This window comes from Pangasianodon hypophthalmus, chromosome 20 (assembly GCF_027358585.1).
Source record: "Pangasianodon hypophthalmus isolate fPanHyp1 chromosome 20, fPanHyp1.pri, whole genome shotgun sequence".
NCBI lineage: Eukaryota > Metazoa > Chordata > Actinopteri > Siluriformes > Pangasiidae > Pangasianodon > Pangasianodon hypophthalmus.
The window spans coordinates 15385332-15529510 of NC_069729.1; the positions used below are offsets into that span (position 1 = coordinate 15385332).

A 144179-nucleotide genomic window follows, 5' to 3' on the forward strand; every position below is an offset into this window, starting at 1 on the left:
AAAAAAACCATTAACGACGTTTGTGTAGATAATAGCATCTTTTTTTTTTTTTTTTTTTTTTGAATTTGTTATTTTTGGTTTTATTTTTGGTGTTATTTAAGACGTACAATTTATATAATTAATTGTTTACATAATCAGTCCATTTATAGAATCAGCTCTGGGTTTCCACTTTTCTAATCATTCACCATATTAATTAACATTAATGTAGTTAAGCATTCTCAAACACTTTAACTGATGTTAAAGAAATTATTACTAGTATAGTGTCAAAGTATTTAATTGTAGTATTGATGTTTAGTATAGTTTATTCTTTACATGTCTAAACTTAAATTGCACAAAATTAATACAAATGAATTACAAATGTAATTTGCAACAAAATGTAACGAGACTCGCATCGCTCCACGTAAATGCTGCTAGTTAACGAGACTCGCATCGCACCACGTAAATGCTGCTAGTTAACGAAACTCACATTACTCAATTTAAATGTTGCTGGTTAAGGAAACTTGCATTACTCAATTTAAATGTTAGTTAGCGAAACTCACACTGCTCAATGTAAATGTTGCTAGTTAATTAATGTAAATGTTGCTAGTTAATTACCATTTCAGCAAGTTAACCACAAAGTATATTATGATTTTCAGTTCAAGTTAGTTAGTGTGGGCTTGACCAATATGGTATCATCGATATAACATTAAAAATTCTTAAAGCAGGGGTTCATTATTTAGTAAAACATGTAAACAAACATAAATTAGTAGCAGTGCAAATTATGTAAATACATCACATATGGTAAACGTAAAGTGCAATTTTTAGTTTTGTTTCACAGCAGTGGCATGTTAAATAAGTAGATATTCTGGTACACAGGTTAAAATAGCAATAACAGCAATATATATTATTTTTCCACAGTTTCGTCGTTTCCAATTCCCAGCTTAATTAGACGTTCATCTGTCATATGATAGCCAATATCTAAGATTATAAGGACTAACACTGGTCTATGTTATCTAGCAAACACACAGTGTAATATTCAGCTTAATGTCAGCTAGCAAACTTTACTGATTTTAATCACACAATGTACCAGTTAGCCTAATGTTAGCTAACTTGCTAGCACTTGGTTAGCACACTAACTGGCATTGTACTGTATTTAGGTAGCTTAGCTTATATTAGCTAGTAACTGTGTTGTGTTGTACAATGCTATTTTAGCTGGGTGCAAATAAACACTAGATATATTTTAGACACAAATCCAACTTACTAAATAATACTTTTAAAAGATTAGCTTTGTCTAAATTTATCTAAGAATTGCCTAAACAGCTAAGCAATAGGAAATCATTGTAGGCCATAAAAATTGCAGAATGCCACTTTTTGTGTGTAATCTTATTTTGAAAAGTAATGGTAATGTATTATATGGTATAGGACCAAATATTTTAACTGCACGCAATAATAGTTATCTATTGCTAGCTAGCAAACTTGGTTACTGATTTAGCCTAATGTTATTTAGCTTGCTTGAATGTGTTTATATAGTTAGACATTAGCAGTAGACTTGTACAACATGTTGGTAATTAATTATATGGTATAAGGCCAAACATTTTAATCACACACTGTAATATTTAGCTTAATGTTAGCTAGCAAATTTGGCTACTGGTTATAATCACACAATGTAATAGTTAATCTAATTTTAGCTAGCAAACTTGGCGATTGTTTATAGTCATTAGTCATACAATGTAATAGTTACCCTAATGTTAGCTAGCTTGCTAGAACTTTTATTTCTTTTTCTTTTTTTTTTTTTTAAACCTGCATTTATATATGGTTAGCCTAACATTAGCAGTAGCATTGTACAACATGTGGGTAATGAATTACATGGTACATGGCCAATATTTCAATTATACAATGTAAGTTCTTAATGTTAGCCAGCAAATTGCTTTTAATCACAATACTAGTTATACATATATACATGTACTAGTTAGCCAAATGTTATTTATTTGGTTGAACACTTTTTAACCACACATATAATCAAACTAAAATTTGTGGTAGTGTTGTAGATCATGTGGACCAAAGACATGGTGAGTTCAATCAGTAAACACGTCTTACAATCCATTATTTTAGCACTTATAAGCTGCTGGCCACCAATTTTCACTGTCTTTGTCAAATCCTACCCTGAGGACAGAGACCGCTAAATGGCAGATGGCACCAGGTGGCTTCTTCTCTTCTTCTGCTTTCATTGATCCCATCCTGTGATTATCTTCATCTTTCAGGGAGAGATCTGATCCCAAGGGAAGCTGAAACGGGACACTTCAGAGGCCTTTGATATGAGGTAAGGCGATTTAATGCTTTCGACTTCACCAGAGACATGTACATTTTTTGCGGGAGAGCCCGAGTTGGCAGGGGCGGGGTGTGTGTCTGGGGTGGGGGGGATAGGTGTGTGTGTGTGTGTGTGTGTGTGTGTGTGTGTGTGTGTGTGTGGTGGGGGGTGGGGGGGGTGTTTGGATGTTTCTACACAGAAATGTCACTCAGTCTTCTCCTCTGTGGTTAAAGTGGACGCTGCAGTCAGTCAGCATTGCCTCTTAAAAATTCATTGCACACACTGTGTTGAGAGGAATGAAAAAAAAAACAACAGCAGACTGAATAATTGAAAGAAGATCTTGCAGTGTATGTGATGTATTAAATAAAGGGAATGCTGGGAGCACGATGTATATCCTAATCACATCACCAGCATGCGCCATTGCCACACAATTTCTGTAAAGCATCCTTTGTACTCACTGTAGCGATCGGTGTAGAAGTAGGTTGATAAATGAATGTGTGTATGACTCCTGTTAAAGTGCGACTTTAACAGTTGTAAGAGATACTAAAATGCTAATGCTCTGCTGTGTTGGGCGTGTTACTTTTTACCGGAGGCCATTATGTCAAATCTGAGGGTTAGGCAGAGCCGCTTATAGATTAACTGTCATCCTCCTGAGAGATGCAAATATGACCAAGAGCTACTCTAGAGAATAAAAACTCAGTACTTATAGACACCAGAGTGCATGAAGAGTTTTCAGTAAATGATTTTATAATATATTGGATTTGCCTTCAAACCAAGAATAATATCTTAAAGTGATATAAGATAGCTGGGACAGTTGAGTGTTAGTGTTCATATCCAAGGACTGTCACAGGCCCTTTAGCAATATATTCAATTGCTTTGCTATATATTTGAATCAGGTTATACAGTACTGTGTGAAAGTCTTAGGCACATGCAAAGAAATGCTGTAGAGCAAAGATGCCTTCAAAAATAATGAAATTAAATGTTTCTACATTTAGAAAATACTATGAAACAAAGTCAATATTTGGTGTGATGACCCTTTGCTTTAAAAAGAAATTAGTCTCAGGTACAGTTTGTCTGTCGCACTTGCTTCTTATTTTTTCAGCAAAATCCTTCATTATGTTTTTTTTTGTTTGTTTGAAAAGTGCTCTCTTACATAATATGCTGATTTCTTTACTGACATACAAACATTTTTTCTGTAACATTTAATTTTGTGCTGGAAAACTAATGTTTGGAAATCTGAAATGTTTTTGGACTGACTCGATAATGTAGAAGTCACATAAAAGAAATCTATAACAAATGTAATGTACTGTATGTGCTGTATATCTGGACTAAATAAAAGCAAAAAACAAATACAAATGCAGAACCTTATGCAGAATCATTCTGTGTTGATCTATACTCATTAATCTAGCAACAACAGCAGATCTTGGGAATCATTAAATATGTTTATACCACAGCGCTGTTGAATTCTCGATTCTGATTGGTTAGAAGAATTATAACTCAACTTTCTGTGAATATGTGCTTCAAATTACATCCAGTTCTTCAGTTTTTGGGACAACTTTTGCAGTTTTGGTGCAGTTTGGTATAATTCTGCATGAGATAACAAGACGCAAGACAGTTTGAATTCCCAACACAAGCAACAATGTGTGCTTGAACTGTACCAGAATGTGAACTGGTGCAGATGATAATAAAGTACTTAAATATGTAAATACAAAAACTCCCTGCTGTTTACTACATCATTCAAGGGACAGTCCATCTCAAATGGTCCAATAATTGAAAAAGTTGGTTGCTTGACTGTTTTTAATTTTTCTAATAATTTTTTTTTTGAGTGATTACCTCAAATTTCAGGTGCGTATCTGATCCCCCACCAAGGATATTCAATCCAAAAGTGAAAGAAAAAAAAGAGAAGTTTCAAACCTGAAATGTTCTGCATGCACACTATACTTACCTAGGTACCCCCTAAAAATATTAACACTGAGACTCAAACCCTTCCCATTATAAACTGACCCTAATAGTGGAACTGTGAGCAATCTTGAGCATTACATTAACAAGAACAAGAATGTGCGAATTGTTTATATATGTACCTTGTAATGTGTTCTAGAGAGCAATATCTGAGCCGAGATATTTTGGTTTCTGTAAACAGTTGCCATAACCAAAATTTGTGTGTGCAATGACACAAAGATGGCCATCATGGTTAAACCAAGTGAAATTAAAAAAAAAAAGGAAAATTAAAAATGGTCAAACAATTTGTATTGGGCCACTTGAGATGGAATGACCCTCAATTAAACAGTGTAGATTGAGCAAGTATACAAAGATTTGAGCATGTATTACATTTTGGATGACACAGACTTCCATTACCAAATGGTCTTGGAGCACATTTAGGGTAATTGGAAAAGAAATCAGATTTTTTCTTAAGAGCATGAAATAATTTTTCCTTTATTTAAACAAACATTTGCATTTTGATTGCATTTAGTATTCTTTCTTAAATCAGAATATCTGAAGCTTACCTTGTATTTATAGATAATCAAATATCTTATATATAACATTTTTGTTATTTATTTGTTAAAACTTTGGTTAGCTGATGTTAGATAAGCCATTTAAATATTCCCTCCAAATTGTGAGGGATATACTACATACAAAAGCAATTGTGTATCTGTTAATTTCATGACATGTTAGTTAGCTAACGTTAACCGATCCAGATTTCCAGGTAGGAAATTTCCCAGGTAGGATCCTGGCTCATGCAGAAAATGGACTCGCTTAGACAGAAACATTGTTCAAAGTGAGCTCGAGGTAATAAGGACATTTTTTGTATTTGTAGCTATTTGTGTAATCCAATGCTTTTCTTCTATTGTTGGATTTGTAATGAACATCATAGCAGCTCTGAGATTTAATTAATAGAAATTTTCGGACACTTCAGGAACCTTGTCGTCAGCCATCTTTGGTCGCAATGGCACTAAATTGGCTGCTGGTGAGCACGTCACATTATGCATTCTAAGTCGAACGATCTTCACTCGCGACCAAAGAATTCTCTAATGATGTGTGACTATTGGGTTGAACTGATCAACTGAAAATTACAAATAAACAATTTGCATACACAACAGCTTTCCTGCATGGAACAAAAAGAACATTGTTAAAAGAATACGCGGGGCAAACTGATGACATCAGTGACTGTTTAAGTGAAGAGTTGACTTAAAAATAAAAAAGTGTCTGTATGGAATAAGCCAATAAAAGCAAGTATAAGTAAATTAACAAGCAAGCAAAAAACACTTTCCATCTGAACGCATCACTACAGCTCTGTAATTTTTTTAGATCTATTCAGGATACTCATGACTAAGCGGAAGCTTTGAATGGTAGCATGAATGACTAAGAGGTTTTCTGAATGAGTGAAAGTGAAAAAATCTGAATCAGTTGAATTTTATGTAATGAGGAAAAAATGCATAGTATTCAGAGGCATAAGCACAATCGATAAAAGTCCAAGCGACAAGGACATCCAACTATCAGCGATGAATGAGATCACTGTTTTAGCAGTAGATCATCATTTCTAACGTTAGACAGCAGCTTCTGTATTTTATGGTCATATTCAGCATCCATAACCTCCCTCTTCTCCTCATTCATGAGCCTATAGGTGAGTCATCAATCACAGCAGCACGCTCATAAAATAGTAAATTCACTAACAAGCCATCCATAATGCACCAGCCTGCTTTTGATCTCTCTTATTTTTTCAACATGTTTCATGTGCTCTTTTAGTCTTGCACTGAATTAAAAGTACAGCATGTCTTTGCACCCTGGTTTGTGCTAAAAATAGAAATGTTCTTTACACTTAGCAAAATGCTTCTCTCCAAAATTTATGACAAACCACATAAAAAAAGAGGCTAGCTTATGATGAAAGAAAGTGCAAGCCTGAAATCTAATCAGATCAGGAAAGAAAGAGGTTCTTTAGACAACTTTTTAACCACCTACTCGTAAGATACTGTATGTAAGACACTTGTAAGGTATTCTACAAGTATTTGCAATGGTTTAACCAAAAATGCCTCAAATGTAGTCTCACATTTAGTTTCTTTGGAGTTATGAGGCTAATGTTGCTAATGCTAAAGAAATTAACGTCTCGCCCAAAACTGTTTCTGTATATCTTTTTACAGAAAAAAGAACTGCATCCAGTTCTTCAGTAATGCTACGCAAACTTTCTGATATGATTTAAGAAACAATATGACTTACTGTAATCTATATACATAACCAAAACCTTTGTTTCACCGTATAGGTGAACACTGTGATGTTCTGAAGGCAGCCATTTTGGATATCTTAACACAGTGCGGTATCATTCCACACTAGATGATTTATTTATTTATTTATATTTTAAGAAAGCTTCCCCGAAATGTTCATAGGGCATTTGGTTGAGACGAAAGGCACAGAGCCGTAGCCAGACTATTTACAAAAGGGTGGCCATGTTAGACCCAATGACTCTACTGGGGTGGCAATTGAGGGTGGGACAAAAATCTGCGTCTGTAGAAAGTGACATAATATGACTTGGCCTGTCTGTGTACAGGCTGAGATCCTCATATATATCCGAACATAAAAAGCACACAACTAAAGCAACATTTGTTTGTTGTCCATCAAGCTATATAAAATTCACAGCAAACATAGGTCATGACATCTTCACTCTCAAAACAAACTCCATTTCCCAGAATCCTCTTCTGCTACGCACTCCATTTCCTACAACACACTACTATGAACACCACCACATGATCAGTCACATGACTCATATCCAGAATTCTAATTCTTGGACCTGAATGCAATCACCACTTCTCCTCGTTCTAATTATTCTAGTTTCATTAGAACGATGGAGTTTCATTAGAGCATCACTCCCAGTTTTTCTAGTGATGATTCTAAGCCTGTTGTTTGTTTGATTTCCTTTCAACCTCTGTTTGTTTGATACTTTTGATTCCTGTCCTTCCTACATTGCACTGTTGCGTATATGTTGCCTGATATTTTTGCATTTTTTTTCCCTTTGATTTCTACCTTTCTGGTTTGTTTGCTCTGTGGATGGTAGTAAATCTCAAATGCAGAGTTCGTATTTGCATTATTCAGGACAACTGTGTATTATTCAGGACAATAGCTTAATACATTAAGCTACTGCTGAAAAACACTATCAGTATATTTAGCTAACGGTAGCTAATAACAAACTAAAGAAATCCAATGTTATGCCTCCAAATAATGAATATCATTATGTCAAGAAGTTTGACCACTGGTGGCTTTGTTTGTTGACCAGGGAATAGTTCGCTTCTGTGTTAACTATCTAAACTTTCTTGTTTTTCTCCACTGCATGATGATGAAATAACCACTGAAAGTTCCCAGAGACACTGTAGTGACTTATTATTCAAAGTAGCCCACCATAGCAAGGTTTACCAATTGATTCAGTTTCAAATCATGACCTTGGTTAGCACAATAATAATAATAATAATAATAATAATAATCATTCTATCTTTCTGGGGTGGCTAGAGGGGTGGCCATGCTTCACGCTAGGGTGGCACTGGCCACCTCTTAGCTACGCCCCTGTAAAGGCGTGCATCAGGCCTGGGATCCCAGGGGACGCAACAAATAAATTTTTATTGTCAAGTGGGTGCAAATTGTGAATCTCACTGGAAAATGAAAGACCATGTTCACTGGTTCATGTTTATGCTCACTGCATTTACAGCATCTTTAGTAACTGCCTGATCAGTGTTGTTGTGGTTTAAATTAGACTACTACTTTCTTTGTTTTACGAAATTTTTACGAAATATCTAAATTTGTTATAAAATATTGCAGGCAGGTAGAAACAAAAATAACAGTCCTGTGAGACCAATTACGAATTAGCTGTGGTTGAGGAACTGTTGAGGAGCATATCTATCTCTGAAGGTTTTCTTCCAGTGTTTTCCACAGTTGTAAAGAGTGGTTATTTGAGTTACCGCAGTCAACTCCAACCAGTCTGGCCTTTCTCCTCTGACCTCTCTCATCAAGAAGGCATTTCTGCCTGCAGAACTACTGCTCACTGGATGGTTTTTGTTTTTCACACCATTCTGTGTAAACTCTGTAAACTCTGTACTGTTGTGTGTGAAATACTCAAGCCAGCCCATCTGGTGCCAACAACCATGCCACAGTCAAAAACACTGAGATCATATTTTTTCCCCATTCTGATGCTTGATGTGAACATTAACGGAAACTCTTGACCTGTATCTGCATGATTTTATGCATCATGCTGCTGCCACATGATTGGCTGACTGGATAACTGCTTGAATAGCAGGTGTTCCTATTAAAGTGGCTGATGGGTGTATATAGGAGTCATTATTACATTTATCCAGCACTATTCATGGACCCACTTTGTGTGTGTGTGTGCGTGTGTGAAACTGAGCTCTGCTTCCGCTTTAACATATCAACTGAACTCAGAGATCTCCATTCTTTAAATTCTGAGCTCAACTCTTGTGCATAGATTTTTTTTTTTTTCTTGTGCACACTTTTTTTTTTTTGGCTGAAACTCTGACCTGTTTTAATCCCAGAACTAAACCCCAGTTTAGAGGACTATTCTCATTCTCTGGCACTCTTTTCTTTCCAGTTTATGACTTGTCGATGGTGCCAGGTCCCATTTATGCTGAGCGGAGGCTCTCGACAGCTGAGAGGCTCTCACCGTGTAATTAGCGGCTTCCATTTCGGGCCTCCTTTGTCTCCAGCTTGTCTTTAATTGCTGGTAAATTGTAATTATTATTCTAAACATCGCCGGGATGAGGTTATTGCTGGGCTAAATTGCTCAGTGACTTTTCCAGCATTTGTCTTGGGACGTTCTTCGACTTGAAATGGAGGATGTTGGTTACACAGGCACGGGTGGAGGACCAGGACAACGTGCTCTTCTTCTGCAGGATGCATCGAATGATTGCATATGTAGTCAACTCCAATGTGTTTTTATGTGACACAGGCAGTGTTGCAGGGTTATCATTACACCCCCCTTACCTCCCCCTAAACACACACACACACACACGCCCAGGATAACCCCTTCACGCCGCCTGGAAGGATTTGTTTGCGTTTGAGCAGCTGTTGAAGTGTGAGCTTATTCATAGTAGGCTTTCATCTCGGGCGTTGCCATGTTGTCATTGTCTCTCTTTTGTGTCTGGATGGCAGGACGGTTGGGCATGTATGTGGGGGGACTAAAGTTAAAGGAAAGGTTTGGCTAATTTAGAAGTTTACCTTGCAGCTTTTGTGTTTTTAATTTTGCATACTGACTGATTTAAATAAAAAAAAAAGTTCATTTATGATACCATCTTTCAAAAATGTCCACCATTAGTTTTATTGTTATCCATTTATCATTCTTGAGTATTATTCATTTAATAGGAAATGTCAGTATTAGTAAAAAAAAAAAAAAAAGAGCAGAAAGATGATGAGCATTAGGATTAGGAAAGTTGGAAAAGGCCGTGTTGGAAAAATGGTGAATTTATTAATGAATAAGTTTAATCCTGAATGAATTTAATCACGTTTATTCCTGACGGAAAGTTCAGGAATAAAAAAAAAAGGACACTAGCAGATAGACAAATTAATCATTTAAACATGCCTTTGTCTAGATTTTAGGTGTTGTGTAAAAAAAAAAAAAAATCGAATGGTTAATTTAAGAAACCTTAAAAATACAATACAATATTAAAAATGATACTGATACCATGATGCCAAATGTTCCTTTACCTTCATGTAAGCAATAAAACACTTGGTGGTGTGCTGTTATGGGAAAATAATCAAAGAAGAGGTTGATGTGATGCAGCCTGCACAAGGCAGAGTTACCGAGACAACCCTGATGTTGATTATTTTCCAATAGCAACAACATCCCAAAGTGATTTATTCTTCTTATACCACAACAACTTGCCAACCATTGCACTTTTTTTTTAAATGAATGAATGACGCATTGTGCGTTTTATCCATTTAATGTTATATTTAATGCTGTGGAATGACCATGAAACAAGTTGGTTCCTGTTATCACTTGCGTTGTAACTGCTATAAACGTCATTCCTTCTCCAGTCTATCTTTTTTATAAGACAAATTTGCAGAGAAACTGCAAAGCCCTCAATGCTGAAGACTTTCAGGAAATGTACAGTTACAGCTTTACCTCTGATAGTTCTAAAACACTGACACTGGAGACTCCTTCCAAAAATGCTACCTAAACGTCTCCTCATAGAAAACTTCACCTATCAACAGTTATACTTTTTTTTTTTTTTTTTAACGTTATCATCAGTATTTTATGAGAGTCAGAGTGTTAATACAGACAATTAAACAACACCATTTAACCAATCAGCGCATTCAACAGTACTGTGGTATAAAAGATAAACCATATTCATATTACACATATCATGGAAGGTGTTTTCTTCTTTGTTTTTTGTTTTTAACCCTGAGAGAAACAAGTTGAAATAAAAGAACTGAAAAATGACAAACCAAAGGTGATTTTAGTTCTTGTCATAGTCTCTACATATATATATTTTTTTTACACCAGAGAATCCACATAGCTTTTTTTTGTTTGTTTGTTTTTTTCCTTTGAATGCAGCACGAGGGTCGAGGCTGTGTTTAGACAATGTTAGATTTAGAAACATTAATTGAGATAACAATGAACAACAAAGCACGAGAATCAAGTTAATACAGTATGGTTTTATTCATTTGTATGGCATTAATGAATAATGGAGCAAAATCAAGAGTCACACACACATGTGCCAGGCTGACACGAGGTCACAACCGGGTGCAAATCAAAAAAAAAAGAAACAAACAAACAAAAAAAAATTTTTTTAGAGAGAATAGTCAAGCAGTTGAACATTTCACACTCAAATTTTGGCCATAGTGGAATTATCACGTTCAAGTGCAATGTCGCATGTCATAGAGCAATGCATGTGCCGTTTTATACAGTATAAAGTGGTGGTTACTATGTGTTAATGTCTGGAATGAGTTAATGGATAGAATACAACAAATATATAGAATGTATATGTATATATATCTATATATATATCTATATATAATCGTACGGTTCAATATCTGCGGTCAGCCTCGTCGCTCGCTTTTGGCGTAGTCCTTTAACCCGGCAGTGGGTTATTTAGAGCTGCCGATGAGGCGTGACACAGGAAACCTCGCTGAACCACCGAGAGATGTTTTGCATAGACGCCAAGTTGAATTCATGCAAATGACTATGTGAGGCATTAGAAGGAAACACAAAAAGTGGAACACATACACAGGGTCGAGATTAACCACATCAAACGGATGAATTGGTGAGGAATCGTTGTCATGTTCTGTCCATAAGATCTGGCTTTACAAAAATAAGTGAGTTATATTCATATATTTATTCAAATGAAAAAAATAGAACCGAACTAAAACAAGGTCTATGTGTACGAAAGTCTTGTGAATGAAAACAGTCATGATTAGAAGAGCTACAGCTGATACACATTTATGTCCGGGTCTATGAGTAAAATCAAAGTGTTCAGTCCAGTATTGCTTTTGTGTTACACTGTCTGTGTGTGTGTGTGTGTGTGTGTGTGTGTGTGTGTGTGTGTGTGTGTGTGTGTGTGTATACGGTTGTGTGGGTCAAGTCAATATCCAGCCTAGCTTAGCATTAATGCCATGGCCTTTCTACACACACCTGAATTCTCTCTAAAAGAAAAAGGACCTAGTATTAGTCCCAAGTCTCATCTCTGTAAATGAAGTGAAGAGTGAGAATCTGTAAATCTGTGAGTGGAAACAGTTGTTCTTATGGAAACCATTGATCGTAAAACAAAACAGTCATAATAAATAAAATAAATAACTCATTTTCAAACAAATGTGATGAAACATAAAAAAAAAACAACCAACACAAAGCGAGCGTTTAAACCTGTCGACTTCTTAAAAACGTTTTTTTTTCAATTTTTTTAAATATATAGTTCAGAGTATTAAAAAAATGAGAAAGTTTGTATACAGAGGCATACACAGATATCGTTGTATAAAAGCTGATACAGAAGTGTTTAGCATCAGTCACCAGTGTCTCATTGTATAAAGTCTTTTGCCGGGAATATGTTGTAATCATTAATAAATAAGAGCAGACAATAGATGAGTATTAGGATTCGGAGAAAATTACAGGTTAGGAATAAGCTATGGCTTTAGAGGCTACATCAGCCGGAAAGAAAACATAAATAGAGCTATTTAAATACGCTATTGTCCTAATGTCTTAGTAGAGTCAAGTTCAGGACAAGCTCTGTAACAAGCTATATCAAAACAAAACGAACAAAAAAGGGTAAAGTCTCTTTTGACTACACGGCTACAACAGGTAAAAGTAGAGGAACTCCTCGCTTTGTTTGAACAGAGGTGTGAGATTTCTTGTCTCTTTCAAGAAGAGGGTCAGTACGGCGCGAACTTCTGGCGCTCGGGTTTCTTGATGCCGTTGGCTGAAGAGATCTTGGCTGTGTAGGATGCCAGGGTAGCGTGGGCCGGAGCGGCGGCGGCGGCGGCGGCTGCAGCTGTGCCGGCGGGAGCTGAGAGTGCCAGGAAGGGGACGGTTTTCATTCCCAGGAGGCTGGAGAGGGGGAGGGCATAGGGGGCGCCCAGGATTGGAGCATGGGGCAGAGCGCCCATCGCTGCCAGGGCTGCGGCGGAGGACGAGGCAGGGGAGGCGGGCTGGGTGAAGCTCATGTTCAGCTCTACGGGGCTCGACATGGAGGAGGACTGGGCGGTGGATTTGGCGGTCTCTAAACTGTACAAGGAAGGAGTGGAGAGGAAGGGCGGAGAGGAAGAGGTGTCGGGAAGGACAGGTGGAGGGACAGGGACAGGGGAAGGGACCCGGATGGAGAAGGGTTAGAAGGTTAAATAAAAGACATGTTAAAGAAAGAAATTGAGAGAGAATTCAAATAAAATAGAAGAAAACAAAAAAGGAAACAAAAAGAAAAAAATCATAAGAGAGGTGTGTTTTGCTGGAGGTTGCAACAGATTATTTGAGGGGGGACCTTGGCACTCATGGGGGAGGTGCTGTTTAATTCGGGGTGATGGCTCGGGTAGGGGCTTAGGGAAAGGAAACAGAATGATTTTAAATTCATTAGGACTTCCTCAATCCACACTCGGTGGAAAAGACAGCAAATGCATTTGGCAGTATGCTATCCATTGCGAATTCAACGTATGACGTGCGTTTGTGTTCTCGCTTTAGGGTATATCCTGAATTTGTCATACCACAAGGTCAATGGGTGATATGAAAGAACAGGGTGTGTTCAATATGCAGAACTTTCTGATGCAACACTCTGTAATGCTGCGTCTTTTGAAGGATGGGTGGCGTCCTTAGTCTGAATTTTGAGACATGAATAAAAACGGCAGGATGAAAGTGTATGATTTAATCGACTCATTAATGAAACATTGTGGAACCAGACCACTATGGATTCACTGCCCTGAGACTTTGCTACTTTCATTTTTTCCCTTCTATAAGGAGCAGTTTGGCTTAAAATTACATTCACAAGACTTTTGCCCTTATCAGAAGTTTACTTCTTCAGTTTTCAGAGCTACAGGCCTAACAAGAATGGGAAGTGTATAGATTTACATCAGTTTCACTCCACCAACTAGATAAGAGGTATAGTCCAAGTATGTTTGAAATAGTTAGGATTATAATAAAGTTCCAGTTTGATTTGTATATATGGGCTTATTCTCCTTTTATGATTTTATTCAACTGTGTATAGTATGGTAAGTAACTGGTAATTAATAGGTAAGTACCATATGTGGTAAGTAGCTATTAATAATAAGTTACTATGTAGTAAGTAGCTAGTATCTAATAGGTAAGTGTGTGGTAATTAGCTTTTATTTAATAGGGAAATTTGTGGTAATAACTAGTATGTAATGGGGGAAATATGAAGTAAGTGTAAGTATTTTGCAATATACACCAAATAGCACTTTACTGGGTATTCATGTGCAGCTTGCGAAAACGATAATGTTTCTGTAATAGTACTTGGGGCCATGAGATTATAATTACCCCAGTAGATAATAGCTACTGTTTAATTAGCACACTTAATTAACAATTTAATTACACTTATTTAACAATTAACTATACAAAATATACTTTATTTGACATTCTATTTCCATTGTATTACAAATGACTTATATATGTTCCTAGTAACATTGTTTTTTTTTTTTTTTAAGTTTACAGACTAAATACCACAAAGTCTTATAAAATAAGTACCATGCGCAAAATGCACTTCATTTTACACCCCTACTACCATACTGTTACAGTGGGCCAACTAGTAAACCTACCAGGTAAAAAAGAAATAACACACTTCATGCCATGCTGTTATAGGAAATTGATAAATGCCGGGGTGGCATTATATGGCCCTGACTTAATACAATTATTCTCCTATAACAGCATGGCCTGAAGTGTTTTAATCATCTTGTACAACAGCGATTTGTCAGTTATGTTATAGTAGCTATACACAGTCTGTCCTTCATCAACCATTTTTTTCGATTTCAAAGTTTATAAGACAAAATAACAAAAATAAAACAGCTTGTGATCTAGTGGAGAAATCAGAAAGCGTAAACTTTTTTGTCCTGAAGACTTTCCTGAGGAGGAAAACTTGCCGAATGTTACAAAGCACTGACACTGGAGACTCCTTCCCTAAAGGTTACATTAACATCTAACAGAAAGCTTCACTACTTCAGCAATTATACATTTTTATTTTTATTTTATTCTATTTATTTACATTTTGTACATAGATATTGTTTCGTAGTACGTACCACTATGAGGGTAGTTCTTTGCATCAAGTTCTGCTTTATAACTAGTATTTTTATACGTTAACTATGTACTTACAGTTCCAACTTGCAAAGTATGCACCAACTACATCATTTCCTGTTGATTTTGGGGTAATTATTGCCTAAATGCGTTTAGTAATACTACTGAATCCTGATCATTTTTGCATAAGTTACTATATACTTGAATATCCAATAAAGTACTCTTTCTTTGGTATGTACCGCAAAATACTTAAATACTATTATCTTCCAGTTATTTACCACAAATTTGTCTGCTACATACTAGCCAATTACCACATTATATATTAATTACCAGTTACTTATGTACTGTAAAATAAAGTGAGACCCAACTGATTATGTACAAGTGATATTGCTGAGCCAAATGCTGTATGTTAAGGCAAGTTGTGACCTCAGTATTATAAGATTTTAATTGAAAATAAGGTAATCACATACTCCTATCTTTTTGACTAATCTTACAGCCAACCATCATCCTGGATGAACACATGATGAACAGCACAGATGGCCAACTTCCAGGTTTTATTTACACTTGAAGCAAAGAACAGACTTGAGTAGCACTGACATTAGCTAGCTACAAGAAATGTGCTTAATAATGACATTTCCGGTGTAATTGAGGAACTAAAGGTCACCTAGCACCAACTTATCGCCAAAGATCATCATGAGACTACTGTACCACATAGAAACCATAAAGATAGCTATGGATGTTCTTCCTTGGATAGCCTTAAGACTGCAATTTCTAAGAACAGTTTGCACTCAAGTCTCCATCATTGAACAGTTTATAACTTCAGTATGATACAATAGACTTTACGTTAAAACTATAATGAATTCAGAAATAACTCTGATGCTCATACTCATAAGTTGCTCAGAAGTTACTGTTAACATAATTACAATTTTTGACTATATAGAAGAGTAATGATTTATAATCTGTTGTCACCCAGATGAAGATGGGTTCCCTTTTGAGTCTGGTTTCTCTCAAGGTTCCTCATGTCATCTCAGGGAGTTTCCTTGCCACTGTTGCCCCTGGCTTGCTCATTAGGGATACATTTCTAAATTTAAAATTTATATTCGGAATTTATATATTTCTGTAAAGCTGCTTTGTGACAATGTCCATTGTTAAAAGTGCTATAGAAATAAAATTGAATTGAATTGAACTTATAGTATATGTAATTTACTTTCTAATCAGCTCGGAATTTTCAGTAAAGTCAGTTTGAAGGAAATTTTGAATTTTGCTAGATGCAATTTCAAAACATTTGATGTCCCATATTACAAAATGGCTCTTCATCCAGATAAAACCTTATAATACTAAGGTCATGAAGTGTGTGATTATTTAGGCATGTAGTTTCCCTAACTTGTTAGCTACATTGGCCTCACAGCTCTAAAGAAGCAAATTTTGAACACCAAACACATCTTGTGTAATAGACAACATTTGGTGCAAGGGGAAAATTGTGTACATATTAAATCAGGCACAAGTCAAATAAAACTTGGACAAGCCAAAAGTATATTGAAAGCCAACAGAAATTTGTTTCTGAGCAGAATACTGGAACTTATTTGGAAAGAAATAAAAAGGTGCTTATTAAGAAGACTGACCCTGCACCAATCTGCTTGTTGAACACACCTGGGACGAGCCTCCGTTTATTATTTATGAGTCATTCTGTATACCTGCTGATTCAGGATGGAGGCCTATAAATATGCCACTGACATCTGATTATGTCTATGAATATGAGTGTCTCCAGCAATGTGTGCGAATATGTGAAAACTGTCAGAATTTCTGTCAGAATAAAGGAACCATTTCAGCTATATTGCACTGTAATCAGTTTACAGCAAACAAGCATTGTAACACATCTTACTAAATTTCACTGATTCACACTGATAATCATAAACTGATTATTTGATTATTTATTCAACTCTATATTTTGATGTGGATTTGATTTATGTTATTATGTCTTCATAAGACATTTGATGGTTATTTTCATTCAATTGAGTTAAGTATGAAATTTGTTAGATTGTCATGTTACATTAAAGCTGACGTTGACAGGAGAACAGTACACTAATAAACACGTCGAAGCGTTCAGAAATCGATGCCTGTCTTGTCTGACTCCACATTTGATCAAATTGTGACTATCTCAGAGGAGTGAAATGCAGTCAGTGTCACCTTTTTCTCTCCACTGTAGTCAGACATTTTTTATGATCTCATTCTAAGAACAACTGGGTCCTAATTTGTGGCTTGTTTTCGTTTGTGAAGATCCCAATTTGCATCTAAAATCAGCTTTATTCAAAAAGATCCATATGCAAGAGTGTTTTTCCACTGCATATTCAGAAACAAGAACCGGCCTAAACAAGAACATAAATTCTGGTGTTATAGTACTTTTTTCCACCAGATTAAGAGAGGAGTGAAACGGTCACAATGACCACTATAACAATGAAAAAGCATTTTCATCACGGAAACAAATGACGCCATTGTCAAGTTCAACATGGAATGAAAGGTTCTCAAATGTCCTGAACAATAATGAGAAAACATTATCATTAAAATAACCTTAGTCTCAACTTCATTTTATGAAAATTAGGCAAGATGGAAATAACCTTGTAAGGATATAATAAACACAATAGAGCCTGCTGAAAATGTTACCTCTTGTATAATAGGAAACAAATAAAAGCATTTCTGTTGATTTGGGCTGCATATGCCCTGTTTGTGCAGGTGTGTTTTCTAAGAAATTAAAAAAATGGAGTGGATAAGGCTTTGAGCTCCTGATTAGAAAGTCTCACCACTGCCACGCTGCCACTATTGGGTCCTTGAGCAAGACACTTAACCATCCATCCAAGGAATCACTGGGGAACTCTTTTTTTTTTTTTTTTTCTTTTTTTTCTTTTTTCCCCCTAACAATGCGCTCACGCTGGCAGCGATGTCACTCTGTACTGGTCGCTTGTGGGTGTTCCTATCTTTAGTTTACTGCTGGTTTTCACTGGTAGGGCCAGGCTAGTGAGATATCCACACAAGCTAGCTACGGAACGTATATAAAACCACCCACGTTAGATTTCTTCCCACTAAAAATAAAATACTGAAGGGAACTGCTTATGCATAAAATGCATCCATGCGGTGCATCACTGTACTAGTATCAGAACGAGCCTGAAATAGTGTGTTGCTTTTCTTACATTTTCCACCAATTTTACAGTCTTAAAGGGCTTGATGTATCAAAAACAATGTTCTAGTTTGGGGAAATCAAACACTTCAAGCTCATAGCAAAATAGTGATTATTACTGGCTCAGGAGTTGTGAGTAGGAACAAATATGTGGAACCGAAAAACACGGATAATGTTTCATAGTCGAGGGGAAAAATAGAAACATACCACCATTCCTCACTCCTACTGGTAATCAAATCGCTTCACTTCTCATTTGCATAAGGTTCGTTTCGCTTATCTTTGTTGTGTCGCTTGCTCAACCTACTTCGTGTTACTAACGATTGCTTCAGCTACTCTCACTGGAATTCACCAGCCCTCATTGAAAATGAATGACTTATAGCTGCTTTGTTGTGTTGCTGCAAACAGTGCTGCGAGCTCTATCCTGAAGTACCCTCAGGTATCAAATGCCATACAAGTGCAACCTATGGTACTTGATTGTGCCAAAAGTTCCAGTATTTTGTGCAGTGGAAAAACACCCTAGGGTAATATCATGGCATGGTATTGAAAATTAGCATATGGGGAAAGATGTCTACCAATGCCTTGGCTCCAGTACAGTGGCCAAGCTTGTGGTGCTTACCAGGACGTGATGAGGTACTGAGCTAGGTTGATGCTGATTGGAGAGCCTGTGATGGTGACGTGTCTGTCACTGGTGCTGTCCAGCTGACTCCCAATCTTGATTTGAGCCCCGGACACCTGGCGGATCTCGTTGATTTTCGTACCTTGCCTGCCGATGATGGAACCAATCAGCTGTGAGGACAGAGGAGAAGCAATAATAAACATAATGAAGGTAACCATTATGCTACAAGTTACAAAGAGAAGTGCTAGTCATTTTAGTAACTGTTTGTGCTGGTGGGTGTGGCCAGTTTGGCCAGCACCTTGACTTTTTAGCATATAGCTGGTGCATTATAAATCCCTATATTCCTCATGTCTTGCTGTGAACCAACAAACCAACAAAACAAAACTTTAAGTGCATGAGTTTTCTGTTGCACTACTGGGATTGACTGAATATGATTTTTTTTTTTTTTTTGCACTTGGTAGGACGCTGCAAAATCTGTTTCATATTTCATTAAGTGCATCCCGGTCATTTGGGAACTGTATGTGGTTCTGAACTTGTCAGAGGAGTGATGTCAGCACTACAGACAGTACAGCAGAGAAAGCTGAGTGTGACATTTTTCAATAACTGTGAGGGCCCCAGTACACTGAGAAATACCAGAAAGTGAAGGGTAACAAAAAGCAGCTTTGGGTTTGAGACTCCAAATCATTTGGATGACTTCCGAGAGACTCGGTGTCATGAAAATGACGACTTGGCAGATGATATGTTCACAAAATGATGTTATCAATCATGAAAAAATACGTTGAAGATTCTGAAACCTCTTCAGGGCTAAATGGGTCATTACTATGTTGTAAGTGGTTCAGAACTGATCATCAATCAGCCCAATATCTTTTTTATTTAGAAGAGTATGTAACAAACCATTAATACTAGAATTAAAAATTTAGGGCTAAATTGTTGTCCATATACAGTAGTGGTCCTTGATTTGGAAAATATGTTTGATGTTTTTTTTATAACAATCATTAACTTTGATTACTATTTCAAGCCCTTCATTTTCACCTCAAAATAGCACTGTATCATAGAACCCTTTGGCTATGTTTTGGAGCACTGCTATAAAACTCGAGCGCATCTGTTAACCCACAGTGCTTTGCTGTGTGAAGCAGATAGCCTGTCAAGTGTAGTCCACAAACTCCTCAATCTGTATTCAACTGTAGACCGTCAAAACGTGTAAAACAAGACGCCTTCGCTGGATGCGCATCGCCTGTCTGTGCCGTTAAATGGCTATTGATCTTGAAACTCAACATTGAAGCCTAGATCAAATTCGCAGTTAATCGGACAGTTATCTAAAGCTCAGGGTCTGAAGCAATGGCTCTGAAAGGTGCCTAGGGAATAATGTCAGGCTTGGACAATGAAAAAGTGACCCCCATGCAGATGTGTTGGCGGTTTGGCATTCGTTTGACAGACAGCTCCTTCTTTTTATTTCGCTCACCCACTCTGTCGCTGCATTCCTCCCTCGCACTGCGAGTAGCTGAGTGTGTCTCTGTGTGTTTTACCCACAGAACATTCCTTTCCTCACAAGTCATATGGCTGCTGCAGCTCCTGATTTGTCACACTGCTCTCCCTAGTGCCTGAGGCTATTAATGGCTCGGCTGATTATGTCGGTGTCTAAGTGCTTGGTGGAAGACCTCCAGGTCTTGCTGCCACCCCGGCATGGTCCATCCCCATCCTGTGCTTTTATGAAGCTTTGAATTATTCATCCACCCATCCTTGAGACGCAATAAACAGCAGGGTCCACTCCCCATTTTTTCGTGTTATTCTTAGCAAAAGTGTGCAATCTCAAAACTTTTGACCTCAGCTGTTATTTGGTTGGAAGATATTGCCACTATGGGAACAACCACATCAGCTAGGGTAAGTCCCCCTCAAGTCCTAAGCTAGCATTAGGTCTATTTTCGCGTGGCCTTTATAATTCGAAAAAGCCAAGGAGTTGAAGAAGGCCACAGCTCAGCAAAGACAAGGCCGCTCCCACTGATCCTGCCAGTCTTGGCCAATCCTCAGACTTATAGACCTGATGTCTGTGCCACTGTGTTCCCAAGCACCATCTCTGATCCCTGTCTAATTGCCACATGTTCATGAAGACTTAGTGGGGAGGGCTGCTGTGGAGAACGAGCTCCTCTAGAGAGGAAGATGTGATTGCTTGTGATAAACAACTTCGTTCTGCCAGGCGTTTGATGTCTGTTTGATCTTGCCTTGCTGCAGAATCACTACGCTGTGAGGCCATTTCAATAATAAATGCCATGTTATCACTCTGCTCATAGCATTTTTTGGGAATATGAATGTGGAAACATTCATATTTGGTCCTGTTGGGAGGGAAACGTATGTTTTTGAAGCCTGTGACACATTTGCAAAGGTTTCTAAATGTACTAATAGAACAGATGCATTAGGCAGATTTAATATAACATGACAAGTGGGATTTCCAATTTTACTACAATCTTGTCTATTCTTTAACTTTTGAATATTAAAGAATAACTGTGCTATATAGGGCTGCACAGTAATGTTTTGGTTAATTATTCTCTAATTGAACATATTCTGCAATTTCTTTGACAGATTCATTTGGCTCCACAGGTAAAACTAACAATCACTAGAAAAAACCTACGATATCCATCCAAAAAAATAACTCCAATTCTATCTTTGTATTTTTTTATTTATTTATATCACAACACTTGAATTCTCGATTCTGATTGGTCAGAACTGTTGATTCATTTTAATTTTTGACATATTTAAAAGGAGTCTCCAGTGTCAGTGCTTTGTAAAAGTCAGAGGTGAAGTTGTTTGGAAGGACAGAGGACGATATGTTTTGCAGTTTCTCGGTAACATGCTTTTTTTTTTTTTGTTTTGTCTTAATAATTTGAACAGAAAGCGAACATCCATCTATAGCTGGTATAAGTGACAAGAAATCAATGGTTTCATGGATGTTCCACAACAATAAATGCATAAAACGTATGACGTGATGTAAAAATGATGATGTGTCGGGACATGCTGTTTTATTTCATGTCATGGTCACCTGACAATTAACCGTATTAGTTTATATATTTTAAATAGTGAAAAAATAGTACATTTCCAATTGTTTGCTAAAAGGTTTTGGAGGCTATTACATTGCGTACAGTTGTATGGCTGAAAGTGAGTGTTGCGTTGTCCTTGAAACTGCATTCCTTGCACTTGTTCACTTGTCTCATAACAATTCCAAGAATCTCTTCTGCTATGAACCACAACTAATAAAAACCCAACACCGAATAACAATGGATCCTCCTCCCTGCCCAAGCAGAAGTCCTTAAAATAGAAAAGCATGCGATGCACCATTGCGGATCACGAACACGGGCGGGTATTGCAGGAGCCCTTGGCCAGGTTGGGAGCCAGTGGATTAATCTAGTGGGCTCAGAGAGAGATCGAGGCAGGGGGGAGCCCCTCGCACAGCCATGACACACACATTGATGTTCTCCGCGCTGAGCTCAGGCCTCCGATGAAAGGATGAAATGTTGCTTTTATTTACCACTCTGTTTTGACAGCTGGGGTGAGCAAAGTACATCAGCTGCCATGACAAGATTGAACCAACTGAAGCTCCACTGAGAGAAGCAAGGCAGAGAGAAAGGTGGATGAATGGATGGATGGAGGGATAGATGGATGAATGGATGGATGGATGGCTGTTTGTCTCTACAGGTTACATAACGAAATATGACAAGGTGGATGAAAGATATTGGAACGCCTTTAAGGGCTGCGTTGTGCTTTTATGAGTTATGAACAGCCACAAATGCTCTTCATCAACAAGCCCACAGGTGTGTGTCAACGTGTCATCTGTTTTAATATATTAAAACTCACCCACCGCACCATATGGTAGATTTGATATTGCTTATTATTTTTGTTGGATCCTTCTTCTTCTGAATAATTCTTGTTGATATTTTAGAGTTGATATTTATGTACCATGACAGATATTTTTCAGTCCAAGGAAACCACATTATAATGCAAACATGCTCCTTTCAGGCTATGTAGGAACAGATGTCCTATGGGCTGTATTCTTTCAAAACTACCTCTTCTACTCATATGCCGGGTTATGAGTAAATTAAAGCTGTGCTTTAAAACCACATGGCTGCAATTTCAATCCTCCCAAATTGCAGACTTAGTGAAGACAGGCTGCCTCATTAACTAAGACTGTAACTAAATTACAGCTGTAAAAATTAAGCCGTAGACGCAATGCGGACACCGGTTGTGATCAAAAAGTGTGAAGAAGTAAGCGTGCATCGCTTACATCGTTTGGAATGAGGAGCTCCTGTGATGCCGTCTGGGTGCTGGACTCCATGCCTGCTGAGAAAGAGGAGAGATGCGGAGTTAGCAAAGCTCAGGAGAACTCAATTGCATTTTGCAGCACTAAATGATCCCCCCCTTTCGTTCACGCCAATTGCTCATTACTTCAACTTGATGTGGAGCTGATATTTTGGGCTTCTGAAATGCCCTGGATGGAACATGATGGATGCCAGTCCTTCTTATTTCTGTCTGACGGGCTGAAAGAAAATTGCAGCTACTGTGAGGCCTTCATTTAATGACGTTTAGTGTGGATGTGATATATTTGTCTTTATTTTCTGTTCTAAGTGTTTTTTGTTGAAGAAACCTTCCTCAAGGGCCTTACAGAGTGGGTAATGTATGTTATTTTTCACTGTACAAGGTTCAGTACCTACCAGCTCAGGAGCTGAGTAGCATTTAGCAATGCCTGCAGGATTCAGGAGTAAAGTGAATTGCACACTGTATAAGTAACAAATGAAGCATTCAACAAAAATTGTAGATAGATGTGACTCTGATTACAAAAATGTACTTTTATGACAGTGTGGCATTTTGAAAATCAAACCGAGTTATTTTTCAGATTTGGTACAACTATAATGCCATTAATAATCACAGTTAAAGATGGCTGCTCATGGATACTGTGTATCCGAGCAGGAAGAGAACAATACATGGCGTCGAATTGCTGAACTTGACAAATCCAAGAACTTTCCTGGACTATGGCTCTCAATATCTTGTATTGGGCCACTGCTTAGAATATTATTAAATAGTACACAGCTTTAGATTATGTAGCACTAGGTAAGGTAGCCTAACTATCAAACTAATTTATAGATAACTTTGCTTCCGACGTGTAGCCTAGAACACAAATTTGTATTTTGGGTAGCTCCAGGCTCCCTGAACTCATGAGCTCGGGTTACTGAACTCGAGTTACTGTCTGTGCAAAGTGTTCTCTCTGTGTACATGTTGGTTTCCTCCCAAAAACATGCCAGTAAACAACTCAGTCACACTCTTTCCCTCAATCCCTAGGCAGATGCTGTAACTTGTGTAAAAAAAAAAGAGCACAGAGAATACTTCACCCATCACACAAGCTACATCTGAAGCCCATGAACAATCCAAAGAATTACCAGGTTAGCATTATATGTGAAGAATGGCTTCTTTAGGCTGAAAAGCACTTTCACTGCTATCTGCTACCCCACCTGGATGCTACTACTTGCATTCCAATGAAACCAACCTATGTCTCCACTTCCGAACATCTTATCTAGGCTGGGCCCTGAGCCAGCTCTCTTAGCTGTCAAGAGCCCTTTTTAATAGACTGAAACACTGCCTTGACTGATGAGCTTTTTACCTCCAACATAATCGAATTCTGCAGCCATCTCGTGAGAGGTATACGCTCTCCAAGCTTCGGTAGCAAGAGGGGGGCTACTATTGTGCTCACTTCCGATGCACGGAAATTGCTTTGAGGCTTTTTCCCTCTCTCTCTTTTTCACCAAGCCAAAGTGCTTATTTACCATAATGCTTAAAGGTTGGTGCCATCCAAAAGGGCTTGCTTGGAAAAAAAAAATCCTTGTTTCTAAACAAATATACTGGATCCCTAGACATGGTGAGAGATGTCCCAGAATTATGGACAAGAAGGCGGTAATATCCCACGTCTGCAGGTCTTGGGAGAATGAGATGATCCTTTGGCTGGGCTTGGAAATAGGTTTTAAAAGCCTCCGGTGCTTACTGTGAAATCCCAGCTAGACTTGGCCCTGTTTTACCCAGGTCTAATCTACATGTACCATATGGCCCATGGAGTGCAAGTGCAGTGGCTAGGCTGAGACAGACACTGCTGGGAGGTTTATTTGATCCACATTCCTGTTCCCAGGTGTTTCAACGTGAGACGACATCTGAAGATACTGGCATCCATAACATTCTATTTGATCAAGAGTCTGAGAGACATTTGATCAGATTTCCATATTAGAAAGCTACTATGATCTTCACAGGAAAGGGGGCCATGCACCCTCCATTCTTCCAACCAGACAGACATTCTTAAGATCATTTTCTTATAAATGTTAGGCTTCTTCCCCTCTGTTCACCAAAGCTGGGCAAACCTACCAGGCAGGACGGCTGTAGCTGCTGGCTGAGCGATTGGTGTCAGACCCTGTTGCATGGACAACTGGTGCAGCTTGGCCAACTGAGAAAGACATACATGGGAAAAAGTGAATGAATCATTAAATAATGACAATCTAGCACTAGTAAGCCAAATGAGAAAATTATTTGCAGCCGGACTACCAAGATTTTGCCAAAAAAAGGGTACTATTATATATTAATCAAGCAATTTTTATATAGTGGCCACACTGTCATGGCACAAATCTTTAGAAAATATAGTATTCAGAGAACAGGTGCAATATAAGTTTTAAAATATGGACAATTATATAGCCTAAAACGATATATTTTAAAACTAGACACTCGACAGTGGATTCCAGCTGCCATGGGTTCCATAAATAGTGGGACCCTGTAACAATAACCCTGTAGGATTTGAGGTGTACAGAACCCACTGGATCATGAAATGACCTTTATGTTTTAGATGGTTCTCCAAATACGAATAGTTCTCCATACACTCTTAAAAATAAAGGTCCTGAGAAAATTTTGAGTGATGGGTCTTTAAACATTTCTGAGTGCCACAGAGAAATAAAAATGTTCCTACCACAAATAAATCATTGACCAATATGTTCTTTAGGGAACCACAACTGGATCTTTAGGATTCTTCTATGGCATTGAACTTTTGGCATTGATTTATTATTAACAACACAGAAACATAGAAATGTAACCATCCAAAAAAAAAGTGCACTCTTAAAAAAAAAAAATTAAGTCAAATCTGGAACTCTTAAGAGTTCTTTGGCCTGTCACTCTGAGAAAGCCTTCAAGGTTCTTTGTAAAACCCTATATCACAGAAGGCTTCAAGTAGAACCCTTCTGGAAAGCAAAGACCTCTTAAATATCCTTGAGTACCCTTGAGGAACCTTTTTTTTTGTTTGAAAAAGTGTGGTGTAGATCTCAGTATGTTACCTACAGCAATTTCTTAATCAATATATACAAAATTGAACAACAGAGGGAGTTGTGGTTGGATTTTGCTCGATTTCCGCATGATACATTTTGTAAGAAAATCCACTAATGATAACCTGCTTGTAAGTCTAACAGTAACATTTAGAACCTTTTGTATGAAGTTACAAATTTTCAAAACTCTACTTTATTGCCTGCTGGAAGAATTTAAATGAACCGACGTAGATACGTCATAAAATTATCATTGTAAGTATGGAACAAGAATATCCATAGCCCTTACCTCTGAATGTGGAATGCCATATTGGTTCTGTACAGTGTATGCCTGCAAGAAGAAATAATACAGAGGTGTTTTTGAAGTGTCTTACACTTACATGTCTTGAAGTTTAGATATGCTGAAGCTATCGTCTGTTATTCACACCTGAACCACTGCCATCAGTGGAGCGCAAAGCTCTAAGACAGCATTGTTTCTCTGAAGAGTTTCAGTTTCGAACTGAAGAACTCGCGAGTTTGGGCCTCGGCATGAAAGAGAATGCGAGGCTCAGTTAGCGGAGTGCTAAAGAGAGTGCTACGTGCTATTCCCTGAGGCTCTCTTGTATAAGCCTGCTTAAAAGTTTAAACATACTGCAGAGGAAGAGTGGGAGGAAGAGCAGGAAAGAGAAAAAGAAAGAGGAAAACAAGAGGAGAGATGGGAAGACAGCATGAGGGGATAAAGGAAGAAAATACTAAAGGCTAGTGATGCACAAATTAAAGGTCATGCGACAGGAAAGCCCTGGTTTGTGCTCCTCAGTGCTGGGTTTAATAAGAGCAATTGGTCACAGGTTTTAAGGAAAAAGTTCCCTAGGGAAAGAAAAAACTCCTTCCCTTCAATTCCAATACATCTGTGCTTTTCTTCTTTGTGTTCTTTATCTTGTGCTGTTAAGGCCTGTGCCAGTGACAGAATCATCTGTTAACCTTGTGGAAAAAATGCTGTAAATGGTTAAACCATGGGTTGGGGTGGGGGTGGGGGGGGGGACATGAACAGTGGGCGGGAGATTGGCATAGACGCACTCATGATATCTGCCTACCACTAAGACGTACAGATTTCCAGTGCACCCCCACCCCAAGTTTTTTCCTATCACTGGTGGCTCGGTTAACCGTCACCAGCCACAGGCCTATGCTTTACGCTAACTCATTCTTTTATTAGCATGTTGTTGTCTCTATTTCTCTTAACTGTCTAAGTCAAAGCAAGTTAGAGAGCGGAAAAGACACTCCATTTAAACGATTTCATTTAATTATTGGTGTCTCTCGCTCTCTGTCTGTCTGTCTCTCTCTCTCTCTCACTCTCTCTCTCCCCCTCTTCTCTTGCAGGGCCCTCGTAAACAGTGTCTAAAGCATTTATAGGAGCACTTAATGCATTATAATCCCCCTCAACTCTCTCTCTGACACACACACTCTTATGGCACCTTCATTAGCAAGAGACGCTCTGATGATAACAGTCCCCAGGTTCCCCACTACTTTATCTGAATTTGTTGGCTCATAGGTTAAACAAAAAGCTTTTTCTGTTTTGTGTCACGTCCCTGCTTTATTCTGTGTTTGCTCTGTGTGTGTGTGTGTGTGTGTGTGTGTGTGTGTGTGTGTGTGTGTGTGTATGTGTTTACACAGGTCATATGCCTCCCCTGTTTTAGCCCTAGTCAGATAAGAGCATCAATAACATACTAAGCACTAGAGCTAACCACACCACACACACACACACACACACACACACACACACACACACACACGCAAACAAGGAGACAAGGGGGCACCTGGCCTTGATATTCAGCGCCCCTTGGCTCTCAGCGTGCTAAGCTGCTGACTGTGGAATGGCTGATTTTATCACTAACCAGGCCTGCAATGCTGAACATCCTGATATTGCAGATGATAAAGTCCCTAGGTGAACAAGTAAATCTGGCTGATCGCAAACCTGATTGTATGACATCACCACTTTGCTTTTTTTTCTTCACATACTGCTTAGCATAAATAGTGCTTAGCGATAAATTACAAAATTAGCTATGCTGTCTGAGGATTGAGAGCTAAGTAGTTGGCTTGGCTAACATTAACAATAACATTAACAATGAACATGAGTTACTGCTCTAGACGTAGATATACAGTGTTATGTAGCAAGTTTCCTAGCAAGCTAGCTAATATTCAGTAATTATTTTGGTGATGTTATATGATCGGACTTGCAACTGGTTGGACAAATATAACTTAAGTTATGACTTTGTTGACTCAGGGGCGTCTGAAAATTAAGCTGTGAACTCAGTATTCAGTAAAACAGTACACACTGCATTTATTTCATATATATATATAGGCTAGTTGTTCATTTAAGATGAAATGGTGCTGTAGAAAAGGAGGATGGGCCGGGGTCTGTGCAGATGAGAACTGTAAGCCAAGGTGGTGCGAAAGGCAGAATTGATATTAGTGGAAGAGTTAGTCAGCTCCATTTACCACAGTATCTGGTCAACTTTAAAAAAAACGTTGTCGTGGTTTGGCTTCCCCTGGAAGCCAAGAAACTCTGCTGATTAGAGTAACACTTTATTTTAACTCAGTTTTTGTGTCAAACCATTTTTTGGACTTCACTTATATTGCGCTAGATGGATGACACCGAATTCACCTCCATAATTTCTCCATATTTTGGTCTTTTCAGGCCAAACTCTGTGACTCAGCTGGATACACTGCTAAATATATATATTTTTAATTCTCATAGACATGAGTCAAAAGTTGACTTCTGCCTCAGAGAAATGCTTCTTTTTAAAGCTGTTTAGTAGCCATTTTGCACTTTCTAATCTGTGAACTTGGCCTTTTTATAGCATTTTGTGGGCGTCGCCAAACGCAAATCAGCAGTTGTGTGCACACACCAGGTAATTCATGGATGATTGACATTTATCAACATACACCCACAAATACGAAGAAAATCAGCTTTTGTAAACCCGTCATAATTTTTAGTTCGACTATTTTCACACGACTTTGTCAAAGTTTGATGAATGAGGCCCAATCTGTGCAGGTGTGCATTTTTATGTTATTTTATGTTATGACACTTCATATATAAAACATGAGAAAAGACTTGTGTGACCCAGAAGCACACCAACACTTCAAAAAAGGAGCTCGATCTGTTTTAAAGTTTTAGATTCAGCGAGTTGTAAACAAACCCAATAAGAATGCTAGATCGCTACATACCTCTAGGGCAAAATACTGAGAATAACGTGAAATGTTTGCAGATGCTATAAACCATTCTCAAGGACTATAAACTTCAGCCAAAAATTTACTGTTATCATCTCTACTCTTACACCAGAAGTCATGTTTGGTGTCTGAAGTTTGCTTTTGCACTGTAGCTACAAGGCTAATAAGGCTAATATGTAAGAAAAACTTATAGCCACTAGGCTTTGTGAAAATAATATGGCTAAATCATCATACACACACACTTTAAAATGTATCTTGTACTTTCCTAAGTGGTTTTTGACACAGTGTGACACACTGCTGTCTGTAAATATGAGTTAAAAAACAAACAAAAAAGCTAAAATCAGTGGTGGCGGCCATTTTGAAGACAGCACACTGTTCCTGAATACATAGCTTATCAGACTCAAGTGATGTAGAAATGTACACGGAGTAATTATCATGATAATATTGTTCCAGTTTGATTGTACTTTTTTTTTTTTTTAATACAAAGTTGAACGTTTACAGTAAATTGCTTTTTATCTGTTAGCAATATTTAGCCTTGTAGCTCCAGTGCCAAACTAAAAAGCAGACACAAAATGCCTGGCTGTGTGATTACATTTGAGGATGTGTGTTTAATGTTTGTTCAACCTGTCAGTCAGAAAGAGGAATAAAGCCATGCGCAAACCTAAAGGAAAATGAAAACCAAAGAAAAAAGAGGGAGTGTTTGTGCAGTCGTTCTCCCTGGCTCAAGAGCAAGTCTGGTTGCAACATGCGACATGTAGCATGGCAGGAGAACAAAGCCTGTCTCCATGCATTGAGGCAGTTCTGCTAAAAAATACCGTAAAGATGCAGCGGCAAGCTAGTTGCCCATCTGATGTCCGTTATTAATATGATACTCACTTGTTGCAGATCCAGAGCTCCCTGAGCCACTGAGAAAAGAGGGTGAGACCCAAACTCAGAAGCTTCGAAAACCTTAAAGAGGCAGACGGGGACAGAGACACACAAACCAACGCTTTCATTTGCATATCATTGCTCAAGCTATATTTTATTTTACAAAAAAAAAGGTGCATTTGTATGAAAGCCATACAAAGTAAAGCAGAAGAGAGGCTAGACATTCATTCCATTGATAAACATTTATCTCGCAGTTGTAGTGATAGGGTGCTATATCAACACTGCGCACGTTCAAACTTGCTGCTTCTCCAATTAATTTTTTTTTTTTTTTGAGCCAGCGAATGACTCGAAAACTCTGTTTTAATGATGATGGATATTCATGAGTCTGATTGATCTTAATATGAGCACCACTTCACACGCAGGAGTGCTGCTAACGAATATTGTGCCAGGGTGAATAAACATTATAGCCATTCTACTTTAGCTTATATGATAAGTTAGAAAGATGCTAGACCATTTAGGGTGTTAAATGATTATAAGTAGAGTTAGTGCGAGATGAACAGTGTGTTTGTTTATAGTAGTAATCCCACTCATAGGCTCACAACGGGAACGCTAATTACTCATAGAGATGTACTGGTATTCACTTAACAAGAACTTCAGGATATTCAACATGCCCATTATTATGGCTCTACAGTAAAGGGTAGTGAACTTTACCATTCCTTGTGGCTTGGGTGGAACCCTTAAAGGTACACCATTTCTAGTTTTAGTATGTATCTTTTATCTAGAAAGGTGCATATAGTTTAGTGTGCCTTTAAAGGTAATTATGATCCAGTTATGCAATCTGATTCTTTTTTAAAGGTACACTATATTGATATTTCCAGGTAACAAATATATACATTTTAAAGGATCATTTTTAAAAATAAGTGAATTTCCACAGCAACCAGCAACAAGGAAAGGTACATATTAGCACCAGAACTGTCATTCTAAAAAAAAAAACGTTTAGGGACTTATAGTTAGTTGTTGTTCTTTCGGCCACAGCGGATCTTTGGTCCGCATGTTTGATTTGGCACAGGTTTTACGCCCGATGCCCTTCCTGATGCAACTCTCTTGAAAACTCAACTTAATAATTGATTTTAAATACAATATTTCCATGATGTAACAACAAAATATCGCCAAATTCCTAATTACAGTGAAATTTTTCACCTGAAATCAACGTTAACATTACTCAAACCCAAACCAATATCTAAGACACTACAAGTTTAAAACTGACAATAATTCAAAAAGACGCCAATAATATCACCATTGATTTACAGCTTCTATATTTATGGATTTTGTCCACATCCTAATGGTTGAATACAACAAAAGTATGCGTCCCACAGCCGGAGCATTTTTTTTAATTTCCTCATTCATCAAAAACAAATACAACATTTTGGCTGGTGATGTTTGCTACTCAACAACAGATTATTGAAAACTGACAAAATCATTTATAGCTGTTTGAGAAAGCATTGTATAAAAGTGAATATCTGAAAACCCTGTTCACACACCATTTGCTTTATTTTGTAAACCTGCATTGCCATGTTCGCTCCCCAAACAGTGTTAATTCTTGTTCTTCACGACTAACACGGTCTATTACATGGTCCTCTAGAGTCTAGACAATGTCTTTGATTGAAAGAAGTAGGGATGTTGAGCAGAATACTTTTTTCACTTTTATTAATGAATAATCACTTTTATTAATGAATATTATCATGTATCAGTTCTCATAATGACTCATCTTCTCATTATAGCAATTCATTTTCCATAACTAATATGTAAGGAATAAAACACAACAGGGTGTGCTGTTATAGGAAAATAATCAACAGCAGGGTGGTGTACATCCTGAAGTGTTTTATTCCTTTCATACCACAGCAGCTTGACAATTCTTTAAAGAACGTCACATATATATATATTTTTATCCATTTATAGTTGTGGAATGTCTGCGAAACAAGTTAGTTCCTGTTATTACTTGTGTTATAGCAACTATAAACTGTTGTTCCCTCACCAGCCTCGCTTATTTTTCTCTCTCTTGAAGGTAACAAGACAAAAAATGCAGCTCGTCCCACATCCTGAAGACTTTCCCAAAACTTAAAGGAACAGCTTTACCTCTGACAGTTAGAAGGCGCTAACACTGGAGACTCCTTCCAAAAATGCTCATCGCAAAAAAAAACAAAACTATGGCATCTGCTATACGAGTCCCTGTGAATTTGCTGTTTCTATAGGAACGATAAAGTATTAGACCGAGCAGATTAAAATAAACTGGTGATTTTCCTTGCAGATGGAACTATTGTCAGAGCTGCTGATGTAGAAAATTAATCAACAAATCTCGACCAAGAGTTCAGAATGAAGAATTCAACAGAGCTGTGGTAGTGAACTATGTAGTGAGGCTTTTATTAAATACTGACACATTGTAATGGTTATAATATATTATTATAATGTCACATACACTATATGGCTAAAAGTTTGTGCACACCTGACCATAACACTCATATGTGCTTTTTGAACATCCATTCCAGATTTAGTTCCCCTTTGCTCTTATAATAACCTCCACTCTTCTGGGAGGGCTTTCCACTAGATTTTGGAGCGTGGCTGTGGGAATTTGTGTTCATACAGCCACAAGAGCGTTAGTCAGATCAGGCACTAATGTTGGGTGAGGAGGTCTGGGGTGCAGTTGGCGTTCCAGTTCATCCCAAAGGTGTTCAGTGGGGTTGAGGTCAGGGATCTGTGCAGGCCACTCGAATTCTTCCACTCCAACCTTGTCTTTTATAGAGCTCGCTTTGTGCACAGGGGCACTGTCATGCTGGAACATGTTTGGGCCTCTTAGTTCCAGTGTAATGCTAAATTGTAATGCTACAGCATACAAAGACGTCCTATACAATTCGGAGAAAACTCACACATGGCTTTGATGGTCAGGTGTCCACATACTTTTGGATATATAGTGTATTTGATATAAAGTGTGAGGGTGTGACTGGGTAACACAGAGTAGTGTTAGTGGTATGGATGTAGAGGATTACAAGTTTTGAAATTCTCACCTGATTTCCAGAGAGCAGTACCGCACCGGGTAAGGGGCTAGGGCGGTATGGAATTGTCGCACCTTTTGGAGGTGACTGCAGGAGAAAAGAAAAATGGGAGAGATTTAGACTGTGGATTATAAATGTCCTTGGATTTCCAGGCTTATCAAGCAGAATTGAATTAATTGTTGAAAAAAATCTTACTTTTTCAGTTATTTACATATTATTAAGCAAGGATTAAGCAGGGAAGATCTACTTAGACTAAAATCTAGCCATTGAAAACAAGACAGAAATTTGACAGCAGAATATTAGACAAGGTAATAGATAATGATAAATAAAAGATTCCATTAATACTAAGTGAAGCACAAGCAAAGTCAAATAAAAAGCAAAAAGCCTGCAATTTATTAATAAAAAATAACAGATCGAAGCAAAAACAGATTAATAATAAGAATACCCCTACCTACCAGTTAGGACTAAAATCACACTTTTATTTCATGTGCACACACTGTCAAGGACATTTGTTCATTGAAATGCTTGTGGTGAGGCTCAGGTAAACTGCTACTTGAACAAGTCTGGGTGCTTTCACATTTCACACTTTTTACATGTAGTCCTATGGGAAGCAGCCACAAGGTGGGTGGAATGCAGCTGCTTTAAAAAAGATCTGCTGCCAGCGTTTTTGGTCACAGCGGAGCATCCAAAGTTGAAAAAAGTTCAACTTTTCAGAAAAGTGAAGCGTGACATAAAGCGCTTTTTTACCAACCAGTCAAACTGCAAGTTAGGGGATAAGCAAGAAAAACAGCAGGATAAAATGCTGGTGAATATTATATCTATCTATATATATATATATATATAATGTGTGTGTGTGTGTATATATATATATATATATATATATATATATATATATATATATATATATATATATATATATATATAAATAAATAAAATATATATGAAAGAAACAAGAAACATATACAACATTCATATACATATACAACATATACAAATTTCTGTCTTGTGTCACATATACAGTGTGTGTATATACCGTGTATGTATATATATATATATATACACACACACACAAATATATGTATAAATTATATTTTATTATTATTATTATTATTATTATTATATCCCAGCATTGCAATGTAACTGAAGATACTATTTTTGGACATTCATGATGGCATTGCTTGTGTGACTTGACATAATCTAATCTAGACTGCTAGCTAGAGTAGCTAGTTAACCAATACCAGCTAGGACTGTTTAAAAAACAAACAAATAATAAATATGTGAGTATAAAAAACATCTGATAAGCACAAAATATACAAAAATATAATCACTTAAATATGAATAAAAGAAAATAAAAGTGGTTAGAAGATGTAGTGATGTGGTACTATGAAGTTTCAGTGTGTTTTTTATTTCATTCCACCGGCGAGACTGCAGACTGATGTGCCTGTATTACCTTAATGAGCAGAAACGCTGACAAGCCGAACACAAATGCAATGTGCTTATCGATCAGTTCTTCAGCACATTACTTAGAAGAGGCCCATTATCTTTAAGCGGGAAGCCATTTGCTTAGATTATTTGCTGCATATTGTTGAGACTCAGGATGCTTGCTAATGGTAATGCCGTATGATACTTTCGTAAAAAAGCATGAGCGTGAGAGGTGAACCGAAGACACTGAAAAATCTTCTCTACTCATTTCAGATTTAGAGACTAATGTGCCCTTACACTGAAATATAGCTGTTCTAATATCATAAAAAAATTAAATAAATAAAAAAAAACCAGCAAACAATGTATTCCTAAAAAAAAGCACACTAATGAAATGGCTGAAAGTCATTACTTATGTCACCATAAACATAGGAAAATGACTACAAACCATGGAAACTACACTAAATTAAAACAATCACGGTATTTTTTCATATAGACAAGGTCAAAAATGCATTTCAATTCATATTTAAAAACGCTTACAGTCCTGCTTTTCTAATGTTCAGAGTCAGAGACTTAAGTTCATAAGTTACACGGGGAAAGTTACGCGTATTCAGAGACGGGTTACGCACCTAACTGGACAGCCCATTCAGATTAAGGAAATCATCTGTGTATATTTTTCACCTCTGAGGTTTACCAGATTTTCAATAGTGTCTTGACAACCCACCTTTAAACATAAGCATAGAAAACTGGACTGGACTGAATACTTTTTGTTTTTTCCTTTCAGATGTAGTATGATGTAACATACAAGCAAGAGGCGATTTAAAAATGAAGATAAATACTAATACGATGACTTGTATGATGATATGAATGAGAAGCATTAATTTAATACATTTCTGTGTGACATATTATGGTTAGCTGATGTTATGCAAGAAACACTGACTTAAGTCCAAGGTCAGAATCAGGTGTAACTGTGACACGCTACATTTTAGGTGAACTCCACCCTGTGTGACACAGCATAGTGAGTAACATGGTTGTGTTTTGTTTTGTGTAAAATTGGCTAATACACAAAATGTGGTTAACCGGCATCCATGGTAATATCATGAGGACATTAAGGACATAAGGACAAATCTAATGATTTACTTAAAATGTTTTTTTTTTTTATATTAATAATTTACTTTCAGTCTATAATTTGGGTAACAAGGTTGTACATTTAAAGTGACCTTGTCAGTCAGTATCCCAATATCACTGGAAATGAAGAAAAATCATGCTCTTCAGGATGATGCAACTTCCTGTTGAACATGTGAAATATTTCATAGGGGTGAATGTGTTAGGGTAACAGTGGGAATTAAACATTACAGTTTTCATAACTTGTAATGGATGACTCTTGGAAAAGGATGTTTCAAGCATGAGATGTAATGGATTCACATATTAATTTGTACAAATAATAATAATAATAATATACAATATATTATTATTATTATTATTATATGTATACATAACTCTGTCATTGTTTATTTGTTTGAGCAATCTGTAAAGCACTTTGGGTCAATTTCTGTTGTTTTTATATGTGCTGTATAAATAAAACTTTGATTTAATGATTTTTGATTTAAAGATTTTTCAAAGTGTAGTTACAGTGGACTGGGAAAGGACAAAATGCTGTTTTCTAAGTGCTCTAAAGCGTTTTTATTAATGCTGTAATGCTTAATTTATCTGTAACATGCACATAGGTTGTTGTGAAGGACACTTTACTTGTATTTAAAATATGTAAATGTAATATCAGTGGGACACAAATGGCCTCCTAATCATGGAATCACCCTTCTCCAGGAGCTAAGCATCCTTCAATATTAACTATCAACTAAATGGCAATTAATAAATTTCTTGGTAGTGGACTCTACTTATTAGCTGCCTTAGTATCTAAGTGATCCAGCTTTAGAGAATAATGCAATGTGTTCAAAGTATAGTGATGTCAGCTGTGATCTGGATCAGGAAAGGCACAGCCTTGCAGCTACTCATTCATGTGAAAGGAATCTGTTTAAACATTCAACATGTGACTTTGAATAATTTGCATCCTCGAGCAGGTGAGAACCACCAGTAAGAAGCAGGCCTGAAGCAGGACCTGGAGCTCTCAATGCTGGGGTTTAGCACAAATGGGCTCTGACAAGTCATGCTGCCTTCTAACCCTTTAACATTAAAAGAACAGGAGCTGGCTGCATAGTAACTCCACTGATTAAACAGTAAAAAAAAGAAAGAAAAACCTCCTTCCAGAATCGTTCAAGTAAAAAGATGGTGATTTAAAAGCATATTCACTTTGGACTCTGGGAGATTTGAGGAAATGAGCAGTGATCGTACCTCAGTAGCTCAGTGACAAATCTTTTTTGCCCGGTTTAGAGGCAGTGCACGGAAAAGGCATAAAGAAATTACAAATCACTGTGTGCACTGCGGGAGATTATTATAACAGCCTTTGTAAGTAGTGTTCTGAGAAGAAAAGTGCAAATTCATTCCCATATTTCAGACAAAGCTTTTAAAGTTTTGTCAGGTTTTATAACTGTAGTCTTTGTATTTAACTGCATTTAAAGTTCCAGTGACAGACTGCAAAAACGGAACTAGGACGTAAGTCAATGACTTAACTCTTTAAACTTAAATCTTGATTGATTGATTTATTTATTTAATGAGTATATTTCCATAGGCTTTTAACAGGCAACATACATAATATGTAAAAGATAACATGACTCAATCAAGCACAATACTCAAGTCTTGGCTTATTATTCAGTGACTCATGTTAAAGCATATTATTAAGCAACTACATAACTAGTACATGAGGTAGTGCGATGCCACATTGAAGTTATTTTCCAATAACTGCACGTCCCAAAGTGTCCTTTTATACCACAGCTATGTGCCAACAATTATTTACTCATTAAAGAATGATACATGATAAATTTGATCCATTTATAGTTATGTTCAGTGTTGTGGAATGTCCGTGAAACAAGTTAGTCCCTGTTATTATTTACGTTAAAACACTATAAACAGTCGTTCCTTCATTTTTACAGTACATTTTTTCCTCTTTCTTGAAGTTAATAAGACAAAAAAATGCAGCTTGTCATGTTATCGAGAAAACTACAATGCGTAAAAATTCCTCTGTCATGAAGTTTTTCCAGTGCTTAAAAATGTAAAGTTACAGCTTTAATGTTACAAAGTGCTGACACTGGAGACTCCTTCCATTAATGCTAAATAAACATCTCACAGAAAACTTCACCATATCAACAATTACATGTTTTATAATCCATTTGTATGGCGCATCCACCATATGAGTCCCTGTGTAAGTTGTTGCTATAGAAATGGAAATTACATATTAGAAGAAGCATATTAATGTAAACCTGTGATTTGGCTCGCACTCATAACTACTGTCAGAGCTGCTGTTATGGAAAACTGAGTCAACACCTTCTGGCCAATCACACTCGAGAATTCACTGGAAAGCAGGAAAGCGCTGTGGTATAAAATGCATGAATCAGTAAATAGAGTGAAACCAATAGCTGTAACTTGTTCTGTTATTAATTCCAAAACATCTAGGATGCATACATGGACAGTTTAATCATGGTGTCTATATCTTTCATGACAAGCACCCAGCCACTTTCAAAATATCATCAAATATTCTTATATGAAGTGTGTGTATGACTGGTAAGGACTGAGTTCACTGCAGAACTTCTGTGAATTTCATCCTCTGGACTTGAACACAGTGTTTAGTGAAAAATGAGGGCAAACAGCACCAACTTCTAGGTCATGGTTTAGTTAAATATGCATATATTATATTAATATACAGTAATCTGACTTTTTGAAACTGGTGACCTTTTCTACAAAGTACTGCTTTGCACATAACAGATTGTTTTCATAGGTTTTAGAGCAGAATTTCAGAGCGTTCTGAATTGATAAAAAAAAAAAAACTTTCCAGAATCTCTACGTTCCAATTTCTTGGAGTTTTTCTCACCAGAATTATTAACTGTACATTGTGGAGCCTCTGGTAATGCAGAGAATAAGTAAAATGTCTCATCAGCCTAAATCCGCCACTACATTCTGAATTTAAATTTACATATCTGAAATTTTATGCCTTTCTTTGAATTTGAAAGTGAAGTTTTGGAGTTGAATAAGATCATGTGAAATTGTCTTCCATGGTTTCAAAATGGTCAATTTTATAATAATCAGGTGTAGAAATTTCAAGTCCATTTTTAGTGGCATAATCAATTTCAAATTCAGTTGTTCAAATTCAGATTCAAATTCAAACATTACCCAAAACTCTACTTTCAAACTCAAATAAAGCCAGAAAAAAAAATTTGATGTGTATTGTAAATTTAAATGTGATTTTCAATTCATATCATAGTGGCATTTTCTGATTCCAGAGCAACCTATTCAAAGTCTATTTTACTTTGATGACAAAATATCCATGTTTTTCCAAAGTGTTTTCTGAATTTCCATTTTTTTTCAAGTCTGGTAATGAGAACTTAAATCCCCTACATTTCCAGACTTTTAGAACTTTTTAAAGTCTGAAGTGTGAAGATTCAATAAAAGGAAAGAAATGGTCAGCAGTACCTCGAGAATGACAGTGCAGATTAGTTTGACACACTGGATGATGGCTTCTTGGCTCCCGGATATCGTCACACCTCGTTCTGTGGAGTTGGGAAGCAGATCACCTGCGACCTGCACTTGTGCCCCTGTGCTCTGTTAGTGAAAGAATAATCCATCAATACACACATACTGCTTTATAATTATTAACAGCTCACTATTATTTCTAAAGCTTGTGCATTACACCACATGGCATCATAATAAACAGTGACACTTGCATTACATGATTACAGGTTATGAAGGAATTACTTATAAGCACAGTTAATAATGATTTATGAATATCAGCTTCAAAGAAAATGTTACCAAATTAATTGCTAGTTAATAAGTAAAGGCAGGCTGACATACAGAAATAGCTATGCCCTGGCCTTGCTCAGGTTAACAAGCCTGGAACCTCTATGCTAGCCATTAAAACAGTACATGCAAGCATTAGATCTGTCAGGATCTTGTGACAGGTCTTTTTTGGTGCCAGTACACCTACTTAATCCAGAAATATACTATCTCAGGTACAACCTGTCCTCTGTAGAAGACTTTTACTCACGAAACAAGATCTTGGCAACAATAAGTAAGGAATAAAACATGACCAAGCTTGCTGTTTTAGGAAAATAATCAACTACAGAGTGGAGGGATACAGACCAAAGCGAAGCAGAGTTACACTTACCACTCGGAAGTTTATTATTTTTTCTACGACAGCATGTCATGAAGTGTTTTATTCGTCTAATACAACAGCGAATTGCCGACAATTGAATGCTGAAATTTGGTGCACTGCATGATTGTGCTAATTTGTATGTGGATTTATAACTGGGTAACTGGGTTACTTCAAATACATGAACACCATCAGTCAATCAGTTTTCAGCAAGAAATCTGAGCTACAGTCACAGTTCATCTCTTGATCTCTTTATTGTTCAATGCAACTTGGCAAGAACTGGCCACTGGGGGCACTATTTGAGAAGGATGCTTGGACCCCGCAGATCGCTGGAACCCTAATGTTTTTGCCCATACCTTGAGAACCTTGAGGCCTAGAGAGTTCTTTTTCTTTCTACAGATTTCCTGGCAACTTCCCAAACCAATTTACCATTTAGACCATTAAGTTCCACCCACTTAGATTTTGAGCTAATTTGCAAATAATAGATTTTCACTTAGATAGATAGATTTTTTTAAATAGATTTAAATTTGAAATAATAAATTTTCACTTAGATTTTGAGCTAGGTTGCAAATAATAGCTGTATTATATCACATCTGTACATATACCTATTCCATTTAAGCCTATTGTGTCTACTGTACAGTGTGTGTGTGTTTGTGTGTTTTATATACATATAAAATTTATTCTCATATTATTATTATTATTAGTAGTAGTAGTAGTAATAATTTTTATTATTATATGTCTTGCTGTCTTATTGGTATGTGTGTTCTGGAAGCTTCATACCAAGCCAAATTCCTTGTATGTGAGCACACTTGGCAATAAAAGCTCTTTCTGAGTCTGATTCTGATATGCAACAATTACTTTTGCAAAATAGTCCTTGGATTTTTGCAATATCTTCACAAAATTGTCTCCTAACAGAGACTTTCACAATGTCAACGATTATACATGTTTTACATGAGTCTTACATAAAGCGTTATTATATGTATATGCATTAAGCCTATCAGTTAAATTACAGCCAGGACCACTGTCAGAGCTGTGCTTTTATAGAAAATTAATCATCTTGTGACCAATCAAATTCAAGAATTCAATAGCATTGTGGTATATGGCACGTTAGCACACATGCACACCATTTAGATAATTATAGCCAGGCATTTCATCAAAAGTTTAACAAGTGCAACAAAAAATGGTCCACTTTATGATTATTATGGATGACTTGAAAATAATAATCCAATATAAGTTCTACTAATGCCTGCATTCATTAGCAACCCATTTTCTACGTATCTCACCCATTTCTTCCACCTCCCTCCATTTCCTGCATTAGCGACCACGCCAAAGTTAGCATGACCCGGCATGCGGGATTACCTCATCCCCAGGCCGACAGCAGAGACCATAAATGTAAAATAAATGGGTTTTTACTGGCATCCAGACCCATGAAATATGCAGTAGAGTAAGCAGCTTGAACACACTAAGCACTGAGGACTGCTCCTTAGAGGTCTCCTGGTGGAGGGAGAGGAAGAAGGGAGAGAGAGGTGGAGATATAAGTGTATTTCTGTAGCCCTTACCTCTCTGATCTCTTTGATCTTTGAGCCGCCTTTTCCAATTAGAGAGCCGCACTGGCTGGCAGGGATAACCAGACGCAACGTGACTGGAGGCTTGCTGGTGACTGTGCCGTTAGCCACGAGAGCAGCCAGGTCCTGAAATACAGTATATGTAACCTTAGAGCAGAATAAAACATTTAAGTGGTGTAATATTAGTACCAGCACTATGCGTAACGTGTTTGAGGTAAAGAGCGAAGTATGCTTCAAGATATAGCGCTGAAATTTGACCTTCTTAAATACCATGTCTATGGGAATGCCTCTTAAATCTGCTTATATCATTTTATACCCCAGCACCCTTGAATTCATACCTGATTGGTTAGAAGGTGTTGATTAACTTTCTATAACAGCAGCTCTGACAGTACAGCTAAAGCGTATATGTTGGCACCTCTGCGTGTACTAATGCAGTTTTACAAATGTGTCGCTTGTACAGTTTTATCAGAATCCCACCACCCAACCTATATCCTCTACTGAACAGAATGTCTTTATCCATTAAAAAAAATGAATAACTCCTTTATAGCTGCCTGAATCAATTTTGGAACATTTTCAAAATGCTACTGGCCTTCTCAAACGAGACCATTACATAGATTTGAAGTGAAGAGCTTGTGCATTGGATTCGGTGCTTGAAAACGGTTCTTCTTAATCAGCCCACACCCCTCCACCCCTCCCCCTTTCACTGTTCGTCAATCAATACGACTCACTGGCTAAAGGTTAGCAGAGATTGAACAAAGTTGAACAAGCCTTGTGGCTGAGTTTTCCATTGATTTCCACCACCAGGCTATGCATAATATTTACGCATTCCACATCGCAGGTGTTACTTTCGATGTTGCAGTTGATGCGCCACTGGCTTCAGGATCATTCCTTGGAATCAGTGACTCGTATTCGAATGCTTCAGCAGTGAGACTGATAGGAAAAACTGCAACGTGGCTTAAGCTCAGCAACGTAGGCCAATTTTCACAAACACGCTCGGAGCTTTGAGAGGAATGGGCTTGAATGTCCATTAGTCAGGCAGCGCAGTTTCAGAGGCTCTTTCTTTAATTAAGCCTGGCAATAAATAGTGGTCCAAGTCAAGGCCCACCATCACTGCAATTAATTAGTGGGGAACAGGATTCTTGCTGGGGTTTGAAATGTAAATAGCAACCAACGTCTCGCTGCCCATCAACGTCTGCTCTGGCTACGTGAAAGGAATAATTACGACCTGAGTGGGTGCCTTGGAACGGCACCCAGCAAAGAATTTATTCCTGCAATTGTGTTTGCGCTGGTTTGTTTGGAAGCTATTGCATTCTGCAATCCTTCAATGTCCACAGTGAAAAACCTTTAAGAATGGATTGGAGGAGATAAAACATAAAAAGAGATGTATCTATTTCCATAAATATAGTGACATTTTAAAATAATGAAGACCAAAACACATGACTGGAAGAGATTGCTTGAGGATTTGCACCTTCACCTCTGTATGCTCCATTCTTTCCTCATTGCACTCTCAGTTATATAAAAGTCACTGTCTGGATTTTATTTCATAATAAAATCAACCGCAAGAGTGCGGTTATACTGAATATCGTCACGGTTGTGATTTGGCCGTAGGCACGAGCCACACAATACAGCCAAATATCCTGTTTATTTTTGCTCTGCTAGTGAAAACAGATCCCGAAGAAGCCAGACTCAATTTATAGCACTTCGGCTAGCTAGCTCACATTGATTTGTACACTGCCATTGAAGGTGCTTCTGGTAAAAGGTGCTTCCTTTTCATCTTCATCTGACGAGCTTTCATATTTTAAGTCAAAAGAATCGTCTGCCATGTCCGCTGATGGTATCGCTAATACTACTGTAGTAACCATTTCAAACTAGGAAGTGGAAATTTACGTGGTAAAGAAACATAAGTGGAGTGATACACACAGTGAAACGTCCCAGTGCGGTTATAGGAAATACAGGCACTCTTGGGACGCCGCTCGCCCAATCAAATTAGTGAACTGGAACTATTGTATAATACACGTTATGTCCTCATTGCCGTGAACAGCATGTGTCTTCTCCACTCCCCACTGCCTGTTAGTGTCATGTACAATGCTAGCAAGATGTCCAGGTCAATCCTTTCACCTTCTTCCTCCTAATCTACTTTCACAACCTAGTGAATGATCAGTCATTCACTGTGACATTAACCTCCACAGGTCCATGCGTCAGCTTGAATTCTGTATTCTCCTTTACAGCCATAATCTGGGACTGCTAAAACAATACCACAGCACCTCAGGATCAAGCCTGAATTCTTAACAGAATCTATACATTGTTACTTGACTTGAAAATCCGTAATGTTTTATTCAGCTGTTTATGCTTATGTTTCAGAATGTTGTCTACATGGCCATTACTTTCAAGTGCAGGTGATTGATGAGGGGATCAAATTCATTACTTCGTTCCACAGTTCCAACATGCTGACATATGTGTTTTACATGGGTTTTTAAGTAGTCCTTAGACTGTAGTTTGAGTTCTTAAATCTGTTTTTGACAAGAAGAAAGAGAGTAAAAGAGAAAGGAAACAAAATGAAGGACAGTTGGAGACTTCTTGAAAACAACTGGGATTGACTTTAACAAGTTTTTAAAGAAGTATTAAGTTCAAATGCCTCACGGTGTAATTACTGATTACATTTTATTTTTATCACGCTTTTACCAATACATATTGTCACAAAGCAGCTTTATGGTAATCTGGATGTAGATTTAGATCCCTAATGAGCAAAACCAGAGACTACAATGATGAGGAAAAAGTCTATTAGGAAGAAACCTGAAGAGGAACCAGACTCAAAAGGGAACACATCCTCTCTTAGGTGATACTGAAAAGTGAGATTATAAATCATTACTCATCTACAAGTGCATGATATAAAGGAAAACAGTGCTACGTGTGTTGAACGGAGTTCCGGGATTGAGTCTTTATGATTACAGCAGCAGTTCTTGGGCACAAGTCTATCGTATTGAGGTAAGATTATCCTCTGATGCAAGGATGAGACTTAGGCATAAAGGTTTTTTTTTTTTTTTTTTGGGAAGAGCTGATGGTGTAGCGTTATTCCCAATGTAATGTTAATACTAAGCTGAGGGAACTGGGTGTTGTCATCTTGAAGGGTGCTTTCACACTTGGCATTTTTTTTCTCAACCACCAGCACACATTATGCTTGTAATTCTACGGAAAGAAGTTGCAACGCGGGTGGAATGCGGCTGCTTTTAAACAGCACTGCCATTTTTTTGGTCACAGTGGAGCTTCCAATGTAAAAAAATTAAATTAATAAATAAACTTTTCAGTGCCATATGACATTAAGTGCTTTGTTTTTTACCTCCAGAGCAATTAAGTTGCAAGTTGGGGAAAAAATAGCGAAAAATCTGTCTTAGTGAGCGAGTATAAGGAGATTTACAACATGCTGAAGTGAAAATATTTCATTCCTAATATTCCAATGTTGCAATGTAACTAAAAATAACAACTCTTATTTTGGGGATATTCACCAGCACATAATGTGACCTCTCATTATAACTGTGGCTTCATGCAGTCACGCAGCTTAAATTCTCCTCTAAAGCTCCAGCGAAGGCAAACATCCACCTCATTGAGATCAACCATTCTATTTAATCTTTATTACTGGTAATAATAAATCTAACCTAGATAGCAAGCTAGACTTGTTATTTAGTTGATACCAGCTAGGAATGCTAAAGCGTTGTTATGGTTACAGGTACGTGAGCTGCTTTTTTTTTCCTATCAGCAAGAAGGTGCTCCAGCCAGGGTTTTTTTAGAGAAAGAAATAAGCCAAGTGTGAAAGGAACCTAAGGCGCTCCAGTCAGCGGTTTTTCTGGGGGAGAAAAAGCCAGTTCAACAATTATCGAATGACAGCATGCCTTCACGACAAGCCTTACTACTAGAAGACATTCAAAATTGCCTAAAAGACTCCATAGAACAAATTCTTTCTGTAACCAATCACAAACTGGATGTTATGAAACACATCAGGACACATTTTAGTTTTAGTTTTAGAATCAGTCAATTGTCCAACAGTTAGTTCCCGTCCACTAATTTGATTGGTCGAGTCGCGTTCCTAGAGTGCCTGTATTTACTATAACCAAAGTGGAACGTTTCACTGTGTGTATCACTCCATTCGTCTGTGTTCACCACGTAAAATTCCACTTCCTAGTTGGAAACAGTTGCTACAGTAATGTTAGCGACATCCTCAGCGGACATGGCAAATGATACTTTTCAGAAACATCATTTTTTGGCTTAATATATGAAAGCTTGACAGATTAAGATGAAAAGGAAGAAAATATACCAATTTTACCGGAAGCACCTTTAATGGGAATATACCAATCAATGTGCGGCTTCTTCTGGATCTATTTCTGTTAGCGGAGCAAAAATAAACAGAACATTTGGCCATATTGTGTCCGAAATGTCGCTTACTTAATATTAATTTCTTGTTTATAGAACTGTTTTATAAAAAGAATATCTTACCTATGGTGAATCATAGCCGTTCTGATTTTCAGTATAACCGCACTCTTGCTCGTATGATATTGCTTAATTATATCACAGCACAGTTAAATTCTCAAATCTGATTCATCAGAAGGTGTTGATTCCTTTTCTCTAACTGCAACTCTGACAATAGTGTAAATCAAATGATAGGTTTATATTAATGCATTCATTCTATTACGTTTCTATAGTAACAACTAACTGACATGGACTAGCAGATCTATATAATCTAAGGCTAATAATAAAGATATATATATATATATATATATATATATATATATATATATATATATATATATATATATAAAAGAAAACCTGTTGTAATTTAACAGAAAGATGTGTAATCATTGATATGGTGAACTTTTCTGTAAAGAGATGCTTATTTTACATTTATGGAAGGAGTCTCCAGTGTCAGCGCTTTATAACAGTCAGTATGTTTTCCTCTACAGGAAAGTCTTTAGGACGGAGGACTTTGTGGGGAACATTTCTCGGGAACATGTCACAGTGTTTTGTTTTTTCTTTGTCTTAATAAATTATCAAGAGAAAGCAAAAAAGAGACAGTGGTGAGGAAATGATTTATAGCTGCTATAACGTAAGTATTAACAGGAACTAACTTCACGACATTTAATGTAGCTATAAACAGTTAATTGCTATGCAGATTCGATGGTATAACACAACAGCGTGTGCTGTTCTAAGGAAATAATCCACACTATGGTGGTGTGATGTGAACCAGTGTGAAGTGTAATAATCACCACAGATCTACACCTGCTATTCTGCATTTCTTTCTGCACCGGGTCTAGAATTTCTGCTTCAGCCCTGTCCACGTTGTGTTGATTCTTGTGTTTACTGTTAACCAAGAGCTTTGGTTAAGCACCACTTGAGCCTTCTCGCATTCCTCTGTGCCCTTTAAATCCACTTCAGCAATAACATTTTAAGGATGTCTGAGGTGGAACAGGCACCTAAATAAAACTCCTTAAAAAAAAAAAAACATTTGACGCTGCGAAGTGCATCATACGCTCGGTGTGAAGCGAATCTTGACCCTGCTGCAGCCTCCGAGGTTTCTATGACAACTCGCTGGTTTCTGACCGGGCCAGGCTGAGATGCAGGGAGATTCCCCATAGCTGGTTAATGAGCTGCACCCTGCTAGGTGTATAAAGGAAATAATGGGATTGGCGTGAGAAGCGAGGCAGCAAGGCAAAGTTCTTGACAGAGGTGTGATTGAGGCAGCAGAGTCATTAGAATATATCGGGTGGATTCGATTTCTATTTTCTATGTATGGCTAAGGATGGTGGAGGTCTGAGATGGGTTGACGGAATTGAATGCGTTGTACTTAATGGTGCATCACTGAGAATAATTACTTTTAGGCATTATGGGTAATTCTGTAGTCGAGTACTCGAGCACAGAAAAGAACAATTAATTGACTACACAACATTTAAGATGTTGATGCCTAACAGTCTGACGTGATTCAGTTTCTGTTTCCTCCAAATATCTGTAGTGGGCGTGGCCTAAACTTTTTTTTTTTTTTTTTTTTTTGGTCTAGCCTTTTTTTTTTAAATTAAATATAAATCCAACCACTTTGCTCCTTGGAAACACTGGAAACCATTGAAAAAAAGAGGTAGAAATGCCAGCACTGACAGCATGCTGTGTGAATTCTGGATCTGACAGTTCCTCAACCTCAGCTACATCACTCGAGTACGTAATTGGTCTCAACTAGAGATATATACGGGATTGTTGTTTTAAAACTCCAGCTTGCATAGTTAATATTTTTGTTTGTGTCTGCCCCTGCTATATTTTCTAATAAATTTAGCTGGTTCCATTTTGTAAAATATAAATAAAATAGTAGTGAATTTAAAGCAACACAAGGCAACCAAGCAGTTACCAATGATAAAGGAATAAATGAATGAATGCTGTATGTACATGCTAGACAAGTGTGTGTGTGTGTGTGTGTGTGTGCGTGTGTGTGCGCGCGCACACACGTGCTCTCTTCCTCACCTCCTCCAGCTTTATCGTGATCATGGTGAAGGCCCGGAACACACACTCTGTGGGGCCAGTGATGGTGATGATCCGCTCGGGACAAGAACCCTCAGAGATGTTAATGCGTGCGCTGCTCTGTTAGGATAGACAGATCAAAAGAAAGAGAAGTGAACGACAGCACTAGATGGGGTAGAACATATTTAGGGAGGTGGTAGACATCACTGGTGGTAGATATCTCTCTCCTCTTTTTTATTTCTGTCCTTCTCACTATCAAATCACTCTGAGACATTTTCTAGTATGTGTTGTTTAGCACCTCTGTGGGCCAGCGTCTGGGCTCTGAAATATAAATATGCTTGCAGAAATGTGTGTGTGTGTGTGTGTGTAGGCATGTGTGATAAAAGTGTGATAAAAGATGTCTGAGTGCCCTGTGCTTTCATTTTGCATGTAAAACAGACAGAAAGAGACTTGTGCATACTAGTATTTTTTAAAAATAGAAGGCTATTTTTAAATCATGACATTGACTATAAATGCATTAACGTCTGTGCATGTGTGTGTGTTTCTTTCCGCTCGTGCGCTCACTGACTCATTTTCCAGTGTGTGTGCGCGTGTGTGTGTGTGTGTGTGTGTGCTGGTGTGTGTTGATGACTCAAGAAATTGCTGTGCTGTGCTGGACTGTGTGAATCATCCTCCTGCAGGCCCCCTGCTGTCTCTCTCCATTAACACTGATCACTCCATCAATCACACACACACACGCACACACACACACACACACACACACACACACTGCTCTGGCTTCATGCATATGCCACACAGTTGTGCTACACAAACACTGTAGAGCTGCCATTTCAGAACTGAGAAGGAATCAGTGGTGTGGCAAAATGGGACAAGAGTGTACTAAGAACATGCATCACATATTCATGTGTTTCTGTAAGTAGCATTTGTAAAATAAGTGATTTGTTGCTCGGTGTAAAATGAATGCACATTATTACATTATTACATTATTGTGTTGCGTTATACTGTAGTTCCTAACATTTAAGAAATTTGGTCAAAACAGCCACTTACACATACAACAACCCCAATGATCTAAAGGTGCACTCTTGCATAAAACTAGTGTTTAATGTTTTAATATTACGTAGTAAAAAAGCATTACGCAAATGTACACCACAGCACTGTTGCCTTCTCTGTTCTGATTGGTAAGAAGGTGTTGATTCATTTCTAACACCTTCAGTAACTACTGACAGTAGTTCTGGCTGCATGGTTGATATGAATGTTCTTCTAATATGTCCGTACACAGGGACTTGCGTACGGCTGACGCTCTGCATTAACAGATTTAAGAAAACGTGTGTAATCGTTGACGGTGTTGAGGTTTTCTGTGAGAAAATGAGTCTTAAAAAAAGAGTAAAAGAGTAAAGCTGGTAGGAGTTTTAGTCTTTGCAGTTTCTCAGTAATATGACGAATTTTTTTGACGAACCAAAGAAAAAGAAAGGCTGGGGAAGGAATAACTGTTCATAGCTGCTTTAACGTAAGTAATAACAGGAACTACCTTTTTTTCCTCCCAAACTAGCTTATCAAATGTTATTACATTATGCTAGCTACCTCTCTTTAGCCTAGGCAGAGGCAGGGTATGAACACTGAAGATTTCAGTTGCCCGACTGGCTAGCTAATAAATGTGACCTGTCCACTTCACACAATGTGTTTCATCCATTAGATATACACTTTCATTGATGTATCTTACTGGAGAAATTGTACTGCCTTTCTCTAAGTGATGGAGTAAAACTCATTATTGTTTGTGAACACTGGCTTTGCACGTCTCCATACTGCCTTTCCGAACTAGCTTCTTCAGCAGTGTGTGAATGAGGCTGTTGTGTAGTTGTTTTCAGGTTCCGCTGTGTCTGCAGCTTGATTACATTTATAACCCAGCCCTCGAATGGCTATTTCTCGCTTATTGCTTATCATTTGTAAAATTTATTCCTGCAATCTAAGACGCTCGCTCTACATCAACTGAGATGAGGATTTTTTTTATATAGCTTTATTTCCAGGCTGCCAGATGTTTGCAGGTCACTATATGGTCTGATGACCCTTGCTCAACCTCATTTTGACCCCTGCCTGACCTATTGCTTTCATTATTTATAGCTAGTCATCTCTATTACTGTAATTCCCACCCTGCTCGGGCCATTCTAAACAATCAGCTCTCTTCACTTCACTTTTCTATTAGTTACACTGACTGCCGGTTTCATCTCATGTCCAATACAACACTCCTGCTTAGGATTTTTATAGATGTACTTGGCCTACCAGAGATCAGATTCCAAATTTGGCACATATGAATCAGTTCTGTCAATTCCCACTCATCCCCCAATGTATTGAAGGGACCGCAAGCTACATTTCTGCATTTGGATTTTATGCCAATGTTCTACAGCAACCTGCCTTATCTCATATCTAATGCTCACGCAATATTTAAATTTTGGCCCAGTTCTGGTCCATGTCACGCATGAGATATGGTCTCATTAAGGTTGTTCTGGCAACCAGATTCGGAGGCGTTTATGATCATTTCATGGTGATATGTAGGCCAGATGAAAGTGTGGACCAGCATTGGGCCATCACTAATTTGCTATTTGCACTCACCTTACAGAGATTCTGGTATTGGGATCTTAGCTGTCCTTATATGCAAAATTAGTTTGATTTTTTAAATTTTAATTTACAAAAGTGATGCATAATTAAAACCAAAGTATAAAAATAAAGTATGCCATAAATGACATTCCAACATCTTCTGTTACATTAAGTAAATTTAACGAAAAGGTTACGGAAACATGTGGTGATAGAGTAAATGTAGGATATGGGATGGAAAATGATCAAATGTGATCACTTTTTGTTTTCAAATACAGAAAATTATAAATTGGCTATGGCCAGGGTTGCCAGGTGAGCGGTTTTCCTACTGAACTGGAATACTTTTGACTGTCGGTTGATTTTTTTTTTTTTTCCTGGATTGTAACTTTTTTATTTGCTTTTTAATTTAAAAAGCATTTAGAGATGATAGTCATGATCCTGAATTGTAGAAGCAGTGTATGGGGTTTGCAAGTGGCAGATTTTCAGTTTTGGCTACTGGGCTGGTTTTTAATAGACACTGGGCTGACATAGGCATGGAGTTTATCATGTAGGTATTCACAGTTTCAGTAGGCTGTTGATGTAACCTATTTTTCTTTACTTCACTCCTTCATCAACCGGATAAAGACAGACTCTACGTCCTACTGACTTTTGTAAAAGCAAACTTTTACATTTATGGCATTTGGCAGACGCCCTTATCCAGAGCAACTTACAATTATCTCATTTATACAACTGAGCAGTTGAGGGTTAAGGGCCTTGCTCAAGGGCCCAGCAGTGGCAGCTTGGTGGTGCTGGGATTTGAACTCTCAACCTTCTGATCAGAAGTCCAACAGCTTAACCACTGAGCTACCACTTCTTTTCATTTGACAGGTTTGCTTCAACATAACGTGCTCAGACAGAGTCATATAATTCTCTAGATATTTCTCCGATCCGGACACATAGTGCACTATGCACACAAACTGAGCACATGGTCCAACTGTTGGTATATAACTCAAACTTCATCAAATGAAAATGGTGATGGTAGTCTGACTGTAACAATGTTTTTACATGCAACAAAATGCTAGCAAAAGTCGAGGACACAAACCTAATCCTTCATCAGGAGAGATATTCAGGAGAGAATAAAGACTTTGGCTACATAAAGTCATCCCTCCCAGGTTTTCCCAGAAGTCCTCGCTTTATTTTTCATAGTCTGTATTAATGCACATAACTATCTTGTCATACTTTTGAGTTAAATTATGATATCTGACACTATTTAGCCTAGTTAATTGGACTTCCATGCAAGAGCAAGAAGGGACTGGGCAGCACACTGGGGCTTTGACTTGCCCGTGGACTGGCTAATGAATTTGCTTTGTCCACTCTTCTTGTCACTGAATATTAATTTAACAGGATGGGAAAAGTGTTGATTTTACACAATGATATCACTTTTTTTTTCTAAGCAGACACTCAGATTGAGCCCCGGACATGCCTGTAAATTGTCAAAACAACGCTCAGTCACTAATTAGGGGAGAGAGAGAGAGAGAGAGAGAGAGAGAGCAGTGTCTGTTTTACATCCTATGTATTATGAATGCTACGTATTATGAAGCCAAAAATCATTAGTCTTCATTTCATGGTGGCAGCTAGCGCATGTCTGTCAAACACACTGTTATGCTCTCTGCGTGTGTGTGTGTGTGTGTATGTGTGTGTGTATGTGTGTATGTGTGTGTGTGTGTGTGTGTGTGTGTGTGTGTGTGTGTGTGTGTGTGAGTGAGTGAGTGAGTGAGTGAGTGAGTGAGTGAGTGAGTGAGTGAGTGAGTGAGTGAGTGAATGAATGAGAGCAAAAGAGAGGGAAGCATCTTCTGAGGAGTTCCAGCTTCACATCAGTGGCTTTACAGGCAAAATGTAAAGGCATTTTTCATGTTCCAGGGCATTGAACACACATACACACACACACACCCAACCACACACACACACACTCTTATATAGACCTGAGCTTTTCTCCTTTGTAAAATCTCCTTGTGTTTTGAGAGTGGCCATGAATTTAACAGGAGTTCATGAATGTATATAGTGTGTGTGTGTGTATGTGTGAGACAGTAGTCCTTGAGATGACGGGCTTCATTTACATATTCATGCCCTCTCTCTTGTGCGCGTTCTTCTTGTGTTGTCTTGTTAGTGTCGATGTGAAACATGCTTTGTTCTGTGTTCTGTCTTTTCTCTGTCTTTTCTCTGTCACTGCCCGAGACCAGCGCACTGAACTTTTAATGTGGCTGTGTGCCAGACGAGCTTCAAACAAGTCCCGTTTCCTCTTTGGCTTGAATAGAGCACAAGACACACACACACACACACACACACTTCTTGGAGATTCTGGCAGGTTCTGGATGTCCTACCTCCTCTCGTATCCTCTTCACTGTTTCTCCTTTCTGTCATAAACAAAGAACAGATAATTTATTTATATATAGCACATTTATACTTAACTAATGATCAATACACATTAATTAAACAAACCCATGCAGAGAATAGAGGAACAAGGAATATTAAAATTGTAATAAATATTTTTAAAGCTATATGACAATAATTAGGGAAGAAAATGGTTTACAATCTCACATCCAATTATGTTAAATGATGAAATCATGAGAATGAATGAAAACCAATGATGAACATTTTTGTCCACAGTCTTGGTGGGTCCAAGGTGAATAATAGTAATGAGCTGGTTCAGAAAGAGCTCAAATTTCTAATATGTTCTAGTTTCTTTTGTAACCGCTAACTCACAGGGATGTGTATTGTGGACACTGCACACGATCTAAGACTAGTAAGAAACAGATTGAAAATTGTGTTGTTATTTAACACAGAAAAACAAATAATTGTTGATGGTGAAGATTTCTGCAACGTTCATTTAACATTTATGGAAGGAGTCTCCAGTGTCAGATCTTAGGGGCAGAGGACTTTACATTTTGCAGTATCACGTTAACCTAAAAAAAGTTTTCTTTTCTGTTTTTGTTTGTTATTATTTTGTTTGTATAAACTATTGTTACGCCTTGTATATGGAATATATAATTGTGGCAGCGGGGGCGTGGCTGAGCATCAGCTGCAGACGGAGAGGAGGGGAGTTGAACCGGCGCGTAAAACGTGATGACTCTGACCTGTGTGTGATCACGATGACTTTACTTATGTGTGCTTTGTTTGTCCTTTTAGAAAAAATAGAAAAGAGAATGCCATGAACCAGAGAAAGAGGGACAGAGCTGACAGAGGTCGCACATAACATACCCGCACATCCACACACACACACACACACACACACCGGAGCGTAAGCTTGAAAAGTGTTGATGAACTTGAGCGAGATGAAAGCCCCGAAATATTGGGACAGTGTCTTTTTTCGTTTTTTCCATTGAGTGTTGAAAGCATGCTGAAAAGCGCTAGTGGGAAAAATAACATGAGCCCGAAGCTCTGCCAAAGTCCGCCTGTCTCCCTAGTCCTCCTTTCCACCCACCTTCACACACACTGGGTTCTACAATAGTCTATATGTAACTATAAATGGATAAAAACAACAATGTTTTTTGTTAAAGTACTGTCAGCAATTGTTTAAGAGATTTACAAATTTGCAAAAAAAAAAGCCTAATTTATATTATACAATAATTTTTCCCATTTCTTGACATGTTCCAGTAATTTTAAGAGATGACACTTGAGTCTTGATAATGGACTCAGATATTTGGAGCCTGTTGTAAAGTCTAGGTGGCCAGTCCACCAAAAAAAAGGAGAATCAACAAGCCTTGAATCACATAAGCAGCCTGTCTCAGTGCTTGAGCAGTGAGGATATAGGAGTGAATCCACATTCCTGTGTTTAATAACCTTACTGCTTTTCTCATCGTCTTTTCACCGCCTCATGACAACGACGTCTCTTTTATAACCCATCTCAAAGGAAGCTTGGGTTTTATACAAATGGAAGGTTTTAGTAAGAAACAGGGAGTCTAATGTTAAACATCATATTAAATGCGCCTTTAATTTACACCACTTATGCTTTGCTAACTCTTCCTGCCAAACCTCACTCATAAACGTTTTCAAGTTGACGAGCCTGATGAGCTAAACGACAATTGGGAGATTCCACAATTGTGTTGTCATTTAGCTCTTATAATGTTCAAGTTTATTTATTTTTGGCATTTTTCCATTGCTAAATCTGAAAACATGCATTTAACCATTCAAAATAATGTATTAACACATCTCAGGTAACAATATGTCATTTTTTACAAAGTTTCTTTCATGACAATTGCTGCATTTTGTTCTTAAATGAGTAACAAGCATGAAAAAAGTAATGGTGTTTGAGCATAGAATTAGCAACATGAACTAGCATTGAACTAGCAACATGAACTAGCATTGAACTAGCATGAACTAAATACTAGGTGAACTAGCATTCATCCTAATGGCTTGAATACATTAAGGACAATCCAATTTAACTAGCTGATACGGTTGTCATGGAAATGGTGGTTTATGGCATCCTGTTATACCGTATAACTCTCTTGCTAATACAAGATATGCAATCCCTTCACGGCTACACAATATGAAAATAAAATCACTAGCCAGACTCATAATATATTTTCCATGCAATGTGAGGAGAGACCACAACATCTCATAGCTGAAAAATTCATATATTGTTGACTTTTTGTCAAGGACACAAACTGCTGCAATCCTAAGCAAAAAAAAAAAAAAAAAAAAAAAAAACAAGCCCAAAATGCCAAAATATTAAGCTTTTAATGGTCTTAACAACAAATCATTGGTCAGAAAATTGATATGGGATTGCTTTTCCGTTTGATTTCTTTAAATGTTTAAGCCTTGTGGTGCTTGACGGGCTGCATCAGATGTGGCACATAACCAAATAATGACAAAATGGCAAATCTTTTAAGACAAAAACATCCCAGAAAATATTTTTGGAAAATTTTGTATATCCAGACATGTGTTAGTTTGAATTTTACATCAAACATTTTAATCATTATGATGATTTTACCTTTGCATACAAGAAGACTATATGAGTGAATGTCCCTGTTTCTAACTTTTCCCCAAACAGTTCACTTCAGCAAAAGTAAATGAGAAAATGGTGGCGCAGGAGCTCTCAGGAGTGCATTTGTTTAATTCTTGCTAATTTCCTGACCAAAGATTTGTTGTTAAGGTCATTAAAAGCTTAAAATTTGCCATTTTGGCCCTTTTTTTTTTTTTTTTTTTTTTTTTGCACAGGAATGTACTATGCTACATAACCATATACCTGTTTGTTTCCCTTATCCTATATTAATGCACTTAACTAGCTAACTAGCTCATCGCACGTTATTACATTATGTTAGCTACTATTTTTAACCTAAATAATTTGTTTTCTGGGAAACCAAAACATGGAGCTACATAGCTAGCACGTTGTAGCTTTTACTGGCCTACTGATAAATTTCGCTAGTTCATAAAATTATGATTAGATATTGAATATCATCTTCTTTTTACACTAATATAGTACCTAATTTCACAGTGGCAGTGTTTGACTGCTAATATTGGAGCAGTAGTTTTGAATCGTGTGCACTTTTAACAGAGAAAAATGTCCTCATGTCTAAAAAGTCATGTTCACTAGAGCACATGCTGCTAAGTCAATCTCTCTTGGCTGAACAGTGGTCTGTCTGTCGTAGTCAAAACTCCATCATGCTCCAGTTCACTGTGTGCTCGCATCTGCTTCTTCTCCTCAGGGGGGGATGGTGATGTATTTGTTTGCGTGTGTGTATATGTGTAGCTGGGAAGGCAAAATGCTAGCAAAAGCTCAGGGGCTTGTTAGCAGGCTAGTCCTCAAGTAAGAGTCCATATGACATTCCTATAAACTGCAAACAGCTTCTGTGTGTGGCCAATGTGAGAGGAAAAAAAACGTTGAAAAAGACCTTCTTTTTGTGATTTTCTGAGATACAACATGATGTGCGTGCTGGGGAAGGACGCTGGAGGACTTACTGCTAGCTAGCGGCTCAAGTCTCAGAAGAACGGCACACGCCCACACATACACGCAAGTTACACACTACACGTTAATGATGATCTTTGCTCTTATGAAATCTCCATTCATGCTGCCTTCAGGGATAAACAGTGTCAGCTTGCGATATTAAGCAATACAAGATTTGGAACTGTAACCAATTCCCATCATGACTTTATACGATGCAGGAAAAAACTTAATAGACCATTATTGTGATTACGGTTTACTTGGCATCCTTATTTCCTGTGGGGTCTTCAGTTAACATAAGCAATTCTAATAACAGATTATTATATCATAAGGCAGCACCAGCACTTAAAGGAAAACGCCACCAAGGAACACATTAAAGTCCCTATACAATGGCTTCAAGGCTGTGATTTAATTCCTTATGTTGATGTCTTGCCTTCTGAAACAGGAAGTCAGACTGACAGCATGTTGAAGTGCTCGACTGAATTTCACAACAGCCAATAGTGTATGAGAGATGCCACACCCCAACAAATCGATACAGACCAGACAGTAGGTTAGCAAGCTAGCTAAATATGGAGCAAAGAGTTTAATGAGAACCTGTTAGTCTTACTGTTAGTTGTATTCTTTTTGACGGAGAAGCCCTAATAGTGTATAGAGGCAGAACCTCTACATTGTTCAGCATTGAATAGCCATAAGTTGGTACAACACCACTGAGAAGTTCCTGTCCCTCGTACAATTCCTTCCTCTTCAACATAAATAAACATCATCTGTTGTTTTTTTGGATTGGGTGGGAAAGGGAATAGCGTGCAGGAAGATTCATAGCCAAAAACACAATGCCGAAGCATGTTTACTCTAACAAACTACTACTGTAGAGCAAGACCTGCTGCTGGGAGTGGGACATACACTCCTGGGCAAAAAAATGAGCCAAGCCCTAAAGCTTTTAATTGGTCAGAAATTTGGTCATTTGTTAATTTGGTCAGAAAATTAGCAAAAATTAAACAAATGCGCTCCTGAGAGCTCCTGTCCCACCATTTTCTCGTTTAATTTTGCTGCAGTGAACTGTTTAGGGAAAAGCTAGAAACAGGGAAATTCACTTATATAGTCTTCTTGTACGCAAAGGTAAAATCATCATAATGATTAAAATGTTTGGTGTAAAATTCAAACTAACACACGTCTGTATATACAAAATTTTCCAAAAATATCTTCTGGGATATTTTTTTTTCTTAAAAGATTAGTCATTATTTGGTTATCTGCCACACCTGATGCAGCCCATCAAGGACCTCAAGGCTTAAACATTTAAAATAATCAAAGGGAAAAGCTATCACATACTATCTATTTGTTTAATTTTTATTAATTTCCTGACTAATGAATTGTTGTTATGACCATTAAAAGCTTAATATTTTGCCATTCTGGGCTTGGTCCATTTTTTTTTTTTTGCCCAGGAGTGTATATGTTCCAGATTGCATTTAATTGGCTGATCACAAAGTTTTGGCTAGATATGAATCATCAAATTTTTAAAAGTAACTTTCCTTGAAAAGACGAACCATAAAATAAACTTAAAATAAATATATTTCCAAAACTATTTTTGTTGTTGTTGCTTTTTTTTTTTTTTTTTTTTTTCAGATATCGTATCGTATTGGTGTCCATTATACTAAGGGACAGGTATGATAAGCTGTGAAACACTAATTTTGATGTAAATATGTTTACGTTGAAATATTTATGATGTATTAAGTAATTCTGGTGCTAATTCATTGGTTGTTGTTTGTCTTATCATTATATCTGTGAGAATGACGAGTGCGATGGTGATGACGGTGGTATTAGCATGAAAGTTGAAGCTTTTTTTTAGTGATGTTTGAGCAGAATGTACAGATGAAGAGGTGAGCGATCTGGACAGAATTAACCCTGTGATCATGCTAACAAGCAACAATTCACTTGTGTCACTTGTAGTTTGTATGCGTGTAATGGCTGCTCCTATTGGACTGCTTATATAGCCTACAGCCGAATATATTACTTGTAAAATGTATTAAAGTTTGATCAACATGGTACATACTAGGCTCCGTACTAGCTTCAATGACAGATTAGCAAAGCAAGCTAACTGTATTACCTACAGACACTCACCAGAGGCAACAATCTCTGCTACTTCCTTCAAAGCTTTATTTTTCTTCATAATGTCTCTATACACATTTAACGAGCGCTCGTATAAGACAGGATAAGTTGAAACCTTGGTTACATGTTTTTCTTCCATTTTTGTGAGTCAAATACATTTTAAATTAAGTTTGTGAGTGCGGAACTGAAAAAACGGGACTACACACATGATAGGATTGGTCTGTGAAATCATATGAGCCAGTTATTTTGAATTTGTCGCTTTATAGCATCATAGCTAATTTGCATAGAACTGAGAAAATCCCACACAAATGTTGCTTGTTGCTTCTTAGTGTGAAAGTAGTTTAATAGATTAAAGCGCTGCTGCATAAGTATGTTTAGGCAGAATTGAAGTGAGGGCTAAATTTCACTAGCACCCCTATGAGCAGGTAGTGAAATGGCATTGTGGGTAATCTAGGAAACTGTTAAACAAAATTTGAAGAATTGAGATCAAAGTAAAAAAAAGGTCAACTTGGAATTTAATTTGAAAATAAATCATGGCTGTCACTGAAGATCACGTGTTAATTATGAAGATTAATATGCATTTCATTCGGGGTGGATTTTCCCTTTAAATAGCATGCAAATAACCAGGAAAACCTCAGACAGAGAGAGAGACAGAGGTACTCACCTTGCCTATGATGCTCCCGACCTCCTGCGAAAAAAGAAAACAGACACGAGGCAAATGTCAGCGTATTGATCCGAGCACTTTCCCCCAGACGTCTGTCTGTTGGTTTAGACGAGGAAGCCGTCTGTGAGCTCGGCCTCGTCCCAAATCTAACAAACCTGCCTAATCCACTATTGGACTCCTTGATTTTTAAGCTGCAGGGAACTGCACACTGTAACACATAGGCTATACAAAGGAGACTTAACGTGAAATAAGAAGGGAAATGAACCTTTAGTAAATGATTTCCTAAAGTCAGAAAATTCCATTATCAGTTTCAATTACGAGAGCAGCTGTCTGGCTCCTAGTTATCCTTCAGTAGTCTGTGGAGTCGAAATCCATGATTAGAATAAAGCAAGAAGCAACTGCGTAAAGCTATTTCATATTCTCGTTGAGGTTTTCTCAGTGATATTGGAAGGTCAGAAGCTCATCCTTGAAGCAATAAATCACCTTCTACTTTTACTTTTCAGATATTCTTCATGCGTGCAAAACAAAATATGTAAAAAGTGGTATTTCAGTTGAATGACATGAACTTTAGACGACATATCTTCTATAAAGTAAGTGATAACAAGAACTAACTTGTCTTGCAGATGTTCAACAACATTAAATGTAACTATCAATGGTTAAAAAACATAATGTATCATCAAGTGCTGTGGTATAAGAAGAATAAAACACTTCCTCTTCACATCAGGCTGCTTCACACCAACCTGTTTTTTCCATTATAGGCTGCTTCACATCATCCTGTCAGGTTTTTTCCATTATTATTAAAAAAAATCTTTATTCTCATTTATTTCTGATGTAATAAAACATGATCTGGCCCACACCAGGTCCTGTAATGAGGTACCATCAGGTAAAAAACACACCAACACACCACAAAACAGATTCCAATCTGCTGTTTTAAAAAAAAAAAAAAAAAAAAAAAAAAAAAAAAAAAATCAGTCAATTTCCAGAAGCCATTTGGGCAAAAAATAAGTACACCTGCTATATCGAGAGTAATTAACAAGCAGTTTCGAGCCAGGAGCTGCTAATCAAACACACCCTGGCACTGATTCTACGAATCTCTGGAGGTGTGCAGGTGGCATGAACACCATTCTTCCAAAAAAATGCTTCTCAGCTGGTGTTTTGATTATGGTGGTGGAAAGTGCAGTCTAAAATCTCTTATGTTTAACTGGGATGAAATGTAGTCATTCTGAAGGCCATAGAGTGTGAGTTACATCATTTTCATCCTCATTATTGTATTGTTTTGAGTTGCAGTAACCAGTCTCTCAAGCCATGCAAGCAAAATGGTTTATGGAAGACTAGTGGGTCTGTCTCTGTTCTAATCACCTTAGCCAAGTAATAGTTAGGGGTATAGCGCCCTAAAGATCCCCTTTTTAGTACACTTTTATTTTATACGTCTGCAATTAGCATAACATTTACAAGCTCTCTGTTGATTCTGCCATTTTATTTTATCTTATGTTTAGCTGTCAATCACTTAGCATTACTGAACTTTGTACTGAAGCGATAACACTGGCTAATGTTAGTATAAATACTTTTCCATAAATTGACCATAATAGCTGATCTCAACCACCAAGTTTGATTGACAGATGACCAAAAAATAAATGTCAAAATATTATACATAGTAAACTACAGTAATAACAGTAATATAATTTAATTAGTGTAATTTGGTCCTTTATATGTAGCATCATTGTCTGTAATACAGTGTGTGTGGCGGTCTGGGAAACCCATCAGATGTCCCTGCAGCTGGATTCTCACAAACATTATTATTGTTTAACATTAAAACTTTTTCTGGAAACACCCAGTGCCAGCTCTATTTTAAGAAAACATAAATATATTTCTCTAAAACAATGTAGAATATGTATTTATTACCTCTCTAAACTTGTTTAGGCTTTGTGTTATATTCATGTTAGGTAAATAAGGAGAAAGTTTAACAGTTTAATGCGGTAGTAAAAAAAAAACAGTTAAAGACGTCTAAAACTTAAGAGCAAGTGTGTTTTCCTCACACGGTGAATGTCAAGCTTTGATCGTGCGAAATAGACATACACCCGGTAGATTAAGATTAAGAGCATTGATGAGGCTCCTGTTCGTCAATTGCCGTGACCTCGGGAATACAGTATTAGCGCTGTAAAGTCACCGGTGTATTGCACTAAAGCACGAGTGAGCAGTCAGATATAAAACTCGCAGGATGCTCTAAAACCATGTTCTTTCATTTTTAGCATCCTTAGTAACTGACTGGTCAGGATTGTGTTGGTTTAAATTATGCCAATAGTTTGTATAACATATTTTGAGAAGTAGAACCAACATAATTTATTCGAAAATATCACAGGCAAATACAAACAAAAATAATAAAAAATAGCCTGAACAGGATTTAAAAAAACAGTCCTGCACATATCTCTAGTCTCGAGTGATGTACCTGATGCTGAACTCTCAGAGCCAGAATTCACACACAGTGCTGGCATTTGTACCTCCGAGTTTTTTTTTTTTTTTTTTCCAGCGTTTAGGAGGCATAGTGATAGGGTTCATGTGTTCAGCGTTTAGGAGGCATAGTGATAGGGTTCATGTGTAATTAAAAAAAAATATATATATAGAAAAGAAAGAAATCATCTGATTTAGGCCATGCCCACTTCAGGTTGGAATCTGAATACAAATGTAGATATTTCGAGCATTAAAAAGATACAAATTATGTTACACCCCTTGTTTATATACTAGAAACTTGAAAGTCAAACTGAATTGAAGTGAAATGTTTTCCCAGGCCACCACACACGTGTTTAAGCAATGCTTCTATTGAACACTGACATCTCATCACAGTTGATGAGTGGTTCATTATTAATTTTATGTAAATGGGAAATGAAATTAAAAGGCCTGGCATGTAAAGCCAACAGGCACAACACTGTGCTGTGCTAGTTCTAATGACTTCACTGTGCAAGCAGGCCAATAATGAGTTTCCTTGAAGTCTTGCAGTGTTAAACGAACACTTCACCCACAAAAAAATTGCTAATATGGCTAAGTATGAATGAAAACTAGCAGCAAGGGGGGTGGGGGGTGGGGGTGGGGGTCGTCTTGGTTATTATGATCTCATTTGCATATCCTTAATGTTAGCCCGTGTTAAGGAATCATTTAAAACCCATTAGAGTTAAGCATCATGGGGCGAGTATCCCAAAGGCGTCATAGCACAGAGATTATTTTAAGTGAATATCATCAGATTGTCTGTATAACTCGCAAAGCTTCTATTGCTGGAGGTTTGCTATTTCAGGATGAGCTGAGAGGGTGGGCATATGTCGTCTTGCGTGCGTGTGTGTGTGTGTGTGTGTGTGTGTGTGCGCGCTTTACCTTGCCGTGCATGAGCAACCTGAGGGTGAGAGTGACGTTCATGCCCCCGTCTCCGAAGTCCTGCTCACAGTTCATTCTAGCTGCGGAGTCCGGCGCAGGGAGTCGCATGAAAGAAGCTCTAGAGATAATGGAGCTGTTCAAGGTGATGAACTCTGCCTTTGTTTTTCTTTTCTTTCACAATTCTGTAACACAAAAAAACACATCAGACTATTCTCAGTGAGTGTTTGCATTCCTTATGTCTGTGCAAAAGTAAAACCATAATAAAAATGATGAAGTTTTAGGTTCTCAGTAGTGGTGAGCACGATGACAAAAATATCATCAGAATAATATTATCATAATAACATCATCAAGACACTTCTACCATACACAATCTGTATCACAGTGTACGGGTTTGCTAACAAACTGGGAGCAAAACACTAGTTTAACACTGAAATGGATGAAAAAAAAATCAATTAACACTAAAAAGGAGAAAAAAAATGTAAAAAAGTAAAAAAAAATATATATATATATATATATATATATATATATATATATATATATACATGTTTTATTTAATATCTACAAACAAATTATTTATTTACAAAAAATAAATATTTAATTTAATGGTGGAGGTGAAGTAAAAAGCTGTCTGTAGAATTCTTAACATTTTATTTCATATCTACAGATATTAATTATTTAACACTAAAATGGAGGGGGAAAACCAAATTTTTACATTTTTACTACTGTACTTTTTAAACATTTTATTTACTATCTACAAAAAAGCATTTATTTTTATAACTGATATGAGAAAAAAAAAATCTGTGAAAACTAATAAATTATTTAATACTAAAAAGTAGAGAAATAAATCTGTAAACATGTAACATTTTATTTAAAATCTACAAAATAAATTCTTTAACACTAAAAAAGGAGTAAATATAAATAATAATGTAACATGTTGTATAATATATACTAAAACATATTACTGAAATGGAGAGAAAAATCTGTTAAAATGTTTATACTTTATTTAATATTGTCTTTACTTAATGAATCTCCTTCAGATGAGCAGAAGGAAGTAAAGACTGGGTGTAAGGGTGGCTAGAGGGAGCAGATGATCAAAAAAAACAACTCTGTGGTGACATCTTTTGAATTAGCAAACAAGCTGCGTGTTAGGCTATAAGCTCTAAATTACGCACATCGTCCCAGCGTCTGTGTGATATCTCAGTATCGAGGATAATACCAACCTTTTAAATGTCAACCTGACAATCATCTGTTTTCATTTGCATAACAGATACTTCTTTTTTTAAAAAAAGCTCAGCATTTCTGAGCAGATGTATCTGTTTACGTGGCTGGTTGGGTTTCATAAGATTTGTCCGGGAGCTCGGACCTTTCTAAGCAGCTGTTGGAGCAGTCAAATATCTCATTTGCAAAAGAAATAGCTAGTAAAATGAGAAGAGAATGAGGCTGATCTTGAGGCTGATTACGAGAAGCTAATGTGTAAGTAGGAGAGAAAATGCACATCATTTAAAAAAAAAAAAAAAAAACATCTATTAAAAAAGACTTTCCTTTCAATCCACTTTACCTGTGTAGTCCATTTCTACCCACTTAAACCCTCAAATATTTTATTCCAGTCTATGTAGGATCCTGAAATGAGGTCATAATTTAAGGTTTAATCTCCGAGTCGGAAGCTTAGGGGGAGAATTGCATAAGCTCTTGGCTCTGGTGTGCCGTCTGGGTAGAATATTGGAAGAAAAGGGCATGAAGAGAGAGAAAAATAGAGAGACACTCTGGCAGACATCACCCATTTTACACCATGGCATCACTGTGTGACATTTCTAATCATTTTTACTGTTCATTTTTAATCAGCAGAATTGCTCTAGTTACATGAATCCACTGTAAGCCTCCAGTCCAAGTATAAAGTCAAATAGTTAAAGGAAAAAAAAAAAAATATCAAAGACAAAGTACTTGTTATCTCATAGATCGCTAAGTAGCCAAGCTGAGTCTCGAGTCTGCGTCGCATAGCTACATCGCATCCTGGAACTTTGAGTGCGACGTTCGTACCAAACATCTGGATTTGGATTTCTCATTAATATGCTATTGAACATCGCTGGGAAATGGTCAGATGGTGCTCTTTTGATTTTCGGAGCTAACAGCAAAGCCTGATGGTTGACATTGTTGAAATTTGTTCTCTTATTCAAATCCATTGTACCTGCACCCAAAATGTCGTCCTGTGACATTATTGCTTCACACAGCTACCAAGTTCTGATGGGAATAACGACAACACAGTACCAAGTAGCAAATTAGCACGCTATTAGTATCTCTACGCTTATCACAAATTATTCATTATAAATAGAATTATAAACATTTTATTGTGAAGGTTTCCTTTAAGTGCTTCAGTGGTTCTCTAGCATCTCTGGGATTTGAACTCATAACCTTCCAGTCATTAGAACAGAACCTCAAGAATATAGTAACTGCTAGCTTTTACTTTTCCCGATCCATTTTACTGCCATTTATTAATGGCTACCAGTCTTCTTATGGTACATGCCACATAGAAGAACAGCTACGTGAACGAATTTCACTGTACTTCCTCCGAAATGTTTTAATCCCAAACATTTTAATAAAGTTTACTGTGACTTTACTATGCAAAGCACTGTAAGGTGCATGTATGAAATATTATTATTATTATTATTATTATTATTTCTGCCTTCAGAGACATCATTACAGCTCCAGCACAGGTTAACTACAGGCTCCGTTTTCATTCCCGCTTGCTAACTGGTGATAGCAGGTGTGTTTGCAGGGTTCACCATATTTCCATACGAATGACAAGTCGAGGCTAAAGAAGAAAAGCAGGGCACAAATGCGATGGAACCCGAAATGAAAAGATGAGTGCGCCTCTCACAAGCGGCATTGCTAACGAGGCCGGCTTGTCTGAATTCGCTAGTACGGGGTGTTAATAATCTGTCACTCGACCAGTCGTGTCTGGACGCAGAGACATGTTCAGTCATTAGGGTATAGCCCTCATTTCTACCGTCTGTTTCATTTTCCTCTCAACAAAGTCTCACAGCCCAATTAAACAGACGTTTTGAGGGGGACGATTGCACGTCGAGACTAAGACACAGCGCCCAGTGATTATACCCAGACAGTTCTGTCCAGCGAGAGAACAGGCTGGATGTCTTTCAGTGGCGCTAATTGATGAAGCTCCTATGCTGTTTCTTTGTTTAGAAGCACTGAAGAACAATGGGCAGAAATTAAAGGACTTTTTAGTGTCCTGCTGTAACTGAGGATATGAGCCAAACTGTGGCACGTAGGATGATAGACTGTCATATACATGAAATTTGCCCAGCACTAATTAAGTAATACCTTAAACAAAGAACTAATCAACTAATGAAGGTTTTTTCATCAATTCACCAAGTCATTGAATCATCGGGTATATCAGAATGAAATTTACTGTTCAATTACTTGAATTTTCATAATAACATTCATAGATTTGAAGATCAACATTTGAAAACTTTTAGCCTAAATTTTGACATTTTATTTGTATGTTAACATCCATGTTAGAAATTCCTAAGAGTCACTATTGTTAACAGCACTGTTGTACCCTCCGTACTGTAGTGAGCGCATATAGTGAACAGAACCAGTTTGAACTCAGCGTGTGCATAGGGCAGGGTAAAATCTAAATAAAATAATTCCTACATGAAGATGAGTGGCAGATGGTACAATTTTCTGTGGATGCTGTGGGTTGTGTAAACTAATTATCTAACCAATTATCAGTAATAAGAGGGAAAAAAATCTAAAATCTCCATGATTTCCTGTCTGTTGCACTATAAAATTATATAGTAATTACTATTTGAATGCATTCAAATACCAAATATTATACTTCAGTGAAATTTAATGCACTTTTAAAGAAATCTGACAGCCTTATTCGCCAAATGATACACGGCTCAAGAGGCATTTTTAAGCTATGACACAGGTGTATGGTTCTTCGCAATTAGAGTATTTGTACTGTTTGTTCAGCCTCTGCTTTTGCTGTGAACCTCTTCAAAGCACAGCTCACATAACACGCTTGGCCACTCAAGGCCACTCGCTGTAATGTGGCAAGTTTAACCCCCACACTGGTGCATTCCACCTACGCTGCTACTGTTACAAGTGATCTCTACTTCTAAATAGGATGGGGGACAGGACAAACAGGTGTCTTTTTTTGCAAAGTATTTTTACACGCCTTCGTTTTTTTCTGGCAAACAGAGTGAGAGGACACTGGGTTCAGAAAGGCATGATGCGAAGAGATTGCAGTGTTTGCCAAGCCGATTCTTCTCCAGTCAAGGGAGGGGCTGGTGGGATTAATTTTGGTGACCTGATGACGCGAATGAGAAGAATCTGTCGCAGACGTCCTTCAGCACGCACAGTGGAATTTCTATTACAAGCCACTGTGCTTCATCACAGCGGAAATGAATAATTGAATCGCTTTCAGATGCAGAGCTGGACGGGGTTAAAATCCTCACTTAGTTATCGTGCCAAGCATACATAAGCACTTCTACACACACTTCGGTTACTGTTTCAGAGTGCTGACCCTCATATGTGACAGATTCATGGACTGTCTCTGGGGTTCAGCGTTAGGATGGTCATCATTCCGGCTAATGTTCAGGCCTCTGTAGTTAAGTTTCAGCCTTGGGCGTGTCAGTGCTTGCTGTGACAATGCGAGTGTTACCTCACTGCTGTGGCTTTAGTGACATGCGAACTGTCTTAAACAAAGGTTTAGGTTGCTTTAGGAAAGTTACTGATGATTACCCAAGGGATGAGTCACTGAATCTCTATCAGAACAGCTCTTCTGATCCACTCCATTGATACAATGAACATGTGAGGTTTACTGACACAGCCCATAAAAGTAGGACAGAAACTGACATAAAGCACAGCACCGTTACACCTCTGATGTTTCGCATAACTTGGCAACTAAAGCTTATAGAGAGTGGTGTGGTTTTACTATCATGCATTGGCAGGCACTCAGAGCATATATATTCAGTTTTGATTTTGTCATTATATTCAGCAAATTTTTAGATTCCTTTAATTACTTTATTTAAAAAAAAAACAGCCTAGCAATAAAACTAGAGACTTTCAGAGCAAACGTTAGTGATTGTCTAGCACTCAAAATGGCTGATCACCATTGTTCCAAAAGACCAATCAGTGATCACCATTGTTCCCAAAGACCAATCACTGATCACCATTGTTCTCAAAGACCAATCATCGATCATCACTGTTATCAATGACCAATCACTCATCAGCACTGTTCTCAATGACCAACCACTGATCACCATTGTTCTCAACAACCAACCACTGATCACAATTGTTCCTTGTGGCCAATCATTGATCATCATTGTTATCAATGACCAATTACTGATCACCACTGTTCTCAACAACCAACCACTGATCACCACTGTTCTCAACGACCAACCACTGATCACCATTGTTCTCAATGACCAATCACTCATCACCATTGTTCTCACCGACCAATCACTCATCATTGTTCTCAATGACCAATCACTCATCATCCTTGTTCTCAATGACCAATCACTGATCATCATTGTTCTCAACAACCAATCACTGATCACAATTGTTCCTTGTGGCCAATCACTGATCATCATTGTTATCACTGACCAGTTACTGATCACCACTGTTCCCAGTGACCAAACACTGATCACCATTTTTCCCATTGACCAATCACTGATCACTTTCGTTTGTCCCAGTCTATGACATGGCGACTTCTAGTGAATGTTTGAGGATGCATTAGTTACAAAACTTTGACGGGGAAGATGAGCTAAAATAAAGATTGATTTGTCATACTGGACACAATTGTATAGTATCAAGCACTTAAAAGTTACACTTACAAGTTCATTATAGTAATGTAATATTTCATCAAAACCCAGTGACTTTTGCTGCTTCTAAATGTCTTCTAACTTCTATCATTTTTGTCACCATACACTGACTAGCCGAATAAGCAAATAATATTGTGTGCCCCACCCTTAACCTCAACTAACCTCAGCAGAAAACACTGAGAGCTAGCATGTGCTATTTCACTCGGAAACACTATATGTCACATTGCATAAAATGATTTCTGATTTCTGTTTGTCTTTAATGGAATAAAATCTATCTATGGTTCTTATCAACACTATACATCTGAGATCATGCTATATGATAAGTGACTAGATTTTTTTTTGTTTTTAGCATTTCCAAAATGCTACCAAGCTAATTAGCATTCTCTTGTTAACCAAATCAGGATTTTGTGAAGAATATTAATTTATACGTAGATACTTAGCAGCATTATGCAATCAGGGAGCAAGACATACCATTATATTTGCCAAGACTTCAAGACTCTAAGACTTTTCTTGAGTATATCATATTTATTAGCACTAAAATACCTCAGTAATTATGTAAATATTGTTCTTCAGACACTACACAAGCCAGATTCAATCTGAAATGTATACTACTGCTTCACCCTCAATGATTAGATATTTTTCCCAAATGCTATTATTAACTAAAATATCAATACATTGTTTAAAAAGTTAAATTAGCAAGCTTTTGTTTTAATAGTGCTTCACATCAGACCTTATAGTCTGAGATCTATCAATTTAAAGGTTATTACTAATTCAATAACCAATCAAATATTTCATAGTTGTAAACTAAATTAATTCAACATTTAATATCATTGAGTGTATTATAAAGGATGTACTGGAAAATAAATTGTCTTTTATTTATATATATATATATATATATATATATATATATATATATATATATATATATATATATATATAGCCAGTGGGGATATGAGCAGCTGAGTGAGTTTGATCGTTTTAGCTGCTGCTCCAAAGGGCTTGTAAAGAAGCACAAGAAAATGACTTTTGTCCCATAATGTTCCTTTAAATGGGTTTTACTTGATGACCTCAATTATATAAAATAAAAACGACATAGCTTTAAATTATGTAATTGTGCCATATTATCAGGGTAAAATTATAGCCTGGAAGTTCTATGAAGTTATTACAATATTGATATAATCTGATTTTTTAAACGGTGGTGCAGCAGGTAGTGTGGACGCCTCACAACTCCAGGGTCCCTGGTTCGATCCAGAGCTCGAATTACTGCCTGTGTGTTTCATATGTTCTCCGCGTACCCGTGTGGGTTTCCTCAGGGTCCTCTGGTTTCCTTCTCCTCCCAAAACATGTGTGTAGATGGACTGGCTACTATACATTGGCCATAGGTGTTAATGAGTGTGTGAATGTGTGTGAATGGTGCCCTGTGATGGACCGGCTTCCCATCCAGGGTGTATTCCTGCCTCTCACCCTGTATTTCCAGATCCACCATGATAGAGTGGTTACTAAAGATGAACGAATGAAATAGAACCTAAGCTTTAAATTATGGAGTTTTAACATGTAGCAGGTTGAAACCTGTTTTTTTTTTATCAATTTATTTGTTCTCATAATATTGATATAATCTGATTTCTTTAAGCATCGCCTTTTTTGGTATATCAGGCAGTGGTTATGCAGATCGCTTCTACCCAGGGGTGATGTAATGGTGACGGCTGAGCGATTTAACTAAACTTGCACAAACACATACACGCACACGCAGAAAGCAATACAGCTCTGTCTTCGCCAGACATTGACAAAGCAAATAGGAAAGGAAAGAAAGAGCTTTGTTCCTCCCAACACCCACCCTCCCTCCCCATGTGTGCGTGTGATCACTGTAATTACTTTGACTGTAATTGTAGGGGTAAAACTGAGGTCTCCTTTATGGAGACTGTGAACACTGTGTGTGTGTGTGTGGATGTGTGGATGTGTGTGTTGGACTGTTTGATCCTACTGTGACAAGTATGAAGCATTCAGACTCTGTTTCCTCTCTTATAATACTCTTCTGTGACAAGTGCACCAATCTATCAACAAACCTTCACCGTGCATATAACAGATCTGCATTTCTATTTAAGACATTGAATGACTAAGGTTCAAATTTTTTTAAAACATTTTTTTTTACATTTTTGCACCCCCACACCCCTTCCCATCAACTGAAAATGAGGCTTTTAAAAACGTCCTCATAGGTGGCAAAATCTTAATGTTTTCAGTTGTCACCTGGCCTGGAAAATGCTTTTTGCTTTTTGGAAGTATGCTTTTTGAAAACTCTAAAATATTCATGTGGCCTAAGAAGAACTGAAAATCACACCAACAAATTTCTCAAGCAGGACTCATATCTCTTCTCCATTGATAATCCACACCACAACACCTTAAAGGTCAGTACCCTCACACACCGGCAAGTCTAAGTTATCGCTACGTGTCCAGGAAAGACACTCATTACATTGTCTAAAGCTTTGAAGAGGATTATCATAATGATGACTCTTCCGGTTCTTTGAGTTCAGACGACTCGCTGATTCTGGTGTGGAGAATCGTGGGTTGATTTCAGAGGGAAACTGAATTGCTGATGCTTTTTGTAGCTGGGGCAATATTTACTCTCTTCCTCACTGAGAGCCAACTCGGAGGAAACATGGCAGAATAAAACGAGCTATGGAGTGGGAGTGACAGTGAAATGACACCGGTGACCTTGGCCACTCAAGGACCTCATGTCTAGTGGAGATTTATAAGAGGAGCCGGAAAGTGACTCAGAGAAGAGAAACAAGCGGTGGGAGGAGGGATGGATGGGGAAAACATTGCTCTGTGTTTAGGAATTGATCTAAACTGGTAGCACACTACAAAGACACAGAATTGAATCCAATAAGGCTTGGTAATATGACAGTATAATCATATTGTGAGAAATTATGCCACAATTACGCTTTTCTGAGATATCACAGATATTGTCAGTATTGTTAGAACACCGGTCGATTTAACTGTTTTTCACAATATCTGATTGGGTATTACGATATACTTTTGTACTGCTGGCCCCTAGGATAATATAAAAAGACAAATTTAATTTATAGTGATACGATGTGTTTGCACACATTTTCAGGCACGAATAGACCACATTCCGCCTGAATACACTTGCAGGTTCTATACAAAATTAGCGCAAGACCAATTTGAGTAAAGTGAGCTTCTCTCCTTCAAACATATGCATTCGAAGGCAGCACAAAAAAGAGTGTGGATTTGTGATGTGAGACTAATTACATATTCCATTCAGTGAACTAAACTTTGGGAAATTAGCCAGTTTTGATCAATCCAATTCAATCCCCCCATTCCAATAGACCAACAAAGGTTTGCATACTCTTAGGACAACATGAAAAGGACACATTTCATTTATTGCAGTAAGGCATGTAGGTGTTGGTGATGTACTATGCTGTTTTCAACCATTTTAAGGCCACATTTTGCACAACAAAATGAGTGCTCTCTTGCAGTACTGGGGTTTAAACTCACAACCTTTCAATTGCTAATAAATATTCTTAACCAATAAGCCTTTAATATATACATATATGTGAATGTCATGTGATCACCATAATTGAAAGGTGGAACTTATTGTAATGCTTTAAATTGAGTACAAAGGGCACTGTGATGTGCAAGAGAACATAATTGATGTTCATATTGTCTAAATAAATGAATATGGTGGAAATGACATAAAGGCTATGCAGTATGCATGCCCAGCTTGGCGCTTTCTGTCATTTTTCATTTCATTGTGCATAGGAAAAATTTGGGTATCTGACTGAAAATGCTGATGTGGCCAAAACAAAAAAATATCATTTTCAAAATTACCATTGTTACTGTGGACCAGACCATAGACACCCAGTGCCAAGCGCAAACTCATTCGCATAGTCTCGGGATGACTCTCTCACACGCGCGCGCAAACAAATAAGCTGTTGGAAGGACAAAATGGATTTGGGTGCTAAACAAATGTGCTCTGCTGGGGTGTTCTACAAATCGTTCCTCTCGATTTGGATGCTGAGGAACAATTCAGTCCACACATGCAAATACCAAGTGCACTCTCAAGTCATGTTAGATCAGACTTGAAGGCTGATCAAAGAGCATAAACAACCCCCTACTGTTTTACAGACTTAGCTAATCAGGGGCGCAAATCAGACAGGAAGCAAAATCGATACCTCCAGTGGTGAGCGAATCAGGTTGAGCGAGTTGACAAATCTCGGCATAACTCACGATGTCCTGGCAGAGCGGCCACATAAATTGTGATCTGGGGTCAGTCTCATTAAGTCAAATCCCCGCTTTAATTATTAAACTGTGTCTCTCGCATACATTCGGAGTGGCTGTTGTGACTGAGTCGAGGCCAGAGGATTATTCAAATGACGTTGGACACCGCAGAACATTTGAATGTCAACACTCGACTTTCACTGCCTTTGGGGAATAGACGAGACAGGCCGGAAGTGATACGATGATACCATTCTAATGTCGTCTGGAGAGGGGGGTGGATCTTGGGTCGTGTCATTTTTCATTGGTATTGATCCTCTGTGACTGGACTGACCTTGACTGGAAGTATTCCTAAAATCTCCTGCTTCAGTAGAGTCCAAAAAACTGAATCCACTGCTAAGAACTGATTTTATTTTTAAAATTTTATAACATATATATATTATATATTATAACATATATACGTTCTCTCTCTCTCTCTCTCTCTCTCTATATATATATATATATATATATATATATATATATATATATATATATATATATAAAATATATATATAAAATCCTAAAATCACAGTGTATATATCTGAATATTTTATATCTGAATTAGTTTAGTCTGTCGAATTGATTAAAGTTCTTGGTGGTGGACTCATACTTTCAGACTCTACTTACTATATATGTAAAAAAAAAGAAATGTAAGAAACTGTATTCATCCTGGAAATCTACACTGATTGTTTACACTGCCTTCATGAAGTGCATTCAAGCTAAACAATCTAGAATGAGAAAATCTAATAATTAGTTATAAGTGAACTGAGAAATATGTGATTTTTTTATTATTATTGTATTAAAAAAAATATATAGATCGAACTGAAAAGGCTGATCTTGGTCACTCTAATTAGGCACTTGCACTTGCAACACCTGACCCGTGCTCATTCATGCAGTCCAATCGGCCAATCACGTGGCAGCAGTACAATGCATACAAACATGCTGATACAGGCCAAGAGCTTCAGTTAATGTTCACATCAAACATCAGAATGGGGGAAATGTGATCCAGTGACTTTGACCACGACACGGTTGTTGGTCCCAGATGGGCTGGTTTGAGTATTTCAGAAACTGCTGTTCTCCTGGGGGTTTCGTGGGAACAGTCTATAGAGTCTATACAGAATGGTGCAAAAAGAGAAAAGACATCCAGTAAGCTGTAGTTGTGTGGGTGGAAACGCCTTGTTGATGAGAGAGAACTGAGGAGAACGGGCAGATTGGTTCGAGCTCATAGGAAGGCTATGGGATTAGTAACTCAAATAACTAATCTTTACAACTGCGGTGAGCAGAAAAGCAGCACAGGACACACAACATGTTGAACCCTAAGACAGATCAGCTACAACAGCAGAGGACCACATTGGGTTCTTCTGTCAGCCAAGAAACAGGACAGTTGAAGATTGGAAAAATTAACTAAAGCTTTTGACCTGAATCTGCATGATTTTGTGCATTGCACTGCTGCCACGTGATTGGCCGATTGGACTGCATGAATGAGCACGGGTCAGGTGTTCCTATAAACATGGCCAGTGAGTGTATGTGCACAGTTCCAAATCAAGTCTAAGGTAAAGTAAAGCGTAAAGGTACCTAAATTAAAGGTACATAATGTCTCCATATAATTTGTGGAGCTTTAGATTAATGCATGGCTTGGTTTGTAGGGTAATTAGCGAAAGAGTTCATGCTAAGCCTCAGAATGACTTCTTTCTAAAGTCTTCCATACCTTATAAATACACAAATGCTCATATCTGGATAATAATTTGATGGCAGCAGGATTCCAAGTACTATCAATATTTTCACTATTTCTGAAATAGCTGTCCTCTGGGCTGTTTCCGTTACAGCACCCACTTTGATGTGTCAGGAATCCAAATCTCCGTATCAATGTCCCAATGGTTCTGCTCATGCCTCGACTCCCAGCGCTCCCATCTTGTCTCCATTTTTTCTCATTTAGAGAGGGAAACTCCAGCTGAGAGCAAGCGCTGAATTAAATTTGTTCAGTGATCTAGCAAGGCTGGGACTATGAGGGCTGAGTAGGTATTTAATGAGTAGAGGCAATAACATGGAACTGGCATTTTTTTTCTTTTTCTTTCTTTTTTTATTTAATTAGATTCTGCACAAAGGCAGTGCAGTTATTATCCTTCCTCAGCCCTGTTTGGGTTTGGTGTGCCCTGTAGGAAACTCCATTTCCACTCTTCTGCGTTGAGATCTTATTTCTCTCAGCTCAGCCTCTTTACAGGCTTCTTGCACATCAGCTGCTGAGAAGGTCACCATTTGGAGAATATTGGCAGTGAGAGAGAGAAAAATCTCCCCGCCTTCTATTCTTGTTCACCTTTTCTGACTTCTGCCCTGGCATGGCCTGAAAGCCCGGGTGATGGGAGTGTAAATAAAGCGGAGATTGAAAAGAGGAGAAAAGCAAAAACGAGCTTGGTTTGGGAGTTATTGTTTATGTGGTTTTTTCCCCAAGCCTGGAATTTGCTAGATTGACCAACGCTTTCTTTTTGTTAGCAAATCTATTACTCAAACTTGTGATTTTCTTTCAATCAGTGGGCAAGCAGACATCAACGGAAGGTTTCATTTTTCACATCTTGCTATTAACAAATGTTTTATGGTGGGTTATTTTGGACTTTTGTGAAATTGAGCACAACAGCACCACATATGGTTGTAAGAAAAAGACTATTTTTCAGCTTGTGACTGAGAAGATGCATGTGAAATACAGTCGCAGGTGTAATGAAGGTGAACAAGATGGATAATTTGCTGTATCGTACTTTTCCCCCAAAAATTTGGAGGATACTTTGGAGGAGAAACTAAAAGTAGACAGACTAGACAGATTGCACCCACTGTCCAATCGAAGTACACATTACACAAAAGAACAAACAACAGAAGCATAAGCTTAGTGTTTCTTAGTTTGAAATAAAGGGTTACAACTTTTGTGTTTATCATGTTTGGTATTTAGAGCACACACAGCATCAACCCAGGGACCTTGTGATATAATGCACTGCTCAGCCCTATTAGTTTTCTTGTGAAGCTATTGATAGATATTACATTTTAGCCGCCCACTTAATATCACAACCAGCCATTACTGCTTGGGTTAAATGAATGCTACTAGATGAAATGGCCACGCATATATACAAAAGCTCCTGCAGTGCACAGAGATTAGTGGGGAAAAAATCCAGCTCATGTTAAGCAAACACGGGCCAGTCACAAACTGACCCAAATACATAAAATAATTCCACAGCAACACATTTGGATCGTAGCAAAGCCTGGGTATTTGAGCTTTCATTATTCCGCCTCCTGCCTTTCCAAGAAGGTGGGGTTTAAGACTAAGATCTAAGCTAGACAGTGCTCTCCAGTGACAGATGTGTGGCTTGGTTCCGGGACTTGACACTTGGACCCAATGGAGTGTGTTGCTAAAACAACAATATGTACCACCCACGGCCTCCGGATTACTGTGAATTCCAGCACTGCAGGTCAAAACAAAACCCTGCAGCCAAGAATTTCCCTGCCAGGCACTAAATCTTTTCTCTCTTTCAATTTTTCAAATATCAGTTTCATTCACAAGTCAGTCTCCTAGGCTTTTGAGGCTCATTGGAGGATGAGTCCTAACAACAAATAATAACACAGGACAGTTTGTCCATATTGAATGTTGTGTTAGGGGTTAGTCGGTTGTTTGAGTGTGGCTGTTTGGGAGCGTGTCTGTGATCTCAGGGAATCTCCTCAGCTGTTCCCGCCTGGACAGCTGGACCCCAGAGGGGGTAGAAGGGAGGGGATTGTGGGCTCTTCAGACAGCTCAGTGGAGTCAGCGGGATTCAGCAAGATTCCTAAAAGCCTGCTCCGTAAAAGCTAGATGTAATCCCAGCTCATTACTCCAGACCGCATTGTGTTGTGGTTGTTCATCACGCTGGCACACGTTTCAACATTTCAGTGGCATGAAGGCTGTCCAAAATGAATGGCATGTGGTAAAGCAGTTACAAGTTCAAGTCCTACCAGATCTTCATTTGCTCCAATATTTAGGACCACTTTCCTATACAGATAAAAAGGACACTTGGTCCTTTAATCACATTTTCTTTCACAATCCTACTAAAAATGTTTCTAATAAAAATATTCATTTCCCGGTTTTGAGTTGTTGAGTATGCCTCATCTAGCAAGTCTATAAATAGATCCAATTAGATTTTTATTTCAAGTGTTCCCTGTTCAAAAAGATTATTTTCACAGCATATGCGATAAGTAAGTATGAAATATGATATTGGGTGAAATTTTGCTTTTAGACTAGACGCAGATAAAAATAATCACTGAAAATCTTTTTTTCTTTCTTTCCTAAAGAACCAACCCAACCAAAGTTTAAACAAGTCCTTCAATAAATACAGCCCTGTAGTTGAAAAGTGTGGTGGTCAGATTCTCATCTTTTCTTTCAGCTTCTCCTTAAGGCCTAATGAGGTCTACAGAGAATGTGAGGTTCCTGATCTAACCACAAAGACACTCTGTAAAAGCCCTGTCCTTTGACCTAGTGGGTGTGCTGAAAGAAAAGTGGGCACAAGTAAGACTAAAGGTCTGACTAAATAATTAAGGATTAACACAGAGGCCGGCGTGGGGTTAATTACTGCACATGCTAGATTAAGAGGCAACACACTGAGCCATTGGCTTTTCAGTGACAATTGCCATGCCATTAGTAGGCACGAGAGAGATGGCACAATTATCATATTGAGATACTTTTCTAAGACAATAGGTATAATTATGGTCATTTGCCAATTCCTACCCACTAACTAGCTCTCCCCTATCATACAACATGCTTCTTCCGAGGCATGTGAAGCCAGTTTTTCGAACTGCTTAGAGAAAAGCTCCGCCCTCTTCCACATACATGACCTCACTGATGCCCACAATTGGCTAGTATCACTGTGATTGACGGGGGAGGGAGTAACTGCATCCCTCCCACCCCGGCAAACATGGCTGTGGCATTGTCAGGACTCGAACTTCCAACCTTGAAAGCTTATCTATTTTGAACCACTTGGGGGCCCAATTAATACATTGTTTTTATCAAGATGGGTAAATTAAATGATTGTCACAAAAAGATTCAATCAATAACTTGTTACAGTGACTAGCACTGAAATGAAGAAGCTAACCTGACACGTTTACACGCGACAAGAGAATGTCACAGCTCATAGCTGAAATGTTTTCCCAATGACTTTCTGCTGTGTTGTCGAATCCGCGAACATCATGTGCTTCATCACCAGAGACATGACTACTTGCTTTTGTATAAAATATTCAGACTGTTCTATTATAAGTTGTGATCAGCAGTGTTAATTACTGAATTGCATTTCTTATCACAGATAAGCACGGACGTCAAAGGTCATTTAAAATCTGCCATTATCTATAATGTAATTTCATACTGCTGGACAGAATATATAGTGCAGGTTAATTTTAGCCTTCAGTCCGAGTCTCTTTCTGACAAGTAGTGAATTACAGGTCATATCCTGACAGACAGGCTCATTTAACAGAACGAATGGATATGACAGTCAATGCTTATTATCACAAACCTGTGCTTTAATGGATAGAGTAAAGGTTACTTCACCCGCTGAGGCTTGTTACATTTATATGCAAAATCTTTCACTCGTATTTCTAGTATTTATGCAGGCCAATTAACATTAACCAATCTATAACATAACATAAGCTAAATTACACACTGAATTGAAAGCCATTTGCTCTGAGGTCCAATTGATACTCTTGTATTCATATTTTTTTTTTTTTTTTTTTTTTTTAAATACATCTCCAAGAACACCACTCCAAATAGATATTCTGTCTTACAGCAGTGCATAAATACAGGTTCTGAGCACTTGTTTGCTGACATCCAAATACAATGGGGACGTGTTTTCAGGGCGCGCGACGCCAAACCAAAGCTAATTAACTGAAGGTGACCCTCTGATTTATTTACATTCTAAACAAAGGAGCTGCACAATACCCTGGAAATCAATCACACCAGATAATCCAATTCTCTAAAAAGGGGGAGCGGAGGGGGCATCATTCATGGAAATTATTTTATGAGGCTTAGGCTATGGCTTTGGTTAACTCTCTTTTGAGTCATGTGCTAAAAGAGTCACTTTCATGGTGACGCTGTACCTTTTTAACCGGAGTTAACGGGAGAGATTTTAGTCTGAGCACGAGGCACAAAATAATTGCCTCATTTTCAGATTTTTTAACCTTTTTCATCAATAATGTGCAAAGGATAGAAAAAGGAAAATTATTGATAGAAAGACATTATTTCTATTCTGTTATCTCTACTCAGTTAACTACACCCAATATCCATTTTGTTTTATTTTTCATTTTAGGTAGAGGTTCAATAGGCAGGTTATAAATCTCTCCATATTGCACCATATGTATAGTTGGAAAGCTTATTTTTAAAAACATGATATAGTCCAAGTACACACATTTCCTTGAATGATGTGCTGCAAGTTTAATTGTTTTCTGGGATTCTGTCGGTTACTAATATTATGTTTATCAGCTGTTCTATCAAAATGACTTAACAGGCTACGTATATCCACATCATTTCACAAACATCAATTTTCTATATCAATATATCACAGGTTTATATGATGTGCTCGTTCTAATATGTTAACGTTTCTATAGGAACAACTTACACAGAGCTTTGTAAGGCAGAAGCTCCACATAATCGGATTCAAAAACGTGTAATCGTTCTGTGACGAGACTTTTATTTAGCATTTTTGGAAGGAGTCTCCAGTTTCACCGTTTTCTAACAGTCAGAGATAAAGCTGTAACTTTACATTTTCCACTACATTATTTTGTCTTATTAACATCCAGAGAGAAAAAAGAGAGGCTGGTGAGGGACTGAATGTTTATAGCTGTTATAATCTTAGTGATAATAAGAACTAACTTATTTTGCGGATGTTCCACGACTGTAACTATAAACAGATAAAAAGTACAACATAAATGGCAAAAAAATCTAAAATAAATGAATAAAATCCTAGCTTTGGAAAATCACTGTGGTATGAGAGGAATAAAACATTCAGGGATGTGCTGTTATTGGAAAATAAACACGGATTACACTACCATGTCGATTATTTTCCTACAACAACTCACCCTGTTGTGTTTTATTCCTTACATAATAATCCTTGCTTCAGTTTTACCTTAGAGACACCCAGTGTTAGTTAGTATAACCACCCTAACCATTACAACCCAGTAATTACAACCTGAGTACAACCTCAGTCATTTATTTATTTTATTTATTCTTGAGGCTAAGAAACAAACCATGGTCGCAGCATGGCAAAATGTTTTTTTACTTTTTTTTTTTTTTTTTTTTTTTTTGTAAATCATCTCATTATTAGTTATTCCTTCCTAACTCTGTGGGGTTATTTGGGATTTAATGGGAATTGGTTGTTAGGCCATGTCACCTTAATTGTGATTTACTGCTGTTTTCGTGTGTGTGTGTGTGTGTGTGTGTGTGTGTGTGTGTGTGTGTGTATGTGTATGTGTATGTCTGTGTGCTTGATGGAGTAGCCTGACATGCTGGACGACCTGGCCTCATTAGTAAATGCCTCCCCTCGTCCTCTAGGAAGAACGGCGTCATGTCCACTGATTAGCCACTTGCTGTTTTGACTCCCTGTTCATTTTGTCAAAAATTACAAGCTAATGAAGTATACTGATGTGAAGTCTGTCAGTCTAGCGCTCTGGCTTGACGCCTGTACTCATTATTAAGTAGTAACCACTCAAGTGGATGTAAACGGCACGCTAGCATTACAGCACAGCAACAGGAGAAAAATCCATATCAGAGACTCTAGTGAGTAATTAGTGAATTCTACACTACTGTTAAGTCTTTAGAAGAATTTGTTCACAGTGTCGCAGGATGCTAATGTTCATCATAGCAAGTCACCTGAGAACCTCACAGTGCAGCTAACTCAGCAGTCTCGCTGCTAGCATCCTTTGTGTGCTTCTGTGTTGTTCCATGTTTCACTGACTGAGCAGGCTCGCTTCCTCCGTCCCCCGAGGACAGTGATTTCAGAGATAGCCAGAAGACCCTGATTACCTCCGTCCCAGCTGGCCAGACATCCTTTCCTGCCTCATCTGTCTGCCCGTTAACCCTCAGAGCACCTATTGATTTTTGTCCATCGCTTTAAGTGGCTAGCTTCTTCATGGCCTTTGTGCTAATTCCTCAGTTACTCAGTACAATACAAATGCGAGCTTTCCTGTCTCATGAAATTCTCCAGGACAATGACTCGCCATCTGTTTGATATATATGGTGAGAGACGCCCAGAGTTACAATAACGTAACCAAAAGACGTTGATGCAGTTAGCAGATGTCAGACCTTTTACAGCAAGGATTCTCAAAATTGAGTGGCCAAGGAGTACTTTCAGTGCAAAGATTCAGTGTAAAGTCCCCTTGAGAATACAACACAGTTTTCTTTCAGCAATATAATGCAATAATTCACATATTATACACATTAGGCAAATGTATTTATTGGGACTAATGGAGCATTATACATTACGGTAAAAAGTATTTTTTTAGTATAATTAAAATTGCAGTTCAAATTAATTCAGTACTTGAGCTTTAGATTCCATTAGTATGACTGGCAGAATGGTAAACCTATTCGGTTGAAATATAACTGTAATAAATTAATAAATTAAATTAATAACAACTTTAGTAGCAGTTTAAGGTACTCAGTGTTGCCATCACACTATTATAAAAACACACTAGTTTTTATTATTAACTTTTTTAAATACAGTTAATACAATGTAGTTATTTATATATAAATAATATAATTATATTAGAATTATATATAATCCTATTATATATAAATGATTAATATATAGTATTGTACAGAAGTATAGACACCCTATTTCTTTCAGTGTTAGATGTTTATTTTATGACTTCTGCATTATTGAGTCAGTACAAAAACATTTCCATTTCCAAACATCACTTTACCGACAAAAAAAACCTAAATGTTACAGAAAACAATGTATGTCAGTAAAGAAAACATCATATTATGTAACAGACCACTTTTTTTTAGGGAAAAAAAAAAAAAACATAATTAAAGCTGTTTGGTTTTGCATGGAAAAAAGAAGTAATTATCTATCTATCTGTCTATCTATCTATCTATCTATCTATATTTTAAGAATTTATAATTGTTTAATACATTGTTTTCTAGAAGTCAGTAGAGTTATTAGTGTACACAGTGTCTAACTTCTTTGCTAAAACTGCACTCTATTTTGTTTGTTTCTTTCCTTTTCATCATTCAGGAGTGACCTCGTTTTCGGTACATATATGCCTTTTTCAGCAAATATACCTCGCAATGACATTGTACTCATAATGGTGCACCCTGAAAGCTCAAAGCCCCTGTACCTGCCTTGCATTTATATAATCTTTATATATTTTATATACAACAGAATACTGACCTAATATTGCAGGTGGTCACAAGAGACCCACAGTCAGTGTCTCACAATTTAATCTTCAATTAAAAGCACATATTCTACCCACTGTTATTAATAATTTGACTTCGTCTTCCAGGGTAAATTTGACTATTGATAAAAATATATATGTATACAGTAATGGGCAAAAGTCTTAGGCACCCTATTTTTTAATACAAATTTTGTTATAGATTTTTATTGTATGACTTCTACATTATCGAGTCAGTAGAAAATTAAATGTTACAGAAAAATGTTTGTATGTCAGTAAAGAAATCAGCATATTACGCAAGAGAGCACTTTCCAGACAAAAAACATAATGAAGGCTGGTGGATTTTGCTGCAAAAATAAGAAGCAAGTGCAGCAGTCAAAGTCTCCAGAAGAACTGTGGCTGGTTCTGGAAGATGCTCAGTAACACTTACAGCTCATTTCCTTATAAAACTGCACACATTGTACCTGAGACTACTAATTTTTTTTAAAGCAAACGGTCATCACACCAAATATTGACTTTGTTTCATTTATTACTGTTTACTGCTGTTTATATATATATTTTTTAAATGTAGAAACATTAATTTCATTATTTTTGAAGGCATCTTTGCTCTACAGCATTTCTTTGCATGTGCTTAAGACTTTTGCACAGTACTGTATATATTAGTATAAGGATGATAGAAGAAATAGATTGAATTATAAAATGCAATAACACCGCTTTAGACCTGTATGCCTGCTGTATGTATAGATTCAAATTCATTTGTTTGTGAGCTGCTGCATTTTACTATATAGAAATGATAATGTACTAGAACAAGCACTATAACATAATATAATATAATATAATATAATATAATATAATATAAAATTAATTCCAGTAGCTAAATTCTAAATACCTTTAAATATACTTCTCTCTCTGTGTAGTACAGCAAGCTTCTGAGTCCGATATCTCTGAAACCCACATTAGATGATGACAGCATCTTCACATGTACTTCACATAATAATTGTAAAATTTATGTTCAAATATCGGCAGAAATGGGGAAGCAAAAGCCCTCGCCCTTCTGAGATGATGTGATATGTGATCCATTTATTACAGTACATTTAAAGCAGCCAGTGATTCAGTACAATACAATACAAGAACATTACCCCATAAGCAGGAAGGCCAGGATTTTGTAACCGGAGTCGTTTGGCCAGGCTTGCCTCCTCACCCAGGCATTTTTTTTTCTAAAATTTCTCCACCAGTCTGCTGCTCCTTATTTGATTAAGCTAATGGACATCTGGACAGCGATCAGGGCCGTCCAGCATTTCCGCCTTAGCACAGATGCACCAACACAAAAGGATCTCTGAGATGAGGCTTTTTAATTGATGGGCGACAAAAGACAAATTGTTAGTATTTTTGCAGTGCAAGATATCATTTCCTCCTAATGAAATCTCTAATATCTTTGGGCTATGTGCCAGCTGATGATAGCTTTCATGTATTTGTAACACAAACATGTTTTTCCTTTCTCTTCTAACAATCTAACCTCTCAATTCGAATTAAACAGCATGCACCAATGGTAGCTTTTCAAAAGCAACTGAAACAATTAAGCTAATGGATATCTGCACTGCCATTACTGCTGAAACCCCAAAAACTCCAGCTCCATCCACTACCCAGCCTGATGAGTAGGCTTTCTTTAAATACCCTAAAGGCTAATAACATTACAGCAGACATTATACAGCATTTGCAGCGTGACCTGTGGCAGGCATCACAAGAGAAAGACAGACTGCCAAAGGGAATCCATGGAGAGCCATGGCCATGTGGCCCACTAATGACCCACACCCGTGTTCACATTGAGTAATCATGTGATAAAAAGACTCATCCCTTTTTTTAATCACAGAGCACTTCGAGGGCATCGGGGGCCTTCAGAGTCCTCTGCTTCTGCATAGTTCAAACTGAGGCCTTCGTTTCAAGCATTTCAGATTTAGCCCTAGTGCAGTAGATGTTCTGCTTCTCAAATAAAACTCCACAGGGTCTTTATAGCATTGCTGTTTTTCAAATCAGTAGGTAGAGGTATAGAGTTTCTTTCTGTGTGTTTTTTTTTTTTTTTTTTTTTAAATTTGTTATAAAGATAACCAGCAAGTCCCAGTTTGACACTCTTAGGTTATATCTAGCATCCTTAAGGTTTCATCTAGCAGTCTTGAGGTTCTATCTAGCAGTCTTAAGGTCTCAAAGTTCAGTCTAGCATGAACTTTGTTCTGCAAAGTTCTGCAAGAATGCACCTAGCATTCTTAAGATTCTCCTTAACATCCTTAGAATTCCAGCTAGCATCTTTATGGTTCTATCACGCATTCTTAAGAATATATCTAGCAGTCTTCATGTCTTAGGGTTCAATCTAGCATCCTTAAGGCTCCATCTATCATCTTTAAGGTGCCATCTAGCATTCCTGAGGTTCCATTCAGTATCCTGAAGGTTCCATCTAGCATCGTCATCTTTATGCATTCTTTGGTTTGTTCCTCTGGGACAACTTTTCAAAGATTCCACAACAAGAGATCATATCTTGTACTGTTCTACATATCAGAGAACCCCTTCAGGACTTTAGAACCCTTAACTGTCAATAAGGAAGCTTAGGGAACCCATTTTCTTAACCTTTGATGGACACTTTTCTCTTTTTTCTCTCATTTTCTTAACACTTGATGGACACTTTTCTCATTGGGACTTTGTAAAATGCCTGGCCTATTGCTCACTCTCATGGATGAATATCTCCTAGCCTCTATTGTAGGGTTCAACAGAGAAACATCAAAGGTTCCACCAATGGGTATAACTTAAGAAGGGTACTAAAAGCGTGTAGGAGTGTTTATTCTTGTTTACCCAAGCTGAACGCCAAACTTTGACTTCCATTTTCACTCAATTCTCACCAGTCTTCGTTCTCGCCACCTGCTGATGTTCTTTCCAAACCTGACCCTTATTAGCGTTATGGTAAAAGTATGGCCATACAAGTGTAGAGCCTACTGCTTGGCTGAAAATCCTATCAAGTCCTTTGACCCTGCTCTTGGTGAAGGTCACGTCTCCTGTCTGTCACCCTACACCACTTCCCTTAGCTGATGATGAAGCTTGCAACCTGAGAGCCTTCGAGAATTGTTCTTGATCGATAGCCTCCTACCAGCAAGCTGCTGCAGGTTATGGATATTTGTGTTACCCCCACCCCCTAGCCCCCGGCTTACCGGAATTCTTCATCTCATAAAGCGATGCTGAAATGTATACGGTGTGTTAACCGATCGATCTTGTTTTTCCGTTTTTGTTTCATGCATACCAGGATGGAGCAAGAAACAAGCAAGATGAGGTTCTGAAATGGTAAATAAACCTGCAAAGTGTTTTTTTTCCTAGTGGGAAAGACAAAATATTTTTAGGTTACACTTCCAAAATCGTGAGAAAGATTTTGACAGCTGAGGTCTTGTGTACGCTCTGTTAGTAGACGTTGTGTGACTTGGGAAGCGTGTATGAATTTCTTAATGAGATAAATACATAAATTAGCATATCTAATCAAAATATAGTTTTTCATCTTATAGCTATGAGGAATCCTGAAAAGGGTGAAATGTTAAGACAAAGATAAGCCCAGAACAAAAGACCTTCACTCCTTTTTTTTTTTTTTTCTTTAGTCTTCACAATCTAATGCAATCCTTTTTACTGTTGTAAATGTACAAAAAGAGGAGTCAAGTAGAGGCAAATGTCTTTTGGTATTTTATCATTCTTCTGCTCATTACCTGATCTCTGTCTAGTCCTGCTTCTCTGGCTAGAAAATCTTATAATGACAAATTACAGAGATGTACATTTTGTCCTTGTGCCTAAATTGCTTGTAATGCGAGCTGGTCTATTCTTAATTCAATTCCATGCACTTCGATCTCGCAATGATGCTGCGCCTCTTTAGGCTTTCCGGTCATCCCAGTATCTCTGAGCTTTCCGGAGAATTCAAGCACCTAAAAGAATATTATATTAGCAATCAGCAGACAACCACGTGAAGCTATTTTTACTTTGAAAGCACCCCTGCTTGTGCCCAAAACTCTGTCAAAGAAAAGGATTGTTTTTAAAGAAACCCTGAAGTTATGTATGAAAAGCATTGTACAAATAAAATTTGTTACTATGATCTTTTGATAAAACAAAGGAAAGTACCTCAGTGGGAATAATCACTGTATAACTAGTGATAAAATGGGATGATGATGATGATGAAGATGGAAGCACATGATGGGAGCAGAGCTAGCCGAAAGGCCAGAGTTTAGACTGAAAATAAACCGATAGCAATGAGCAGAATCTTTTCAGTACTTTCAAACAGATGTCCTGTTGATCCAGATCAATATACAGCAATGCAATTTCACTATTTCATCTCAGCTCAGAACTGAGTGAACATGATCTAATCTCTTTTTTTTTCATGTGCAGTAAACATTTTCACCCATAACATATTGTATATAGAATTAAACAGTATGTGAGAGTACTTCAGTTTCAAACACACACTGAAACTGGGCAATTGAAGATTGGAAAAATGTCACCAGGTCTTTTTTCTAATCCACAAATGTATGGTTTAGGTGAACCTCTGCTCAGTGTAGCTTCAGATTCCTGTTATTAACAGGAGTGGAAACTGTTGTGGTCTTCATGTTGTATCCCATCCACCTCAAGGTTTGATGTGTTGTGCATTCGGAGATACTTTTCTGCTCACCACGGTTGTAAAGAGTGCTTATTTGATTTACTGTAGCCTTCCTGTCAGCATGAACCAGTCTGGCCATTCGTCTCTGACCTCTCTTATAAAAAGGTGTTTCCACCTGCAGAACTGCTGATCACTGGATGTTTTTTGTATTTAGCACTATATGTAAACTCTAGAGACTGTTCTGTGTGAAAATCCCAGGAGATCAGCAGTTTCTAAAATACTAAAATACCATGCCATGTTTGCATTTATTTCCTCAATGTAGTGTTTGATATGAATATTAACTGAAGCTCTTGACCTGTATTGTGCATGATTTTATGCATTTAGCTGCTTCCAGCTGCATATGACTGCCTGGTTGGATAACTGCATGAATACTGTACATAGATATACTGGATGGATGGATGGATGTGAATCCAGGAAGCAACTGCAGCGTACTTCAGTAATAATCGTACATGTAGTAAAGAAATGACGTGTACTACACAAGGTAGTAGCGGTAGATATTTTAATGGATGTTATTATAATATTCTGTTTAAATATCAACTGGTTTCACCTCCTACAGCCTCAGAAGCACTTTGCTTGCACAGCTGATGAAAGACTTTATGTATTATGCTTCATTTTTACAACATCTACTACGTATAGATGTAGAGAGAGAGAGAGAGAGAGAGAGAAGCATCAGAATCCTAATATTTTACATTTTAAATGTACTGTATGTCTAGATCCCTGGGCCAACAACAGCGACATGTTGTGTGAATTTTATCACCTATTTATCACCTGTTTGTTTCTATCGGCGAGAGGCTAGGCTGATAACACGGTGGCGTCGGTGTTAAATAGGGGAGCTTGCCTTGCCTGGAATGTATCTGTAAACGCCAGCACTCTAAAACAGGCCCCATGATATAAAAGTGGCTCTGGTCAAGGAAGTCAGCCAAAATACATCATAAAAATAATTGAAATGCACAATTCCACTGGGACCGGGCCGACTCGTCTTTGTCCTTCAGTTCCCCTCCCATAAAAGTGGTACAATAATATTTTACTTTAAAGGCACGTATTTATAAAAAAGGAATGAAATCTAAAATAGCCATCATGGATAAAACTGTTGTCTAGTCACTGCACTGTTTGGTTGTCTCTTATTTCACGGTATACTGGCGCTTAAGGTGTCATGCTGCCTTTTTATTTTTGAACACACACACACACACACACACACACACACAAAAGCCCACACATGAACCAGATTCTTTTTAACACTGTATTAACAATGATTACACCACAGCACTCTTGATGCCCGATTAATTTTCTATAACAGCAGCTCCGAGTGCAGGGTTTAGATTAGTGCACTCATTCTAACACGTTAGCGTTTGTAAAGTAAAAACTCACACAGAGATTTGTATGGCATACACACCATATAAACTGATTTTAAAAAACTGTGTATATATTTATATGGTGAAATTTTCTGTGAGGAGATTTATTTAGCATTTAAGGAAGGAGTCTCCGGTAACAGTCAGAGTATGACGTAAGAGATAACAGGAACTAGCTTGTTTCATGGACATTCCACAACATTAAACATATATAACGTGCTGTTCTTTAATAATTAAATGAATTTGTGGTGTAAGAGGAATAAAAATACTTCAGGACATAGCAAAATAATAAACTTCAGGATGCCCACCAAGTGTTTTATTACTCACTTGTAAAAAATCGCTCACTTCACATCATCATATTAGCTTTTCTGGCATTCTAAGCAGTTTTTAAACTAGCTGTGTGTTTGTTATTTTCCAAACTGCTAGTTTGTTAGTTAGCATAGCAAACTGAAAGAAGCCGGTCAAAATATACAAAACATGATTCAGTCGGTACAGGATTTCGCAGAGTTTTTTTGTGATTGTTTCGGCCAAAAATACTTGATTTTGTGATGCAACTTGCGGAGTTTTTTGTGCTTTTTGCGGAAAACTACATGAATTGACGAAATATTTGTTGAGTCTTTTTAGCCGTACTCTTGTTCGAAGCACATGAATCGAGGCGGGCTTTGGCTGAATGCGTATTGTAATCACGTCACCTGATGAATCTTGGCCCAAATCTGCGGTAAAACCTGTAATTTTGAAAAATTGCAAGCTCCTCTGAATATTGCTGATTTTGCTTGATTTTGCGTTAATTCCTGCGATTGCAAAATCGTGAAATCCCGGAGGGACTGATGATTACTCAAAATAACCCACAGGCCAGAGGAGGTCAGAAAAGATATACCCTGACTCATCATCATCATAAATAACTGGTTTGCATGGGCATGACACCCTATCTTGAGGCAGAGCTAGTTGTGCTTGTTGTGTTCATGCTAACTTGCTATCTTTCCTTTCCTTAACCCATTTCTTTCAGACAGTCTCTATTTTTGATCTAACTACCTTTTCACAGGAAAACTCCAATGTTAAGGTATATTTCCTGCACATTTCCAAAACATTCTGATATTTGCTCTAACGAAAATAAGATATAGTATAAAATGTACTTCCTGGATGTTTCCCCTGGGTGCAGAATCTGTTTCCTGTGATAAGTTACAAATCTTTTTATGGCTGCATCTTACTTCATGTTTAAAATCCTGTTTTATGCTTCATATAGTTTCAAACATAGCACATAAGCTGAAAATGTGTAGATAATGTTTGGTTTTTTTAAGAAAACTGTTTCCTTTCAGATTCATTCCAACAGCTTTTTAGTATAAATGCTTTAAAAAAAACATATACATGGGATTAAAAAAAAATAAAAAAAGTTTTCATTGACTAATCTATCTAGTGGCAAATCCACATCACTCCTCCATTTGTAATTTATTTTCCAACATCGCCGTCACCCCCCCAACCCCACCATCACTCCACCCCTTAAAGCGACGTTTAATCAAAAATATCCAGACTGCCACTTGGATAATCTAGCATGGCGCTAGTCCAAAAATTGAGTGTTAAGTGGAGTGCATGCCACGACTAGCTCAATCTAGAACGGGCGGAACTGATAACAGGTCTCCAGTGACAAATTCCCCTCCAGACAGCATGAGGTCTGTTACAGGCTAGAAGCAATGTAGAGCATAAAAAAAATCCTAATTCAAATGTTACTGTGTGTTTGCAACACCATGCAATATCTTGGACCTTGGACGGATGAAATCCTGTCAAAACAGTTATCGAAAGCTATCAGTCAGAGCCGTCTCTCCCACCCAACGCCTCATCAGTTCACAGAATCATCTGCCCTTTAGAACTGATCCAAGACAGCATTCTTGGAGACTGTGTGTTTGGTTGGAGAACCCCATGCTGCTGAGGGAATTGCTTTGTCTGAACATTTTGGCTCAACAGCAGCTGTATACACGTGGTAGTTGTGGAAGCTGCAGCCAAACAACAAATAAAGACCTTCTTTGTCTTCTTTATTATAGTCATAGAAGAAATGTCAGTGGGTGGGCTTTTTTAAGATCACATCAGTTTTGAATGCCATCACTGGGTATAATTCATTCTAATTCAGTATTTTAGTAAAGGTCTTTGAGAAAAACGTTTAGTGCTAGAACTGTAATCGGATTTTCGGAGTATTCTTATATTTGAAAGCAACATTGATTTTTTAAGATGCCATTTCCTTCTTTTGCTGAAACTTTTTTTTTTTTAAAGCAAAATCAGTGTCCAGGGTTTCAGAAATGGGGGAAGAAGTATATTAAGGGGTGATACCACCTAATTATGTGAACAGAGGCTAAATTCATTAGGCTAAATAAACAGGCACATGATATCATTACTGTACTTACTTATAGTTGCACTATAGCTCCTAATAATCAGCAAATTTGGTGCAGATACCTACAAAGTTACATTGATTTAAAACTAAAATGAATATATGGTTCATACAATAGATGTGATTGCATAGCAGACTGAAGGTGCCTCCAGGCAATGCTGACTTGGGCATCATGGACCACTTGGATTTGGTGCTCAGAGTTCACTCAAATTCAAGTTTGTCCTAGTTTATGCTGTTTTATGCTAACCATAGATGGGACTGGCTACAATGGAAGAACAGCTAATTATTTGCATGTTAATATCAAGAGCTATTTAATGGAACCTTAAAGACATCAAACTTGTTTTTGTCCAACCTAAAATAACCCTGAACTCAGTCATCATAGTTCCTTAGCGCTTGGATAAGGTTGAATTCATCATCGTTTGTCGATGTTTTCTCCCGTCTTCTCCAAAGGATGACTGAAGCCAGAACCATTTTTGTTTGAAATTTAGATACCTGCTGGATTTAGGACATTCATAGAGCTGGCTCATGTTGCATATTTCTATGTTTTTCAATGTGTTTTGGTAACTTCAACCTCGCAGTAAAAATTCCTGTGCGGTGCTAACTGCTAATCATCAAATAGTGAGGCAAAAGTCCACTGTGACAGCTAACTAATAATAAGCAGCTCGTCCATTTTTCTTAACGACCAGCAATCCCGCCTCCTTGTTTTCTACTGGCTCACAAGATTGAGGCTTGTGAATTCATAGGTTAAATTTCACCTAGATAAAATCGACACTAAGCAAATGTTACCGCTACCACAAGCAAATACTTGTCTTTCACATCCCACGTCCTTTCCCCTTCAGTGAACTGGCTTTTCTGCAGTTTTCAAGTGTCTCCTTTACAACTATAGCAAGAGATTGTGGAATCATAAATGCTATGGCTACAGAGTAGATGTTGGCACCTCTGAGCAAGAATAGTCTCCTTGGAGAGGTGATTTGAGGTCAGAGTTAGGATGGGAATTGGGGTGGAAAGGGTTATTTTTAAGGTTGCCACCCTGTGTCTCAATGTGGCCACACCCCTGGATGTAGAAATAAGTGTCTCTCGTTAGATTTTCTTACCATAATCATACATGCCAGCATGGTAAAACAGTACAATGGATAAAATATTTTACCATTTTACCCTTTTTAGTTGTTGCTGCTGTTTTATTCTGCTCATTTATCCCATTTAAAGGCTTTTTCATATCGTTATGTTACATTAAAGGACTGTAAAAGGACAAGTGTGAATACGGGAAGGTAAATAATGATTTATCTTCATTAATCCTTACATTCTCACCTTGTATCGTAGAGTTCATGGAGGATCACAGCAGGCAGCCTTTGTTTATTTACACACCAACATTATGTACTCACAACGTGTCAATTAATCAGAGTAATCATTAATGTCAATACTGTTGAGATTTCTTTCTAAACACAAACTGGTGGATTCTTTATGTAAGACAACAGCAGGTTTTCATGCAGATTTCCGTATCCCATCTGTCTGTCACGTTGATAGACAGGTGCAGGGCAGGTTAGGGAGGGGGTAGTCGAAACAACAAGCACGGAAAAAACAGATCTGAGAAAGCAGGAAATCTGATTAACATGCACGCCACTAGACTGCGAGGCCTGACTGAGAGCTGCGAATGTGACTAGTGCGCTATTTGCATTCAGTCAATTTCCATCGCCTTGTATGCGACTGACGCCACTGCCTGATTAGACGTCCTTTTGGGACGTCATATTGCGCTCTCAGTCCTGGGCAGAGGCATAGATTTCTGAAGAACAACACCATGGTATCACAGACTGGGTGGGGTGAGAACACACACACACACATACATATACACACGCAATGGAGGAGAGCAAGCAGCAAACTAAAAATAGCATGAGCCTTGTTAAATATTTTAGGCACTCGCCTGGCAAGATGGAGCTTTTCCCACCCAAAAAAAAAATTCAAAACAAATATGAAGAATGCTGTAACCTCTACTGAAAAGCTTGAAAAGCATAAATGTATTTGCTGTCACTGCATTGTGTGACTTTTCTAGCAAAACCTTGGAGATTTAGTAGCAAAGGTAAAAATCAAAGCCAACTTCCAGCCAAAAAAACAAAACAAAACAAAAAAACCCTCACCATCCTACCTATAGTTCCAGTTTTAAATCCTGGCTTTACAATCACCTGAAATGTAGTGAGACTCGAGCAAGATTAGCATTAATACTAGCATGAGGTATACGCTAGAAAGAAAGTCCGTCACTTCTGAAGACCCATGATGCTTTATCAAATCACACCCCCATCATTACTCCATGATAAAGAATGTGACTTGAGGTTTTTTTTGGGAGTCAGTTGACCATCTCACACTTAGCTAACCTGCAGCAGGCTCCATTGATGAACAGGGTTACGCAAGAGCCTTGACTTGGGATTTGATCAAAGCATAGGAGTAACTGCGTGGAGCCCTGCATGATAAGTGAGATCAGTGCAGCATGTGGGAACCTGGACCATCACTACAAACAAACATCTGATAATATTCCCTGCTGTCCTCTTGATCTTAAGAGAAGATCAAGGCTAGATGAAAAAGCCAGAACCATGAACACATGCAGCTCTCCCTTACTGTATCTGTCCTTTGCTTTTTCCCTATAATCTATTCAAGTGTATGGTTGTCTCATTTTGTCACAGTATACACCAGCTTCCATCTTTCCATGTCACCTACATGAGGCAAAATTTTCTCGGCTTCAGATCATCGTCGTGATGGCCAGTTCATGTTGTTTATATTTGGAGAGCACTGATAAGTTTGAGGAACTTAAGTACTGGCTGATAATAGCGCTTCCGTGGCTGCTTTCAAAAGACATATTTGGCATCATCAGAAAACGCACTGAAGTGGTGGTTTTTGGGTGGAGATCAATGCGTTTTTCCGTGGCGTCAATACGAGACTGGAAAAGAGCACATGCAATAAAAAGCTTGTCCATCCTCAAGCCATTTATATTCTTCTGAGCTCAAATTGCTCTGCAATGTTCAGAGCTTTATAAAACGGTATATAACTACCGGAGCTCTATCTTTGCTAGCCGACAAAGGTACATTTTGAACACATGGAAAACCATGTACACTAATAAACTAATAAAGCTTGTCAGAATGGTTGCATCACAATGCATCTGGTTGTCATTAGAGATGCGTAATAGGACCCCAAACAAAAAAGTTGTGTGAACAGGGGATGTTAACTTTGATGCGAGTGCAAGCAAGGGGTCAGATATGAAGGTCAAAGGACAAACAAAGAACATTACAGCATCTTTAGTAACTGCCTGGTCAGGGTTGCAGTGGTTGAATTTAGGCTACTAGTTTGTTTATATTTTGGGAAACGGAACCAATTAATTTGTTAGAAAATATCACGGGTAGGTACAAACAAAAGAATAACTGCATCAGCGGGATTGAAAACACCCAGCACCACAAATATCTCTAGGTGAGACCAACTCAAGTGATGTAGCTGAGGTTGAGGAACTGTTTTCCAGTGTTTCTGGGGGCATAGTGGTAGGGTTTAATTTTTAAAAAATCCAAATATCTTTAGCACTAAACAGATAAGGATAATGTCTTTGCATTACACCCAGAAAGGCTAGCTAATGGCTAGCTAGTTATTCGTGGTTCAGACTAGCTGAACGTGTATTCCTGTTTTCTGAGACTCACATTTAGTTGGTATTAGATTTATTCTGGTAGCTCTGGATCTGAACTTTTCAACGGCAGTAAATTTCTGCTGCGTTTTGTTGAACATTAGCATAAATGACTGAACCTTCTTCCCAGGCTGTCTAACATTGTAGGATGCATGGTTACATTCTGTCAAAATGTAAATGTTGTCTAATTTTTTAACAGACAAGTAAAACTCATCACTATACATTAGTGCATGTTGCCCGCCTCATTGACATCATCGGCGAGGCATACAGTACTTGACAGATACCAAAATGTCTTCATCTTCCCTCACTGCAATGCTAAAATGCTAACTCAAATAGTCATTTTTTAAACCCCATAGCAGGAAGTAGTTCAGCCTAATCAATTCATCTCAGAGGAACCTTCCCAGATAATACTCACGATTAGGCTGTATTAGGATGTGATGAGTGGATATGGGAGGTTCAGGTAGAGCGACTGCTGTGAGAGAAGATGATTATATCTTCAAAAATGAGTCTGCAGGCCTGTCTCATTCGTAATTCGTAGTGACACCACATCCTTATCGCTTGATGACAAAGAAATCTGCCAGGTTATTACCACCACAGACATGTGGATTCAAGAAGATGAAGATGAGGAGAGAGGTATTTTCTTTCCTGATATGGATGGATATATCTAAATCTTTAAAATATAAGACCTACATAGCATTAGTTGACTGAACTTTTTGGGGGAAGTGAAATGAGTAGATCTAACTAAAAATCTCATACTAACTCGAGCTTTTGGAACTTCCCATTTTTCATCCAAACATTAGGGATTTTCATATATCTGGAATGCGCCTATATCCACTCAGCGGATCTAATGCTAGGCAGCACTCTGTCATGATGGATAGTCTCTCAGGTGCTTGAGATTGGTGATTTGGTATGTGAAACAGACCTGTTCAGTCAGAAGTGCTTCAGTTAGAAGATTTCCACCTAGCAAAGTCTTTTTTTCGCTGCTGCAGCCTACTAGCGGTACAAATGAGTCGAGTTATTGGCATTTCTAATAGCCTTTAGTCATGCATGTGTCACTCTCTGGTCAAGGTAATTTATGGATTCCCTTCACCCTTCGCTTCTGCACCCAACTCTGTCTTTCAATCTCTGTCACCCCCCCCCTCCCCCTTTCTTGCAAGATCACTGGCCAGTTCTCATTATTGAAAAAGGCCTCTCTCTCTCTCTCTTTCTCCATCGCTCTGTCTCTCCTTATTAGATCTGCGATTCCAGAAGCGCATTAAGATATTAAATCCAGGAAGGGAATGGCTGCTGCTTGCCGACTTGGCAGGATCCCCACTCCTACCATTTCCCCTCCCTTTTCTTCTCTATCTCTCCATCTCTCTTGCCCATCTCTCCACCAAATGGATCCAGAGTCCAGTGGAGAGGGAGTGACAGAAAGAGTGGGCATCTCTCACTGTCCTGGCCCATGGATGGCCACACAAAGCTCTCCCTTGTGAGCAAGGGAATGACGGGAGGAGGCTAACACAGTGGATGCTCTGTCATCGCTCGGGTCCCACTGATGTGTCACTGAATGAAGACGTGCATGCATGCGCCCACACAGCCCCGGCACCACTGGAGCATTCTTCATGACATGTGAGCATCTATTATGGCTGTTCGTTAGGCTATGCAGCTTTGCCAACAAATGAAAGAATGTCTTTTTTGTGCTAGTCCTATCACTGGGTCTCCCTTGTGACAAAAAGAGATGAGCCGTTTAGTCAAATAAGGAGCTGTTTTTGCTCTTACAAAAGATTATGTTCTCAAATGGGACCATCAAGCCTCAAAGGGGAAAAGGGTTTTTACCTGCAACCAAGGAATAAACTGTACCTTATAATAAGCTTGGGGAAATTTATTAAAGCCTGATTTATATAAATGTACTCATTGTACATCCCTCCTCTTCCAGATTGTCCCAATTAGTTGAACATTCTGTTACAAATTTAATTAAAGATCGAATTATCTTCATGTGTTCCCCTCGTCATATGATGTAGGAAAACATAAAATGTTAACATTTTATTGGTTGTATAACCATACCAAAAAAATTTGTCAGCGCAACTGCTGGAAATGGATAAGAGAGGGAAAGCATAGTCTAGTCATTGTTGCTCATGGATTAAACATGTCCAGATCCCTTAACATCAGCCAGTTTAAGAGCGGTAGTCTTGGTAGCTTACATTTGGGTCCTGCAAGGTCATCTCTTCTGAGGGCATAACATATCTGTACCTGACTACCAAGGAATCCCTAGGTGCAGGGGCCCTCATTCGGCCTGGATTATAGAGGTTGCATTTTCAAGAGACATTTACACAAAATTTTAGTATGTCCCACAAGGGCTATTTTTTGATATAAGCTGTAAAAAAAAAAATCAAGAATCCAGGGGCCTTTTTATGAAAAATTAAAAATGAATAAAAAAAACAAACAGGCTGGATTCATGGTTGTGGTAGTCGCAAGATCTCCTCCTGTGTTCTGAACTGAACAGAGACTACAACTTGAAAAGTTAGAGGTAGTGACATCCAGGTAGTAAGGCCTAATAGCTTCCAAATGGCCTTCTCTTCCCCTATGATTTGGAAGAAGTCTGAGATGCGAGACGCTGAGCAGGACAATCCTTGGCAATGGAGACAACAGATTAGAAAATGGTGTCCAAAGTGTACAATCCTTTAAGGCTCAGCTTGAGACAATTGTGTAGTCATTTCTGAATGAGGGAAAAAAACCTTCAAAAAGCTTTCTGCTGAGGATTTACCCAGAATAACACATTTTGGAAATAGTCTCAGTATAGGACATAGTCTCACAGTCACATAGTCTCAGCTGCAATTGTTAAGGTTATGCAAAATTTAGTCTAGATCCTCCTGCAAAGTTTTATGTTAGCACTGAGAATGGTGTGCATGCATTCAATTCGATTACTCGGATGACTGGAGGACTGCTGGGCTTCAGACTTGCTTTTGCTCATTGCCTTGTTTGGTGCACTTCAGTAATTAACCCATCTCCCTGGGATTATTTATGTTAATTGTGAAAATTCTTACTTTTGCCAGATTTACAAACAAGCATACACTAATGACTGATTTTTACACATGTGCTTCTACTCAATATCATCACCGATCATAGTGAAATGCACAGCATCTTTGTAAGTAGCCTGAGCAGGATGACTTTACACAAACAGGATAATGGATTCAGGACACATCTGGTGCCATCGGTTGTCTATGTGCAAAGAACTTACTGTCTCTACCAGCTCTGACGAACAAGCTCTGTCTCTTCTACTGTTCCTTCTAGTCAGTTATTAACCCGTAACCCCCCTCAATGCCCCCTCCCCCAATCTGACGGAAGATCTCGGCACTCTTCCAACACACTCATCTTTCCCTCAGAGAATACCAAGTGCATTAAAAAGAGTGCTTTTTCCCCCTCTCCTCTCAGAGCTCCATTCATTTGCCTACAGCAGCAGAAAGCCAAAGGTCCTCTGCCTTCCGCCTCTCCGACACTTACTCTTTGCAGCACTAATGTGGAAACAGAAAAGAGCTACAAAAGCTAAAGCTCTAAGAACCATGGGCTGATGCATCCACAGCTTAGGTACACACTTTTTGTGGGCATCTTTGGAAGGGGTGGGAGGATATCAGAACTCATGAATGCTGGAAAATTCTCCCACAAGCTGCAGTGTATGATGGTTCGGGTGTATACTGCAGGAAATAGAGGGATGAGTCAGACATGTCATGGCAGCTCTGTGGTCCTCGACTGAAATGGAGCAGGCAGCCGTTCTGTTTGGCAGAACAGGTGTTTGATACACATGTCAGATCAGTTATATCTTGAAAACCTCCTGGCTTCAATAGCTGACTTTTTTTTAATTAGCTGTCACTTGTTCAGTAAAAGTTTGCATTTGACAGACCAAGTAAACAAAAAAAATTTCGAATATATATAAATAAAAACTGATTAAACTTTGTTTGATAAGGTCTCAACTGTACTATGATCACATTAACCAATACATGAAAGCAAAAACATTAGGGATAGACAATATGATAATGAAATATCATATAAAATATCATAATGTCATATAAAATATCATAATGATATAATATCATTATGCCACGATACAGCTTTCTGAGATATCTCAGGTATCTTCAGATATCTCAGGTATCAGGTATTACAAACTTTAATTGGAAGCAACTGATTAGATGTTTAAAAATATTGTACTGAATCTTTAAAACTGTAGCATGTTAAAATGTTGTAGGTTGTTTTATTTTCCCTTCTGTTCAGTGTGGCCATTAAATGAACTCACAGACTGTAGCATACATATAGTGATACAAATCTTGCATCATAGAAATGTCTCCAGGTATCGAGCTATAATAATTTTGTCATATTGTCCACCCATAAACACATTTCCCCCACATTATTAGCTGAATGTCTCTTCTTTAAACTTTGAAATTTGAAAGAATCCCTCGTTAACAAAGGGCAGATTTGGTTCGGGAGACTCCAGTCGCCAAAAGCAAATAAACAAATAAATAATCACACTAATTAACATGTGTCTGGTTTTCAATTAACAATGACCTTATACTCTAAGAATGTAAAGAAGGGCTGGTCTGTTCCAAGTGACAGAAAAGATCATGCGATTCTATGATCCTAACAACAGCAAGGACAATGTACATGTTCGGACATTATATAAAAGCCAGTGAACCCTGAAATAAAAAGTAAAAAAATGACACAATCATGAGTATATCAATGCTACCAGTTGTTGAGAGCCTAAAGAGCCCAAAGTCATAAATAACTCATAAAAGTCATTAAAAAAAATATATATATTTTTTTAGCACAACAGTCATTTTCTCTTGAAAATGATTACAGCTCAGTCTGAAACAAGGGCACGATGTGGAAACCTACAGAAGTGTCACACTGCAACTCAAACTCTTTTCCAAATTCTAAATTGCTACATCTTTTCCCAAGAGGAGTACATCAAAGAAGCCAAGAGAAAGTCAAAGGCAACAGTGGTGTGTGTGTGTGCGCGTGTGTGCGCGTGTGTGCGCGTGTGTGCGCGTGTGTGTGTGTGTGAGAGAGAGAGAGAGAGAGACAGAGAGAGAGAGAGAAAGAGCATTAAGGTGGGAGAGGCTCTGACACTAATAGCAAGTGGATATGAGTGGCAAACAACAGGCACAGAGAACAAGCTCTAAGTTTAGACCTGGTCTCCAGACAAAAGCAACAATCACAGAGTTAAATCAGGAGCTGGCTGATAACCCGACAGCACCGCATGCTTTCAAAACCTACCGGCTTGAGTAAAACGGACAAATGATTAATCCATTTAAGCTGCTTTATGAAATTTAGCTTTAATATGCTTAGTATGCTTTAGTACAAATAAAAGTGCCAAACAGATAAAATTGAATTGAAGTGAATTGTTTACTAGTTTAAATTTAGGTTAAACCCAGTGGGCCTCATTTACCAAGCTGGATACGAACAAATTTATTTGCAGGAGCGTTTACACAAGCAATTGAGTATTAATGAAAATCCAGTTCGTCTGGAAAAGCGTTCGTATCCTACAAGTGTGTGTAAATTTACATATATGGAGACTCACTAATGTGAACCTCAACTGAACTGTAATAGGTGTGTGATACTGTTATATTTTATATAAAGTTGACAAGTTTAAATAGTTTTAAATAGTAAATAGTAATATTCCAACTGCACTCGCAATTTTAGTGAAAATTTGTTTGAAACTCAGTTGTTTCACATTAATGACTTGAAAGAAAGCAATCCAAAACAAATTCCTAAATTAAACAAAATTAGCCATTCAATTAAGACAAAAGAAATGCTGCTGTATAACAGGAGGAAGCGTTAATGTGTGTCTACGGTAGCTGATGTGCTGCAATGGCTGAGCTGCATTACTGGAAGATTAGTCATTTTGTCATCTTCAGCTCTCTGTCCTTATATGGAATTTTGTGGGCGTCACCTAATGCAAATCAGCTGTATGAAAAAGTATGAAAAAATCAGCGTTAACAAAACTTTTGTATATAAGAGAGATTTTTTTTGTTCGGTTCGGCCTATGATTAAACGACTTATTATAAATAAAATCTAGTTAGAAATAGAGTCCCAGCTGATCCATCTGATTATACACAGGTCACAGTGTCCAGGGTTTACACAATGGCTCATAGAGTTAAGGTACTGCCAAAAAAAATCAGGAATGTTCCATCTGTCATCAAAATGTAACACACTGAGCCATAGCTATAAATGACCTCCAGAGGAAAACACAAAGATGTATTTAACAGGAGGAAGTATCATAAGAGGAAGCGCTGGTGGAAAACTGGTGCATCAAAATTCTCATTTTTGTAACGATTCATTTTTTTTGTCTGTGAATTTGCCCAACAGTCTTGTATAATTTGACTTAATAAGCATCACTACGTTATAAGGTGACTCTATAATGAGGTATATACACTTTTCTAACCCAACAGCAGTGTTTAGATAATTGTAAATTAGTGTGCAGTGTGTTATTGTGCTCTGTCTGATGATGATTGTTCTATGGTGCTTCTGGGAAGCTCACTCTAATTATGTTGGAGTGTGGTAAGGATATGAAATACAATCATTTCTATCAAACGAAGGAAAAGACCTTCTAGTCAAGCACTTTACCCTTTATTATGTTTTACCTATGGCTGAAATATGTTTATATGTTTTTTATTGTGTTCTTTACCAATGTCGGAAGTTTTATGTGGGTCTGTTGATAAATCATGGGTCAAATTATTGCGTGACTATAGCACGTTTGTCTCGCACTTCCAGGGTTGGGGGTTTCCACCGGGTACTCCGGTTTACTCCCCCAGTCCAAAGACATGCTCTGTAGGCTGACTGGCATTTCCAAATTGTCCGTATGTGTGAATGGGTATGTGAATGTGTGTGATTGTGCCCTGTGATGGGTTGGCACCCCGTCCAAGGTGTTCCCTGCCTTGTGCCCCGAGTTCCCTGGGATAGGCTCCAGACTCCCCTGCGACCCTGTGTAAAATAAGCGGTATGGAACATGGATGAATGCATGGATAATGGCTATTTTTGTCCACAAGAATTAGAGTTGAAAGTGTTTGTTAGGATCAGTGTTCTTTTATGATGCTTCTGGGAAAGTATGGTAATGAAATACAATCATATCATCTCTAGGAGATGTATCAAAGTTAAAGAGAACCAAGACATGCCTTCCAGTCACCCTCGGAGGTATAGAATACATTCTGTACCTTTCTCAGTTTCTAATCCTGGAAGTCACATTGCAGCCCTAAAGCTCTGGCCACTGATGCCACTGTTCAGGCAAATAATCGATATATTTGCAGATATCACATTGATATCACATTACTTACAGAAGCTAAGCTCACTGTGCTCAGCTTTGAACTACAAATAAACAGGAAGAAAGAAAATGCATATCTGAATTAATCACATTCATCTTTGCCATGCATTTTAACTCAGAATCCAGAAACAAATAAAGAGACTTCCTTATCAGAACCAGGAGAATTCAGATTGCAGACTGAGACAACTCAGAGAAATGGGGGAAGCTGAAGATCCCAACACAGCCAAAAAAAAAAAAGCTTAGGTGTTCTTCAGTGATGAATGTGATAAGTGCCTAGCAGTTGCTGTGTTTACTGTGTCTCTATCAGAAATCACTGCAACTGGTAGCCATAACTAGTAACAAACACAAAGCAGGCATACAGTAATCTGTATCAGCCATGGTGTGTATGCCAGTCTCAGTAAACACTGTATACATACTCAATTACAATAACTAAATCTCTGGATAAAAAAGCTTCATTATCATGAACTAGACCTGTGCCAATAATCATTTACTTGCTACTTTAAAATATTGAACATGGATAAATAAGGAATAAAACATGACAGGTTGTGCTGGGGAAAATGTTACCAAGGAGGTGGTTTGACAAAGCTGATTATTTTCCTATAACAGCACTTCCCAAAATGTTTTATTCGTCTTATACCAGGGCAATTTTCTATTGCGAGCAATTTTCTGGATATTAAAGAACAACGTCAATCAACGTTTTTATCTGTTTATAGTTACATTTAACATTGTGGAACGTCTGCAAAACAAGTTAGTTCCTGTTACCACATTGGTTTCCTCACCAGCCTCTCTTTTTAAGTTAATAAGCCAAGGAATGTAGCTTGCCACGTTGCTTTAAAAAAACAACAACCACAAAAACAAAAAAAAAAAAACGCAAAGCCGTCCATCCTGCAGACTTGGTGACTGAGATGAAAATGCTAAATAGACATTTCCTCACAGAAAACTTCACCATATCAACAAATTTTTATTTTAACTGTTTGTGGAGCATCCACCATACCTAAGTTGTTACTATAGAAACAATAAATTATTAGAATGAGTGCATTAATACAATGTCATTTGTCTTGCAACCCGCACTATTATAGAAAATTATAGAAAATTTATCAACATCATCAGACCAATCAAAATCAAGAATTCAAAAACGGGGAATTAAATATGAATATTATTATCATGGACACTTCGAGTCACTGTCATTTGCCAACTAGCTGGGAGAAGGCTGCCTAGGTATAAATTTTTTGGCAGCTTTGCTCCTGAGATAAAGTCTTTAAACTCATTTAAGCTAAATAATCTAATCTTAGGTTAAGTCTACAGTGTTTGTGCCTCTGGAAATAAAAATCTACCTGTAAAACTCCTTCTGACAGTCAATCTGATAACTTTCTAAGTATTAGCCGCTTAGCTGCCTTTTGTCTCTACGCATGATTAATTACATTAAAATTAATCCACCCATGGGAAACAGTCTGTTTTGTGAAAGAAATATGTTCCTTAACTGGAGTGTTACACTGACAAGGCTTTTAATCTGATGCCAGAGCTAATGTGATTTGCTAGAGTTCTGCTGTACCTTCAGTACCTGAATGCAACAGCAGGCTATCTGACAGTCTCAGCTTTAGCTGATCCAAATAATAAGTAGTGACGTTCAAAGACATTTTGAGCCTACTTTCATGTATCGTTCTTAGCAGTCTTCATGTACTAGAAGGATCCATCCATCCATTTTCTGAACCGCTTATCCTACACAGGGTCACGGGGGAGTCTGGAGCCTATCTCAGGGGACTCGGGGCACAAGGCAGGGGACACCTTGGATGGGGTGCCAACCCATCGCAGGGCACAAGCACACACACATTCATACATTACGAACAACCTGGAAATGCCAGTCAGCCTACAGCGCATGTCTTTGGACTGGGGGAGGAAACCGGAGTACCTGGAGGTTCTAACCACTAAGGCACCATGTCCCTACTGGGAGGATGCAGATGCAAAATAACGCAGCTCTGGGGAAAGACTTGAAAATGTAATGACAAATCTACCCTGATCTCGACTCCCAAAGAGCGCCCACTCCCCAGTCCACTGCATGACCCAGGATGAATCTGCAATCACAATATTTAATTGAAACATCAACTGGAAGTCAAAGCAACAGTGAGAGCCATTATCCTTTAAAAGACCCCTGCAGAGAAAATGCCATTCACACAAAGTGCCTTTTCTTCCTCAATGCCAGGTGGGACGTCACTGTCTCATGATTAGTCTGTTTAGACACACACTGCATCTTTATTGTTTTTTTTTTTTTCTTAGTCGCATGCATGAATTAACAAACAGTAGTAAAACAAATGGGGTAAAACTGATGTGTTACCAAATAGCACTGACTAACAAGAAGCAAAACAACATGCTAGCTAAATAATTTCACTAGAAGTTTCAAAATGGTGTTTAAGTTCCAAAAAGCCCAAAGTACACATGGCTAATATTTCCTCTGTGAAGCTGTATGTCAAAAATATCTATTTGTTTTAAGCTAGACTGGACATGAAGACTTTACTCTGTTTAGCTTACATTAGCTGCCATTTCAGGCTACATCCATGATCGATTTCCAGTAAACTGCTAATTAGAAATAAAAGCCAATGGAAAGAAGCTATCCAAAAACTTTATTCTTGTAAACTTTACAAGAATAAACTTGTAAACTTGGTCTCTTTAGCAGTAGCAACCTCCAAAAGTAGCTGCTACCACCTCACAACTAGAAAGCGCAGTTGATTAAATTAGCTAGCTAATAGCTAACATAAACTACATTCATATGTAGATAGGCTAAGCTTTAAAACAAAGTTAACTGCTGTATGGAATTCAAAGCTTTATATATGAAAGTTTATCCATGTCAACATTAGAAACCAAATAATTATGTTGCACTCCACTTCAGATAAACCAAGAAGCCACGATAAAACATAATTTAACGCTCTGTTTAACACAGTAATCTGTTTATTTCAGCTCTGCCAAAAATAAGCTCTTAGCTTGCTTAAGAAAGTGGCTGATAAGAGATTTTCCTGTGTGTGTAATTATGTAATGGCAATAGCCTCCAAGCTAAAATTGCTGACTAACATTAAACATTACAAGTCCCTTCAGATTACTCAAATAAGTGTATATATTAAAAAAAAAAAAAAAGTGCTGATTCAATGTTGCTAATCAGTTTAGCTTCAAATCAGTTCTCATCTCGAGAATGAGGGTGATGTCGTGGTAATCAATTAAAGAACCAGTGGAACATAATCCAGTTAAGTGATCAGGGGTAATGAGTAATGCATCAATGACCAGCTGCCCACTTGGGACATCTACTGAGGATTGTAGTAGTGATGGACAATGAAAACTAATAGAAGAACAAACAAACATTTCATTTTTTTTGATTAACTTATTGTCTTGTGGCACTGTATTTCCTTATGGCATGCTAGGTGTCAAATCGAATGTGGCTGCATTATTAGCAATAACTAGGTTGTTAATTGTTAGGCTAATTTAAGCAAAACAATGGAAACAATTAAAATACTTTATACAGACAAAGTGACAGTGAACAGACAGTGTTTGAAATCGTATCCTATTTAATATCTGGATTTTGCAGGTGAACCAACCATAGAAACCATAATGTAGTTCGACGTATTTACACAAGTTTCTTCAAAGGAATCAAATCAGTAAGGCGTTTCAAATCACTAGCTTCGGTTAACTCACTACTTTAATCCAAATCAACTTTTTGTACACTGCAGAATATGACCGTTTTAAAATTGTGGTTATTCAATATTGCTAATCAGTTTTGCTTCAAATCTCTTTTCTCTTGCTTTAGTGATTAATTAAGCAACCCGTCGAGTATCTATCTATAATTAGGTCTTCAGACATAATGTATCTCTCTCTCTCTCTCTCACACACACACACACACACACATTTGTCTTACTACCCTTGTGACGACCTTCCATTAAAACAATCATTAATACAGCTAATTAATGTCATTCCTACACCTCAATCTAACCCTAACCTTTAACCTCAGCAACAAAAAAAAATTAAACCTTTTGGCTCATTTATTTATGCTTTATTTATTTCTAAATAAAAGCTTCAGTTTTTGTTAAAAAGCAAATCATTTTACAAACCAGTCAAATATCTCCACAAGGTCAAAACTGTCAGATATTCCTACCCACACACACACACACACACACACACACACACACACACACACACACACATATGTATCCTCACATGAAACGTATGTATCCTAATAGTCATGGACAATTCATGAATTCCTTACTTTGATTTAGCTTGATTCACTTAAACTGATGAGAACATATAAAGTGAGTTGGCTCACTAACATGCAACGTCAAATTTTATATTTTTTTTTGTATCTTTGAACACTTTAGAATCTGACAATTTTTTTTAAAAATGGTTGTTATTCCGTATTGCTAATCAGCTTTGCTTTGAAAAACATTTCTTGTCTTCGTGATTAATTAAACAACCAGTGGAGCATAATCTAATTAATGTTCAGAAGTAATGTGTCATTCATACAGACACACAAACACACACACAAATGCACACAGCTGTTTGTTTGAGACTTATGTCCTCTAATAGTGATGGAACAATTCCTGAATTCCTTAGATTGATTCACTTAAACTAATACGAACAAATCAGTAATGTAACTGAACTCATTAACTTGAAATGTCGCATTTATTTATATATTTATTATTTTTAAAAAAAACTGCAAATTTGATGCAATGATCACCCTTTCTTTTTGTCTTGGGCAATCGAGAGAGCACAGTTGACGTTACAATACACATATGACTACACTGACATGCAATTACACCAGGATCTGTATAAACAGCAGAACATACACACCATACAATAACCAAACACACACATAACATGGACAAATGCCATGCATCCATTATTGCACAAATGTTCTATATCTAATATTGACCAAATACCATATACCAAGACATTTCACTCACACACACACACACACACACACACACATCTCTCACTGTTCAGTAATTTGATTGATAATGGAAATATACCATTATAAATTTGTATTTGTTCAGTTTCCAGTTTGGTAGCCAGTACCTTCCGCCCAAAGGCATCAGCTCGTACTCTTTGTGAAGGATTTGGTTTGTGGGTCACAAATGATTTTGTCAGATGTCTAAATGGTATGAGTTCAGTTCAAAGCATTGTGTTGATTCTGTTTGTGTAGCTGTTCCTAATCAGTTCTGCTTCAAATTGTAGTGGAGCGTAATCCAATTAGTTGTGTAGTTGTAATGAGTGCCATAAAACCCCTGTCCACTCCACACATCTGTTCCCATTTGTCTGTGTTAGTGATGGACACTTTTTTTTATCAAGTCATTCATGTTTGAAAGAATCGAATCAGTAAAAGTGAGTCGGAATGACTCGATGATTCAGAGTCAAATTCAACCTTTACATATCTGAAGTGTTAGGTTAACATCGATAACATCGGTATCATCGATAACATCGATAGTGTTCCAGTTTCCAGGGGAAACAAATTGAAAATGTGCGAGTATTAGTGGTGAAAACAAGAGAAAATGGAATCCAAACACTAGTCATTTTAGTTCATTTGACAGTTGGGATTGTCTCGCGAGCGCCAAATCTACCTGCATCTCCTGAGCTCGTGCTTTATGCCCCACGCGCGCGGGGGAAATCGCAGCTCGAGCCGCATGCGCGCGGGCGAAATCGCAGCTCGAGCCGCATGCATGCGCGCGGGTTAGATCGCAGCTCGAGCCCCGCAGCTCAACGTGCCGCTTGGCTTGGGCTTCCCGACCACACACACACACTCTGGTGCATCATGATGATGATGAGAAGGATGACGATGAGCCCTGGCTGGGATTTAACAACAGGGAGAAGCGACATGTCCCGTGACCTGTTAGAGAAATTCCTGCTTTTTATTTTGCACGCCAAATATCTGCGTTAACGCCGACACGCAGCTCGCGCGCTTCAAAGTTACAAGCATTTGTCTGGTGTGATGAAGCGGCGGTTCACCTTACGGGGCAAAGCAGCTTCTGAAGTCAAACACGCTTCCACTGGGCTCGAACCGAGTGCAGGAAAGCGCAGTGGTCGTGTGAGGGGAGAAGGAAAGGAAGAGTGTTAGGATGTGCTCTTACCTTTTCGGAGTGGCGCGCGCGGATCAAACAAAGCCGGAATTGTGTTCAATATTCCTGCCCGGTGTCCACATTGTCAGCGCCAGGCTTTTACTGTAGAGGAAGAAAATCCCTGATGTGAGAGAGAGACTGTGGAACAATAAGGGAGAGGGAGAGAGGGAGAGAGGGAGGGGGGAAAGAGCGAGAGAGATAAAGAAAAAGGAGGGGGAGCGAGCGCGCGCGCGCGCGAGAAAGAGACAGAATGCACCCTCTCCAAATACAGCAAACAAATGAAGGGCTCAGTGATAACAGACTCTGGATAACGCCTTTATTTACTCCAACTCCATATATATATATATACATATATATGTGTGTATGTGTGTGTGTGTGCATGTGTATATATATATATATATATATATATATGTATATATATATATATATATATATATATATATATATATATATATATATATATAAAATTCCCACTTTGCATTTCATCACTCACTTCACTCTCACTCTTCCTACCTTCAGCTATTCCACTGGATTTCCGGGACTGAACTAAAACCCTAATCCTTAACACTGCCTTAACAGCCGTGTTTGGATGTGGCTGCATCTCATAGCCTGGGTGTGCTTGCAAGTAATTATGCTTCTGTATGGAAATCCAGAAAACAGAAAGCAGCCTGGTTTCTTGCAAAATTTTAGTAATAAAATCAATACAAAAGTATAAAGATTATCATAGTACAATCTGTGCCTAGCACCCAGTGTTCCTGGGAAAGGCTCCGGATCCATCCATGACCCTGATCAGGATAAAACACTTACTGAAAATGAATGAATGAATTATTACACTACAGCACTTCAAAATCTATCTTTTATTTCTAAAGGAGATGTTGAGATAGCAAGGACACCTCGTTTCCAGCAGAAGCATCGACTAAATAATGCATTTGTTTACTTCGTGCATGGAATGTCGCCTTGTGCAATTCAAGGATGAAGGCAACGATTGTGCATAACGACATTGTTATAGGCTACCTCTTGAAATTTACTGCCATCTAGTGTAAATGAGACAAAGTAAACGTGACCCTGGGTCACATTCTGTCACGTCTTACTGCTTAGCCAAGTCTGAATATGATTTGAATGGGAAGCAGATAGTTGTTCAGCCAGGCTGTGTGTACACACACGATGTAAGCTTCAAGCTATCAGAGTTAGGAGACATAATCTATAACAATACAAGAAGCTAATTATATATATATATATATATATATATATATATATATATATATATATATATATATATATATATATACACACAATGTATGTATGTAGTATGCACGGTCAAAGCTATTGCTTTTGATTATTAATTTCCTGCTCAGGACAGCATGAGGAATCCAGCATGTAGCATGTACACAGCATGTAGTGCTGCAGAGGAGCATTGGATCTTTGTAGATGTGCTTCCTCCTTGTGGCTGGTTAATGCACACACTTCAAACACACATACTTTTTGCTTGCCTCAGTGAAGCATTATCACACACCAATCTCTCCAGCTCTCCTCAAACACTCTTTTCCTTGGATATGTGAATATCTTGTCTGAAAATCACATCTGAATTAGGTCATCATAAGACAGATGTCTAGTCTTGATTATTAGCTCGATTTGGCAGCCATGTTTATCTGTAGGCTACATCATGCACATTACAGGATCCAGTGGAACTTAGCGTCCTAGGTAAATGGCTACAGTCACAGTGATGATCGTAAAATTGACCGAATTGTTATTTCACTGCATGTTCAATAACACTGTACATCAAATATAGAAGAGGTTCTTTAGTTATCCAGCTATTGGCTGATATCAAGTCAGTGCCTGTGTCTCAACATCGTTCCACAGGCACATTTTCATCATTTTCAAACAACCAAAAATCCACAGTCTTCTTAAATGTTCTTCTGAGTGTTCGTGAGTGTATATGGTAACACGTGTTATTGTGTGACATGGCATACGTAATGTTAGGTCTTCCTGGTGCCAGAGTTGAGCAGATCTCAAATACAATATAATCAGAACATTTAAAACTTTATCAGTGATTAGTGGAAGAAGCACAGCTCTGGGATTTAGTATTCTGTGCGGTGGAAAATGACCCTACATAATATATAAAGCCTGATCTTTTGATTATCCAATGTTTTCCAAAATAAACAAATATACTGTATAAAATTTTCATTTGCTATTTTTTAAATTTTCATATACTCTTTGGAAAAAAAAAAGAAAAGAAAACATTCATATAAGTTCTACTTGAAAGCCTCTCTAAAGCTATGCTTGGTATTCTTGCTTGGTGCTGTATATTATAGTATACAGTTATAACACATACATGAATTCTATTTTACGTAAGGAATACAACATGGCAGGGGTGTTGTTACAGGAAAATAATCCACGACAGGGTCTTATAATGCAATGCAAAGCAAAGGACCATTTTCACCCGAAGTTTGATGTAACACCGTGTTACAGTGTTTTATTTCTCTAATACAACAGCAATTTTCCTCTATAATAAAACAAATAAAACACAGCTTTTTATGTTACAGAGAAACCTGGAAATATAAATTCTGACAATTCTCCTCTATCCTGATGACTTACTGACTGTTACAAAGCTCTGACCCTTCCACAAATATTAACTAAACGTCTCCATATAGCAAACTCTAATCACTATTATACTTTTTTATATTAAGCTGTTCATTATTCACCCAAGATTATATGGAGTGTCCAAAATATACTATAAGTCCCGTTGAATTAGCTGTTACTGTAGAAATGATATTACATATTAGAAAGAGTGCATTAATATAAACCTATGTGAATGACAGCCAGCATTATTGTCAGAACTGCTGTTATAGAAAATTAATCAATACCTTCTGACCAATCATATTTAAAAAAATTCCATAGCATTGTGGGTATAAACAGCCATAACAGATATTATACAGTTAAGTATAAATGCTTGCCTGGTTTTCTAGGAAGGAAAAAAAATTATACAACAGTGTGTGTGTGTGTATGTGTATGTGTGTGTACATATATATATATATATATATATATATATATATATATATATATATATATATATATATATATATATATATATATATATACTACAATTTACCTTAAATATAAATATATCATAAATATATAGAACAGAAAAATGAAATAGATGGTGCAACAAGACAAGGCAAAATGGCCAGAAAAATAGTTGCTGAAAAAAAGTTTTGCACCGACCCTGTGGGCCTCCAGACTTGAACTGAAGAAAGCAGTGTATAATATCTGACACAAACCAGAAATGTAAAGTCAAAAGGAGGAATATCATAACACAATTAGACACACACTAAATGTCTTGCTGCTATTAATTTCTTGCTTCCAGCTGTACATATGCATTCTGCTTGTTAGAGTTTGTAAGTTAGAGAAAAGTACTAGAGTTTAACAAGCAAAAATATGACTGTATTTCAGAACAGCTCCACAGCATTCTTCAGCGGTGCATCGTCTGTACTGTTTATCGCTCACCATATAGGCCCTACATGGTGTATGGTATTTGCTTTGTTATTGTGTACTGTGTTCAGTGCTTCAGCTTTCTTGGTCCTAGCTGTTACAGTTGGCGTAGTTCACCTGAATGTCCGTTGACATTGGAGTGCTTGTCATGTGTGAGCATCTATAATTGGCTTTCATGGATTTTTGCAGATGATTTACTGTACCTGGCCAAGTGACTCATGGCACCTGTGTTTCATCGATCAATGTCAGGCTCCGAGCATGCAATCTCTCTGCTACAATTAGACATCCAGACCTCTGTTCGGGCATGTCAACAAGCCTCACACAAAGGCTTTGTCTTTTTTGTTTTTGTTTTGGAGCAATTTCATCCCAGTTTAATCCTGCAAGTTCACAGAGTAGTCCTATCACTTCAGTGTAAAGGCAATATGAGATGCTTGTCTAGTGATGCGTGTAAAGCCTGTCACTTTATCTCGTCCGATTGCTGAGCACTTCAGTGCACTTGGAGAACAACAGTTTGTGACTGACTCTGTTGTACAAACATGTCAATGCCACACCCATTCTTCCCAATGATGGCATGGGTAATGAGGATGCCTGTGGCCACTAGTACTGGAATAACAACTCGAGATACTCCTGCGCTGCTGACTGATGCCCTTTAAAAGCCTAATGTCCACTGTCAAGTTTTGAGGGTCTGTGCTTGTCCTAAGTGTTCCTCGTTACTGGGTGTAAATGAGACCAGTTGCTCCAACACCATTTAAGAGTCGGGTATGTTGACAGACAGGCAGACAGGTGTCCCAAGTGTGGAAAGCAAAGAGAAATGGCCATGTTCCTGGGGGGAAGGATTAGCAGACAAAGAGTGTGCAGGTGGGAACCATTTGTGTCGCCCTTCAGATTAACACCATGAACACGGGTGAGTCCAAATCGGTATGACGTGCTGAAAAAAGTGTGAAGAGGAGGGAGGGAAAATTCCAAACAGGTGCAGAAGTGCAGCACATTGAGCAATAAATAGTTCGTAGTTGGGAAGAAACGTCTATGTAACAAAGAGAATTAAAATGCAAGTCAGGTCAAGAGAACTGAAGCTAATCCGCGTTACTATTTACTGAACATTACACAACCTTAATCGTTTAATATCCTTAAAGGGGTAGTTTGGCTCAAAATGTCTAATGTGGCCAAAATGAAAGGAAGCCACCAGGCTACAAGCTAACACCCTGATCAAGTTTGTCAATTTTTGGCCAAAGCATGTGTTCCGTTACATTTCCTCATTACCAACCATTTTATATTTTATTTTCTTCAAAATAGAAATTGGAGTATTTCTTTCATTTTTATATTGAAGTCTACTGCCATTCATATTTGTATTATGAAAACTTTTCCTTCACATCCATTTGATTCACCAACTCATCCCAGCAAACTGGTGATTGCTCAATGCCAGCCCACACTTACCACTATCAGTCCACAGTGGTATGATGATGAACTCATCCATGTCTGGCTGCCAGAACAAATTCCCAACCTAATCTTGATAAGACCATATTTCATATTTCTTATAACAAATAATTGAGCCACTTTCAGCCCAGAATTGAAATGCAGCACAAAAACTAGATGTGGCTGGTTGCACATAGTCCATTTTGGCCCATGATTCCAAATGCCATGAAACCTCCAATGTGGCTGCATACAGTTTCAGCCCACAGTACATTTGTCGTTGGCATAAACGATCCTTATCTGCTTAAACTCATCTATATTTGGCCTGGTCCATCTGCTATCTGTGATCACTCTCATATGAGCAGACCATTCAATCTTTGCACAGGAGGCTCTCGGAATCATTTCTTCCATCAGCACAGATGTATATACTCAAAGCCCAGATAGCTAAAACTGCTAAAAAGATGGATATATACCAAGTTCCACTTTTCCTAACTAGCTAACAGCTTTAGGTTTCATCAGAAAACTTATAGTGGGGTCCAAAAGTCTGAGAGCACTAGTGAAAATGCTTAAGTTTTACGTTCTTTTCTAATTTGATGCAACAGTTTTCATTACAAATTTTATTATTGACAACAACCTGAGTGAAAAGTAGATTCTTTGATATATGTACATGAATTTTAGAGTTTCTTGGTTTCATTTTCTCCTTGATGACAATGAGCACTCAAGCTGGTATGGACTCCACAAGTTTGTGCAAAACCTTATGATCCATTTTAGATCAAATGAACACATGATTCAGTAGAAGAGATTAGGCATGAGGAAAATCTGACCTTTTGTACAAAGCCGTTAAAATGGTCAAAAACACAAATTTGCTTACATTTAAGTAGGGACCTAGAAATGGTGCAGAATTATGAATATTAAATATTCAAGTCATTGAACATTTACTTTCTTTATTTTAAATATTTTAAAATTCTAAAACATTCTGTTTATTAAAAAAAAAAACAGATTTTCAGTGTGGTCTCAGAATTTTGGACCCCACACTATAAAGCCCTAAACATACAGTATACACAGCTAAATGTGCTTCTGTCAGCAGAAATAAATAAGTAGTGCATGGATCTTACCACTTTTATTATATTTCATGACCTGAAACCTTTAGGTTGAATAATATATGTGGTTTACCAAAAGCACCAAAGAAAATAACTATATAAAAAGACATTCACTCTGACTATTAAGTAATGCCTGTTCTTTGCTGTTTAAAATGGGACAATACTAGGACCCTTTTTCTGCTACATACGTCCCCATATTGCAAACACTTTAGGCTGAGTGTTGGCCCACACTTACACTTTAATCTGGCCCACATACCACCATGGAATGATGGTGATTATCTGTATCTGCCTGTTAGAACACAGCCATGATTTAAGATTAGCCATGACGTAGGACATATCTCAAGCATGAACTTACGGTTAGGCCACCTTTGGACAAAAGTGTGTTACTTATGTCCATCAATTCATGTTGTGTGCTATACTGGTAGGGGGGCATGGTGGCTTAGTGGTTTTCTTAGTGGCACGTTTGCCTCACACCTCCGGGGTTGGGGGTTCGATTCCTTCCTCTGCCCGTTGTTGCCCGGAGTTTGCATGTTCTTCCAGTGCTTCAGGGGTTTCCTCCGGGTACTCTGGTTTCCTCCCCCACTCCAAAGACTTGCGTTGTAGGCCGATTGGCATTTCCAAATTGTCCGTAGTGTGTGATTGTGCCCTGCCATGGGTTGGCACCCCTTCCAGGGTGTCCCTTGCCTTATGCCTCAAGTTCCCTGGGATAGGCTCCAGGCTCTCCCGTAACCCTGCGTAGGATAAGTGGTATGGAAAATGGATGGATGGATGCTATTCTGGTATAATATCTTTGACTGGGTCTAAAAATGGGTCCATCCCACTGCTCTCCCAATAAACATGTAATCATGTATAATATTATTAACAATTGGTATTAATCATTTTTGTTCCTGCAAGTTGAATACGATTATAGAGTTACCATAAAGGTCATGTGCAGCATGCAGTTTACAAAATGTCCAATAGATGGCAATAAGTGTGTCATAACAAATGCACTGCACCTGCTTATCATTCAGCATCAGGGAGATCTAATGTAGTACAGTATTAAATACCTCCGACAGGGAATACTTCCGCAGAGCATAACCCCAGAACTGGGTTACAGACACATGTAGATTAGTGTCCTAAAAGGTTTGGTAGATTTTTTTTGGAGAGGAAGCAGGTAGCTGTCAGTGACCTGTCCCGTCACTCAAACTTATCCCAGCTGTGTTGCTCTGTAAGGAACTGGGGTCTCATATATTAGCCATGCATTTCTACACATAGAATGTGTTTTATCAAGTTATTCTTGTGCATGCTGACCATGCATATGCATAAAGCCCTAGTAGTAGAAAAGTGTCATCCCATTTATTGTTGATCATGTTAGCAAAACTGACAACTAATTTCTGACTGTGGTACTCACAACGATTACAAACGAGGTGACAGATGAAATGTGAATTCAATTCATATAAAAAGCACATCTAAAGACCTTGCTTGAAGATTTGACATGCACAGCTTTTCACAAGGACTGTATTTTAAGGACTGCTGGAACCTCCTTGCTGAGATTGATGAATGCTTATCAATTCAGGGCAATTTTATTTGATCTCTGCCAGCAATTTGCCCCCCTTTTTTTTGAGAGGCCAACAAAAATACAATAGTGACCTTGTGTGCACTCGAGTCCTTTCTACTGTAGGGTTTTTAACCATGACACATTTCAGTGAGAAATTACAGACAGGGCTGACATTTCCCAACCCACTATTAGCTAAATAATGACACATTTTATATGCATTCATATCGCTCACGCTGCAATACTTTACATATCCAAATAAGGCAGTGGACAAGGCAACAATAACAAGGGATTTTCATGCCATCAGAGGTTTTCCAAATGCAACTGGGCCAATATCTTGCACACTTGTTCTATGCACGCTTTGATAAATGGATCAAAAGGTTACAGAGAGGTGTCCATGGAGCTCCATAAACCACTGGGGCATCCTGCAAGATACACCGCTGATGAACTTCTGGAATGCTGAGGAACTTCTGGAGTACTAGGAGATAAAGCTAATAAGTGATATTTTTTGATGATCTTAGAATCAAAAAATTTTATGCTCTTTTTTTCCCCTCCCATTTTTCTCCTAATTTGGTCATGTGGCAATCCCCAGCCACTAGCATATGTGTTCACAGAATAAACATGGCTAAGTGTAACATATATTGTTATTTCAAATCAGCAAGGAAATTTTTATTTATTAACACAACCTGAAAAGTCAGGTTTCTGCAAACCAGCAGCAGCAGCTCATGACAATAGATTTTGGGGGGACATTAATAACAACATAGCCTCAAACAAATTTAAGTTGAGAGGATTTCACATTTGCCTTAGGCTATAAGCTACTATCTAGTGAATTTTAAGAGTAATGATGTACTATGCAGTTAGGAGTCAACAACATAAAGTCTAGCAGCTCATTTTTTAGATGTACTGTACCTTTGTTCAACAGTGTTTTGTATTGAAAGGGGTGTTTGCCAGATTTCAACAAAATTTCCAGCCCAGTAGAGTGAGGTCCAAAAATCTGAGACCACTAGTGAAAATGCTTCTATTTTGCATTCTTTTCTAATTGAATACAACAATTTTCATTTAAAATTATCCAAGAAGTAGATTCTTTGATATATTTACATAAATTTCAACAATACTTAATAATTAGTACATCCCCTTATTTGCTTTAATGACAGTGTGCGCTCTAGTTGGCATGGTCTCCACAAGTTTGTGCAAAAACGTGTGATCCATTTTAAATCAAATCCATCCGAGTTTCGTTTGAACACATGCTTCAGTAGAAGAGGGTAGGCATGAGGAAACTCTGGCCTTTTGTACAAAGCAGTGAACATGGTCAATATCACAAGTTTGCTTACATTTAAATAGTGCAGAATCTTGAATTCAAGGTATTGAATATTTACTTTCTTTGTATTAAATAATTTCAAAATTCTACAACCTTCATCCTGGACATCTAATAATACACACAGAAGACTGGAAACTAGCCCAAATATTCAGGCATTGGAAAAGAAGACATTTTTCTTCTTTTTGTTAGCCTTCGCATGGGGAAAAAAAAGCTACATGCATTTCTAATGTAAACACATTATCCACTCCTTAATCCTCCTTTCCCTCTCCTAATCTTTGATATATATTTTACAATAGAAATGGTTCTGTACATCATAGACACTTTGTCTATGCTTACACTTACTCTTTGTTTGTGGAATGATTATTTGCTCTAAAACAAGATCTTGATGGCTACAGTATTTTTAAAATAGCTGATTTTGGCATAAACCTGGCTGTCCTGTCCACCTCCTCCACTGAAAATATTCATACATTTGAGCGCTGAGCAGCGTGATTCCTGCCCCAATGGATCTCTATTACCACTTGCTGCAGTTCACATTTTTGACTACTAGGTACAATAATAATTCTGTGGAGCTAAAAGAGGCAGTGCGCAAGCTGCCTCGTGATTGCGCAACATCCAGAAAAAAATGTCAGCTTATACTGTATCTGTCAAATAGGAGCTTTTTTAAATTATTGGTCATTTAAAAGAGGTAATTAGTATTTCAATGGGATTTAAAATGCATGGAGTTGTCAGTGAGGACTTTATGAAGATTAATGAAGATTTATGAAGGCTACAAACTTTTAACCTGATTGATGCCTGAGTGGGAACCAATTTATTATTATTATTATTATTATTATTATTATTATTATTATTTTAGATCTGACATCATACTCAAAATAGTTGAGCATTTCATAACAAAATATTGCTCCCCAGAAATCAGTTACTGTTCCACAACACACTCTTTACCCAGTGCCTAATTAACCCCTGGCATGTGTTAGCTCCTACAAGTGGCATCTACTAAACCAAAACTGTGACACTGCGACTAGCTAAGCTACAAGCATGTGCTCCTCATTAGTCATGTGCTGATTAGCCTTTGCATAAGCAAACATGCTAAGTGAAGTGGCCATTATAGGGAGCGTACTGTGATCATTCTCAGTGGGTTTGGTAAAGTTTCATTATCTACAGTGGCTGAAAACGACAAGATGATAAATCAGAGTATAGAAATAATGACACTACAGATCTGTCTCTGATTTACATGTATTCATTTGCCAAGTGCTTTTTTTTTTTTTTCAAGACGACGCACAAATGAGGCAGAACACAATTCAGAGATGTTAAAGAGCTACAGTGATAGAAGCGCCTTAATGTAATATAATATATTAGTTTTGGCCCACTGACCAGAAACACTTGCAAAATAGAGCCACAAATAAGCACGCACACACACACGCACACACACACACTCAAACATTCATAGACTGAGAGTCAAATGTTAATACTCCACTCTTCATTACAATTCATTAGAATTGTATTCATTAGAATACTGTATAATAATCATTCATTAGAATACTGTATAATGATGCAATCTTTAATCTTGATGCACTTTTATTTGTCAAAATATACAGTAACTTGCAATTGTAACAGCAGTAAAAGAGTACTGACTACTCTTTAATAGGGGAGCTACTACCTGATGGGTGGGAATTGGCCATGAATAAATTAGGAAGAAATTTAGGGAAAAATAATAAAAAAAAACAACAGACAAACAATCAAGCAAAAAAAAAAAAAAAAAAAAAAAAAAGGACATGATGAGGCCACACGGTTATTATATGTAAGGAATAAAACACAATGGGGTGTGGTATTATAGCAAAATAATCAACAATGTTGTTGCGTGATGTAGCCTGACATGAAGCGGAGTTATTGTTACCTGTCAGGTCAATTCACACTACGGACTCCAGTTCCCAACATGCAGCGCGGCCTACAAACATGGCTGCCCTGGACTCCACTTCCTAGAACACACACACACTGCCTTGTTCACAATCGCGAGACTTTTGATTAGGTTCACCCGTTTCCTATTACACATACACACAGTTGCACCACCCATTTGCGAAGTCTACACTCAGCTTCCCTGTGTTTTCTGCCGTTATCAAGCCTGTTTTTCACTGCCATTGATATCCTGGTTTGACTTTGTTTCTGTTCCTTGATTTCCGTGTTTTTTTCCTAACCCAGTTTGTCCTGTTTGCTGATCGACTTTTATAGTGTTTTGCATTGTTTGCTTGAACTCTCATTAAAGCTGCTCTACCTGCAGTTGCATCTGTCTCAGCCTCCACTTTGTGACATTACCACCCTAAAGTTGATCATTTTCCTATAACAGCACATTCCAAAGTATTTTAATATACAGCTATTTGCCAAAAATGAATTCATAAAATTTGAACATCATACTTTCATGTTACCAAGAAACCGTTCCATTCCTATAGACTCTACCATGGTGGAAAAACGTACAAAATGCTAACACAGTACACTCCTTCCATAAATATTACAGTAAATAAACATCTCCTTAGAGAACGCTTACCTATATCAATGACTATATGTTTATTCTTCGTTAAATAATGATACATTTAAAAAATACATACATATGTTTACAATTAGCCTTAGCTCATGTGGCGCGTCCATGAGAATTGTTAATTGTTACTATAGAAAGCTGTGGCTTGAATTACACCAGGTGCTGCTCGGATCTGATTTAAAAGATCATCGCTTCTGTCTGACAAAATGGAACATTATCCCTCAGCCAGTATGCTGTTATTGAGTTACTGATCATTTTAAATGAGTCAATTTTTGAAGAGTTCTCTGGTTTGGGTAGATTAAAACAATGGTTTGTAGCTCATAATCTGAAACCTGACCATACCGCGACAGATAGGACCATAAGGACACTTAATTTAGTTGCTTTTCGAAAAACCGTACGCTTTCATTTGGACAGCAGGCTTCAATCAACAAAACACTTTTCTCTAGTGTGCTGTTACAAAATGGCTATCTCAGCCACGTTTTAATTAGAAAGTGATTAAACGAAGGGTATAAAGCCGAGATCACACCACAGCAGGCTGATTGCCTTTATCAGTCAACAGAGAGCTACAATCAGGACTACCTCACACACCAAGCCTCAGGCCAGTGGATTTGCACTCCATTATACGGGGTTGTGCGCATGCAGAGACTAAGCCATGGCTGAGAAGAAATTCCACCTTTAAATGGTGATATGGAGCGACAGAAAATTCTGCCAGGAAGGTTGAGAAGAAAGAGTGGATCAGGACTCACCAGGCCAAACATTTCTCATGTAAAGGAAGATAAGGAATCACCATGTAGAGAGCTAGCACAAACAGGTTCAGTGATGACAGATAAAAAAATGACACGAATAACATGAAAGTAAAAGTTAGGCTTCGCAAACTTGGCCTTGAGACCCCATGGAGTTGGTTTTGTGGCATTATAAAATTTTAGTGATTTAGTGATAAAGTAACACTTTATATGAAGCCCATATTCATAAATCATTATAACTATTATTTGCTAATAATTAATTGTAAGAATTTTTATAAGCTCTAATTATACTCCTTATATGTAATAAAAATTCCTTATAAGTAATTGTCATTTTTGGATGTTTTAGAACAAAATACATTTTTTAAATTTTTTTTTTTAAAGTAAAGTTCCACTTTTAATTTTGACATTAACATTTTCACACTACAGTGATGTGTCTGTGTGTTTTTGTAATTAATCTGGAATTAACATTACATTACAAAAATGACATTAATAGTGTCTTACAGCTTATAATGAAGAATAATTTAACATATCATTCATGTCACACAAAGTACTCAAAGTTAACATTTTAAATGTTTATAACGTTTTTATAATTGTCAATAAATATTACTGTTGCTTTATGATTAATGAATAGTGATATTCGTGTGACAACATAATTATAAATTATCAAGGAATTAAAGGGTTTATACAAGCATATTGAGTTTATGAAAATGTGTACAATAACTCATTACCAACTTACAGAGGATTATAAGCACAGTTATAATGATTTATGAAAATAGGCTTGGAAAGTATTAACCAAAAAGATATGGGAATAAAATCAAAGCAAAATAATTAATTATTTTGGTTACTAAGGTTACTGCTCTACACATTCACACTAACTAACTAACAAATAATGAACTGTCCATCCATCCATCCATCCAAGATGATTAAAAAAAAAATAAATTTAAGATCACTGAATATCTCAAAGATTTAATTTAATTTATTTTATTTAATCCCAGGAAGCCTTAGCCAAGCCAGTCATTAACTATTGGCAACCCTACATTTGGAAATTAGCTAATTAGCTAATGATAATCTGCACGCTGCCATTTTCCCCACATGGAGTTAGTGAATCTTGCTGAAGTTAAAAAGCAATATGCACTCCTCCTTCGATACACAGCTTGGAGAAATTAGACATCTACGTTTTATGATAGCAGATAACAGCTGTTGATGCCCCAACCCATGTCAATAGTTTTTTTTTCTTTACAGACTGATTTATTTCCATCTTTAAAACTGATGCTCTTTTTAATCCTTTGACAATAGAAGGTGAGCACAGATGCATAAGAAATCCTGAAAATAGGAGATCAATTCGTGTCTTCAATTACGGGCAACAGAGGGCGCTCTGAGCCTAAACATTAGCATCCTGAGGCTTGGAATACATCTCCTCATGCAGGATTTGTAGTCTGAGCTAAGAAAGTTTTTTCCATTATGGTGAATTAAGGGTGTTAAAGCAAGGCCAATGCTTAAGGCTAAATCTCAAACCAGCAGCTCTCTTTGGCTGCAGGTCAATGAGCGTGAAAATGCCTGTCGAAGTAAACTTTAGCTGGCTTGCATTATATCACATTCTTTTTTTTTGGAAGTTGCCCAAAACAGTGTGTAATTATGCATGTAAGTCTTAAAACAGTTTTTATATTATATCCAAATACAGCCAAAAAATAAACCTGTGTTTAATCCAAAGACCTTATTAGAGTTTCCCGTTACATTCGATCATGGCTCCAAATTTTATTATGGCTAAGCATGATGACAGATGAAACACAGAATAAATAAACATGTGAGCATGACAATTAAATAAATATAAAAGAATAAATCCCAGTAATCAATATAGAGAATAACTGCTGCATAGCCTTTCTTTGAAGTTAGTTAAGCATTTCCTGGCTTTGCTGTACAAGGGGCACTTTGATGTGAATATGTGATCCGCAATGGATTAGATGAGAGATCCAGGTTTTTTTTTTTTTTTTTTTTTTTTTTGTTAAAGAGAGATCAGAGATCAGACACACACAGTCATGATCAAAGTTTGCTCCTCTATCCTACCCAGGCCCCCATGGACAGACCTTTGCCCCACGACATGGGCTTGTGCATAGCAATTTTAATTTCCTCTTCATAAAAGAACACCTCTCGATATAAGTACCTTGATATTCCTAGATTTTTATATGAATAAACAAAAGATGAGTTTAAATATTGTATGACAATCCATTTTTAAGTCATTTTTAAATCCATGAACATTGCTCTACATTGCTCTACAACAGCTACTAACTGGCAAAGGTGAAGACTAACATGTGCTTCCTCTGAGACAATCTCAACATCTTCTTCTAACTGCTGCTCCTGCTACATCACAGGGCAGTGTAACACACTCCAAAGAAAGTGCTATCAGCCCTCTTCCGCATACATGAGCTCACAGACGTCCAAGATTGGCTTGTGTCACTGTGATTGACAGGGGAGAGAACGTATGCCATCCATCCCACCCAGAGAGCACAGCCAAATTTGCTCCCTTGGCACCCAGCCATGGATAGCTGTGGCATCACTTATCCCATTTCTATCTCTTACACTGTATACACTCCCATTTGTGAACCTCAGGAGGATACAGGAGGATACACAAGCATGAGAAGGCATTCAGAGTCGTCTGTATTGATCATTACTGAGATGAGGAAAAGATGGAATTGAGAGTTTAAAATAAGTGTTATAGTTGTATCAGCAGAAACGCTTAAAGAGATAGCCTGGGGAAATGGTTCACAACGTTGCTAAATAGTAAACAAGAACACCAAACAGCAGACACAAACAGCCAGACTGGGTGATGCTTTTGGATTATTTTTGTTTTTGGCTTGTCTAAAATGAAATTTCTGTTTTCTCTGCAACAATACACATCTAAAGAAATCCTGGGCAAAAAGCCACAATATTAAGCTTTTAATGGTCTTAACAAATCACTGGTAAGGAAATTAACAAGAAATAAGCAAATAGATAAAGGGAGTTAGTATGGGATCCCTTTTCCCTTTGATTATTTTAAATGTTTAAGCCTTATGGCCCTTGATGGGCTTCATCAGGTGTGAGAGATAACCAAATAATGACTAATCTTTTAAGAAAAACAACATCCCAGAAGATATTTTTGGAAAATTTTGTACACCCAGACATGTGTTGGATAGAATTTTACATCAAACATTTTAATCATTACCATGATTTTACCTTTGCATACAAGAAGACTATATAAGTGAATTTGCCTGTTTCTAGCTTTTCCCCAAACAGCTCACAGCAAAAGTAAACCATCAAATGGAGGCACAGGAGCTCTCAGGAGTGCACTTGTTTAATTCTTGCTCATTTCCAGACAAATGATTTGTTGTTAAGACCATTAAGAGCTTAATATTTGCCATTTTGGGCCTGGTCCATTTTTCCCCCCCAGGAGTTTACATTCAACTGAAAATATGAATATTTTGTTAAAATCTTATATCTGAGTTTTAAGTTTTAAGTATCACATGCTCTCACATTTTTGAATTCATCTATTTGCATGACTCATCTTTTTCCTTATCATATTTAAAGGTTACAAAGGTTAAGGTTAGGGAAGTTGCAGAGCTGGTGTTTCTAACTTTTCCTACATCCACCTCTATGCAGTAGAGACCTCAAGAAGCCTTGAAGTACCTTTTCATGTTTTATCTTTATTCCCTAGTTAGAATTTCTTTTAATCTTCTTTGCCATCTTTACACATATGCAAAACCTCTAGTCATCTTTTTCTTCAATGCAACATGGGATAATGCATGACAAAACACTCATTACCCCAGAAACTCCTCCGCTGGCGCTCACTAATGAGAATGAACAAAGACGTCAAATGAAGACACCTAAGGTGTGCACTTGAACACTTTAAATGCATCAGTGAATACATAATAGGCCACAGGGACTGCTCACACCGGAAGCCTCTACTATCCATCCTGCTTGCACATTTCGGTTAACATATTATGGGCGCAGTGTTGAATCCTAATGACATTACACTAAACTGAAACATTTCATAGCTTAACTGGCTCACTTGAGCATGAATAAAATGTGGCAAGTGTGACATTGCAGGAACCCTTGTTTCTACAGTGACTCTGTTTTGGTCCTAATCACCTGGTTAAGACCACATGCACCATACCACAGGAGTAGCCATGGTAAAGTTATCTTCTCTGAATCCAGCCATCATTACAGTTGCAAATAAGAGCTCCCTACTGTATACCTGCCACCCTCCACTGCTCATGGAGATGAGCAGAGACAGAAAGAGATGCTGGATCAGCTGTCAGTGGGCTGCATTAATTAAAGTTAAATGTCCCCGACGTGGCACTTTAGGGTAGTAAAAAGCAAAGCAAGTGGAGGAGAGAAGTCCCCGCAGTTTTTCTTTTGCAGTGAAGCAGATCAGAGCCAAGAGTTTATTAGCCAGCATTTCAGTTCCAATTCATCATATTACTGGCCTCTTTTAACCTCTCCTGCTCTCTGAGTAGATTTCTGAGTATTCATTTTTAGTGGTAGTTCAAATTTCTGGAACTGCTCTAGATGCATGTCACTTGTGTCTTGCTGACTTTTCATACATTTTATGTACAAGTTATAACAAATTATGTCCTGAATATGTGAGAGATGAGGAAAAAGTGCAACCAAAGTGAATATTGTAGTAATAACTTCTCACCTCCTTCGTCTCTCAGTAGAACATCCGAAATATAGATTACTTGGCGATGTAGTTCAGAGCTCATACATCTTTTAAATGTTAATGGTTACAAAGATGGCAACAGGAAAGAACACTAGACTCCCCTTCCTGGATCCTGCTAACATACCAGGGTCCAGGGTCCAGGGTTCTCACGCTTGTGAAAATCTTCCTGATTCATTTTTTATTTCAGTTTTCTGGAATAATTTACAAAATCATTAACTATATCATCAAACAAGGTGGCATGGTGATGCAGCTGGAAACATTGTTGCCTCACGACTACCAGTTTCCCAGTTAGGTCCCGAGCTCGAGTCACTGACTTGTGGAGGTTCACATGTTCACATGGGTTTCCTGTGCATTCTCTGGGTTTTTGCACACCTCCCAAAAAACATGGTGGTGGGTGGACTGGGAATTCTGGATTGTCACCTAGGTATAAATGAGTGTGTGAATATCTGGGAATGGTGCCTTATGATGGCCTGGCTTCCTATCCAGGGTGTGATATTGCTTAGATGTGTTCCTGGGGCAGGCTCCAGATTAACCATGACCCTGATCAGGATAAAGAAAAAATACATAATCAAATCAGACAATCTGACACATCTATATTAGTGCAGAGATTTTGGAGACAAAATGGCATTTAGAACCTATCAGTGTCTTGAGTTTATATTTGTCATGCAGTAGAATTGCAATGTCTGTAATTTGATGAAAAAATATCTTCTGAATTTCCATACTTTTCCAGGTCTGGAAACATGGAAATGTGTGGAAAAATTTCTGGAAACGTGTGCTTGAATTCTGTACTTTTCCAGAATTTCCAGACCTGAGGAGAAACCTGGATATCACCTTGAATTCTCTAGATATTGTCTTTCCAAATTTGGTGAACCACTTGGCCAAGCTTTAGGGTAATTGATTGTGGTAATGGCTGTGTGTATTAATAATTAGCAGCAACCAGAAATGTTCAGAATGTATGACAATTATTATTAAACTACTACCCTTTCTGTCAGAATATATTCCTTGCTTTCTTTTGACAGTTTGAATATTCATGCACATGTAATGAAATGTAGCAGCACATGTCCCCTTTTTCAACAGCTGCTTAAAACCGAGCCAAAGCTATTTGCGCACCTGTTTTCTCTCAAACAATAGCAGACACTGAGAGCCATCTGTCTGGCTTGGTTGGACTGAACTTTCTGTAGAAAGAGGGACTCAACATGGGCACTGAACTGAGTGCGATAGGTATTGACATCTAACCATGTAACCTTCCACACCTGGCTGGAACACTACAAAAAGAAAAAACTTTTATATAAACTATACACTACAGCAGATTGAACTTGTCAAGTAGATCACTCATACTCTTATTTTCTGTTTGCCTGAGAAAAATCTTCACATGGTAATATGTTTAACTAAACTACAGGCTTCTGAAAACTACTGGCTTTCCTTAACTTACACTGGCTAAAAGCAACTGATATTTTCTTTTATTTGCACGTAATTTAATGCGTAATGATTGAGATATACAAATAATAAAAATGACTATGAAAAATATGTCAATTTTTATAGCCTTTATTCTGAATCTACTGACGGACAGGCTATTCAGTCTCATTCTATGTTCAGTAATAATGTCCCTTTTTATATAAAAAGGTCAAAGAACATTCATAGATTATTTAAATCATTATATTTATATTATATTAATATTCATTTTCATCAATTAATCATCTTCAGTAACCACTTCATCCCAGAGCCTACCTCACTGGGCACAAGGTGGGAATACACCCAGGATCTGACATTTATAGTTACATTCTCATGTCATTTTAGTCAAATGTATTCATGGATTGTAATGTAGAGGTCTTGAAGTATGTTTTAGGCAGAAATTTGTTTTTGGTCAAAACTCATTTGTATTTTTTTGACTATTATCAGTTACAGTGACTATTATCCAGTTTTCTCAGTCTGCCACACATTTGTAATGTACAACAAGGAAATTATCATGAGCATCCTGGTATTAAAAAAGTAGGTGCTACGTAAATAATTAGTTATAGAATCTGCCAATCTTTGCACACTTTGCACAGGAACTTTTAACATGTTAACATAGGGTTATCAAAAATATGCAAAAAGAGCAATTTCTTTTTTTCTCCTAATCAAAATGGGAGAGCCAGTTGACGTATGACTGTTGAATGATTGACAGCTGCGCAGGTGTTTTGAACTCTCCGATATTAACTGACCCCCCTCTCGTCTCGATTGTCCTGAACCCTCGCTTTCTGTCAAGAATGTTTTCAGTTCATTAATGTGAAACAAAATCTATCAGTGCATGTTTGACTCCCATAACATCAGTTAATCATATTTATTAGGGAGCTACTGAATTTTTTTTGGCTGAAAATAGTCAAAAGCACCTTTTCAAATGAGAAAAAAAGAAAATTAAATAGGCCTACAACAAAGTGTTAAATCTAATACTCTTACAAATAATTTTATGGCAATAGGACAGGGATTAAAAATTGCTCTCCTTTGCTCTCCTGTGGCTTCAAACAGTGTGGTAAAGCGTGTCACAGTAGAACCTGGAATGTGCATATACTGTATATGGGGTCTGATGGTAACTACCAGACACTAGCAGGAGAAAAAGTTGCCACTTGTCTGTTATAGTTACGTACGTAAAGTCTTGTTCCTAGAATCCAAAGAAAGATAGTAAACTTTACTCCTTTCCTGGTAGTGTTCACATCTTAACTAATACAAACAAGGTTTGTTTTTCCCTCTAAGTGCCTGGTGGTTATCATGAAACACACTCCAACAAGTGATTTGTCAATGGACTATATCGATATACACAATATGGCCAAAAGTTTGTGGACTCCCATATATGCTGTTTGAACATCCATTCCAGATTTAGTCCCCCTTTGCTGTTATGATAACCTCCACTCTTCTGGGAGGGCTTTCCACTAGATTTTGGAGCGTGGCTGTGGGGATTTGTGTTCATTCAGCTACAAGAGCGTTAGTGAGATCAGGCACTGATGTTGGGTGAGGAGGTCTGGGGTGCAGTTGGCATTCCAGTTCATCCCAAAGGTGTTCAGCGGGGTTGAGGTCACAGCTCTGTGCAGGCCACTCGAGTTCTTCCACTCCAACCTTGGGAAACCATGTCTTCATGGAGCTCGCTTTGTGCACAGGAGCCTTGTCATGCTGTGACATGATTGGGCCTCTTAGTTCCAGTGAAGGGAAATTGTAATGTTACAGCATACAAAGACGTCCTATAAAATTGTGTGGCAACAGTTTGGGGAAGACTCACATATGGGTGTGATTGTCAGATGTCCACAAACCTTTGGCAATATAGTGCATTGTACTGTATAATATATACGCAGAGGCAACTTGCTCTGTGATCATACTGACTATAAGGATACTGACTCCTTCTTTAAAGGAATAATCCACCCTGAACTACTTGCATATTAAGCTTTATAATGAATGTGAATTTTGTCTATTCTCATTTTGGATAGGGGTTTTGAATATTACCCATAATGCTATTTGTCTACCTGCTGATAGTGGCACCAGTAGAAATTAGCTCTTGATTAATCCCTACCTAAAGTGAGAAATGCAGCAGTGCTTTAGTCCTTTAGTGTGTCTAGCTCTCTCATCTGTACACTCTGTACAAACAGATCAGCTTCCAAAGCTACAACTTTCATGCTAATACTACTGTTAACACCATTATGCTCGTCTTCTTTAAGATCGCTACCTAGCCGAGCAGAGTTTCTGCCATAACTCGGCACAGCTGCATCATATACCTGGATTGCATTCTGCATTCTTGCATTATGTTTGCTGTCTCCTATACTTCTACATTAGACTTCTCAATAATATGACACCGAATGTGTTGAGTGAGCATAAAAGCTCTTTCTCTTTTGTTTATTTGGCGCCAACAACAAAACCTGACCAATTATCACTTATGTTTGAGATTGTTGAATATTTTTCTCTGATTAAATGCCATTGTAACTGCACTAGCAGTGTCCCTGTGGAAATCTGTGCACCAGACAACAGCTAACTTCTTACAGGAATAACGAAACTACAACACCAAAACAAATATTTCAGTATAAACACATTTTACGTTCACTCCCTATAGAAACTTTTACAAATATGCAAGATGATCAGAGGGAGGTACAGCTCAAGTGCCCTGCTGTTGATTTTTTTTTTTTTTTTTTTAATTTATCACACATAGATAGCAATTGATTCTGACAGCCTTAGGGTCAGGTTGATTTGTACATGCATTAATGTACACTGTCTGGTGGCTGTCATGAAAAGCAGATATGCTGGCTGCAAATGCAAGTGGAATACTTATGCAGATGCTGACACTGATGTCTTGCAGCTCAGTTAATAATTAAAAAAAAAAAGAAGTCCTAGATCTTGTGCCAGCTGTATCTAAATGTTTAATCTTTGAGAGCTAGCATCCTGCTGATTACACACCTGTGTTTGAAGCTTTGCCGGAGGTGATGGTGGTGTGGATGCCGACAAATGAGAATGCCATCGGAGTTTAACCTACACCCTGGTTTTGATGTTTTTCCAGGTACCAAACATGAAATTGCAATGGGAAGTAAAAAAGAGAGTGCAGTCTTTCATCTTTTGGTTCTGAAACATGAAGATGATGATGATGACTGGCGGCTGGCCAAGTAAACAACACAAACCCACCAGCCTTGCTGATAGAATAGGGGTCAGACTCGGTAGCACCAGCAGGAATGCTGTGCAGGTTTTTTTTTTTTTTTTGGTTGATGCACACTTCATTTCTGTCCTTTCACTAGTAGACGTGGGACCCATGGGCCAGCTATGTGGATGAAAAATTTTTTCTCTCTCTTTATTTATTTTCCCCTCCCCCCAGCTGAGATTTATTCACAGATTGTGCCAGACGGAGTTGCTCAGGCATTAGCTGCCACATTTCACAGGCTGATGGCTTTGGCGTGGGCAGTGTCAGTGCCATGAAGGGTTGGATCTGTGCTTTTACCACTGACAAAGGCTCGATTGAAAGAATTTTACTTTGAAATTGAAGAATGACAGAAAATCCCCAAATCCAGGTGTGCAAAGCTTGTTGCATCATACCCGAAAAGACTTGTGGCTGTAATTGCTGTCAAAAGTGCTTCAACTACATACTGAGTTAGAGGCCTGAATTTGATTGGCAATTTGATATTTCAGTTTTTTTTATTTTTTAATAAATTTGCAAAGTTATCACAAATTTTTTTTTTTTTTTGCTTTGTAATTATGGGGTATGGAGTATAGATTGATGTGGAAAAAAAAAAGATCATTTAAAGCATTTTAACATAAGACTTCAACATAACAAAATGTGAAAAATAATGAAGGGGTCTAAATATTTTCTGAATGGACTGTACGCTGTACACAGTGTTGAGAAGGATCTAACTACAAGTACATGTAGCTACAATTATGCCACCCTACCTTTTCACATAACATATAAATTCAACATTATTTTTGAATTCAACCATTTGGAATGTCCAAACTGTTGTATTCATCAGGAACCTAGTTCAGTATGTCTGAATATGATTAGACAGAGCTGTCTGGAGAATAACATGATACTGGGGATGGATTCTTCTAATGATGGAAAGAAAGAATGTTGACCATCCATAGCCATGTTTATCAATGTCTATAAGTGTAAAAGTTTCACACAGCAACTGATATACACTTTTCTTTTTACACCTATGCAAATGAAAAATGAGAATATTTATATCTGAGACTTTCAGCAGCAATTTAAGGACACACCTAAAGGTGGGTAGCTCATTGTCTGTTTTTGTTATTGTTGTTAATTATCTAGCTGGTTACGTTAAGAGGGTGATGTCAAGGTGCTGATCATGAGCTGACCTCGGTTATGGTTATGCCTAATAGTTAGCTAGCCAAACATAGCTATTTAATTCAATATTATATTGTTTACCAAGTTGCTTACAAATAGAAAAGCAAAATATGTTTGTTATGGATGACTGTGCAAAGCATGTGAGTTTTATTTTGTGGAATAAATTAGCTACACCACAATGTAGTTAACTACTTTTCTTAGTAGCTTATAGTGTGGCTAGCTACTTTAGCAAAATAGTTAGTTTGGCTGTAGCTTAGCTATTTTAAATCATGAGCAGATTGTAGCTTGACAAGTTATAATTGCAAAGTAAGTTCCCCAACACTGACTGCACAGTGTAGGCAGTGAGTCAGTAACAACCCAAAGTATGTGCTAACTGTCAGCGAATCATTTATGCAATTAAGCTAATAGAGCACATGTTAGCACCTGCTCATTGCTATTGGGAAAGCTTTACATTAGCATTGCTAGGTGACACATTTTACACTCAGGCGTCTTCATTTCCCACCTTATTTGGTATTGTTGTCCAAGCTAATTTCTGTATATCATGTCTGGAGCATGTGTAATTAATTTCAGCGTTTCCATACGGGGGAAAAAAAACTGAAAAACCTGTTCACTTATATTGAACTTTACTTATAATGAAAGTTTAAGGGCAGCTGTTGGAGGAGTCTGTTGGAGGAAATGTTTGTGCTTCATGAATTATTTATTCCATGGTAAATTGTAAAATAAAACATAAATATGTTCTTTCAAGAACTTTCAGTAATGTATAATAGTCTGGAATACAAATGAAATCAACCCCAGGCTAATATACTTCATACTGTGGGTTTTCACTCTCAACCATTGGTGGTGATGTTCTTCTTGGTTACGCAAAAGTAAAAAGAAAATAATAATCCACTTTAAACCATTTCTTTACAGTAAAAAATTCAGCCTCGTTTTGTCATGGCGACCAGGGCAGTTCCACCTTGGGCCACTAGATACTAATCCACCTTCTTCTGTTGTTTGCCTTAGTTCCTGTGATGATCATGCTCACCTGTTTGTTATTTTCCTGATTAACTGTGTTATTTAAGTTTCGTAACCCACCCCCCCCCGTTTGTTGGAGCAATTGTGTTAAGATGGTGTTAAGTTGTGCTAAGCTGGTGTTCGTAAGCTGGTGTTTGTTTTCTTGGTTAGATTAGTTACTGTTTGCACTGTATATATTTTGCTCACTAGCCTAAGTTTTCCTAGCCTTGGTTAGCATGAGCCATGTCTGTGTTTGTGTCCTAGTTCCTGGTTCTTTTTTCCCTGTGATTGTTGGTTTCTTTGTGTTTGTTTGTTCTCCAGTGGTTTTCTTGTGTCTTATTAAAGAAGTTCTGCATTTGCGTCCGTCTCCGTGGACTCCGTTATGACACGTTTTATGTATTTTTGTGTCTTAGCTCTGTTAGTCTATGTATATAAATTGTCTCTGCTTCTTTTATTAAATCCTAGTAAATTGTATAATTTTCATCTGGTGGTTCAGATTTCTGCAAGTTTAGTACATGGTCATGTTTAGTACGTTTGCGCATGCAATCACTGTTCCCTGAAGGGGTTTTTCAGGTTTAGTAAAACATATTGCAGGTGATAAATGAATTTTTTGCAAATCTATTTGCATGTATTTTAGTAAAAAAAAAAAAAAAAGCCCCAAATTATATATTCATTAAGGAAAACACTAAGACTGTAGATCATTTTAGTGAATCAGTTTGAGCGTTTTTTTTGAGAGTGGAAACAAATTCGAAGGTATTTTTACATACAAACCTTTGGTAACTCGGGGCCATGTGTATTTCAAGCCTATGTGTAACAACTGCGTGCGAATTGTACCAACCTGTCCTCAAATGATTTGCTAGAAATGTGTTTATTTCTGCCCTGCAGGGAGCCCAATCGCACCGAATCCTGTTGTTGTTAACAGGTTTTCCAATAAGGTACAAAAGTCTGTCGAATGGCTTTTGCCCATTGTACACATGTTTTTTTGAGTGCAACTTTATTTTACATCCTTTCACCAGAGTTATTGTGTGTCCTGGCTGCATTGTCAAGCGCAAAAGTACTGTAGGTCTCAGTGCAAAACAACATTTCAACAGAAACTTTAGATTTACTTGTTTTTTTTTTCTTCAGAGGCAATCCAGTCACTATGAGTTATATAAGAAATGCATCAACACAGACATTTTTTCTTTCTGCAATTTTTTTTGTCCAAAATGATGTGTTCTTTAGCACAATTTTAACACAAGAGCTGTTAATTACGACCTGCGTATAGTAATTATTATCTGCAAAGACCACCGTGTCCCTGTGCACTGCCCGTCGCTTAGGGGGAACGTTTGGTGTTGGGAAAGCTAAGGCATGGCAGGGGAAATGAAAACATGAAGGCACTAAGGAACACTGGTGTCCTTCTGTCATCTATCCCTTTTCTTTTATTCCTGGGTTTACATGCCATACCTCTTCAAAGGCCTTGATGGGATTAAGAAGGAGATTATTTACTGAAATTGTACATGAAAGCTTGTAAATTCCATGAAAGGGAACTTTATTACATGAAGCAGTAGACCTTCCCATTGTGCATAAAGGAAATAGATGTTTCTGTTTTCTTCTTTCCTCCAGTGCTACATGTTATAAATCAGTAACAATATGGGCTCAAGAAATAGAGACATAATGTATGGAGAACACGGTTAATCCTGTAAACTCCCAGAAGCCATTTTATCACTAGATACACACATGTCCTATTAGTTTCACTATAGTTACTTAATTGTTGTTAGTAGTAGCAGCATTATATGTCCTAAAATGAATGACTGAATAAGACATTTAAGGGTTAATATAATAACATAGGTCATCCATCTTTAATGGTTCAGGGTCTAATCTAAGCAGGGTTAATTCATATCTTCATACTGCAGTTCTCAAAGCAGTGCTAGTTTGTAGCATATCTTTTTCGATCCTTCCTTAAATGGCTGCACAGCAACTTGTCTTTGGCCTTCAGGATGAAAAAATGTTACTCTCAGAACCATTTTTTTATTCTTTAATTTTAAAACCAATATGTTTGCTACAGTAAGAGAGTCTATAATGCTTAATTTTAGTGACAGTGATTTATGGAAGACAGTGTTTTGTTGCTATTTTATACCACCGTGGTACCACTGTTATATAATGTTATTTATACCATAGCAATGCTGAAATGTGTTCAGAAGGTGTTGATTAATTTTCTATAACAGCAGCACTGACAGTAGCACCAGCTACAAGCCAAATCTCAGGTTTATATTAATACACTTGTTCTAACAGAGTAGCATTTCTGTAGGAATAGCTCATTCACAGGGAACGGTGTGGCACACAGATTAAAATCATGTGTAATTATTAATCATTTTTCTACAAAAGACATTTATGTAGCATTGTTTAATAAATAATAAAATCTAATTGTTGGTAAATTGTTGTGGTATAAAAGGAATAAAATACTTCAGAATGTGCAAGTGTAGTAAAATAATCAACTGTAAACTTGCTTTGCATTGGTCTGCATCACACCACTCCAACATTGATTATTTTCCTATAACAGCACTCCCCCAAGTATTATTTCTAGTATTAAATTTCTAACATAACAACATTCACCATGTCCTTATGATACATGTTGCCTATAACACATTAACTTTATTGATCTATGTCATGCCGTGTCAGGTGTACTAACAGCTTTCAAAAAGAAAACAGAGTAAATGGAGGATGACTAAGTGTTGTAAAACGTCTGAGCTTTACAGCTTTTCTCAGGCAGACATAAGATATATTTGGCTCTAAGCAGTGAAAGGAGATGACTGGACAGATGATCTTATAAACAATGCTAATATTATCTAATCTAGAAAGAGTAGCAAGGTGGCACAGGGTTGTCATGATAAAGCACAACATGAATATATTTGCAGAAAACAAAACTATAGGCATCTATCGGTTTGAAAGCCTTTAATTTTACACATTAATATACAATTAGGTGGTCACTCAGGTGTGTGCATTACAGTATGTTCAACTTTAAAAGCTTGCCACTGTGTTGGATCGAATTATCTCATTGGCCAGCCGTAAATTTGCAGCACAGCATTACTTATCGATACAGAAGAGTATGAAGAAATCATTTAATGTCAAAACATTTTTGTATTCAAAACAATGGCTATAAATTGCTCAGCTAGCAAGTGTTCCTATGTGCTACGCATGTACACACAGTATACTACATTATACAGTATAGGCTTTACAGTTGGCTTACATTTAAAGGATTTGTCAGATTCCCTTGAAAGCATATCCTCAGATCAGCACCTATGTATTTATGTCAAGGGCTAGGAAAACCTTTAAACCAAACCTCCTGTAGAGAGAAATTCATAAAGGTACAAAATTGCACATAAAGAACGTTTCTTTTGTTGTTGTTATTATAAGTTGCACTAATAATACTAGGCAAAATACATTTTCTTGTGAGCTAAAGATTGTCGTCTTTGTGCAGAGATACATGACACCCATTTAGCAAGCAGTTAATTATCATACTTATTACTGTAATGTCAATGTATAATGTATATGAATTCATACGTGATTCATATACTGTAGACTGGTATTTAGCCATGACTTGCCGAAGGAGAATATACAGATTGATGACAAAGTAAAAGGGAAAAAAAGTGGCACACCTTTATCCTATGATGAATCATTTCTATTCTGATGGGTGTGGTCTGTTCCAGGATGACCCCGCCCCCATTCCACAGGGTACAGGGCCTCAACGAACTGTTCGATGAGGATGAAAATGATGTAAATCATATGCTATGGCCTTCACAGTCACCAGATCTCAACCCAGTTGAACACCTGTGGGAGATTTTGGAGTAATATTTTAGATAGAGTTTTCCAAAACCATCATCAAAACACCAGGTGATGGAAGAATGGTGTTCCTCACACCAGTGCAGTTCTAGGGACATGTAGAATCTACACTAAGGCACACTAAGGCTGTTCTGGTGGTCGCACAACTTTACTAAGACACTTTATGTTGGTTTTCCTTTAATTTATCACCTGTCTGTTGCTTAGCTGAGGACTAAAGACGCACACACAAACACACACACGCTCACACACACACTGAGGCCATAATTAAACCCTAAGGAGAGAGGAATCGTGTGACTTCCTCACTCTTTTTTTTTTTTTTTTTTTTTTGCAGTACCTTCTCCCTGAGTGTAATTAGCATTATTATCTGAGTGGGGTTTTAATGCCAGGTCTGGTATAAGTCATGTGACTCCTGAAACGGAGGTGTCTCTAACGTCTGATAAACTATCTGTAATGATCTGTAATTGCGCCAACCCAGGTAGAATTTCCCCAAAGCTCCACATTGTATCAGTCTGCCTAAAATGATAAAATAATTTTTTAAGGTGATAGTCACTCTGTTATACAGTGATCCAATGATTTATTTTTCACTGCTAAACTTAATATTCTTTATTTATCCTTTGTAAAATAATAATAAAAAAAAACCTCATTAAAATCTTTGGCCGTGATTCTCATTATGCAAATATTTAACAACAACAACAACAACAACAACAAAGCCAGAATGGAAATATAATGAAATATTCGCTTTTACCTGAGAGTTACTGTATGTGATCAAATTAGGTGGAAATTAGGAGAACTGAAAAACAGAAAAAAACAGACTAGACATGCTAGTGTATATTTCCAGTCTTGTTGTAGTATTATCAAATAACAATGCTTGTATTATAGTGAGTGTTACTTTGTTATAGGAAGTCAGGAAAAGTCATCCAAAGGTGTGATTTGCAGCACAACTATGAGTTTTGTTAACACAGCCAGAAGGAGCAATGTTCTGAGTTTCTGCCTTGCCACTGTGATAATGGAACTGTGCATGTGTGTGTGTGTGTGTGTGTGTGTGCTGTTAGTCCACATAGAATGTATAGTTTGTGAGCTGAATCTGGTGCATAATTCTTGGTCTGTGTAGCAAAAACATAGACTTTTGTAACATTTTAATTAGTTGCTCTTTTGTTGGCACAAAAGGGGAATGAATTCAATCTTCAGCTTAGAGAAAAGCCTCTGCCAGTTGCTGTTGCCCTTCCTTTGACTGTGCAGTGATATGTTTCTTTTTTCCGTCCAGAGATCCTGCCAGTCGAGTCGAATATTTTCACCACTCTCACGTGTTGTTTGGAGTATTGACTTGAATATTTAGCAAGGTTACTTCAGTCATCTTCAGTGTGTGTGTGTGTGTCTTCATATCTAACTCTTCTCAGCTTCTATTATGCTAAACAAACCAAGCTCTCCCATGATGCCAGTGCGCAAGTTTGCTGAATGGCATAGTGAGGATGCATTGAAGATTGTTGTTTGCCTTATTTCCATTTTCACCAACATTCAGAAATAACCTCTTGTCATGCATTATGTTTTTTCCCCTCCAACAAAGTAGCTTGTGCCAATGTCAAGTGATGCCAAGTACTATCAAGGTCTTGGATTTAGCAGGTGGGTGGCTGTACTGTTGCTGCCTCTACAGAAAAAAAGCTGTGGTTCAAAAACATAGTCTGCTTACCATGATTCTGAGCTTTAAACTGTTCTGACCTTGGAATTAAGCCAATTTTTCTTGCATGATATCAGTTTGAGTGAGGAGCAGAATTAAATCCAGCAGCACTGTCTGACAGTTTTTTAGGTTGTAAAAGAACTATGCAAGGTCAATATTAAATAAATAAATTTGACATTATTAAGTAATTAATAGTATAGTCCCTTTAAGGTTCACAAAAAGGGTACTTTTCACACTGAGGATATCAGAGATATTAATCTGTGATGGTTCCTTTTTACGGGGAATGAATTTTTTATGGATAAACTTCTGAATTAAATTAAAGTGAGCACACATTTACTGACTTCAATTTAATATTTTTAGCATCATTAAGTTGTGTGCTCAATTAACTATATATATACTATCTACACTCCTTGGCAAAAAAAAAAAAAAAAAAAATGGGCCAAGCCCAAAATGTTAATATGTGATAGCGTTTCCTTTTGATTTCTTTAAATGTTTAAGCCTTGTGGTCCATGATAGGCTGCATCAGGTGTGACAGATAACCAAATAATGACAACTCTTTTAAGAAAAAAACATCCCAGAAGATATTTTTGGAAAAATTTGTACACCCAGATGTGTTAGCTTGAATTTTACATCAAACATTTAATCATTATCATGATTTTACCTTTGCGTACAAGAAGACTATATAAGTGAATTTCCCTGTTTCTAGCTTTTCCCCAAAAAGTTCACTTCAGCAAAACTAAACCAGCAAATGACAGCACAGGAGCTCTCAGGAGTGCATTTGTTTAATTCTTGCTAATTTTCTGACCAATGATTTGTTGTTAAGACCACTAAAAGCTTACCATATTGGGCTTGGCCCATTTTGTTTGCCCAGGAGTGTATATGCAAAATAGAATGTGGTGGATCAAGTGCTATTTTCTAAGCCGAATAATGACGGTGAAAGCCATATTGTGAAAATAAACCATATTTGCAGTGATTAATGTGATCACTACAGCTAGGACTATTCATGTAGTAATATATTTCCAAAATAATAGGCTTGTATTAGATGTGTATTGTATAGATGCGTGCCATCCTTTTCATTTGTATATCATTGTATCGGTCTTTTTTTTTAAAAATAATTTTTAAATCGTCTCTTGCTTTTGTTACATCATACTACATTTGACATTAAAGACAGAATGCTATTTCTTTTTTCACTCTTCATTTCCTATCCCTGATTTTTCCAAGTGTAAAATGAACAAACAAAGCAAGTGCTTGTGTTTAAAGTCGGTGGTCTATTTGCTATTGCAAAGCCCTGTCACAGATGCTTCTACTCAAGAAACTGAACTACACACAGATAATTAGCATAATCTGAATGTGGAGCCCAGACAATCTATTTAAGCATGTGCATAACTCAACTCTGAATACAAGGACTACGTCCTTAGACTTCTAGCAATCAATCTCTGTGGCACTGATGCAGTTTGAACTTCTAATCTCTCAACAGTAAGGTGAAACTTTAGACAGTTACACCACAGGAAAAAAAATAATAAAATACTGATTATAGAAGGAAATAGCAGTGCTGGACTCCGACTCTCCAGGATTGGAAGCGTACACCATTTTATACCAACAGGAACAGATGCACAGATGATTTAAAGCAACAGGAAAAGATGCACAGATGTTCAGCCATGCTGCCCTTTGTGATTTGTGAGTGGCTTAATTGTGCTCTTCATGGGACATCTTGCAAACTGATGCCCACTTTAAATGATCAACCTTCTTTAGTTAAGCAGTAAACAAACTGTGTAATGTATACATCAAAAATAAGAAATTTCTGTGTCTCTGCTTTAATGGTAACTAATTTGTGATTTCTCATCCACTGTAGATATGTCACTGTTACAGGAACTACCAATCTGTTATTAACCAGTTATAGAAAAATGCTGCAGAAAGTGGAATATACGCTCTTCCCCTTTATAGTGTCAGTTTACAGTGAAGATTTTATGTTGTTTTAGTCCAATGTTACTAAGTGGTAGATTGTGCGCATTGCAGTTAGGGTGTAAATGAAGCTAGTCCCTGAGGAATTGAGGCAATTGGGAGTGAAATAAAAAATGTCTTATTTGGCAAGGTGCTACACTTCCCTCCATCAGCAAGCAAACAGATTCCTGGCGTCTAAAAAGAGCCAGTGGAGGACGGACAGAGGACATGTCATAGAACTTGCCAGCTAAAGCCCCCAACTTTGGGTGCTTTTGTATTGTGCAAAAGCAGTGGTGTGCAAACTCTGAGCTTTGAGTCTTCCTGCAGGGATGTGATTAGAGAAGGGTGACACGTTCCAAATTTCAATACCTTTGAATCTGCTCTCTGGTCTTTTCACAAAAGTCATTCTCACTTGAGTGGACATCAGATTTGTGCCCATTGTCACTCTTTGCTTTTGCATAAAAGAGGTGTAAGAGGGTGATTCTGCAACATTTCTTTGTATTCATTTAAATTCTCTTTAGCATGGCATCACTGTCACCATCCTCTTGGAGATGCATCCATTTTTTTTTCTCATGATCGCTTCATGTTTAATAATTTACTGTGTTCTCAATCCATCCATCCACCCATCCTCTGTACCGCTTATCCTACACAGGTTCACGGGGTAGTCTGGAGCCTGTCCAAGGGGACTCAGGGCACAAGTGGGCACAATCACACACACACTCACAAACTACGGACAATTTGGAACAGCCAATCAGCCTACAACACAGGTCTTTGGACTGGGGGAGGAAACCTCTGAATCACAGGGAGAACATGCAAACTCTGCACACAAGGGAAGAGGTGGGATTCAAAACCCCAACCCCGGAGTTGCTAACCACTAAGCCACCACGCCCCCCCCTCCCCCCCATTTTTTCAATCTAAGCTGCTAAATAGTTAATAAGTACTCAGGCTGTGGGCATTTGGACCCTCCCCCTGGTCCCCAGGCTGTCTGGCAACTCTTAACACGAACCGGTTGACATTTTCCATCTCCAGGATTTTAAATAGAAACCTTTCTTTGAATCAACCATGCTGCTGCCTGCCCAATGACATACTTTACATTCAAATCCGTTTTGAATTCAGGGATTCGTCAGAATGCGATGCTAAAGCAGTCACAAGAGGGAGCTAGAATGAGGGAGCACAGTGCTTTTGGTTCTTTGGAATCCAGAAAGGCCAGTATTTTTGATTTGCAGCAGTGTTAGCAATGTTCTTGAGTAGATATGGTGTCAGAAAAAGGGGGTGTCAGCAAAAGCGAGTGCTCCAAGCTCACCGCCAAGCGTCTATAGCCGAAAAATGTCTGAGTCAGCAACCTTTGCGTAGAACACAGATAAACAAGTCCGCTTGCATTCTCACTTCAAAAGACGAGGTCGTTTTCAAAGTGGTGCTTTATAAAACAGCTTACAGAACACCACACCAGAGTGACACCTTAGTGGAAAACCAATAGTCCCAACTAAACAGAGATATGAGTTGCCAGGTCACGGTTCCTCACAGAGGTGAGATGAGCTTCTTCGTCTCCGCTCTGGGTTTTTATGGGAATTTTCTCGGGTTTTATGGTGCAAACATTAAAGCGAACGGAGCAATGAATGGATGTCACTGACCTTCAGCATCTCCCTGCAGCAGCAGGCTCAATCGGGATGTTTATGAGGCGAGAGCCGAATCCAGTTTGAGAAAACCCAAAATACTCTTTAAGGTTCAAGGTTGCAGTTTATTAGAGTGGCTAATGTTATCATTGATAGCTGAGCAACTGCCTGAACCATTTATCTTGGTGTCCACTCTTGGTTAGTAAAGGACTTTTCTTCGCTGAAAATAGAGGCAAGCTCAAATGTGGGAAAGACACTATGTACCAGGGTCATCAAGTAGCAGACTGTGTTCCAGATGTGGAGCCAGCAAAGTATCTGACCCGAGTACAGCATACAGCATGAAAAAAACTGGCCATAGTTCTGTGACTATATAAACATGAACTGTCACAGTTTCTGTACCAGATCCTCTGTTGCAATATATCTAATCACATGCATTTATGCAAACTGTTTAGCTGAAGGCAGCTCATAGGACCAGAGACTAGCATTTTAGACTAAAGTTTTCACTGATTTGATAGATTTTTCATTTTATTTACCCTTTCTTGTCTGATTAGCAAGCTGGCTTACTTTTTTTTTTAAGTCAGAAGTGAAAACAGAATTTTTAAAGACAGAGACAAAGAAGTATGCGTTTATTCTTCCCCTGTCAAATTCAGAACAGAAGTCTAATGGCATTAAGAGTCCAAAGTGGCAACATACAGTAAAGCACCACTAAGAAACAATGGAATCGTCTTATTTCTAGCTATAAACTAAGCATTAAAAGGTTACTTGTTGCCACACAGTCATGTTAGCTGCTTATCTAGATCTTTGTAAATAAGGGATATTATGTAACTGGCCCTTTAGAAATTTTAGTAATATTCTATACTGTATATTGTACATTGAAATTACTGTTAGTAGTATTAGTCATAGAAGTAGCAGTAGTGGTCGTGATAACTACATTTCCTCAGGTCATATTACTCGTTTGCATAACCCAGGTGACACCCATCCTGATTATATGAAAATGGCATCTCTGAATCATCTTCATATTCATATCCAGTGTCACTGGAAACCTATTCATCTTAGGTTTGCTTAGCATTCAGTCCTATTCACCTCTTTCAATGCACATCATTTCAGGCTTGGAATGTGGAAGCACTGCAATTTCTCCCTTATTCTGAATCAAATCAGCAGGGACCTGGGCTTTTCAAAGCAGTGGAGACACAGCGGCGGGAAACTGATTATCGTAGAGACCTGGGAATTGTTTTAGAATCCCCTGGGTTATTATTTTGTTTTGTTCTTGAAAGGCTAGTGTGGGTTATAAGTCATCTCTCAATAGAGTGAGCGAGCTCCAAATCTGTCAGCCTGACGCACACGTGCTCCCGCGAGCTGTCCGCAAAGAGCGACTCTGGGCTTTGAACATTGTTTTTGTGCCGGAATGAATGTCTGTCTTTCCATTTTGTAAGAAGCTTTGCTTATTGAGATTGTGATTATGCTCTGACAAGGCCGCTCTGCTCTTTTCCGAAGGGAGCACATGCCTTAAATGAAGCGCAGCCTGTTCTCCCTCCTCTAGGGGGAGCTGTGCCATTGAAAACAGCCATGCCAGACTCCTGAACCCCTCCCTATATATGTACAGAAGCTGAAGTCTGTTTGTGTAGAGCTCCAACCATAACTTTACATGACTTTCTCAATATGCTGTTCATCGGAGTGAAAACCAGCAGAAATAAATAACAATGTTCCTAAAGTATTTACCTGCAAATGAGGCAGAATTTTGGAGCAGAGGTGCACGATGAACCGTGAAGCATCATGACCGGGACAGCTTTCAGAATTTCTGGTTTATAATTCACATGATACCATAGCACAAAATATTGCCGTACACCCCTAGAATTTAGAAAAGTGATGTACTGTAATATCCAGAATGCAAGGTATTTCCAGAAACATTACTTGTTATAACTAAGTATCTCCTTATTAAAGTGCTGTCAAGTGCTAACAAATATTAAGTATATAATCATATTGCAGAAATCCACATGGAAGTACACCCATATAGTGTCAATGTAGTAGAAAATAGTAGAGTTGTGACACAGTGATAATGAGAACCATGTTAGTAATCATATTGTATATTAAAAATATGCTATAAGTAAGTGTGCTATTGCATATATTAAAACCACAGTGTTTTCATGAGTAGTTTAATGTAGTTTAATGATCAACATGGAAGTGTGTGAGAGCCAGGAGCTTAACAGCCCTGGGATAGAAGTGCTTACATGACGGCGTGTTGTTTACAATGATGTTGATGTGACAGAATATAGGAAAACCATGCAGCGCATGAAATTCTTTATAATAAGGTCCTGCATTATGCTTTTGATTAGGAAATATTGAATATCATGTCATTTTAAGCCTACTACTCTGAGTTGAAGTTTTTTTTGCAATGTTTTACATCTTCTTTCCTCTTGATGCACGTGTTATTGATTTGATTTGGTGAAACTATTAATGACTTGTCATATTGATGTATTTAATATTATGTATTTACAGCCCAAAACATAAATATCAGAGCAACATACTGGGGTTATCAAACTGTCAGACAGTGGCTCCTTACTCAAGCAAGAAGAATGCACTTAAAGGAAAAATCCACACTGAATGACTTGCATATTAATGTTTATAATCAATGTGATCTTTAATGGCATCCAAGATTTATTTTGTAATGAATTTCTGAGTTGACTTTTTAAGTTTCGAGTGGCTTCGGTTAATTTCCTACATTACCCACAATGCCGTTTGTCTACCTGCTCAAACAGTTTTCAAGGTTTTAAAGATGACTGCTAACTTCTCACAGGAAAAACAGAAATACAGCACACGACTCACAAGTTAACATGAGAATCACTAAGCACATCACAAACATATCAATATAAACATACAAGGTGGAGATTTCCTTTCAGTTCAAGGTCAGAATCGTGTAACTGAGACCTCTGCATGGAAATGCTGTGCATGTAGCACTGAAGTCTAAATACACATGCACAATTGAGATATTAACGCCTCACTACACACATAACTCTGAATATGGCCCACAGTGTTTACCAAAAAGAAAAAAAGGAAAAAAGCTTCATAAACCATGTCAAAACCTCGCAACTGTGTCTCACAGCAATGATGAGAAAGAACAAGGTGTACATCGTGAGGCTAAGCTTTTTCTCAGAGCTAAGTAAACACACACATTGTTTTACCTCCTAGTCAAAACCTGCAGTTGTTGTCGAATCACTTGATGACACCAGATTTAGTCTTGAGTTATTTGCAATTTCAAACAAATTCCATTTGCTGTCTGACTGTTTATTCCTCTGATTATGTGCTCCTCAGATACGGATAGAGGGCGGAGAGGGGAAAAAGAGCGTCAAGGAGAAGATGAAATGAAAAAAGACATGCAATTATTTTTGCAGCTCTCCTTTTTTAATGAAATGCAAAAGTAATTCCCATATGAAAGAAGCAGTAATTGCCTAAACAGTGTTATAATGTGACAATCGTAGTAGAACAAAGTACGAAATTGCAAGGGATTTTAATCACAGATAATTCTTGCAAGAAACTTGACAAGTTAAGATAATTAAAAAACATTTCTGAAAAATAGGGTTTTGTTGGCATGTCAGAAGAGCATATTCGCCGATCTCCTCTCGCTAGTTCTCCACAGCATTAGGCTGCTAAATTTAACACACATTATACAGAGAGGCAACTCAAGGCAAAATTAGCCATGTTTTATCCTCTGTAATTTAGGCCCACCAAAGCTGAAGAGTAACACCTGCCACAAGCGTGTGCCTGTCATTCGCAGTTTCTGTGAAGAAGCCTGCCAAATGAAAGCCCTGTAGTGCTCCTTTAACACTAGAGCTTTTCATGAAAAGGCAATTTAGGGACTGATTATAATTATGTAAGACATTTGATTGTTTCAGCAACACAGATCCTGAGGATGACCAATTTATACAAGAATTACTTGAGATTTTGAGTGTTGTTCTGTGGTTAGTTTTTGAGGTCAAACTA

The 144179-nt window shown here is 37.8% G+C and overlaps 1 protein-coding gene across 6 annotated transcripts; it reads right to left on the reverse strand.

The window, feature by feature from the left end:
• Positions 1–10913: 10913 nt before the first annotated feature.
• pcbp4 (poly(rC) binding protein 4) lies at positions 10914–107717 on the reverse strand. Of its 6 annotated transcripts, none has more exons than XM_026932726.3 (14): positions 107556–107716; positions 62615–62796; positions 59252–59275; positions 52925–52957; positions 47979–48095; positions 41478–41609; positions 39243–39371; positions 33255–33329; positions 30202–30273; positions 26408–26449; positions 25181–25259; positions 23061–23113; positions 18788–18957; positions 10914–12992 (listed from the first exon to the last, which is right to left on the reverse strand). In XM_026932726.3, the coding sequence occupies exons 2-14, from the start codon at positions 62720–62722 to the stop codon at positions 12641–12643; spliced, it is 1386 nt and encodes a 461-aa protein (XP_026788527.1). In that variant the 5' UTR covers positions 62723–62796; positions 107556–107716; the 3' UTR covers positions 10914–12640. The 6 variants fall into 6 exon arrangements, with proteins under 6 accessions (XP_026788527.1, XP_034170038.1, XP_026788526.1 ...); XM_034314147.2 differs by having other exon boundaries at positions 23061–23116; positions 62615–62821; XM_026932725.3 differs by having other exon boundaries at positions 23061–23116; positions 107556–107714.
• Between the last annotated feature and the right edge of the window lie 36462 nt (positions 107718–144179).

Coding starts and splice junctions, on each gene's coding strand:
- pcbp4 (XM_034314147.2), bottom strand. CDS start 62,722: ATGCGACTCCCTGCGCCGGACTCCGCAGCTAGAATGAACTGTGAGCAG. Junction 33,330..39,242: donor TCTGCACTGTCATTCTCGAG/GTACTGCTGACC, acceptor TTTCTCCTGCAG/TCACCTCCAAAAGGTGCGAC. Junction 25,260..26,407: donor ATGGCATTCCACATTCAGAG/GTAAGGGCTATG, acceptor TGTCTTTCTCAG/TTGGCCAAGCTGCACCAGTT.